Below are 144,179 nucleotides of genomic sequence, written 5' to 3' on the forward strand. Positions count from 1 at the left end.
GGTCATAGTTATTCAGTTGAATTATATCTCAATGTGTATATATGTTATATATGTATACTGGAATCTGAGTCAAAATGAAAAAACTTCTGTGACAAGTCGCTGGATATAAAGCAACATACGAGCTTTAGTAAATTCTGCTAAATATGTGCATTTACACGAGAAATTTATTAGAATTATTTCTGCATTCTTAAAAACCTAAACAGTATTACTGATAATACTTTTTAAAAGCTGACCTCATTTAAAAATTGATAACTAAAATAAGAATTTCAAGGTCCTTTTTTCCCATTCTTTTGTGGTTGTTTTTGCTTTTGCAGCACCAGAAATAGAACCCATACATGCTAGCTAGGCAAGCACTCTACTGCTAAGCTACATCCATCCCATTTTCCTGTTCTTTTTTCCAGCTATTTTGCAAGTTCATGAACACATAATATAAAAGTTTCTTTAAATGTACTATATAGTTCCTAAGTTTATATTCATGTCAATTTAGTTATTTGATTCCTAGACATTTGTGTTGGTCATGGCTACTAAAGTTTTTGTGTGGTTTTATTCCATTCATTTGGTCATTTTAACAGACCTTACTAGTTTGATCAATTCCTTTAAAGTGAATTTATCTCTAAGTTCCAGCATTCCTTTTCCAATTCCACCTAGGTTGGCCTAAGATTTCAGTACATTCTTCGGAGACTAAATGCTGTGAATATTTTAGTTTTGAACATAGAATTGTGTTGCAATAGCATCAGTTAAAAACAACACTAACTAGACAAAGCAAGCAAATTTAAAAAATAAAAATAAAATCCTCTAGCTCAAATTAGGTCTCATTTGATCACTAAAAAAATCCCAATCAACAAGAGCTTAATTTTATAAGACTAAATATACACAACCAATAATGCACCAAGTCACTTCAACTACTAGCCCATCTACATTACTTCTTCACAAGTACAAAGGCCAACAAATTTTTATCTACACCCCCATTTCCATTTTAAGTAAAATAGACCATGTCTGTCTGTCAGTGGTTTCAATTTGTTAATGATGAAAGAAAAAATAATACATATCTTTGAAATTCAATCTTTTATTTTTATCAATGTTATTTTCATTTTTTAAAATGTTACTGGACTTAACCTGAATGTTATTAGAATTATCTAAAGCACAACTAAAAGGAATACTACTCTTGGTTCTGCATAATTGATTACCATCAGAAATTTCTGCTTATTCGAAAACTATTCCAAGCTCATTTAAGTACACAGGAACAAATTCCTATATTCTCTTATTCAGCAGGTTTTTCTAAAACTTGTCACATTTAAATTATAAAAGATAAATAGAAGTACACTTCTTTTGTTTTTAAGGTAGTCTCTTTTTGAAGGACATGGTAGTAGAAGAAAAATATTTAGAACAGTATTTTTTATTAAAAAAAAAATATCCAATGTAATCATGGATAAGAATGTGTTAATGTGTAATGCCTGACCATTGTATAACTTTTATCTTTGCAAACCAGTGCAGGATAACAATGTAGTTATTTCTCTTCGCCAGTAGATTTGTTAACATCTTGCCTTCTAACCATGTATACCTTGCTTCTACTGCCATAAATGCTAAGCTTCTCAATACTCCACTCTTCTAAGAGGATAGAACTCTATCAGCTTCAACAAAAGTTAAGAAATAGAACTTAAAATGGCTTTGATAACTTGAGGGAACACAAATTCCTGTTTATGAAGACTTTGTAGCAATGTAATAGGATTGTTTTAACTACCTAATTAAAATAAACTGTTACTACAGAAGATCTTTAATTTTAGTACAACAGGTTTCTCGGAGAAGCAGAAGACTATAATCCTTCTAGACTTTAAATATACATAGTAATTAATATCAAGAGAAAGAACTGGAATTAGATCAAGACCCAATAGAAGATATGATAGGAGATATATTGCCTCTCAATATGAGAGTAGACAAAATACCCATCTATCACTTATCTCGTTGAAGGCTGACGATACTATGTTTCTTTAAAAAACAACAAAGCAATAAATAGCTTAGTTGCAAAAAATCAAGAGTGCCCTGTGTGCTTAATTCATTGAAATATTTCTGAGATCGAGAACTAGAAAAGCAATTTTTGTCTTTTTCATAAAAAGAAAAAAAAATCTAGTTTGAGTTAAGAACATCATGTTTATGAAAGCAAGGGGAATGTAAAAAAATAGGTGACTTTAAGTATCTTAAAATATATTTTAAGTGTCTCATTAGAAAAAATTAAAAAAAACCTAAACAGTATCACTGATAATACTTTTTAAAAGCTGCCCTCATTTTAAAATTGATAACTAAAATAAGAATTTCAAGTATTATATTTAATGTTTTCCTAATTTGTAAAATATGTAAGTACATATAGGGAGTACCCAGCCACTTTCATTTTAAATGCAAAACCTGACAGTAACCCGAGTTTATGCTGACATTGAAAATGAGTCATAAAAAGCTAATCAATCATCACCATTAAATATGTATTTACTTTTAAATAGGTTTTAATAAGTAACAGGAATTATTGAAACTATCATTTCAAAACAAGATAACACCATGAGGCTTGAGGTGTGGCTCAGCAGTATAATGCTTGCCTAACATGCATGAGGCCATAGGTCTGATTCACCATACCAAGAAAGAAAGAAAGAAAGCACAATGAGGTAGTTACAGCATCTTCTTGTTTTTGGAAATGAAAATAAAAGCAAAGAGACCAAGTAATTTGATGATCTTGTAGAACATCAGAAATGAAAGCCAGATCAGGATCAGCATCCTGATTTTGTTTTCAATATTAAGATAAGTCTTGCTTCAATTTGTCATCTTGGGGGAGATACTGACCTCTATTATAGAATGAAATACACAGAATTATGATTAATAATATATACAATATTTAGGCTTTTCTTAAATTGCTATCTAAAAATCTTTGTAAATTTTCAGAACAAGATCACTCAAGATTTAAAGACATACTTCAAATCTCAACTTGTATAAAAAAGTATGTTCCTAAAACAACATGAAGTTGGCTATATCAATTAAAAGAAAAAGTTGATTTCCTTTTTTAAAAAGGTTAAGTGTTTACACACAAACTACTGTGGGATGATTAATGGTTTGTTTTAGGACTGGCCTATCCTTTCCTAAGCAAAACTAGACATAAATCACTTCCTTCAAAAACTGGTCTGAGAAGGAGTCTCTGGTTCATCCTATTTCCTTCTCTTTCCCTACCAGCCCCCAGCTCTCAGAAGTCTGGATATGATGTATTGAGAAGAAAAACACCAACTGCACCAATTAAGAAACTCCCTTTTTAAAAAATTCAAGTATCACTTCTGCAGAATTGAGGGTGTTTAGCCATTCATCACTTAATGTGACTCACTTTAATTGGTCTTCTAAACACCTAGCTAAGAATGCAAAAGAAATAACATGCTCACTGGGAGCTTTGGGTAAGAAAGATAAAAAGACAATTCTGAGCTATGTCCAGGTGCTTCAGAAGACAGAAGAAAAGAGGGTCCAGGACTAGATGCTGGAGTTTGGTCAAAAACAGTTTCAAATACGTTGTAGTTTTGGATTTAGTACCACTGACCTAGAGCAAGCCAAAGCAAATATTCACAGTGAAACATCAGGCATGCAGCTAAAGGGTATAATTGTGAGGCCAAATACCATGAAATTTCAAACAGTCTGAATACATATATAATGTTATATAATGTAGTAGTGTCTGAACTCATACATCTGTAGGTCCAACTGTACATATTGTTACTTAAAATCATTTTGCAGCCAGTGACTGAAATGGAAAAGATTTTTGAAATTCTATACTTAATATCATCAACTATGAAACTTATCTTATGTTAAAATATTTTTATTTTATTTTGAAAAATTACTATTGACAGAAGTCAAAGTCTTATATGGCTGGGCTATGTCTACTAATATAGAAGTTCTCTGTAAATAACACTGAAAACACAATCATAGGGAAAGGTGTGGCTCTTCTTGATTTGAAAGTATTCAATTACAAAACTAACTTTTCTAATAAGAAAAAGAAATAATTGTTTATGATTATTTAAGGTTTTATTAATATAATAAATTTTGTGGATTTTAGGTTCAAATTACAAGTTTATATTTTAAATGACTGAAATCTGGTCATTAAAGAGTCTTAATAAAGCATCTGACGATGATTTTAGATAGGGTAAGGTGACTTCTTGCCCATCTATGTACTAAAATACAACAGGATTTGCAAAGTACATTATTTGAGGGAAAAAAAAGTTTCTATACAGGAATAGTGACTGCCTATAAAAATGCAGGTGATGTATTTTAAAAGACCCTAGGTTGTTCACTTAACCTATATAAAATCTTTACATTGGATTTTCTGCCAATATCTTTTCCTGGCCAGTTTAGAAAGTACCTTTGATTCATATCTCACAAACTCTAAATCAGAAAACAGGAGCTGAAGAAAAAAATTGCCATTTTAAATATTTTCTTGGACTAATATTCATATAACATGGGTATCTCTGACATTTCTGATTTACAGTAACATGGGTACTTAAATTCATGATTCAAGAAAAAATAATATACTGGAGAATCCTTATGAAAATCCAAGCATGAAATTCTAACAGCTCAAAGTGGCTTATGGTAATGCAATATATTAAACATTTATGGTTCTTTTCTACACACACATTGGAAGTGTAATGCATATTCTCAGGGAATCTTTACAACAACTGACTTACCTTTCAATAAAATAGGAAAAGCTTTTTGAAATTCTATACTTAATATCATCAACTATGAAACTTATCTTATGTTAAAATATTCTTACAGGAATATAATTTTGAAAAATTATTATTGACAGAAGACTAATAATGGGAAGAAAAATATATCTAAATAAGTAAGTTCTTTTTATAAAGCTGATTTCTACAGCATTATATGGATTTACACAATTTTAAACAGGGAACTCTGTGTTGCATAGTCTACACAGTCATTACATTTTTTTGCTCTTTCTGAATCCTGAGGCAGATTTAGTATTATATGGAGATACAGTATTTTCCACACTGAAACCAGACAAATACTGGAGTTTTTGAATAGCGTTACTTTTAATTGCACTACTTTAAAGTGGCAGGACACACTTCAGACACAAGTTAAATAAAAGTGGAAGTATTTGAATTCTTTGTACTTTGAGCTCTTCACAGGAAAAGTATTCTATAAATTCAAGTTGTTAAATTATGTGGGGGACAAGGCAAACAGATCATTCTCTGACAAAAAAAAAAAATAATCCTAGCTTTTAAGATAATTCCTAATGTCCAGTATAGTATATAGGATGCAAGATACTGGCATTTAACTATTCAAATTTATGTAGAAGTACAGTACTTTGGAGAAGTACAAAGAAATACCTTTTTAAAAAAATACAGGTATATAAATTAATGAAACCAGTATTTAAAAGATTTAATACAAGGAAAAAAGGTATTGTATAGTGGTACCAATTCTTAATACAAATTATTAAGCATAGTTTATATAATTTCAAAAGTTATTCACATTATTGCTCGATACCACAGTTGCATGGAACAAACTCTTGACACACATTAAAACTTGTATAATTTCAGGCTTATAAAAACAAAAATTTACACATAGGCCATATAGATATCTAAAAAGTTTTTAAATGTATGGAGGTTATCTATAATCAAAAAGACAAAAAAAGTATGTATGTGTATAGTGTATATTTAAAAATAATAAACTAATGATTCATGTCACAGTCACTCTCAATCAAAAAAAGTAACATAACTGACTGAAAGTGAATGCACAGATAAAAACAGTACTAAATATGTCCTCCATTTCTTAGTAGGAACTTGTTCTAAATACCATTGGGGTATTAAATAATAGCTTACTTTTAATCTAGAACTTTTGTTTTCTTTTCGAAACACTTTAGAAACATATCCATTCTACAACTACATTTGATTGGGAGGAATATTTTTTCTTAGAAATTTTTAAAGGAGTACTGCCATAGTTTTGAATATAAGATATGGTGAACAATAAAAATAACCCAAGTAAGGCCATTATTAATATCATCTTGACCAAAAATATATGCAGATTGTGATGCTACTATATTTTGTGATCCTGAGCTCTAGTAACCATTAGATGCATGCATACCATTCATTGATTTGCCTATTCTAATAAAAAATAATTTAATTCTGCCTTACTACCTTTGAAGACAGAAATATTTTCAAAACTTTTTGATAGGTCTTCATTATGTTAACAGATAGATCTGCTGTAAAAAGAATATTTAGGAATTATATGACAAAGGGTATGTTATGTAACAAAGGCTATTAAAGAAAACTTATTATTTTAAAGTAATTTCTATGTTAAATTTAAAAAAGGAAGAAAAAATAATACAAAGAGTGTGTTTGCTAGAATAGATAAGTAGCGTCTTACAGAGGTGTTTTTCTATGTTAAGAAATTTATAAATAAAGAATTGTGTGTACCTTGGTGATAAAATAAAAAAGGCTGGCCACTTTGTATGCTAAGTTCAAATGTATTTTTTTGAGAATACAAAAAGTAATCCTTGAAAATCAGAATACATAACAGAATAAAGCACAATAACTTAAGTATTAAACATCTGTATGAAATAACTTGCAAAGTTTGACAAATATGCACACACAGAACATGCGGTTATTTAAAAAAAAACAACAAAAACGAAAACAAACAACAACAACAAAAAACACCACACAATTCTGTAGAACCAATGTTATGTCACCACCAGGAGAGCACCAAGCAAGGCACCATTGGAAAGACAACATACTTGGAAAGTCTCTATAAATAAAGTAAATGCTAATCTGGTCGAAAAATTGGTGTCTTTGGTAAAAATTCTATGAGGATGACCTGTAAAGGAAGAAGAGAAAGTTTTAAAAGGACTAAAACAGTTTTTTATCTTAAAACTTCACTTTCATCACTTAAAATTTTTTGAAAATCCATTCACATATCAAAACTACAAATTTTCTTAAAGCAGACATTTATTTGACACCCCAGAACCTCATCATTGAGAATTTTTCTGAATTTCAGTTCTATGAAGAAGCAGGCAAGTAAGTAAAATAAGTCTGAGAAGGTAAGTAGAGGTGGTTGATACAGACAGTGCCCCTGACAAACTGGAGGAATGCACATACTTGCATGCACATTATGAATGAATGAGAAGACTGAGAATTGCAGATGAAGTGTTATAGTCCATTTAATTCCAGCAATTTATGAGGTATTAGCACTGCTGTTTACAAATGAGAAAATTGATAATCTTACAAGTTGTAACATTATGGACTATGGAGTAACTATTTGAATAAAAAAGTTGTTTTAACTCCAAAGCCTTGTCCTTTCTATTGTATTATGTGACTATAGCTGTCCCAATATTTTCCTTCAGGCTTCTTCCCTTTTTCAACCCAATTCTGTAAGTTTTAGATGTTCTCATTTTACCACAGGATACTGGTCTTTCTATTTCTTTTAATTTTTTAAAGACCTTTTCTTCTTGAGTTAGCAAAATTAATTAAAATCTGGGGCTGGGGATATAGTTCAGTTGGTAGAGTGCTTCCCTTGCATGCATAAGGCACGGGGTTCAATCCCCAGCACCATCAAAGGGGGAAAAAAAAAAAGATTAAAATGTGTTTGTTTCAAAGGAACTTTTAATAGGAAACTAAAAGAAAAAAACAAAAGCAAAACACAATACAAAAACATACAAGTTGATGACAGCTAATTTTTATTCTGAACTTGAGTCATCTTAAATTTTAATTTAACTCTCTCCCTTGCTCCATCTCTGTATGGACTAGTGCTGACTGAAAAGGCATTTAATCTGAACAATTTCCAAGTTTGGTGAGCATGTCAATTATTTTTTTCAGAAATTATTTTTTTGTGTGTGTCTTGATATGATCTCCAAATCTGAACACATTTACATGTTAATCCATTTGAACTAGCAAACTTTGTATTCCCTTGAGTTCTACTGGTTTCTTTTCCAGGGTCTCCCTAAATTGCCCAGACTAGACTAAAACCTGGGATCCTCCCGCCTCAGCTTTGAACAGCTGAGATTATAGCTGAATGAATCACAACCGACTGAATTATCATTAGTTTTTAAAAAACATATCCTACAAAACTCTTTTCCTTCACCAAGCACTCATAAAAATTGGGTACTTGTTTCTTCTAAATCATATCCCTCTAGTGTATCTGAATAAAGAAAAATTAGTATAAAGTTGGTATTTTTCCTAGATTATCTCCGAAATTCAAAATACTACCAGGAAGAATTATTTTTCTTTTTAACTAATAAATGACATTTCTGTAAGTTATAGAAAAGCTGAGGGAAGGAAGGCTACGTGACAAAAAAGGCTTGAATTCCTTAGGTAAGGAGGCATTCACTCTCTTCTTACTGGATTATATGCTATTTTAACTTTTAAAAATTACCCTTAGGGACTTTTTTTTTTAATATTTATTTTTTATTTTATTTTATTTTTTCCGGTGGACACAACATCTTTGTTTGTATATGGTGCTGAGGATGGAACCTGGGCCGCACGCATGCCAGGCGAGCGCGCTACCGCTTGAGCCACATCCCCAGCCCCCTTAGGGACTTTTTGAAGCTATGTTATTTTTGCTTTTAGCTATCAAAATCACATTCTTTGTTAGCAATTTTTAATTTTTTTTTTTGTTTTACTACTCTTCTAGGTATCTTCTATGATAATATAATACAATCATTTTAGAAATGCTTAATTATCTAAAAATTCAAGGTAAACTATTTTCCAAACAAAGCATAAAGTTCAGAATGTTTTAGAAGTTACTAAATTATTTTAATTTTGGTTAATAAAAAAATGTCATGAAATCTTTTTAAAAAATTCATATACCCTACTTGAAAATTACAGCATTGGAAATAATTTTTTTTTTTTAGTGCTGGGGATCAAACAAAGGCCTTGAGCATTTAGGTAAGTGCTCTTATCACTGATTTATATTCCAAGCTCAGGTATAATTTAGATGTTTTCTTTTCCAAAGTAAATTTAGAAATGTACAAAAATAATTAATGCCTCCAACTTAAGCTTATTTGTTTGGATTTACAGATGTAGCAAATATTTCTTACAAAATCCCTTAAATCTCCTAAATATCTATTCCTCCCCACAAAATGTATACACAAAACCCTCTTACTATCTATAATAAAAAATATGACTAATATTTTCATAGGTCAACCTTAAAACAAGTTACTCAAATGTGCTTTTCTTATGATTATAAAGAAGTATCAAGTGTCTTTCTCATCATCATAAATTAACATGTTTGATATAATAGATAAAGAAAATCTACATTATTCTGTTCATTGAATAGAGCTAGTTTATGGGAAAAAAAAGACACTTAAAAATATCTTTTTTGTTCAAGGCTAGAAATGGGATTTGACGACATGTTAATGAAAGAACCGGAAAATGCTAATAGAGAAAAATGATTTTATGATAATTTCCAACTATTTAAACACTGTTTTAATCAATCTTTTATACACATATACTATCTATGATGGTTATATTGTTTCAAAGAAAAGACAAAATTCATCAGAAATGTTATAACAGGTACTTCACAAAGGCTGTGGTTTTAATTTTCAACAATTAACTCTTCCTTAGATCTTTTTCTTTTAATGTAATAACCTTTCCATATTTAAAATAAAACACTCAAGTTCAAGGAGAAAATAAATATTCATAATTTCCTATAGTTATTTTCAACTTTTCAAAAGGAAAACAATTGTCCAAGTAAATCAAGGAGTCATTTTAAAGTTCTAAAATAAACTGTATATACATTCAAAATTAACTATCTTTTAAAGAAAAAACACAGAATGATCAGCATCTCCTTTCCTGCTTACTTTTAAGATAATTTTCACAAAGCAATATTCTAATAACACTTTGAAAGATTCTCTAAAGGCCACTGAGGTATACTGGCAGTTAAAGTCTATAAAGGCTAAAGGTTTCTTAAGCTCCAATGACTTGGCTGAAAGGTTTTCTCCCATACTTGGAAACTTGATTAGCATTATATAAAAAAGCCATATCTGACTTGCTGCGTAACCAAAGTTGTGGTTATTCTTTATACAGCATTTAAAATTTCACACTCCATCAACACATGTTCAGGCTATTTTATCTTGGCAATTAATTTATTATTTTTCAGAACACAGTGAAGCCTTGTTTTCAAGTCATTCATAACTTTATAAATCAGGCTTGCACATGAAACCCATGCATCTGTGAAGCGTAGAAAATCCTTGCACTCAGGAGATTAAGCTCCTGACACCTTTGCTGATTAATAATCATGGAAAGAATAAGATCAGAAGCAAAATAAATGATCATTTAATAGAGAAACTCACAAAACAGCCCTTTAACTTACATATTCCATCATGTTATTCGTTTCACATTTCCTTTTGCTCAGTCTCCAGTGCAAGCACAGCTAGACAAGTAGGAGAGTAAAAGAAGAAAAATGAGCTCTATTTTATTGCAGCACATAGACTAACCCATTTGTCCACCTTTCATATTTTTAGTTCAACAAAAGCATCTGTTTCCATACTGTGCAATTCAGACCCCAACAGTACGAAGTTGCTCCCTGTGGTACTCACCTTGTGGTATAACCTATTGTTTTCCCATTCTAATAACTTCTCAATCGATCTTCGTGTCTGGAAGACAAATGAGGAAAAAGTTTACTCTTGACTGGTTTCAGAAAAACTTTGTTTTGCAGCTGCTTTTTGTGTGAAAAGGGGAGAAGTACATGACAGTGACTGAGTATAGGATAGCGTATACCACTATCAATGTTCTAGCATGAAATAGAAACCTGAACAGAAACAGTACTTTTCAAATAAACATACACTTTGGTTTATTTGCATATGTATTTTTTAACTGTTTCAAATTTACTAGCTTCTGATTTCAAAGTATCAACGTCTAAAAAATTATTTATCTGCCAAATGATATATGTTTAAGTTCTAAGTTCTTTCAAAAATACTTTTGCAATATTTAAATAGTAACAAAGGCCCTTAATACTTTAAAACAAGGATAATTTAAATATTAACTAACAAAATGCAAAAGCCCTTTAAGGTAAATCTTAAAATGAAATAACTGAACATTTTTAAAGAAAAAAACCCACCGAACTATAAAATTCAAATTTTAACATCATACTTTAAAATAATGTCTACATTTTAAAAAATATTAATTATTTCAGTTAGAGTTTCTAAACAAAGTCAAAATTTTGTTCAAACCAATATAAAAGTAGTGTCTGGTAGTCAAACCAAATTCTTAATACATGGTACTCTTTAAAGAATCAACTGAGAAATTCACTTCACTTGATTGTTCCAGTATATATATGCAGCAGGAAATGTTTCTTGTTTGGAAGGATGAATAAAGGAGAGTATAATTCATGATGCCAGGTGTTAGGATGAGACTGACACAGCTGCAGGTGCAAAAGTGATAGTATTGCCACAAGGATCAACTGCAACTTGGTGCAGCTGCAGTTTTCTTGAGAAAGAAGGAAAAAAGCATCTACTGCTATTAATATGGTACAACTGTAAATAAATACTAATAATCAAATATGTAACGCCTGTCAAACAAGGATGAGCTAGGTGAAAATTTTTAGGATCAAGTTGATTTTGAATTTTAATGTTACATAGTAAAAGATTAATATTTATTTAAATATTTATTGTAATCTAGTTCTAAATATTACCTTTTAGCATGTTGAACATGCTAAAAACATACCAAAATCACCTAAGTGCCAATTATAATTCATAGCTACCAACGAATTACCACTACTGTCTTAAATTTTCCAAGCTTAGGCCATAGAAATCAGAAAATCAACTACCTTTCTGGGTGATAATACGCCAATGACTAATTTATTACATTACTTTTTTTGAACAGTCTTTTTGGCAAGAATTTTAAAGAAAAAAAAGTGCCCTTGTTAACAATGATCAGCAGACCTCACTTGTTTCTTTGTAAAGATAGCCTTTTAGAGGCAGCTCTCCTTTTAAATGAAAATAGGGCAGCAGTTATGGTCACACTTTTTGTTAATTTAGTTGCCAGTCAGCCCCAAATCAAAAGAAAATAAGGCTGCAGAGTGTAATTAACATTCAGTTCAGTCGTTTTGTCCCTTGTCTAGCCCCCAAGCTTTGTTAAAATTGCCATCTGAATGCTGAAGGCTGTAGGGAAATCGATTTGATTCTAATCGCACCATGAAAAGAACATGATCTAACTGCTTTCAGCCCTCCGTAAATCTGTACTAGGTCTTTAGCACAATGCAACTTCCAATTTAAAAAGCACTGAATGTCTCGTCAATGACTTTGTGAAGAAAAAAGAACAAGGAGCAGACATAAAAATTCCAATAGTTGTTTAAGCATTAAAGTTCATTTGCATCACAGCGAACCTGAAAAGGGCTGACCTCTCAAACCGCCTCTCAGGTCTATGAAGTTGTAGCCTTGACAAGCTCACATTGACAGAGCTCATTGACTCTGAAAGGCTACTCTATCAATGGTGAAAAATGGCAATAGGTTCTACTATGAGCAGGCATCTGCCTGCCCACCCGCTGCTAAACCAATGGTAAAACCGATTCAAAACCTGAATCTACCTTGTAATCTTCCTTTCTAGGACCTTTTAATAATAGATTAAGATTACTATACAATTTGAGGTTTTACTTTTACTGATGGTTTAAAGGTTGGAAGGGGTGTTGAAAGAAACAGGGTAGGGAGAGAGAACTAGCTTTCCAAGTCTATTGTTTTATATTAACACATAAAAATAGAATCCAAAAGCTTAACACTACACTTTGCAAATATTTATTACTTAAAGAAAATAATATTGTTAGCATCATCTTATTGCATCAGAAATTTAAATCCATGAAAATCTACATTATGAAAATGGAATTCTTTATGATGCATATATATATACATACACATATACAAACACAATTTAAAACTTTAAAATATTTACTTTACATAACTTACATCAACTACCAGTATTTGAATAAAAAATAATTACATAATTACAAAGTATGAACCTAAAATTCCAAAATACTTATGTAGGAATTCTGAATTTATTCTTTGCCTCTAATTGAGAGTTTAACGATAGGGTTTGTTATAGTAATTGTGTCTTAAAATATTTAAGAATTCTAAACCAAACAAACCCTGCTATGCTACATTCTGAATAAGCATCTAAATATACAATATTTCTACACACTTGACAGTCTGAAGTAAAAGCTGTGAATTAGCACCATCTAATCTTGCTATAAGACTTCTTTCCTGCTTGACAGGTGAAAAAAAAAGGCACTTGCACGTGCAGCTTAATTAATCATTGCACTTGACATCTCAATGATTTACAGTGAGGAGCAGGTGAGAACATACAAAACCAGAAAGAACCCTTGATTTGAGTGGAACATTTCTTGCACACTAAGGTGACAAGTATGTAGATTCTAGCAGAGATTAAAAAATAAAAAAAGAAAGAAAAGAAACTGTGCCACAAATTATTTGTTAGTAGCAACAAAAGCTCAAATTAAATGAAAAAAAAAAGCTGTAACTACTGAGAATGTTTAATACTCTGCAATTAATTTTAGTTAACAAAATCAAAATATATTTTCAAGATTAAATACAATACCAATTTGACAGATCATGAAAAAAAATGACACTTAAGCATTTATAAAAGCAATTTCAAAGCTTTCAAACTTCAATTGCAGTCATTTAGAAATAAAAGTTAAGAGTTTATGTCCACAGGACTATCAGAGATCTATTTCTAATTTCAACATTGCCAAACTCTACCGTAACTAACTGGACAAGCAAACTTAATCATATAAAAACCTGTCGTGGAATTTAAATGTTTATATTGACCTCCAAGTTTCAAAATAAAGCAAATTAAACCATTAGAAAAAAATATGTAGAGGCCTGCCAACAAAAAATACCAATAAAACATTATCTTTCTAGGCCAGCTTTTAAAAATGTCATCTTAATTTTCTTTAAAGAATTTAGTGCTTGTGAAAAGCCCCGAATTGATAGTCATGGGAACTAAGGATCTTCTATTTAGCTGAAAGAACAGGGGAAAGGGCAGTGCAGGCTTCAGTACAAGGTTCCCTACAGTGGGCCTTAATCCTTTTCAGTGCTTACACCCTGGGGGTGAGAGGACAGGTTAGTGGTTCTTTACCAAGGAATCCTCAGTCCTTCTGCTTAAGATGATCAATAAAAAATCTAATTTTATGATGGATTCTTTAATTAAAATTACCAGGACCACCAACTTACACCATGTAAGCAAAACAACTTTTTGTGAGAATGTCATGTCACTAACCTGGAAGAGGACAGCTTCAAGCATCTGGACTCCCACCCACCTCCCTTGAGAGTTCATTTTGAAGGCCCTCCCTTTTAAAACAGTAACAACACATTTCTTCATTTCAACATCTTGGTGGTTTTATTTTCCTTATTAGTGAGTTACTTCTAATATAGCCTCTTAAAATAACAAGAGATTAAAAAACATAATTCAATTAATAAATATACGTTATAGATTTAAATTGAGTAATAAGCAATAGTACCATAAGGAGAAACATTTTGGCTTCTACTCTTGTTGTGCTTGGTTGCTTTGAAATGTTTGGTAAAACTGTGGGAATAAGCCAAAACATGAGAACTGCAAGAGAAGTCAAAGGATATGAACAATGCACAAAACAACTTACTTAGGTGACTAATCAACAAGGTTAGATATGACATACCCGTAAGTTCCAAAAAAGAATATAAAGTAAGCTTACAAAAGTTAAAAAAAAAAAAAAAGTATGAAACACTGTGAAAACCTAAATTACTGAAATACAAAATCAGGATTTCCTAAAAAACCTCAAATTTGATTATAAAATATTTTTACAATTTCATTTAACTAACTTTTTCTCTATAGATAAAGTTCACTACTTATAGGTTTATTTGAATTGGATTTATTCATAACATCAGAGAATGTCAAAGCCAAATTTCAAACGTTCAATTTCTTATTTAAAACAAATTTTGAATTTTAAACTTCTAAAAGTATAATTCATTAAGCTTTAACTAAAATGCTTTAAATGTATTCATAATCTTATTTTTAACTTTTAAATGTTTTTCAAATAAGAATTACACATATATTTAGACTACACTACAAACTGAAATTGTTAAAATAAGTGAAACAATTAATATTTTTAGTTATAAGTTATTAGAAGGAAAACATATGATTTGGAATGGATTATTTTAACTTTGGAGAACTAAAGAGAAAATTACTTGATTTACTTCTGTTTGTTCTGGATTAATGTTAAATCTTATATTCCAATTATGTGCAGAAAATTCTATGTCGTATCTCAAAATTATGACATATGAAAAACTTGGATTACCAATCATATAACAAGAATATGTATGAATTGCTCAAAGGAATTTTTAACCAAATTCCCTTCCTCTACATAAAAGCTCCTTTTAAAAATTGTAATGTGAACACTGAATTTCAAATAATCTAAATATACTAAAATATCCACTAAAGTATTATTAGAATAAAGTTTTTAGTAATGTTTGTTAAAATGTAGTATTGTTGGGGCTGGGGATGTAGTTCAGGGGTACAGCACTTGTGAAGCCTGAAGAAGTCCTGAGTTCCATCCCCATAATTGCAAAAAAGAAGATGAAAAAGTACCCCGTTAGAGATAAGCTAAACAACTGCTAACATTTGTGGATCAAAAATATCCTCGAGGCAGCACTGAGCCATCACTTATAGGTGCTAATCTTAAGTAATGTATGATTAAGCTGAATTTCATCAAGAGTTTATGAGCTAGACTAGTGAGTGGCTCATAACTTTTAAAATTACACCATTTTATAAATGATGAAAGTTAATAGACTCTTTCTCCAGAAAAAGAGACACATATACAGAAATACAAAATGCTGCACAAAATTTCAAGGGAGTGATCCACTAAATCCCAGTTACATTTAACAAAATACTAATAATGTTTCAGGAAACTAAAACCGAATTTCAACTGAATCAGAAAATTTAAAGAACTATTCATAAGACAAATTAATTTCACCAAATAAGTACTACTACAGGGACTTTTTGAAAAACTAAACATAATTTTTAAAGGATGAATTAGTGCTTAGGACCAAGAAGTAGAAAAGCAGTTTAAAAAAAAAAATCAACTGTTCATTGATTAAAATAGACAACTGGAGAAATAAGAATGAATGAATGGATTAAGAATTATTGTTTATGGAACGTGATATGGGGTCTGACCCATGCTAGTATATTCCTTTTGTTATCTTATTTATTAACCTGCACAACAAAACCTATAAGGTAGATTGTATTACTTTCATTTTACATATAAGAACTGAACCTTAGAGAGGTCAAGAAACATTAAAGCTACATTAGGAAACAGTGGAGCTAGGATTTGAAAATTAATATGGTCTACAACCTCATACTTTTTCTGTGGTACCTATTACAGAGCTATTGAGTTTGTAAAGAATGTGTCAGATTTAACAGATGATCTTGAGACAAATAACATATCTATAGCATGCAAATTATTTAAGTCACCAACCAAATTATTACTTACTGACCCTAAAATTATGATTAATTAATATCCAAGAAAACAGAGAGTAAAGACAGATGGAAAAAACAGAGAATTTAAAAAGGGAAGTGAAGTCTATAAAACATGAAATGGGCATCCTAGAATTAGAAAGCATAATATTTGATAGTAAAAAAATCTCACTGGACTGGTTAACAACAGATTGGTGACAGGAAGATAGACAAATCTTCTCATAAACTACCACATCAATAATACCATGCTAGAGAACTGCAAGTCAGCCAGATATGAGAAAAACACATTTTCCATTGCTACCTCTGTACATTTAAGGCTCAAACTTACACTTTTATCAGTATCCTCTTTATAATGAGAATTTAGAAACACGTTTTTACCCTAATTAAAAACAAGTTCTCAGTGCTCTTCACACTAATGATCTCAATTTATATAAGAACCAGTTTTCTACCTTTCAAGGCTAGAACAGTCTTTAAAATGAAATAGCAATAAATGTATTCCTCTAGTTTTAAGAAATCTTGTATGAGACCACTTTTGCAAAGTGAAGGAAATAAGATTTCTTTACTGCAAGAAGAGGCAAAAAACAAAACAAACACTTCACAACCTAAAGTAGGGTTAGAGGAAAACCTGATTCTTCTTTTCATCTTTCCAACTTTGCATGGCACTTATTACATGTCATTTTTAATCAATCTGAGAGTAAATACATGTTTCAAAAAAAAGAATGCAACATTAGTGAAAAAAGAGCTTTATCAGAAATCATGAGCGCGTATTTGCTAGGGAGTAGGAAGCAAAAATTTTTTCAAAGACAGGTCTGTTCATTTTCATTTATTTTTTATAAGACTTGAACAGTAAAAGCAATACATCAACTCTGAGATGTATAAAATCTTATTAAAATATATTTTTATCCCATATCCACTTTACCTGTTTTACAGTCTCTTTCCTTTATTGGTTGTAGCTTCAATAAATGCAAAAGATAGAAAAAAATTGTAACAGTAAAACTGTGAAAAACTAAACAGAGCATTTATCACTGGAAAATGACAAAACAATGCTTATATGCTATTGCCATTTATCAACTAGATAAATTTAGGTAAATTATAACCTACTATTATGAACCTGAATTTTCTAACTTGAGAAATCTTTCAAATTGCTAAATTTCTCTAGTTTATAAACTGAGAAACCTCAAACAGGTTACTTGATTTCTGAGTCTTAAAATAGGAATAATATGAATGTCTCTACTCCTGAAATTTTGGGAAGTATACAATACAAATAAATTGGTTAACTCAATCCCTGAGATACAGAAAACATTCAATGATTACTAGATGCTACCATGATATTTACCACATAGGATTGTTGTGAAAATTAAAGGAGAATATATATTTTCTGCCTTGTAAGTATACAATAATTATTCTCCTCTTCATTTGCTTCTTGAAGTCTATTATTCCACTGTATGTCAATACAGATTTTACTTTTTAAGCAACATATTTTAAGTTATACAAATATCAGAAATTTAGTGATTTGGAGTAACTGGTATTATAAGCCATTACACCTTAAATTATATTACTTGTAAATGTCAAAAATCTAAAATTATGTGATAGACTTTCTTATATGTAAAACTAAGATATTTCTAATTTAAATACACAAACTTAGAATTCATGTTGGTTTTTTTTTCCAGGTTTTCTTGTTGAAAATTTCTAAAAATTGTATTTCAAATTGCTAAATCTATCACTTTACCTTCAACTTTTAATGTATAAATGTATTAGAATAAACTTTTCCACTACAACAAAGACCAGATGTTTCAGAACTTAATAAAAGCATGTAAAAGTCAAAAAAGAAGAGTAAAAGATTAAGATCATCAAAGCAAATTAAAATCCTTATAAATATATTTACTAAAATAAAGCAAAGTGGATAGCATTCTTTTAAAAAAAGGTTAGCACTATATCTTCAATCAATAATAACAGTGTATTACTAGAATATACTTCATTCATTATGCCTTGTTCATTAGAAATTTTTCAGGAGTCCTACTTCACTAAAATTTTGATAATATCCTTTCAAATGTGTTTGCTTTGTTTCATTATCTGCAATATGTTAGAGGCATTTTTCTTATCTAATTCTTCTTCTGAATGGTCAATGCCTTTCTCGTTTAGGATTCAGAATTAATGACTACAAATGTTCAAATCCCAAATATAGAGGAAATCAGTTTGAAAGTTCTCAATAACTTTCAGTACCATTAGTATAACTGCATATATTTCAAATTCCTCCCATATACAAATATACTTAACTTTCTGCTTAGTTTCTCCTTGTTCACTTTCCCTTGGTGTTCTTTAAGATTTTCAAGGCTACCTGCTGCTTCAAAGTAAAAAATAAATCACTACTCTTTACCTCTTCCATTAATTTTTTATTCCATCTAATTTTCTTTCTTCCCTTCCCTCCCTCTCCCCCTCCCTCTCTCCCTCTCTCTTTCTCTCCCTCTCTCTTTCTTTCACTGAAGATTGAACCCAGGAGTGTTTAACCACTAAGCCACATCCCTTTTTTACATTTTATTTAAAGACAGGGTCTGAGTTGCTAAGTGTCTTGCTAAATTGCTGAGGCTGGCTTTAAACTCACAATCGTCTTGCCTCAACCTCCCAAAGCTGCTGCTGGGATTATAAGCATGTGCCACCATAATATTCTATAATATTCTCAGTGCTGGGGATTGAACCCTGATCTCACATCGGTAAGGTGAGTGGTCTACCACTGAACTACTCACCCAGCCCTCTGCCGTTTAGATTCTCAACTCCTAATACACCTTAAACCAGAGTGACCTACAGTTATTGGATAAGTAAATTTGAGATTGAGAAAAGATATTCAGAAGTAACCCTAAGTATACTAAAACTTTAAGTAAAACAAGGACTTAAACTCTATTATACTATTTATTTGTATGCAAAAGAAAACTTTAAAAGTAAAAAAAAGGTTAAGTTGATATTTAAACAGTGTGAAACTTTTGAGTTCTTTGTTGAGAAAAGGGCTAAAAGCACATATAAACAAAGTCTATAAAGTCAGGATATGATATATGCATATATATATAAACAAAAAGTGAAAGTTACTTAGAACAGAAAACAACAAAAGCAAAATTCCTTAATACAATATACAATTATGAAAAATGTTTCTTCAAAGAATGAGCCAGCCCAGGCACAGCGGCATACACCTATAATCCTAGCAAATCAGAAGGCTGAGGCAGGAGGCTCACAAGTTCAAGACCAGCCTCAACAACTTAGTGACACCCTATCTAAAAATAAAAAAATAAAAAGGCTGGGGATATAGCTCAGTAGTTAAGTACCAGTGGGTTCAACCCCCAGCACCAAAAAAAAAGAAGACATGGATATACATTATACATTCTCTAACCTCTAACACTATGAATTGGGCACAGCCCAGAAGCAAAGCATAAACAAAACTAAGCTTCTGCAAAGCAAATATCATAAAATCTATTTAATAAAGCTGAAACATTATATTTATTTGTAAGCTTCTCAGTCTCTTACAAAGAACATGCTGAAAGGCTGAGGTTTACTGTTTTATTGTCTTCTAAGCACTAATTACAACTTAAAATTATTTTGTATTTATTTTATTGCTTTTGTCTACCTTTTAAGTCCACAATAGAAACTACATAAACTCAGCATCAAAAACAGTACCAAGCCCACAGTGTTATTTCAGGTACATTCACTGAATTAATGAGTAAATATAATCCAAGAGGCTTGAGTTGTATCTCAGTGGTAGAGTGCTTGCCCAACATGGGTAAGATCCCGAGTTTAATCCTCAGCACTGTTGCGGGTGATGTAGTGGTGAAGGGGACCCAAGAGAACAGTACACTAGCAGCATAAAGAAATGGTAACCAGCTTACCAATTTTATAGGAAAAATTCCTCCCTCCCTCCATCCTTCCTTCATGGTACTGGGGACTGAACCCAGGACCTCACACACACAAGGCAAGCACTCTACCATTAAGTTACATCCCCAGTCCTTAAATGACTATATGAACTTAAGCTCAATAAACTATTACTTAAAAAAAAATCAGGAAAATGGAAATAAACAACTGGGGTGAGGGGAATACTAAAATGAAAGAATTAAATCTAGCCACATCAATAATCAAAAGAAATGTAAATAGTCTAAAATCCCTAATAAAAGGGTAGCAATTATCAGGCTAAATAAAAAGGAAAGACCCAATACTACTGGGTGTGGCAGTACATGCCTATAATCCCATCTACTTGAACAGCTGAGGTAGGAGAATCTTTACATTCAGGCCGGTCTAGGCAACTTAGCAAGACCCTGTCTAAAATAAAAAAAGGTTGAGGGTATAGCTGGGGGTATAGAGTTCTTGCCAAGCATAAGTAAGGCCCTAGATTCAAACCCTAGTACTGGGTGAAAAAACTAAAAACAAAACAAAACAAAAAAACTAAAAACAAATAATAACCCCAAATTACCTATACAAAATGAACTTCAAATAAAAGGCACAAACAAGCTAAAAGGAGAGAAAAAGAAATACTATACAAACTTTAATGAAAGGAAAGTTGAAATGACTACATTAACATACATGAAATGGATTTCAGAGAAAAATAAAGGTCAATTCATAATGATTAAGCAATCTATGAAGTAGACCAAAAAAATCTGAAAAATTAGGAAGTTATAAAATGTCAAAAATATATAAATCACACACTGAAAAAATAACTGATAAAATTAATGGAGAGAAAAATCAATAAAAATATCAATCTCCTCAAAAATCTAGGAATGAAACCACCATTCGATCTATCTATCCCACTTCTCAGAATATATTCAAAGGATTTAAAATCAGCATACTGCAGTGACACAACCACATCAAAGTTTATAGCAGCTCAATTCACAATAGCTAAGCTAGAGCTAGAGCCAACTTTGAAGCCCTTCAACAGATGAATGGATAAAGAAAATGTGCTATATGTACACAATAGAGATTAGCCATTAAGCAAAATGACTTTATGACATTTCCAGTAAATGGATAAATCTGGACAACTATCATGCCAAGTGAAATGAGAGAAGTCCCCAAAAGCCAAAGGCCAAACATTTTCATTGACATGTGGAAGCTAACCATAATAAGGGGACGAAAGGGGAAGAACAGATAGGTTCTCAGTAGATTAGACAAAGGGGAATGAAGGGAAGGGAGGAGGGAGAGTTTTCCCATGTAAATATATGAATACACCATAATGAATCCCATTATTGTGTACATCTACAAGAATGGAGTCCTAATTAGAATAAGATATATTCCATGCTTATAATAATTACATCAAATGAATGCTACTGTCATGTACAACTAAAAAGGAAAAATTGAAAAAAAATTAACATAACTGACATTTTTTTAAAAAAAAAAATCTGAATAACAGGTAAATACACACTCTTTTTTTTTTTTTTTCTCTCCTTTTCTTTAGGAGTAGGGTATACCAGGGATTGAACTCATGGGCACTCGAACACTGAGCCACATTCCCAGCCTTCTTTTGTATTTTATTTAGAGACAAGGTCTCACTGAGTTGCTCAGCACCTTGGTTTTGTGCAGGCTAGCTGTGAACTCATGATCCCCCTGCCTCAGCCTACCAAGCACATCTGGCTTAAATACCCATTCTTTTTAAGTATATATGGATCATTTATTAAGACAGTTTATATTCTTAGTAATAAAATAAGTTTCACTAAACTTAAAAAGATTCAAAACATATGAAATAGGTTATCTAACCATAATTAAAATATATAATAGAAATATCTCTAGAAATTTCCCAAAATATTGAGAAGTTAAATGCAATACTTCTAAATAATTCATTGTTCAAAAAACAAATCAAAGGCAAAGTACAAAGTAGAATGAATTAAATGAAAATTAAAACACAACATATTAAAATTTATGTGATACTAGTAACATAGTACTCAGGAAGAAAATTTATAGCACTAAACACACTAGGAAAAAAAAAAAGGGTCTCATATCAAGGTCCCTTATTTCTACCTTAAGATACTAGAAACAGAAGTATGAATCAAACCCAAAATAAGAAGAGAGGAGTGTACAATGAATCAAAATGCATTGTGCTGTCATATATACTTAATTATAATGAACAAATAAATAGATAAATTTTTAAAAGAGAGGAAATAATAAAGGTCAAAGTAAAACCAATGAAATATAAACATGAAACTAATAGAAACAATCAGCAAAATCAAAAGCTGATATTTGAGAAGATCAATAAAATTAATAAACCTTTACTCAAATTGGTCAGAGAAAAAAAGAGAGAAGGGAAATATCTTCTATTTGCCTAAGCAAATTCATAGATATGATACTAAAAGCAGAATTCATTTTTTTAAAGTGATAAATTGAACTTTATCAAAATCAAAAACATTTGCTTTGTCAAAGACATTGTTAAGATTTTTTTAAAAGACAGGCTATGGGGGCTGGGTATGTGGCTCAAGCGGTAGCGCGCTTGCCTGGCATGCGTGCGGCCCGGGTTCAATCCTCAGCACCACATACAAACAAAGATGTTGTGTCCGCCGAAAACTAAAAAATAAATATTAAAATTCTCAAAAAAAAGACAGGCTATGGCCTAGAAAAATATATTTGAACATAATCTGACAAAAGACTTGGATTCAGGGCTACATTCAAAACCCTTCAACAATCAATAAGGAATAACAATTTTTAAAATTAAAAACTGTTTTTCATTAGTTTTTATGGTGCTGGGGATGAACCCAGGGGCCTCTAGAATACTAGGTAAAGCACTGTACCACTGAGTTACACCTTCAGCCCTCAACACTTTAAAAAGGAAGATGTATAAACAGCAAATAAGCACATGAAAAGATGCTCAATATCATTAATTATGAGGGTAATGCAAATTAAAACCATAATAAAATGCCACCACTTACATGTCAGAATAACTAATATTTCTAAAACTAACATTACCAAGGTGTGGCAAGGATGCTGAGCAACTAGAACTCTCATCCATTACTGGTTAGAATGCAAAATGGTTTACTCACTTTGGAAAACAGTTTGGAAGTTTTTTATAAAATTAAGCATACACTTACCATAAGATCCAGCAATCCTACTCTAAAAATAAAAAATCAGGTTCACACAAAAATATGCATGTGAATGTTTTTAAGCAAACTTTATTCAAATCAGCAAAAATTAGAAACAACCCAATGTCCATCAAATGGTGAGCAGATAAACAAAATATGATATATCCACAGAATGAAATGCTATTAGCAATAAAAAGAAAAAAAACTAATACATAAAAAATAGATAAATTTCAAATGCACAATGCTAAATAAAAGAAGCCAGATTCAAAAAACTACATATATTTGTATAATTTTATTTATATAATATTCTAGAAAAAAAATAAAACTGTAGGCATAAATCACAGATTAGTGGAAACCAGGGCTTAAGAAGTGAAGACGGTATGACTACAAAGGGAAAACACAAAGAACCTTTTGGAGAGCACTGTGATGTACTTTGATTATAGTAGTAGCTTTACCTAAAACTCTATGCATTTATCAAAAATGATAGAACCATACACCAAAAATAAGTTTTTCGGTATACTAAGAAAATAATTTTCTTCCTTTTTTTCTTTTGTGATACTGGAGATCAAACCTAGGGCCTCCCACATGCTAGGCAAGCAGTGTACCACTATGATATATTTCATTTCCAGTGCAAAAAATAATTTTCAAAAATAAACTAAAGATCATTTTAAAAAAAGAAGGAAAAAACAGAAGGTTGTTAATAATAATGAAGTCAAACAATAATAATAGGATAAATTAAAGCCTCTGAAACAAGAACAAGTATTAAAAAGATAACAGTAAGTTGAAGATGAGTTTCAAAGGAAAGACAGAAATTTAGTTACCAAAATTTGTGACAAATGTCAGAAAAATGAAAATGCTGACTTGAATATAAACTATACATTTGGTCCTGATTTGTCCTGGAATCTGAGATAATTCTAACTGTATAAGAGGATTCTACATCACAGATAAAGGAGAAAAGAGGCTCACAGACTAGTAATCAGGAAGGGCTTTAGACTTCTTTAAAATACTAGCACCTCTAAATGAAGGATCCTTTGTTTTCTGGGGGTTTTTTAAAATATTTTATTTAATTGTGAAACATTTATTTATTTGTTCTTTTTTTTTTTTTTTTTTAATTTATAGCAGTACCTGGGATTGAACCCAGGAGCACTCTACCACTAATTATGTCCCTAGCCCTTTTAACTTTTTATTTTGAGACAGGGTCTTGCCAACTTGCTGATGCTGGAATCAAATCTGCATTCTTCCTGCCTCAGCCCCCAGAGTCACTAGGTTTATAAACATGCATGACTGCACCCGGTTCAAGGGTTCTTGATACATAGTATCTAGATAGAATTCTGGAAGTTCAAGAAAGCAGAATAGTATAAAAATTTATCTTCATTTTTAACCTCTAGCTATGTACTATATTTCCTTAGACTGTGAATATATAAAAACAACTATCTTGACTAAACAGGATTTTGCCTTTATTACTCAAAGAAATCATAGTGTTCCTATTGTATGATGGTATCATGGATCTGCTACTATTTTCTTTTATATGCATTCTGAAAAAATAATTTTCAAAAACAGACCTAAGATAATTTTTAAAAATTCAATTTAGAATGTCTAACTATAACAGGAGAGATTAAAAACAAGGTCTCTGGAAAAAGTCATAAAAACCGGGCATTAAGGTGGGGATGAGTTTCAAAGGTAGGCAGAAATTAAATTATCCAAATTGGTCACTAATGTTAGGAAAATGAAAACACTGAACTGAATAAAAGTGTGCCTTTTGGACCTGATTTGTACTGGAGTCTAAGACTCATAAATTTATTATTATTATTTTGGTAGTAGGGATTTACCCTAGGGGCACTTTACCATTGAGCTACATCCCAAGCCCATTTTTTATTTTGAGACAATGTCTCTCTAAGTTGCTTAGGGACTCACTAAATTGCTAAGGCTGTCTTCGAACTTGCCAACCTCCTATCTCAGCCTCCTGAGTCACTGTAATTATAGACAGGCACCACTGCACCCAGCTAAAGCATAAATTTATAAATCATATATTTACAAATCATATATATGAAGTTTTTTAGTACTTTGGTAATTACTCTGCTCCCATCTTACAAAACTCCTCTTTCTTTTCTTTTCGTTCTTTCTTTTTGGCATATTAGGGATGGAATTCAATGGTGCTCTACCACCGAGCTACATTCCCCAGTCCTACATATTTTTTTTATTTTGAGACAGGTTCTCACTATGTTGCCCAGGCCAGCCTCTGTCTTCCAATCCTCCTGCCTCTGTGTCCCAAGTAACTGGGATTACAGGTATGCAGCACTGCAACTGACTCAAAATTTCTTTCTCCAGGTTCTCTAATATCCTACATATATCTATGAAGTGTCACTATCTCAATGGTTATATAACAGTTTACACCCAAGACAAGGAAATGCACAGCTTTTTTTTAGAGCAATAGTTATATTTCTTTATCCTCACTAGATAGTAGAGTGTATATATGTAGATATAGATTTATACATAAATATATGCAAGTGCTCTACCACTAAGCTACTTCCCCAGTCTTCCATGTAAAATTAAATCCATCAAATAAATGTTCCATCTAGTCATATATATATAAAAAGAGAGACCTGACACTGAATACTATAGGGCTAAATGAAAAGTACTTTCTGAAACTACAGATAGAACTAGTCTAAAAAAACCACATCTATCTTATGCACAGAAAGAAATTTAATAAAGGTATCTCAAAAAGGATTTTAAGTTGATAATATGTGGGGAAGTGTAAAATGTTTACTTTTGTCTCCTGAATACACTACACACTCATTGAGATATCTTGCATTATTGATTTAAAAAGTGAAAAACACAGGATCCGAAACCAAAACCAAAATAGCTAGACCTTAAAGGTTTCTACAGTAATACACTCCTTTGGTTCTTTGGGTTAAATAACAGCAATTACCAACCAAGTGAGATACAGCAGTTATTTAAACAATGCAAATGTTTAAATGGTAGAGGGGAAAGTAAAGGGATCTAAGGGCAGCAATTCAACTGTGGATCAAACTACCAGAGAGAAAAAAAGAGTTTTCTGCAGTCTAGAGATAATCTAATGAGAACTATGAAAAAGAGAAATGTTCTTAGAGATAAGTAAATATTATAAATATAAAAGAAAATATTTACAAAAGTAATTTTCTTATAAAGGCATCATTTCCTTCCCATCAATAAAATGTACCAGTTTAAAAAAAAAAAAAAACTTCAGATACACCTCTTATTTTATAACAGAAATCAAGGGCCAAATAGAATTTGCTATTCCATATTTCCTTACCATTATTTGGTGACAAAATGAAATGTGCAAATACAGAACAATTTAATTTCAACTGAACACTATTTTATTTGAATGGGACACTTTACCATTGAGCATATACCATTTAAAAAGTTTTTTAACAAAAACATAACAATATATTCAATCTATACTAATTTGCCCTATATCCACTAACCTCTTAGGAATCTTTTATTATAAGCTGTCAAATTATTGAGTTTTTATATGATTTTTTCTGATTGCATAGTCACTACATGTTCATTACAGAAAACTTACAATAACAAAAGAATTCCCCATAATCTTACCAACTATAAATAACCACTAATTATTTTATTTCTTCTGTGAGTACTAGCTTACTTAGTAAAAATGCTATTAATCAATACTTTTTGCCCACTTGTTTTCAGTTGTTCAGCTAAGAGCTTTATAAACACTATTTTATTATTATAACAATCTTATTCAAGTAATAGGTGAATATTACCATTATAGTTTTTATCAACTACAGTTTAAAGTGGTTAGGAAATATGTCCATAGTCACAGAGATAAGTGGTAGAGTTGAACCCAGCATCTTTGATCACTATACAATATCGTCATTGATATAGATGATAACATATTCTTCTCTTTGTTCCTAAGTAATTTCCTATATCATAAAAATTATAATTTTAGATGGCTATCCAATATCATTTGAATATATAATAATTTACTTAACCACTCCTCTATTAGATCAGATTATTTCTGTATAATATTTGTAAAGGTGATTCATTAAATAGAAAAAATAAAAACTAGGATTGGGGATATAGCTCCCAGGTAAAGTACTTGCCTAGGAAGCATGAAGCTCTGGGTTCAATCCCTAGTACCATCAAAAAATAAAATAAAATAAAAACTAGGTACATGCAAGACTTGTTTGATTAGTTTAAACTTAAAATTAAATATATGATTCAACTTACTCTTTTACTGAGGCATATAACTGGCCACATACTGCAACCTAATGTGCAGCAGCAACAAAGGCAGCCACAAAGTAGCCAACGTACATTAACAGGAAGGTTCTTCTTAAGACAACTGTTAACTCTGTTGATGCTGGCTTTAAATTCTTCAGGAGCTACCTAAAGAAAGAGTTTAAGAAATAACAACAACGAAATATTAACAAACATGTCTCATACGTTTTGTCTAATTTTCTAGGAAAAACTTTAGTTTTGAAACATCTAAATAGGAAATAAATAATTGAGCTACTCACTTTTCCAGTTAATGAAGAAGGGAATTCTGATTCAAATTTGTTGCTCAGTCCAAATCTATTTTTTAAAAAAATAAGAAAATGTTATATTATGTATCACTGTTATAAAAAAATAAAAAATGTAAACATTTAGACTAACTCTGTGGCAGAGGCTTGTAATCCCAGAAATTTGGAGGCTGAGGCAAGAAGATCACAAGTTTTTTGTGGTACTGGGGATTGAACTCAGCCTGATAACTTAATAAGACTATCTCAAAAGAAAAATAAAGAGGGCTGTGTGCTGGGGTTGTGGCTCAGTGGTACAGCAATCAACTGGCATGCGTGAGGCACTAGGAGCAATCCTCAGCACCATATAAAAATAAATAAAGTAAATGTACTATGTCCATCTACAACTAAAGAAAAAAATATTTTAAAAAATAAATAAATAAAGAGGGCAGGCAGCAGGGCAGGGAGGGGGAACCTAGCTCAGTGATATAGTACCCTGAGTTCGATCCCCAGTACCACAAAAAATAAATAAATATTTAACTTAAAGATCAGAAACATCAGTAGAATGTAGATTAATATATATAGAAGTTAGAGACAAATGAAAGTATAAGACACAAGAGTTTCATAATAATCAATTTATGAAATTTAACAAGCAATTATTTGTCAATGAATCAAAACTTTCATATAATAATATGAGACTGAATGTTACCTAATCAGCAGTATATAAGTAAAAGAATAGATGATTCATTTAATTTGAGCTACCACCTCCTCCTTAAAAACTTCAAAGCATTTTTTTTTTTTTGCGGGGGTGCTAGGGATTGAACTCAGGGAAACTTAACTACTGAGCCACATCTCTAGCCCTTTTTATTTTTTATTTTGAGACAGGGTCTCCCTAAGTTGCTTAGGGACTCACTAAGTTACTGAGGCTGGCCATGAACTTGCAATCCTCCTGCCTCAGCCTCTCGAGCCTCTGGGATTACAAGTGTGCACCATAAAACATATTACCTTTATAGACATGATAGCCAATTTTCTAGTTTTGAATGTTAGTGGTAGAGATAAGCCATGGTTTTAAAGGTTAATAGGTGTCCTTGGTAGACACAAGTAATAAGAGAAGGAAAAAAGTGGGAAGGAGGAATAGAAGAGCGAAAGGAGAGAAAATATAAATAAAAACAAAGTAGGGCTTGACAAAATGCTACCAAGAATTATCTTAGGTGACACTCAATACCTACTTGATTGTCAGTGTATTAAATGGTATGAAAGAAAACCCAGACACCTCCTCTATCGCCATCTATTCCTATTACCTGAAAAATCGTTCCTTGAATTTGGATTAAAATACTACATGGCTTTAGAAGTGATAAACGATTTTCAAAGATTACAAAAAAATTATAAACTTAACACACTATGATCTTACCTATTAGAAATATACTAATACTTGGAGAAAAGGGCATTCAAATTACAAATACTGAACATCTTCTATGAGATATGTCCTGATGATCCTATAATGGAAGTTTTTAGAACTTTTTTTTTTAAGAAATAATGTACAAGGTCAATTTACTTTTATATAATTTAATTTTTAGGGGGCTGGGATGTGGCTCAAGTGGTAGCGCGCTCGCCTGGCATGCGTGCGGCCCGGGTTCGATCCTCAGCACCACATACAAAGATGTGTGTCCGCCAAGAACTAAAAAATAAATATTAAAAACAAAATTCTCTCTCACTCTCTTTAAAAAAAAAAAAAAAAAAAAGTTCATGCACACTCGTACATTGCTGGTGGGACTGCAAACTGGTGTAGCCAATTTGGAGAGCAGTATGGAGATTCCTTGGAAAGCTAGGAATGGAACCACCATTTGACCCAGCTATTCCCCTTCTCGGACTATACCCAAAAGACCTAAAAAGAGAATACTACAGGGACACAGCTACATCAATGTTCATAGCAGCACAATTCACAATAGCTAGACTGTGGAACCAACCCAGATGCCCTTCAACAGATGAATGGATTAAGAAATTGTGGCATTTATTCACAATGGAATATTATTCAGCAGTAAAAAAATAACAAAATCATGGCATTTGCAGGGAAATGGATGGCACTAGAGCAAATTATGCTAAGCGAAGTTGGCAATCCCTAAAAAACAAATGCCGAATGTCTTCGCTGATATAAGGGACGTGACTCAAAACAGAGTAGGAAGGAAGAGCATGAGAAGATTACCACAAAATAAGGAAAGAGGAGGGAGGGAAAGGGAGGGAGAAGGGGAAATGCACAGAAGACGGAAGGAGACCCTCATGGGTTCACAAAATACATATACGATGGTGTGAGGGAGAAGGAAAGGGGAAAAAAAGAGAGAGGTTAAGTGTCACAGTAGCGTAGGTAGACAATAGGGATGGGAGGGGAGGGGAGGGGAGTGGGGCATAGGGAGGGCAGCAGAATACAACTGACACTAAGACTGCTGTATGTATACACATGGATGTATAACCAATGTGATTCTGCAATCTGTACATGTGGAAAAATGACAATTCATACCCTATTTGAATCAAATGTATGATATGTCAAGGTCATTGTATTGTCTTGAACAACTAATAAAAATAAATTTTAAAAAAAGTTCATGCAAAACATTAGGCAAAGCTTTGAATGTAACTTGGCGTTTATGTAGAAATTAATTATTGAAATAGGCTTGTTTTATTCATATTCCACATACTTCCAGTTCACTATGTCCTCCTTCCTATAATCTACAGCCATAACTCAAAGTGTAAACTAAGCTGTTACCTTGCTTTCTCATTTCATCCAATTCAGCCTTTCCCTTTCCTGACAGAGCTTCCCTTTTAAAATCCCCTTTACTCTTACCTTTGGAACTCCTAATCTGTTGTTATGCTGCTACCAGTATACCTCCTTATATCTTCTCTTCATCAAAAGGAGATCAACAGAAAAGGAAACAGATCAGGGGAGGGAGGAGGGAAGGGAAAATACTGGAGAATGATATTGGCGAAATTATATTGTTATATTGTGTGTATATATGAACATGTAACAACAAATTCCATCATCAGGAGCCAGGCACTACATGTCTGTAAATCCAGCAACTGAGGAGACTGAGGCACGAAGATCACAAGTTCAAAGCCAGCCTCAGCAACTCAGCAAGACCTTGTCTCTAACAAAATATAAAAAAGGGTTGGGGATGTGGCTCAATTGTTAAGCGCCCCTGGATTCAATCTCTGGTACCAAAAAAAAAAAATCCACAATTATGTACCTCTACAATACACCAATTAAAAAAAAATGTGGGGGGCTGGGGATGTGGCTCAAGCGGTAGCGCGCTCGCCTGACATGCGTGCGGCCCAGGTTCGATCCTCAGCACCACATACAAACAAAGATGTTGTGTTCGCCAAAAAACTAAAAAATAAATATTAAAATTCTCTCTCTCTCTCTCTTTAAAAAAAAAAATGTGGGGGGAAAATGCCTCTTTCCTTAGGAATTCTCAACTGTAACACATTCTTAACTTAATGAATTATGAAGAAATTAAGCTCCATCTAATTCAGCAGCGTATACACTGTAATATATAGTCCGGATACTGTTATCATTGGGACTGTATCACCTGAAATTTTGAACTGTAAAATTCTATTACTACTATTAAACATTCCATGTCTTCCATCCTTACACCAAGGTTTTTGGGTCTCTGATTATATCTTTTTTTTTTTTTTTTTTTTTTTGCTGCTGGGGATTGAACCCAGGGCCTTGTGCATGTGAAGCAAGCACTCTAGTGAGCTATATCTCAAGTGAGCTATATCCCCAGCCCCTCTGGTTATAGCTTACTGCTTTTCACCCCTTGAAATCTCCCAATGGCTCCATTTCCTTCCCTATGTGTCAGAACTATATACTTAATCATTTTCATTTGTTGTTGTTGTTTTTGTTTTTTTACAAAACTTTTAATTGTTTTGACCATACTCCAACAAATATCCATTATCATCTTTACAGTATCTTCTGACAACCCAGGTTCAATTAAACTGTTTACTTTCTTCACTTCAATTCTCACTGCCTGGAGCTACTAGAAAAAAAAAAAATCACCCTAACTTATAAATATATTATTTCTAATTTCAGTATTATTGCCTAAGCAATTTTTTTTTCTGTTCTATTAAATTACCTTACCCATATTCCATGGTTGTTGTTCCTCTTCATGTACTCAGCTTTATCCTCACAACTCACAGTTTTTGCAGATAACCATAGTGGTTAACTCCAAGTGGGAAATAAAAAAAATCACTGAATATAAACTGCTTTAGCTTCCCTCCTTTTAACTTTTAGATTTAGCCACATGTCTTCTATATCTTTCTCCCTCTCTCTTTGGGTACTGGGTATTGAACCCCAGATGCTTTTACCACTGAGCCCCAGCCTTTTTAAAATTTTATTTTGAGACAGGATCTTGCTAAGTTGCCCAAGTTGGCCTCAAACTTCGGATCCTTCTGCTTCAGACTCCCAAAGTAGCTAAAGGCTTGCTACCAACTACCTTCATGAGTTGCTTAGGGCCTCACTGAGTTGCTGAGGCTGGCTTTGTACTCGTGATCCTCCTGCCTCAGCCTCCCCAGTTGCTGGATTTACAGCAACTATCTTCTCAAAGCTAACTATTTGCTCCTGATTGCATATCCTCTGCAATCCCTGTCTTTGTACACATAGACTACAAACCTGCATAAGTCCACATGGCCTGAATGTTTTATAGGGATTTTCTTCTCCCTCAATGTATGATAACATCCATCTCTTGTTCTCTCTCAGAGTCTTGAAAGAGTTCTTTACGTCCACTATCTTTAACTCAGATCCCGTTCATTATGCAAACTATAACAATCCAGGCTTTCAACTGCATCTTTACTGATGAAACTGATCTCATCAGAGCAGTTAAAAAACAACTCTTTTCAACAAGTCTTCTTTTACAGTATGCCTTCTCCTAGTAAAGAACCTGGGCATCAGAAAGTCTTATTTGGCAAGGCATCAACAAATAATCCTTTGCTATATCTTTCATCTTTGCCAAAGCTTTTTTATTTTTTAAATCAGTCAACCAAAGCAATACTATCAGATCAAGTTTTTACAAGATCATTGTATTTTATTAAACTGATATGAAAATCCATACTGCATGTTTGATAATATAACTGCAAAATATCATCTTTGATTTTCTATAGATTGCTAAACGTTTTTTTTCTTTTTCTTTGTGGTGTGGGATTGAACATGGAGTTGCTTTACCACAAGCTACATTCTCAGCCCTTTTTAATTTTAACTTTGATCTCACTAAATTGCCCAAGTTAGGGACTGGGATTGTGGCTCAGAGGTAGAGCGCTCACCTAGCATGTGTGAGGCACTGGGTTCGATTCTCAGCACCACATAAATATAAAATAAAGACACTGTGTCCACCTATAACTAAAAAATAAATATTAAAAAAAAATTGCCCAAGTTAGTCCCAAACTGGAAAAGCAAGTGAGCACCACCTTGCCTGGCATAAATTGCCTATATACCACCTTAAGCTCTGACTTTTTTTATTTTTTAAAAAAATTCAGCAGGAAGCAGATTTAGAATGGAATTAGGATGAACGTTTAAGTTTAAATTAACAGCTTTACAAATTACTCCTTCAAATGGTTAAAAAAAAAAAAAAAGCAACTTAATTAGAAGATAAATGTACAATTGACCTGGGACTATATTCAAAAAGCCAAATTTTATCCCATAAAGTGATAATTTGATGTGTTGGGTGAAGTGTAATAATTTCAACACTGGGTAGAAAAGTGAATCTCAACTCTAATAACCTAACATTCCATTAATCCAAAAAGCTGCAAGTAGCACTTAATTTAAAAACATACAATTCAAGGTAGGCAGTATCTTAATTCAGTTATCCACAAAGACTAATAATAAGTAAAATAAAATTTTTAAAAATATTTTATTTTGGCAAGAAGGTCTCAAGATGGAAAATTTCATGTATTATATCAATAAAACTATAAATTATCACCACCATTCCAGAAAATTAATTTGGCATTAAAAATAGTTATACTTTTGTCACAGTAAATTCTCTTTTAGAAATGTAAACCAAAAAATAATGTGAAATGTGGATAAAAATTTATTCATAAACAAGTCAGTGAAATTTTATTCACAAAAATATTTACTCAGAACACTATAGTAGATAAGTATCTCCATAAAAGAAGACAAAGCCTAAAAATGAAACCTTCTAACTAATAACACGAAAATTACAAAACTGTAGCTTAGCACAATCTCAATTGTTTAAAAAAAAAAATCTAGCCAGGTGTCGTTGACACTCCTGTTATCCCAGTGACCAGTGACCGGGGAGGCTGAGATAGAAGGATCCCACGTTTGAAGATAACCTCAGCAATTTAGTGAGATTGTATCAAAATAAAAAATACAAAGGGCTTAGGATGTTCTCAGTTCATTGTAAAGTGTCCCTGGGTTCTATCCCCAGTACTGCAAAAAAAAAAAAAGAATGAGGGTGGGGGAACCTTATAAATTGCTATAATCTTCAACCGTACAATCTAATAGTGTATAAAAAGAATATTAAAAAATATTCCCAGGGTCTGGGCACAGTGGCACATTCCTGTAACCCAGCAACTTGGGAGGCTGAGACAGGAGGATCATGAATTCAAAACCAACCTCAGCAACTTACCGAGGCCCTAAGCAACTCAGTGAGACCCTGTCTCATATTTAAAAAAAAAAAAAAAAAAAATGCTGGTGATGTAGCTCAGTGGTTAAGGTCCCTGGGTTCAATCCTCAGTACTAAAAAAAAAAAAAAAAAAACTAGGCTGGGGATGTAGCTCAGTGGTAAGCACTTGCCTAGCAAATATACCAGGTTTCAACCCAGTACTGTAAAATAAGATAAAGTAAAATTAGAAACAATAATCCATAAACACATATAACATATGCTTACCTTTTATATATATACATATATATCATGCTTATCTTCTGACCCAGTGATAATTATTGTTATTATTGGCAGTGTTGGGTATCGAATGGGTCCTTGCAAATGTTAGACACAGTCTACCATTGAGCTACATTCCCCAGCCCAGTTGACCCAATAATTCTACTTCTAGAACTATATTACAAGAAAAAACACAGTGGTACAGATATGTGAAATACTCTACTGTTTGGGGGAGGTTATTAAAGACCTTTTGTTTCACAATTTTTTAAAACAGGACCTATTTTTAAGTAATGGTAACTGTTGCTAAATAAATACATTAAATGTATTTTTGTAATAAGTATTACAATCACAGTTTTTCTTCTATAAGAATTTTTTATTTTGTATTACTAGGCACTTAATCATAAGTGAAATAGGGACGCTTAGGTTCACTAATCAAGTCTTCTGGAATGCCATTCAATCTTTTCCATAATGCAGGTTCACATAATCACTAGCCCTTTTTATACTTTTTAACTTTTATGTTCCTTATGTTTCCTCAGATTATATCTTTTACAATTCATTACTGCACTATCATTTTGAATTAAGAACATATTTTAAAATTGTGAATTTTGACTTAAATACAGAAAAATAAGAATCTAACTGCTTCAACTTGTTTCACCCTTAACAAAAAGATGTGTTCAGTATTTATTTTCCTTTCTTCTGAGTTGTAGTGCTGTTGTTAACAATGAATACTTTAAAACTACAGAAATGTCTTTCAATTATATAAATTATATCAATCTAAAAAAAAATAGTAAAGCTCAAAACCATGTTTATAAGATAGAAGCCCATTACTGTGAATGCCTAACTAGGATCTCCCTACACTCTGGCTAGTTAGACCACAAATGGCATTTGCTTTAGGAACAGCTAATCCCTGGGTTGGCTAGTAGCACATGGGATGGCAGGAGCCAACAGGGCTGCCCCACAGACAACATAACTAACTCAATCAGATCTCTCTCGAGGTATCTGCAAGACAAATAGTTGGAAACATGGATAAAGAATGAGTTTAAATTGAAGTCAAAATACAGTACAGCCATGAATAAGAGAAGTCAATAATAAATGGAAACCAATAGTAAGCAGAAACTATGAGGTACAGGGGAAAGAGGTCTGTCAGTTCACAATGCAACAGCAGAAGCTGGAACTGAAAGTAGGTGAATCACTGTGACAACAGCACTAGAGTAGAGAGCAAGGGACACATGGTGCTGACAAAATGACAGAATAACTAGATCACCAGAGCAGTACTATATCCAAAACAATAATTTTTCGGTCTCCTGGAGCCTGGCTGTAAAATGGCAATGTCTCCCATCTTCCTTAGTCCCCAGGCATTCTTATAATAAATTTCCACTGTTTAAGGTCACTAAGGCAGTTCTGTTCTTTGAAATCTAAAAGACCCTAATACTTTTTAAGAACCCATAATGATGCTCCAAATGAAATATTAGATGAAAAATGTAAAAAACAAAATATTAGTATCACAATTTTTTAATAAAAATCTTTACATGCAAAAACAAAAATTTAATCCATCAAAATATGAACAGTAGTTAATCCTAGGTAATGGAATTAAGGATATTGTATTTTTTATATTTCCATGTTGTCACGATTTCCCTAATAATATATATTAGTATTCAAATACAAAAAAAAAAAAAAGTTTCTAGAAAAAAATAAAATTAGAACAACCAGGATATATGATATGACCTTTGTCTCTTGGTGATTATAGGTTATTATTTTATTTTCCACTTCACTGGAATACAACTTCTCAATTTCTAAATACTTTGTTTTCTGGTTTTTTGTTTTTTTTTTTTTTAATGCTGGGGATTGAATTCAGGGATTCACACATGCTAGACAAGCAATCTGCCACTGAGCTACATCCCCAATTCCTTTTTAAATTTTATTTTGAGATAGGGTCTCACAAAATGTGGCCACAAACTTTCAATCCTCCTTTTCAATCAGGATTAAAACCTGAAGTAAAAAATAGATAACTAAAGTGTTTGGATTTTAGTCACAATAAAGAAATGTATATGTAAATGACATATCTAGATTTAAAGACAATTCTAGTTTCAAAGTATACTTCAGGGTTTTTTGAGAATATTTTGAAGACTATTTCTATCTACATTAAGTATATTATAAGGAAAAAATTAATTTTTAGTTCCACAACAGCAGAATTTCATATTCTGACAGCTAGAAGAGACCACAGCTATCTGTGTCTAAACATTCTATTTTAGAGATGAAAACTGATGCAGAAGAGACAATAACTTAAAACAGTTTCATGATCAATTAATAAATAAGATCAAGGCTAGGGTCCTACTCTTGAAACTAATAGCTTTCTCTGTAAGAATAGAAAATGTTAATCCACTTGAAATAGAACATTCTAAATTTAGAAACTGAGAAGGGGGGGGGGTCTTCTTTTTCTATCAACAGATGTTATAAAATTAAAATTAATGCACAAATTACACTAAAGTTCTGATAGGATCTAAGAAAAAATCTCTTTTTGACCTTTCACATTTGTACCTAACATGCTAAGATATATGAGACTTTGTTACAATGTTCATGTTAAAATGAGAATACTTAGCTTTGTTGGTTTGGTTCAACAAAATAAAAGAAGTAATTAGGCAAAAAGACTGTAATCATACTACATAGATTAAAATAATCCACATACATTCATGTACTTCCAAAACACTTCCATATACTATGTATCACTCTGATCAAATTTTTACCTTTTCTGAGCCTCAGTTTTCCTACTTATCCACTAGTAATTATACTGCTAAACTCACAAACTGAGTTCATATAAAGCACCAAAAATATGTGGCGTATATCTTAGCTGCTTTTATTACTATAAAACAATGTGTTTTTTTTATTGTGGTGATCATCATTTTAGTAAAATGGGTAATACTATCATTTAATAACCACTATGGATAACCCAATAAATTAGAGAATGTCCAGATCTCAATGACTTTACAAGTATCATCAAATAGCTTCCAAATAAAATTGCCAATGATCAAATTGGTTAACATTAACTGCAAAGATTTTCTAACTTTTTAGCAAATAGGATACACAAGGGAGATGTGGGTTTCAAGAAAACCACGTAATACTAAAGAATTGACAGCTAATATGGGGAAGCATTTGGCTAGGAATCCAGGCACGCAACACAGAAACTGAAAAGCACAAAAAGGCATTGTGGTGAAGTTAGAACAACAACAAAGAACAACTGAATTCAAAAATCTAGGTTTAAATATCAACTAGATATTATTTTATGAAGCATATCTTCCTTCTGGTTTTAGTTGCCTCAGATAAGGCAAAAGACTTCTATCAGTCATAGATGGCCCAAAAGTCAAATGCTATCCCAAGTGGGCTTAGTAGCACATGCCTGAAATGCCAGCAACTCAGAAAGCTGAGGCAAGATGATCTCAAGTTCAAGGCCAGCCTCAGCAACTTAAGGAGACTCTATCTCAAAATTTAAAAATTAGAAGACTGAGGATGTAATTTAGTGATAAAGCAACCTTGTGTTCAATCCCCAATACTAAAAAAAATTTAAAAACACACTTTCCCAAAGTTAGTTTTTTATTTGCTTGTGTGTGTGCCTGCATGTGTGCGTGTATTTCAGTAATAAGAATCAAATCCAGAGCTTGTGCTAATTCCCAACCCTGTTCCAAAAAAAAAAAATTAGCAACGCTTTCTAGGTTCATTTCCTAGATGAGACAGCTGCTATAAAAAAAAATAAAATTTTAAAATTTCCATTCTTGTCCAAAAAGGTTATTCAAAGTTTTTCTCTTTAAAAGAGATGTTTATCAGAAGTTCATATTATAACAAGTCTGGCTCATCTCAACTTCTAACAGTGGAAGCACTATGAAAAAAGAAAAAGGTAGCAAAGAGTAAGGGGAAGGTGGATGAGGTGGAATTCTAAATAGGGAGGCAGGTAAGACTCATTTACAAAGATAGTGGAAAAAAATTTGAAGATGATGAAGGACCTACCCTCTAGATATCCTGGGAGAGTGTTCAGGAAATGTGGACAGCCAGTACAAAGATTGAATCAGAAATATGCCTGGAGTAATTCATGGAATAAAAAGAAAACCAATATGACTAATGTAGGGTAAACAAGTGGAAGAGGAGTCAGAGAAGTAACCATGGGCCATGATGGATCTTAGAGACTATTAAAAGGACTCCAAAGGAGATAAGGAGACTTTGGAATGCTGATACAGAAAAGAGACATAATCTGATTTATATTTTAATAGAATCACTAAGGCTTACGTACCAAGGAATCTATAAACAGGAGAGACAAAGGTGGCAACAGGGGAAAGTATTAAGTATAAGGCAGAAGAAAGAAACAATGGCAATTCACACCAATGGTGTGTCAAAAAGGGGTCAAATTTTGAAGACAGAGCCAACAATTTCTTGAAAGAAGGAAATGTAGAGAGAGAGACATCAAGGCTATGCCAAAAAGAAAAAAAAAAAAAAGGTCTAAATAAATAGGACTCTGGGTCTGCCATCAACTGAAAATAAAAAGGTTGCAGTTGAAGGGGTGGGAGGGAAAGGGAAGGGGCAGGAGGTTAGCAAGGATGGAGGAATGTGACAGACATCATTGTCCAGGGTACACATATGAAGACACGAATTGGTGTCAACATACTTTGTGTACAACCAGAGATGTGAAAAATTGTGCTGTATATGTGTAATAGGAATTGTAATGCATGGGGCTGGGGTTCTGGCTCAGTGGTAGAGCACTTGCCTAGCACATGCAAAGCGCTGGGTTCAATCCTCAGCACCACATAAAAATAAAAATAAAATAAAGGCATGTGTCCAACAACAACTTAAAAAAAAAAAAAGAATTGTAATGCATTCCGCTGTCATTTATTTTTTTAAATCAATAAAAAAATGAATAAACAAAGGTTGCAGTTGAAGCTGATAAGAAAGGAAGATTACAAATAAGTTTGGTATATTATGAATTCTGACACGCTCAACCTGTAACAAGTCTGGATTCACAGAACTTTATCTTCCATGGATATGACAAGACCTATGAATATATGAACTAGAAACTTTGGACTCAGACTGAATATATGAGTTATACAGATGGTAAATAAAAACAGTACTTAGTTCCATTTGCTGAACTCTAAGTTCAATGGAATTAGATTTCTAGCTATTTTTGGAGATTACTATAGTATGGATCTAGTAATGTCCCCCAAAGTCTCATGTTGAAAACATGATCCCTATTACAACAAGGTTCAAAGGTGGGGTTATTAGGCAATTATTGGATCATGGGGCTCTAACCTCATCAGTGAATTAATCCATTTGATTATTCCACTGATACCTGAATGAACTATTTGGGTGTGGGACCTGGTTGGAGGAAGTAAGTCACTGGGGGTGTAACCTGGAAAGATTTATTTTCTCCCCAGCCTCTTCTTCACCTCCATACCCCCTCCCCACCACTCTGCCACTTCCTGGATGTCAAAAGCTGATCAGCTTTCCTTCATCAATCCCTTTTGCAATGATAATCTACCCTCACATCAGGCCCCCCAAAATGGAGCAGGCTGACCATGGACTCAAATCTATGAAACAATGAGCCAAAATAAATATTTTCTCCTCTAAGTTATTCTTGTCAGGTATTTTGATGACCACAAAAAAAAAAAAAAGCTGGCTAACAAAAATGTAATACAACAACTATGAAAGAAATAAATGGATTTTGATGCCTACAAATCATGCTTTAAATTTATCTGTCTGTCTTAATATATGTCTGGGTATCAATGTAGTTCAAGAACTAAATGATAGAACTGAAAGTGTACTCTTTCCACCCAGAAGACACACGCCCCTGCAGTTTATATATATATATATATATATATATATGTATTTTTTTCAACTATATATATATATATATGTATATATATATGTATTTTTTTCAACTATATAGAGATATGTCTTAGAATCAGTCTAAAAATTTTAATTCTGTGACCACACTTTGAACAATGTTTGAGTTCATTCAGCTCTCTGAAAACACAGTATAATTCATGAAAATGTTTTATAATATTCTAACATTAGTATTTTATTATTTTTTATTTCTTTTTCTTATGGATTGAACCCAGGGGTGCTCGGGATGCTGAGAAAGGATCATAAGGTTTGGGCCAGCCCCGTGGACTTAGCAAAACCATGACTCAAAATAAAAAAATAAAAAATGGGAGCCGAGGATGTAGCTCAGTGGTGGAACACCCCTCAATCAATTATCAGTATCACCATAAAGAAATAAACAAATAATAAAAAAGGTATGGGGACGTAGCTAAGTGATAGAGTGTCCTGGGTTCAATTCCCAGTACCCCTCCCCGACAGAAATGAAATAAAAAGACTTACTTGAAGACCTATAATATTCTAGACACCACATTAAATAGTGGAGAAATAAAGACCAATAAACACCATCCCTGCCCTCAGAGAATTTTACAGCCTGTGGAAAAATATCAAGAAGACCCTCAAAAATCTCAGAACAGACAGGAAGACTGTAAGTTTGATTACAAACTAAAATAAAAAGAAATGGAGGTGTAGCTCGGTGGTAGAGTGCTTACTTGGCATGCTTGAGGCCATGGGTTCCATCCCCAGCATGATATATACATTAAAAAAAAAAAAAAAAATCTCAAAACAAGAATTTTTATCTTTAAAAATGGAACATGCCTAGCAGAGTGCTATAGTACAGGCCTGAAATTCCAGCACTTGGCAGGCTAAGGCAGGAGGATAGTTTGAATTCAAGACCAGCTTGGGCAACACAGAAAGATCCCACCTTAAAAAAATACTTACTCAAAATATTTATAAAGAAAATAGTATGGGGTAAAAATGGGAGTTCATAACCCACTTGAATCAAAGTGTGAAATATGATATATCAAGAACTATGTAATGTTTTGAACAACCAACAATAAAAAATTAAAAAAAAAAGAAAATGGAATATGTCTCACCTATTAGGCTGGGTGGGAGAAAGAGGTAGGAATTATGACATTTTAATAAATCATTTAATTGCAGCAATTTTGTAATTTGGGCAAACCATGTTGAATTCCTACGGCTAACCACAGAATCTAGTAGCAGTCTTGAGATAATTATAAATTTCAAGACAGACAATATTTTATTACCTTTATCATTTGAAAGGTCAAAAAACAAGTGTTCTTACAATGTCTATGTAAATGTCATGCTGCACCCCAAAACAGTTTCCAAACTTTTTCATTTCAAGTCACATTATTCAAAGTCTTCAATTTTCCTCATCTCACTAGCTGAGATGAAAACAAGAAAAGGGTGGTATCCCACAGCCATTAATAAAAGCTGGTGCTGAAAAATGAGGAATTACTTTTGGAGAGGGGAAGAAGATTATACCTCAGAAGTACATGAAGATATGATAATATAGTAAAATTAGAAGAGTATAACATTAGAAACAAACCTCTACAAAATAACTCTACAACACAATTTAAGTTAGAAGTCATAGATTATAAATACTCTAGGAAAGCCCAAGTTTGAATTTGATATGGATATCTATAAGGAAGATGGGAGAGAATAATGGCAGTCATAAGGACAACTTGGCTAGAAAATACTGGCCTCAAATTACTTTTCAATATCTAACTCTTAGATTAGCACATCACTTAGAGTTATCATACTTATGAAAAATCAAAAGTCTTCAATAAATGATCAATATATTTTATACAAATTTCTTCTGAGAAATAAAAAAACTCCATAATTTAAATATACTAGCTAGTATGGCCAACAATATCTAATAAGTTAGTCATTTTTTTCCCTCATTTTCATTACATAATATTAGAAGCCATGGAAAGAAAAATCTATTTTTAACTGAATTGCCAGTTCAAGCCTTTTAAGTTACATGTAAACAAATATTATTAAATATTATTAAATCTACATTTCCTTTCATTCCTTCTATTACCACTTTTCTTCAAAATATGCCTTTACACCAGATTTTCCCTTCTGCTAAATACAATCTAATAATGAAGAAAAAATGTTACCCATATCCAGAAGAATATCAAGAAAGAACACTGCTCACAATAAGAGTAAAATTAAGTGTCTAATTTGGGGTCATATGAAAATATTGTATTAAAATCCACTTCAAAGCAGACTTTGTTCACAAAAATTAGACATTTTGTATCCTATGCCCCTAAAATCTGATTATGCTTCAAAACTAAGCTGGACCTACCTATGTAGTACAAAATGGAAGATAACTTACTTTTTCACATCATCACCATGACGTGCCAATTATGTCATACAAGAATACAATGATTTCTAAAATAAAACCAGGATTAATAATAGAATATATTAAAGCAGAAAAAATGAAGAAATATTCAACCTACTCAGTCCAATCTATAAAAAATATAGAGACAGATTTATACCCTTCCAGAATGACCTGAATTAGATGACTCAGTTTACACTATCATTTACTTTCAAATTGGTAAGGGAAGACTGCTCTGATCAGTGACTTAGTTAAAAGGTGGGGGGATTATAGTCTTACTAGAACTTGTAATTGCCCTTCCCATTTATATTTAAAGGCAAGAAAAACTGAACATGCTCAACAGTTATAATAACATATAAGCATCAATTTCAAAAACATTTACAGGTACTAACTGGGCTACCCAATCTAGTATGACTGGGTAATGTGCTTGTCAGTCATGTAAAAAAAAGTTTTATGTGGGGCACAGCAGTGCATACCTGTAATGCTAGCAACTTGGGAGGCTGAAGCAAGAGGATTACAAGTTTGAGGCCAGCCTCAGCAACTTAGCAAGACCCCGTCTCAAAATAAAAATTAAAAGGGCTGAACCAGCACGGTGGCACACGCCTGTAATCCCAGTAATTCAGAGGCAGAGAGGCAGGATGATGGCCAAAGCCAGCCTCAGCAAAAGGGAGGCACTAAACAACTCAGTATAAAATACAAAACAGGGCTGGGGATGTGGCTCAGTGGTCAAGTGCTCCTGAGTTCAATCCTTAGTATTCCCCAAAATAAAATAAAATGGGCTGGGGATGTAGCTGATTTCAATCCCCAATAACAACAACAACAACAACAACAAAATTATACTACTATTATTAAGGTAAACTGCCCCTGAATTCAATCCTCAGTAACAACAATAAAAAAAAATTACATTACTATTATTATACCTATCTATGTTATTACAAAACAGGCTTACTAAGTTTTCAGTACAAAGATTCTTATTCTGATTGAAATACTTCACAGTTATTTAAGATCATACAAGTTCTTTAAAAAATAGAAATACCAGACTAAAGTGAATCATTGTAAGGTTTAAAAATGGCAGTTCCGATTTTTTAATATGTTATTTTACACTTGTGTGTCTCAAAGTGGAAAACTATACCTGAGAAGGATAACAAATAAACACTTTCAACACTAGTATTTACTGAGCACAGCACTACACACTATGATGAATTCTTTGCATTTATCATCTTACTTAATTCTTAATAATCTAGGGACTGTAACTATCCCTATCTGAAATGAAGAGACAAAGATAAATAATTTACTCAAGAAGTGGTATAGGTGGCTTTGAATCCAGAGCCTAGAACCAAGGTAATTAGGAGAAGAAGGAAGTGATCAAGAAAGATTACAGAAATATTAACTCCTAATGTAGAATGGCATATTGTTTATTGATGGTAGTTCTTCCTTATATCCTGGAATAGCAGGTTTCAGTTCTGTCTACACATTAAAAATCACCTGCAGAATTTTTTTCCCCAACTATTCATTTACGGGATCCCTCACTCAGATAACCTGGCCTTAAACTGATCTGGGGAGGGCCACAGGTATTATTTTTTAAAGAAGCACTCCAAATGACTCTAAGGGGGCAAATAAGATTGAAAACCACTAATAATTCTTTCCCACCCTATTAATCTCTCTATCCAACTACAATCAAACTTATAGATCACCTATTTGGTTCTGAGCACTCTATTATACCTTCCATTTATCCAACAAAGTGCTTAGCTTTTCCTCCTCTTAAACAGAGGAAGCATTACTACTACAGTTGAACCTTTATTTCTTGCAGTGCTCCTAGAACCTGGCCCATGCTAGGCAAGTAATCTACCACTGAGCTAACATCCCAAGTCCTAGTTGAACCTTCTAAATTTTAGCAGCTTTCCTTTGACATCAGGAATGCGAAGGAAAGGACAGAACACATGAAAAACTTTGGATGCTTCCTTCAACATCCATATACTTCTGAGATTTAAAACAAGGCAAAAAAAAAAAAAAAAAGTCTTAAGAGTCAAACTAAAAATGAAATGACAGGTTATGACACTAAAAATGTTCTGTGATATATGTTAAAAATTTTAATATATAGCTGGGCATGGTGGTTCACACCTATAATCCCAACCAATGCAGGATTGCAAGTTTGAGCCCAGCCTGGACAACCTGGGGATACTATGCCTCAGAATAAAAAAAAAAAGGGGGGGGGGGGGGGTAGCTCAGTGATTGAGTGTCCCTGGGTTCAATCCCTAGTATAAATAAATAAATAAATAATATTTGATTTTATTTCTTAATTAAGCTGATAATGACAGTTAAATCACTTACTGTTATTGTGGTGATAAACTCCATTGTCTTGTCATGATGCTTTGAGTGATTATGCAGTATTTTTACCCTTTAAGTCACCTGAATATAAACTAACAGGTGCTAAAGGAATCAAAGCATTACATAAGCATACCTACACACCAATATGGCTGGTCAAAAAATGTACTGGGAAAAACAAGGATTCTGCTGACAATTTTATATGAGAAGTCTTACTGTTTCACTAAGTTACTAAAAGTACATCCCACTCACCCTATACCAAAATATAATGAAAACAGTTCCAGGCATTCTCAGACTTGCTGGCTTTTAGTGAAAAGGTGAAATGCAGAGGCACAGGAAAAGTATGGAAATTTGAACAAGAGATCTAACATGAAAGAGTATCAATACTTCAAGTTGGACAAAACTCTGGACTTCAGAGAAACATTACAAAACTTCCTGTTTCCGGACAGCTCATTATTTGGTCCAATCTTCACATTCCTTTATTAGTCATGACCTTTTCAGAAAGCTTTCATTCCTTATTGTTTGAATAATTTGGAACTTTTGATGTTTCCAAAAAGACTCACAGGAATCTTTATCAAATGAAGAAGCCAATCAAAGAGTTCATGCCCCAAGGTACGACTTACATTGCTGGGAGCTCTCAGTAATGTCAGCAGATTGTAACTTTTATTTTTAACACATTGTAAACATATATATTTCTGCGCAACTTAAATTTCTGCTCATCTATATATTTTTATCACATATAATTACAGGAACTTGCATTAGCTCCGCAGAAATTAACTCTGTTGGGGAAGACCTGTGGGTATGTGTGAAACACAGATCTTCGACAGTAAACCTCATTGCCAATGGTCATTGGGGTCTTGCACGGGCCCAGATCTGGCCTCTGAGCCATATGTCACTAGGTTCAAAGGCACAGAGAACCACAGGGTAACTGGGCGAGAAAACGAGGGGGAGGCACCTCATAAATATTTGCACTTCCAACCCGAGGCTAGAAGGGGTGCCTGGAAAGGCAGACCCTAAAGAAAAACCTTTCCTATTGGGATCCGGCACATAGCACAGGCCTGCAGGGCCTGCTGGACGGGGGGTGGGGGGCGGCCCCCTCTTTGGAGACCTAAACAAACGAAAATAAGGCAAGTTCTCACTTCCTGGTCGCCTGCTCTTCCCGAAGGTCCCCGACACCGGACAGACACCGGGGGGAAGGGAACTCCGGGCAGTAGGTGGGGCCCACCCCAGCCCTGCACCTCCCGTCCTCGCCCTCCTCCGGGCCTTACACGGTGACGTGACCGGAGCCGCGGACCACCACCGGGTCCGGCGAGTACTTGAGCAGCTGCTCTTCCAGGGCCCGCTCCTCGTCCTCCTCCTCCTCATAGATCTCGTCGAAATCCGCCATTCTGTGCCTCCGAGCCCCCCTGCCCCAGGGCCTGACTCCAGGGTCTGGCGCCGGGGTTCCGGCTGGCGAGGCGGCGAGGCTGAGGGAGTCGCTGCCGCCGGTTCAGGCCGCGGAGTTCGCTCTCGTCTGTCTCGACTCCGGCTAGTGAACGGATGGGGTCCGAACCGTCGCCACCGCCTCCGCCATTACCATCGGCAATAACAACAACACAATGTCAACATCCGCCCAGGGGCCGACACCTCCACCAGCACCGCCGCCGCAGCAGCAACTCAGGCAACCACAGCAACAGCCGGAGCCACCCGCAGCGGGACCAGCCGGCTACGGCATCGCGAGACTTCCCGGGAGTGGGGGCGGGAGCGTGCGTGGGCGCGCCGGCTGGCGGGCGGGCGCGCGCGCGCACGTGAGTCCTCGCGCGCTCCCAGGACGGTGTCCTCCTACTCTTAACACCCACCGGCACGCTGGGGCGCGCGCTCCCGCTGGCGCGGCCCCGCCCGCCAACTCCTGGGTCGAGGACCCGGAAGGCGGTGGCCGTAAGGATTGGAGGCTATGACCTCGACTTGAGAAACGGAGTTTGGAGTGTCCGGTGGGACATACAGTTCCCCAAAGAAATCTCTAACCCAAACAAACAACCGAAAAAAAAAAGCCCTGGTTGGAATAAAGAATGAATCATGCGTGTGATTGCCAGTTATCTAATAATCTCGATTTTGTCAGTTTTTTTCTTTTGAATTTGTGATGAGAACCAACAGTCTGTACTTTCCCAGCATGAGGAGACCAACAAGATGCATTCCTGTCCACTGTACTACAGGACTTCCCAAAACCTCCAAATTGAAAAATTTGTCCCTTTTTAGCCCTTTGAATATAGTCTGATTTGTGAGGCCAGTGGTACTGATAATTATTTCTTGCAAGAAATCTCCACTAGTTATGCTATGAAACAAAATTGATAAATTTTCCAGATTCCAGATTAGAAGTTGCAGTTTCCTGCCCCAAATCCCTTACAAAACATCATCTGTTTTCTTCTGTTAAAACCTTAGAGAATTTTGTTTTCTTTCTGACCAAAAACTTAAAACACACACACACACATACAGAGAGTGAGAGAGAGAGAGAGATGTAAAGAAGGGACAGAGAATGTTTTGCTGTTTATGTGGGAGGAAGGAAGGAAAGACAGTTGTCTTCATAGATTCTGCCTATCTGCCTTGTAAAGGCCCAAGAGTCACCTTGGATACTTGGTTTCATAGTCAACAACCTGTCAGGCAAACAATACAGGGGCAGAAGTGGGCTCCTGAGGACAGAGTCCTGAATAATTAGGGTCTACTTTTAGGGGGATGAAGGGATAGTCCTATTTGACCCAGTGTGTCAGTATCCAAGTATAGTGTTCACATCCTTGAAGTTTACTTTACATGGGTCATTGTCCAAGTAGAAAAAGTGAAAAGGAGGTCAATAAGGACAGGGAGAAATGACAAACAGCCTCCTATTGGAAATGGCTGGAGAAAAAGTGCATAGTCAATCAAATAAAGGTGGAAGAAAAACAGTGGTTGTTATCAGACTTGTATACCATCTCAGAGGTTTTATTCATTCAACAAATAGTTAATGAGCTTCAACTATGAATCAGGAACTCTGCAAGAGTGTGTGTGTGTGTGTGTGTGTGTGTGTGAGAGAGAGAGAGAGAGAGAGATTGAGCACACACACACACTCAGAGAGCATGGTGGGGCACATATGTCATCCCAGCTACTCTATGGGGGCAACTTAGCTAGACTCTTCTCTCAATAAAAATAAAAAAGGCTGGGATATAGCTCACTGATAGAGCATTTGCCTAGCAGATTCCAGTTCTGGGTTCAGTCTCCAGTACTGAAAATATATCACCATCACACACACACAAAAAAAAAAAAAAACCCACAAACAACAGGTGTGTGTGTGTGTGTGTGTGTGTGTGTGTGTGTGAACATGACTCCTTTGCTTTTAGTACCTTATCTACCATTAAAGGAAGCAATTATAGTTTTTCATCAGGTGTTCAGAAGACTGTGTAGATGTTCTAGTAGAGCACAAAGGAGACAGCTTGGTCTGGTAGTTAACAGTAGATTCTAGAACCTGCCTGCCTGCTTTTGAATCTTGGCTCTGTCACTTATTATGTGACCCTGAACCAGTCACTTACCTCTCTGTTCTTCACATATAAAAGAAGGATACAATAGTACCTACCCCACTGGGCTGTTCAGATTAATATGTGAAATATGAAACGTTTAGAAGAGGACCAGGCCCTCAGTAAAGAGCGACAATAGTGACAACAGGCATTCTAAAGGGCCCATCCAGTTCATTAACTATGAGAATTACAATTTTTTTTCAGTACTGGGGATTGAACCCCTGGGTGTTTTACCACTGAGTTACCCTCGTAGCCCTGTTTATTTAGAGACAGGGTCATCACACTTAAGTTGCTGAGACTGGCCCCAAACTTGCCATCCTCTTGCCTTAGCCTCCTAAGTTACTGGAATTACAGGTGTGTGCCACCAAGACCAGAGAGAATCACTACACTTTTTTGGCATTATGTAATGTTTTGTTGTTTATGAGTGACATATGTAATATATCATTGGATATTTTCCCCAAGAGCCCTGTCAAGTAAGCAGGAAGATGTTTTTTCTTCAGTTTCAGAAATGCCATATGACTCTCTCATGGCCACACAGTTATTTAATGGTCACTCAGGGCTTCAGCACCAACACATTGGATATGTCAGGCTTCTGAATTTCCTTCTTAGCAGGAACCAGGAGGATAAGGGCTACACTCAAAGGAGTGCCTTCAAATGGGAAGGTAAGATAAAAGCATAAAGGAGGAAGGTAGGTCTATTCCCAGCACAGCCCACCCCCATCTTCTGTGGCTGAGAATTCACCTTTTTGTAGAAACAGTGACCAAGACAAGGGGCTGCTGCCTGAAGTACCTTAATCATCACAAAGCTGACCATGACCCAAGGGCAGAGCGAGACAAACACAACTCCTTAAATCTCCAGCCACTTTCACAGTTCCTATTTCAGAGAAGGAGCTCCATAAATGTTGTGTGAATTGAGCAATATGGTTACTGAAGCTATTTCCAGAAAGCTATGAGTTAACAAAGCTTTGGAGGACTGTGGGAATCTCACCCCTATCTATCTTAACACTGGTTCTATGTGGGAGAAATGTTCTTGCTCTAAGAACTATTCAACAGAGAGATCTTTGTAACTCCCACTGTTTGGGTATAAGGTGGGGGTTAATTTTTCTTTTCTTTTTTTTTTTTTTTTTGGCTCATCTTTTTTCCTGTTCTGAAAAAACCTATCAGTGCCAGAAAAGGGGTGTGGGACCTGGGAACAAGGCCAAGAGGGTGAGGGAAGATGAGTCAAACATTTCCCTATGATAGTTGACATCATAGTTCCAAACTCCACCCCCAACCTTCCAGGGTTCAGTTTCCTGTCAAACTTCTTTCCCCAACCACCCATTTCAGTATCTTTTCCCTCCATGTTCAAGAGCTCTTCTTTGCCCTGCTGAGTTCCCATCCCTGTGTGCACTCCTCTCCATTTGAGTTCCCCTTCAACTCCTGTCTCCCATACTTTCACATTTACCTTCAGACCAAAATGACTCAAAGCCAAACAGGATAATGCTTCGGGAGGCAGCCAGTCTTCAGTTGCTGTTGAGGCAATTGTTCGTGGATTTGAAAGCCTCCAAGCTCTGTCCCTACCTAGCTGAGAAGCCTTTGGACGATTCAATGGTCTAAGTTTATTTTTCTTCATCCTAAAATAGAACCTGTGTCTTGGGGTTATCAAGGATCAGAGGAGATAATACAAGTGCTTTAGACTGAATTGCACCCCACCACGTGTACATTGAAGCCCTAACCCTCAACGTGATGGTATTTGGAGATGGGGCCTATTGGGTTTAGATGAGATCCTGATGGTGGAGTCCTCCTGGTAGAATTAGTACTCTCAGAAGAAGAGACAGCAGGAGCTTGCTCTTTTCCTCCCTGCCATATGAGAAACTAGCAAGAAGATGGCTGAGTGCAAGCCAGGAAGAGAACCCTCACCAGGAAAAATTTTGGATGGCACCTTGATCTTTAATTTGCTAGTCACCAGAACTGTGAAAAATACATCTCTGTTGTTTAAGCCACACAGTCTACAAAGGACTGAATGTTTATGTCCTCACAAAACTTGTCTGTTGAAATTCTAATCCCCAAGGTGATGGTATTAGGACGTAGGGCCTTTGGGACATAATTATATCATGAGAGAAGAGCCCTCGTGAATGGGATTAATGACCTTAGAAAAGAGGCCCCAGAGAGCTCATTTGCATCCTTCCACTATGTGAGGATATGGTAAGAAGACAGTGATTTGTGAAAAAGAAAGTGGGCCTTCAACAGACACCACATCTGACAGTCTGTGATTGTGGACTCCCTAGGCTCCAGAACTGTGAGAAATAAGTCTTTGTTGTTTATGAGCCACCCAGTTTATGATATTTTGTTATAGCAGCTTGACCAGACTAATACTCAATCTGTATTTTTTTTTTGTTATGCATATAAATCCTCATTTGTTCATTCATTCGACAAATGCACACTGAATGATTCCCATCTGCCACACACTGTGCTAGGAAATGGAGACTTAGCAGTAAGGCAGTACATGAGACATAGGCCCTGCCTTCATGGAACACAAAGTCCACTGGGGAGATAATTGTGAAAATAAATAATTATTGGAAGTGTGATCAGTCCTGTGGAGAAGTATAGGAGCCAAAGAGAGCAGTAAACAAAACTAACTCACTCTGAGAAATCGGAATTTATTCTTGGAGAAGAAGAGATTTAAGCTGATGAACTAAGCAAAGTGGTAGCGGTAGGGAAGAAGAGAGAAGAGAGGGGAAAATTCCAGACAGTGGGAACAGTATGTTTAAAGACCCTGAGGCAGAAAAGAAGATGGTACAAATGAGGTACAAATCAAAGCCAGTGTGGCTAGATCATGTTGAGGAAGGCAGAGAAAAGATTTCTCACTCCAGTCAGAATGGCAGCTATTATGAAGACAAACAACAATAAGTGTTGGTGAGGATGTGGGGGAAAGGCACACTCATATACTGCTGGTGGGACTGCAAATTGGTGCAGCCAATATGGAAAGCAGCCAATATGAAAAGCAGTTTTCCTTGGAAAACTGGGAATGACCACCATTTGACCCAGCTATCCGACTTCTTAGTCTATACCCAAAGGATATATAATCAACATACTATAGAGACAGAGCCACATCAATGTTTATAGCAGCACAATTCACAATAACTAAACTATGGAGCCAACCTAGACGCCCTTCAGTAGATGACTGGATAAAAAAAAAAAATGTGGCATACATACACAATGGAATTTTACTCAGCAATAAAACAGAACAAAATCATGGCATTTGCAGATAAAGGGATGGCGTTGGAGAAGACAATGCTAAGTGAAGTCAGCCAATCCCCAAAAAACAAATGCCAAATGTTTTCTCTGATATAAGGAGGTTGATTCATAGTAGGGTAGGGAGGAGGAGCATGGGAGGAATAGATGAATCCTAGATAGGGAAGAGGGGTGGGAGGGAAAGGGAGGAGGCAGGGGGTTAACAAAGATGGTGGAATGTGATAGACATCATTATCCAAAATACATGTATGAAGACACAAATTGGTGTCAACATACTTTATATACAACCAGAGATATGAAAATTTGTGCTGTATATGTGTAATAAGAATTGTTACGCATTCCACTGTCATTTATTTTTTTTAAAAATTTTAAAAATCAATAAAAAAAATCTAAACAATTTTAAAAAAGATTTGAGATACAGTCAAAGAAGTTCATGGAAACCCGATGATCTTTGTAAGAAGTCTGAAATTCATCCTGAGAGTAAAGATGCTGAAGATGGGAAGTTGGGCAATGACACTATTAGATGTGTATTTTTAAGTCCCCAAATTGGAACCCAGTAGTCCAGCCACCGTGCATGTATCATCCTCTCCTGTTCTGCAAATAGTATGCATTCTGCATCACAACAGCAGAATCTTTGGTAAATTCTATCTCCCCATTTTCAGGTCACATGATTGGGTTAAGCTGATTGTACCTCCAATTCCAGTAGTGACATGTGACCTAAAATATGCAGGATATGCCCCAAACTTAGAGAGTTTTTGGTACCCAGGGAATCATGGGCAACAAAGCTGCTGCTCCAGTGCCCCAGGTTTGAGGAAAGCCATGTGCAATACAACTCCACAAAAGATCTCCATGGAGCAACAGGTATCTTCTTCAGCTTCCATACAACTGAGGCAACTAAGGGAGAGGGAAGGAAGATGGTGTAAGCTAGACTAGGGGCTTCCTGAGGGCAGAACCAATTTTGTTTGGGGGAAGAACAAATGCTTTCATCGCACACATAGTGTGGCAGGCACTATTCTAAGCACTGTGTAACATAACAACCCTGTTAGCCTTACGAACATCTGTACCACATAGGTACCCTTTTCATTGCTATTTATATGTCATGCAAACTGAAGTGCAAGGTAACCTGGCCCAAGGCCACATAACTAAGAAGTGGTAGAATCAGGACTTGAGCGTAAAAACTTGTTTCCCCACCCCCCATGATACCACATGGGATTAAATTCCAGAGGGGAAATAGTCAGGTGACATACCTCTATCTTCCCAATAGCTACACTATTTAATTAGTACTTAATGAATATTAAATAGATGGCTACATTGTATAAAATCATTCTTTTATTTTTTTCTAGGTAATTTCACACTGAATATTTAGTTCAAACTATATCCCTAAAATATTTTATAATAAATCTATTATAAAATGTGGATTTTCCCATTTGAGAAACCTACATGGGTGGACATTAATTCTTTTAAAATAATATGTAAATCAAAATATTATCTAAATACAATCCAATTTAAACCAACACTATAAATATGAAATACAAGTTGTACCAGGCTCTCCTCACTACTATGTTTTCAGTTCATAAAGGGACCGTCAGTTGCTCCCCAAATCATAGGCTCATCAATCGAGAATGGAGCCCAGAAGTCATGCAGTCCACACTGGCCTTCAAAACCATATAACAGTGTACATCATGTGGTGCTTCCCTCTGTACCTAAACACCTCCAATAATTATATGAAGTATCTAGAGCATATTGAACTTATGGGGAAATTCTCTTGTGTTCTTCCACATAAAAGACTGGATTCTTAAAGTCTGGGATTATGTTTTGACTTTTTTTTTTTTTTTTTCATTCCAAGTCCTTGAATATTACCTAGAATCCAAGAATCATGGAACCTATCTTCAACTATTCTCATTTCAGTCTCTGGGACACAAAACTAGTCTATTCCTGTGTGATAGGAACTAGAGTCCCCATCCCATGTCTCTTTTCTTTGAGCTAAATATGCCCATTTACTTCAACAACATTTCCTCCAGGAAGGTAGTTTTAAGTCCCCAAATTGGAACCCAGTAGTCAAAGACTGACTCTTTGACTCCCATCAGCCTTTGTTTGTCCAATAGCTTTCTTAACATTGGGGGCTCAGAATCACAAATAGCGTCATTGAAATGAGTGTTATCGTCAACCTCCAAGATGACCTCCTATGAGACTTCTCATCTGCTCTGACACTTTTCTAGTACCCTCCCACACTGAATAGAGCTAACCTATATGACCAACGGGGTTTGTGAAATTGACAGTGTGTGGCTTCTAAGATCGCAAAAGACCTAATTTCCAAATGGTTTTCTTAAATCACCCACAGTGGAAGCAGTCAGGTCCAGGTCATGAGGATACTCAAAGAGCCCTGTGGAGATTCACACCAAGAGGAAGTGAGGCCTCCTGCCAATGATATGAGCAAGCCATCCCAAATCAGATCGTCCACCCCAGTCAAGCCTTCAGATGACAGTAGCCCTAAATAACATCTTGACTGCAACCTCGGGAGGGACCCTGTGCCTGACTATCTAGCTAAGCCACTCTTCAATCCCTAACCTACAGAAATCATCAGAAATAATAAATGTTGGGTTGAAGTTGAAGCTCAGTAGTAGAGTGCTTTTCTAGCATGTGTGAGGCACTGGGTTCAATTCTCAGCACCGCATATAAATAAATAAAATAAAGGTCTATTGATATCTAAAAAAAAAAAATTTTTTAAAGAAAGTGTAGGGCAGGGGTGTGGCTCAGAGGTAGAGCACTCACCTAGCATGCGTGAGGCACTGGGTTCAATCCTCAGCACCACATAAAAATAAAATAAAGAAATTGTGTCCACCTATAACTAAAAATTAAATATTAAAAAAAGAAAGAATAAATGTTTATGGGCTAGTGATACAGCTCAGCAAAGATATGGGAATGGAGAAGAGGTAGAGTATTTGTCTAGCACATTTGAGACCCTGGATTTACTTAACAGTCTTGTCTTTGTTTTTTGTTTTGAGACAGGACCTTGCTATGTTGCTCAGACTTGTCTCAAATTCTTGAACTTTTGGTTTCAAGTGATTCTCCTGCCTCAGGCTCTCAATGAGCTGGGACTACAAGTGCATGACAGCATGCTCAGCTTGTTACTGTTATTTTTAAGGCACTACATTTTGAGTGATTTTATGTAGCAATAGATAATTATTATGGGCAAGGCCAGAAGAAAAGGAGATTAGCCCTTTCTTCCTAACTCAAGATATCATAAGAAAGAGTAAAGCTGATGTGGAAGCACATGCCTTTAATCCAAGTTACTCTGGAGGTGGAGGCAGGAAGATTACAAGTTTGAGGCCAGACTCTGTAACTTAGAGAGACCATATCTCAAAAGTAAAAAATAAATAAATAAATAAATAAAAGAGCTGGGAATGTACCTCAGTTGTTAAGCACCCCTGGATTCAATCTCTAGTACTGCTAAAAATAAATAAATAGATAGATAGATAGATAGATAGATAGATAGATAGATAGGAAGTGTAGAAAGACAAAGAAAAATAGATTGAATAGATTGATTAAACTCTTAATTTGTAAAGTTTTAAGTTTTTGCTATTGTTGTTGGTTTGTTTGGGTTTTCCTATATATAAAAGTTTCTTTCTTTCTTTTTTTTTTTTTTCATCAGTAGGGATTGACCCAGGACCTCACACATTCAAGCATTCTACCACTGAACTATATCCCCAGCCTTTTTAAACTTGATTTTAAAGAAAGAGTATTGCTAAGTTGCTCTGGCTGGCCTCAAATTTCTGATCCTTCTGCTTCAGCTTCTTAAGTAGCTGGGATTATAGGTGTGTGCATCACATCTGGAAAAGTTCCTTAAGGCATATTTTTAAGGAAGTTGTTTTGTTTATGCCTCTGTAGCATAGCCATAGTGCCACACTTACATAGACAATTGGAACACATCTTTCAAGATACTGGATTTCACCTTAAAGGCCAAATTTGCTTATGAATAGATAATATGAAAATCCACTTTCAAACTTTTTAGAACTCTCCCTGGAAGCCAATGTCCTTACTTACCAGTATTAAGATTTTTCTATAGTTCTTTGCATATGAATATGGAAGGGGTTGGAGTTGATAATTATTATTATGTCGGCCTTCGGACTTGAATTTAGGTAGCATTCAGTTACATTTGGGACATTAGAAGAGGACTTTCCCTAAATTTTTTTTTTTCCGAATATGCCTACATTCACATTTTTCAAATTTCTTTCTTTCGTTTGTTCTTTCTTTCTTTCTTTTCTTTTGTATCAGGGATTGAAATCATGGACACTTTACCACTCAGATACATCCCCAGCCCTTTTAAGTTTTTACTTTGACACAGGGTCTCCCTAAGTTGCTGAGGCTGGCCTCAAACTTGCAATCCTCCTGCCTCACCCACCACAGTCATGGATTACAGGAATGTGCCACTGAACTCGGCTTACTTTTCTATTTTCTGGTATTTGATCTTCTTCTTCCTCCTCCTCTTCTTCCTTTTCCTTCTCCTTCTCCTTCTTTTCTCCTCCTCCTTCTCCTTCTTTTTCTTCTCCTTCTTCTTTTATTAGAGCTTTATAATTATACATAGTAGTTGGGTTCTTCCCAATAAACTCATATGTGCCTGGAAATCCGTTTCAGCTCACGATTCCCTTTTGTCCTTCTCCCTTTTCCCTCCTGTCCCCCTTCCTCTCCCCCATTCTCCTTCCTCTACTCTCCTAGACTTTCTTTCAGATGTCTCTTTATTTATATTTGATTGATTCTTTTTACTTATATATAATGATAAAATTCCCTATAATACATTTATATTCAATCTCTTCTTAAAACACGAGTTACTCTTATGCAGAACTGTTTTTAAAGAACAAATTCTTTCAAATCAGTTAACTTTAGGGCTTCAATATTCAAGGTATTATATTGCTCCTAGAGATGTTGAACACAGAAGGAGATATGTGAATGACTTTAGGCTTTAGAGATCATCTGAAAATTTGTACTTCGTGAATTTAAAAAGACCAATGTATTCTTTGAAACTGGACTAGAGATAAATTGGAGGATGAGAAAATTAAATCACTTACAAAGATAATAACTTGGGCTTGCAAGAACAAAATAGTTCTAAGTGAACTTCTTGAGAATTTCTCATTGCTTTTATTTTGTTGTTGTAGTTAATAGCACCATTTGGAAGATATTTGGATGTGAACATGTTTGGGAATACAATGGCTTTATTAAAAAACAAATGTAAGGGAAAAGATAAGGCAAAGAAAAGAGTTGAAATAATATTATATCAATAATATTTATGTCAATGTTTACATATTGTTTTACATCTTACAAAACATGTTCATTACAATGTCACATCTAACACTCATGACACCCTAGGGATCTAAACAGAGAGATATTATTTCAAATGCATAAACTTCAGCAGAAAATGAAGTTAAATGACTTACTCCAGTTCAATGGTTCCTAAAAGGGTGAAGTACACCTAGGATCTAAGATCCCTAGTGTTTTTATGGGTAAAAGTTTCTACTAAAGGGAGAGAAGAAGGAAAAAATTGTAAACTTGATGAGAAAATGAAGCTAAGTATTTTGATTCAGTATAATGAACAACTGCTAGGTAGTTATTTAAAAGTTCATACGCACTTCACCAAATATTTAACAACCTCAGAATCATGTATAAGAAACTGGGGGAAGAGTTGACTCAACACTTGTTGTCCTGGTCTGTGCAGTAGAGCTAATTATAGTGCTCACTCCCAGAATGTTGCAAGGATTAAATGAGATAATGCATATGTAAAGAATGATAAGCACTTCCTAAATGTTAGTTGTTATTGATGATATTGTTGTTGTTGTTAATCAGGGTGGAGAGAACCCTAGATAAAAAGCAGTACACATGTGTTTTCACGCTGCATTATAATCAGCCAACTCTAAATTATCTTTCAGTTCTTTTATCTAAAGAATGAAGACAATATTCTTAACTGCCTCCTTCACAGAAATAATTCACCATAGTGGGCCATGTTCTAAGCACCTTGTAAAAATACAAGAAATTTTTTCTTTTCTTTCTTTTTTTTTTTTTTTGGTACTGGGGATTGAACTCATAGGCACTCAACCACTGAGCCATATTCCCAGCCCTTTTTTTGCGTTTTATTTAGAAACAGGGTCTCACTGAGTTGCTTAGCACCGCTTTTGCTGAGGCTGGCTTTGAACTCACGATCCTCCTGCCTCAGCCTCCCGAGCTGCTGGGATTATAGGTGTATATCAACGCGCCTGGATACAAGAAATTTGTACAACCATTTCTCCCTTCCAGTCTTTCCTTCCTGTTGTGAGCAAAGCCATACCATGGGGCTGCAGAAAGTGTATATGAGCCATCATCCATTCAGACCTATGTGGGTTGGCAGTTGAAGAATTCAATGACAATCCTCCTTTCTTAGCTCAGAAGGCTAAGACAGGAGGAGTACAAGTTTAAGACCAGCCTCAGCAACTTAGCAAGACCCTAAGCAACTTAGCAAGGCTCTGTCTTAAAAAATAAAAAGGACTGGGAATATAGTTCAGTGGTTAAGTGGCCCTGGGTTCAATCCCTAGTATCAAAATAATAATAATAGTTATTATTATTATTATTATTATTATTATTATTATTATTATTCAATGACTGAATGGGACAGAACAGTTGACTTGATTTTATCATTTTCTGAGAATAAAATGAACAGTGCACATCTATCTATGAGGGTTCAAGGAAGTGGCAATGCATGTATCATCTAAGGAAAGACAGGTTGTTTATCAGTATTATTTATGGGATTGCCATAGTGATTATTTGTGCTGAGATGTAGCTCAGTGGCAAAGTGTCTGCCTTGCATTTGCAAAGCCCTGTGTTCCACCCCCAGTTCCAAAAGAAGAAGGAGGAGGAGGAGGAGGAGGAACCACTATAGTGATTATTAGTCTGTAAGAAGAGATATGTACTCTATTATACTCACTGCACACTCTAGATATGATCCCAATCTGGCCCAAAGATTTCCCTCTGCCAGTGGTTCTACTAGGTCATTTTAACTTCATTCTTATAGCCACCATCTGCCCACCCCACTGCCAACCACAAGGACTTGTTGTTCAAGGGCATGTCACCTGAGTAGGTGATCATTCTTGGCAGTGTCTTAGAGCAGCTGATCATCCATGATGAAAGCATTGCTGTTGACTAAATTGGGGACCTTTTGGACCCATCTACATCCTGTGACATTAGCATGTGGTTCTTTCCTGTGCTGCCTGATCCGAGATGTTTTAGGGATGATGTAACTTGGCAATTGAATCCTAAATCAGAATCTTTTTAGATGATAATCTTGGATTAACTAAGAGTCGTGCCAATCAATTTATGAACATAATGCTTCTCACATGTTGATCTATAATTAGTGTTCACTAATAGAGGCTTTTTTTCCCCCATATTACCAAAATGAGTTTACAGACTAGATAGCTTGGGATCCTACTGTCATATGCATGTGAAATGTCATTTTATAAATACTATTGCCAAAGGATCAGATATGATTCTCTAATTTATTTCAAGGATGATCCAAAACAACATTTCAATGGTTGGCTTGAGCAGAGCAGTCTGGTCAGATTAAATCCAGTCAGATTAGGCTTATGCCATTCGGGATAGTCTTATAATCCTTTTTAATCATTTGTTTCTGGATGATCATGAAAATAATATAGGAACAAATTTATTAACATAGTTTGAATTATATTTGTGCATATTAAACATTTCATTTTTCTCTCACTCAACCTTAAGAAAGAAAACTATTGTGCTTTTACAAACTATTATCATTACATCTTTTCCTATATGACATTAAATTATGCAATCTTGGAAATTTTACTGTATTCTATCTTGTCCAAGTAATTGTTAAAACTTCTTCTTCCATCTTTTATTCATTTTCTTTCCATGAGATACGTAATTTCTTTCTTTTGATCATCATCATATTGACCTTTTTTCTTTTTATTCTTTTCCTTTATTAATATTTCAAAGGCATTTTCTTTGCTGAAAAAATATGTCAAAGATTTAAACCATGTGCCCTTTTTGAAGATTAGTATTTAGGGAGATTAAGTTGCACTTAAAATGCATATCAGTATATATAAAATTATTCCTTATAAAATAGAAAAGATCTTAGTCACAATGATACATATTTTATCCTCTCTGGGACATCAGTTAACAACTGTCAATTGTCGAAATCAATTTTCAATGTAAATTTGTTTTGAGAAAATCTAGTTTTATGAAATGCTTCTAGAGAAATAAAAAGAGAAGGATAACTTCTTTAAAGTGGAAATTACTCTGCTTTGAATTGCAATTACCAAAATTCCATGCAAACTATCTCAATAAATAAAGGCACTTATTGACTTCACTGATGATTGAAGTTCAGAGGCTGGAAAGGCAAGGCACAATATGATCAGTCTTCTATTACCATTTCTTCACAATCCTTTGGGCTCAATTTTAGAATAAGTCAGATCCTTCCCTTTTCTCTGCAAAATGACTACAGAAGATCCAGCCCTCACATTTACAGAACTTACCTCTTAACTGAAGCACAGTCTTAAAAATACAGAAGACTTTGAACCTGGAAAATAAGTGTTACAATGACACCACCCCAGTGACTTTCATTATTGCTAATATTTAACATAAGGAAAGGTTAGAATGTAAGTCCATTAGGAGAAAACTTATGTTTTGTTCACCATTTTTCCTTGGAGTCTTGAAAAGTACATAGCATACATTAAATACTCAATAAATATTTGTTGAATTAATGAAGAACTGTTTTTTAAACAAAGGGCCTTTTATCTGAATATTAGAAAGCTTTGTTCTGAGAAAACAGGGGAAGTGACTTATCCATCTTTCCATGAGACTTGGTTTCATTGAGTCAAGTCCTACATTTTCCTTTACTTCCCTGTATATCATTAACCAAAATACCCAATCTTCAGAAGAAAATCGAGCATCCACATGTTCTGTAACATAGAAGAGTACATTTATTTAGAGCATTCTGTACACAGCCCTGTGAAAGAAGGCATGAAGAGACATCAAGAAGATACTAGAGGGTCTAAGGAGGTAGCTCAGTGGTGGGTATTATGCTTAGTACACGCGAGGCCTTTGGTCTGATTCTCACCACCAAAGAAGAAGAAGAAGAAGAAGAAGAAGAGGAGGAGGAGGAGGAGGAGGAGGAGGAGGAGGAGGAGGAGGAGGAGGAAAGGAAGAAGGTTCTAGAACCATTTTTGTCTTTTAAAAAAATGAATATTGGCCAGGTGTGGTAGCACAGGACTTGGGAGGCTGAGGCAGGAGAATGCAAGTTCAAAGCCAGCCTCAGCAACTCAGTGAGACCCTGTCTCTAACAAAATACAAAAAAGGGCTGGGGATGTGGCTAGGTGTTTCAGTGCCCCTGTTCAATCCCTGATGCAAAAAAAAAAAAAGAATACTGGGGCCAGAGATGTAGCTCATAGGTAGAGCACTCACCCAGCATGCCTAAGGCTCTATGTTTAATCCCTAGTACTACAAGAAAATAATAATTAGAATAATAAATTATAATTTTTAAAAATGATCACTAAAAATATTTGAGCCACATAGTCTCAAAGACATGTTTTTGTTGTTATTGTTTCGGGGGCAGGTCCTAGGGATTGAACTCAGGGATGCTTTACCACTGAAAAACATCTCCAGTCCTTTTTATTTTAAGACAAAGTCTCATTAAGTTGCTGAGGCTGGCCTTGAACTTAAAATCTTCCTGCTTCAGCCTCCTGAGTTGCTGGGATTACAGGTGTGTGCCACCACACCCAGCCATGTTTTTGCTTGTTTGTTTGTATTTGACAGTGCTAGGAATTGAACCCAGGACCTATCATATGCTAGGCAAGTGTTTTGGTCACTGAGCTACATCCCTACCACAAAGACATGAGTTTGACAGACATATGTGGTCAACTAATCTTTTTTTTTAAGTTGTCTATAGATTTTTATTATTATTATGTTTCACTTATTTATATGCAGTGCTGAGAATCAAACCTAGTGCCTCACACATGCTAGGCAAGCAGCATTCTACCACTGAGCTACAACTCCAGCCCCATAATCTTTGACAGAGGAATCAAGAAGACACAATGTGGAAGGGTTAGTTTCTTTAACAACAGTGTTGGAAAAACTGGATATCCATATGCAAAAGAATGAAATCGGGTCCATGTCTTATACCATATAAAAATTAGCTCAAAAATGGTGTAAAGAGTTTGCTATAGTTTTGATGTTGAATGCCCCCAAAGGCTGATATATTAAAGACTTGGTCCCCAGAGTGGCACTAATCAGGAGGCTATGAAATCTAAAAGGTGGGACCTAGTGAATGGTGTTTAGATAATTGGGAGTGCACCCTTTGAAGAAGATTGTGGGACCCTGGTCCCTTTTTCTTGCTCTTTTGCTTCCTGACCAGGAGGTAAGCATGGACCCCAGAATAACAGGGCCAATGAATCCTTGGCTAGAACCTCCAAAACTGTAAACTAAAACCTTTTTCTCTTTACAAGTTGGTTATCTTGGGTATTTTGTTATCATGACAGAAAGTCTGACTAACACAGACTTAAACATAAGATCTGAAACCATAAAACTCCTAGAAGAAAACAAAGAAAAGGCTGCTTGACATTTGTCTTACCAATGATTTTTTTTTTTACTATGACACGAAAAGCAGTGATTAAAAGTAAAAATAGGGCTGGGGATGTGGCTCAAGCGGTAACGCACTCGCCTGGCATGGGTGGGGCGCTGGGTTCAATCCTCAGCACCACATAAAATGAAATAAAGGTGTCCACCGAAAACTGAAAAATAAATATTAAAAAAATTCTTTCTCTCCCTCTCTCTTCTCTCTCTCTCTCTCTAAAAAAAATTTATTAAAAAAAAGTAAAAATAAACAAGTTGTCCATTAAACTAAAGAGTTTCTGCAGAGCAAAGGAAATAACAAATAAAAAAGTTGACCTACAAAATGGGAAAAAAGTATTTAGAAACCATATATTTAATAAAAGGTTAATATCCAGAATATATGAAGAACTCATACAACTCAGTACTAAAAAATAAATAAACAAATAACCTGAGCTGGGGCTGTAGCTCAGTGGTCGAGTGCTTGCCTACCATGTGTGAGGCACTAGATTCAAGCCTCACCACCACATAAAATAAATAAATAAAGATATTATGTCAATCTACAACTAAAAAATTTTTTAGTTAAAATAATGATAATCTGACTTTAAAGTGAGCAAAGAACCCAAATACATGTTTTCCAAAGTACACATATGAATGGCTAACAAATATATAACATCATTAATCATCAGAGAAGTATAAATTGAAATGACGAGATATCACCTCACCCTATCATAATGAGTCTTATCAAAAGTCAAGAGGTAAGTTTTGGTAAAGGAAAGGAGAAAAGGCAATCTTTGTAAATTAGTACAACTAATGTAAATTAATACAACTGTTAGGGAAAGATTATGGATGTTCCTTAAAAAAATTAAATTAGAACTTCCATATGATCCAAAAATCCTACTTGGATTATATATCAAAAAAAGAAAGAAAGAAAGAAAAGAAAAGAAAAGAAATCAATAGCTTGAAGAGGTATCTGCACTCCCTTGTTTATCGTAGAGTTGTCCACAGCATCTAACATATGAAGTCAGCTTAAGTATGCATCATTGAATAAATGGATAAGGAAAATACAGACACAAAGGAATACTAGTCAGCCTTTAAAAAGAAGGGTATCATATCATTTACAACATGGATAAGCCTAGAGGGCATTATGCTGAGTACAATAAACCAGACACAGACCATTTTAAAATGGAAATTTCAAAAGTCAAATTCATAGAAGCAGAGAAATGGATGGTGGTTGCCAGGGCTTGGGATGGGGACCAGAAATGGGGACATGGTGGTCAAGGGAATAAACTTTCAGTTATGAGATGAATAAGTTCTGGGGAGCTAATGTACATCATGGTAACTATAGTTAATGTTGTATTATATGCTTGAAATTTGCTAAGAGGGTAGATCTTATTAAGTGTTCTCACCATACCACATGCAAAATGTAACTTCTGTGAGATGCTGGAGGTGTTAATCAGCTTGATTGTGGTGATTGTTTCACAAGGTGTACATGAATCAGATCATCACAGGTACACTGTGGTTCAGATATGGTTTGAGTTGCACCCCAAAGGGTCTTATGCTAGAATTTTGGTGCTTAGTATGGTGGCGTTGAGGTGGTACAACTTGTAAGAGGGGGGGCTGAGTGGGAGGTCATTGAGAGGGCCAACCTCAGAAGGTAATAAATGTCACTGAAGTTATTAATGGAATTCTCGTGAGACCCTGGCGAGCTCTCCAGAGAGTGGGGTGCTATCATGAAAGGCCACCTTATGCAGTTGCTGGTTCTTTTTCTGCTTTTCCTCCATGTGTGATATAGGGAAGGGGCCCTTTACCAGGGGTCAAACCGGTCATGTCACCTAATCTTGGACTCTCAGCCTCCAAAACAGTGAATCAAATAAATTTTCTTTCTTTATAAAGTACTCAGCTTTGGGTGACTTAACAGAGCAACAGAAAATGGACTAATACATATACTTTAAATATATAATTTTTTTGTCAATTATGCCTCAATAAAATTAGAAAAAAATAACCATAGGTTTGAATCCAGGTTCTGCCACTTACTAATTAAGACCTTCAGACAAATTACCTCTTTGAACCTCAGTTTCCTCATCTGTGAAATGAGGATGATACCCTTCTCACTGCTTATTGTGACGATCAAATGTAATAATATATTAAAATGCTTATTACCGTGTCTGGCACAGTAGACACTCAAAGAATGATAGTGTCATTATTATTCTGATGCTCTGAGAAACTTCAACTTGACCTAGTCAGATAGCCCATTCATCTCACCCATCTCTCTAGGCAATGCTGAGAGTTAGTTTGCAAGGGATTCCTACGGAAAGATGAAAGGCATGCCTTAGGCATGTTTGAACAGCTCCTTTGTTGCCTTTGTATGAGAAATCATATCCCAGGATATGCTATGGAGCCATAATACTTAATATTGCCATATACGGACCCACAGAGGAATTTAGGATGATTTGAGTTTTTAACATTAGGAAGAAAAAGTTTTGTGGAAAAGCTACAGTTTTTTGTTTGTTTGCTTGCTTTGTTCTGTGTGTGTGTGTGTGTGTGTGTGTGTTTTGGCGGGGGGGTGGCAGGGACAGGGATTGAACCCAGAGGTGCTTAACCACTGAGCCACATCCCCAGTCCTTTTTTATATTTTGTTAGAGACAGGGTCTTGCTGAGTTGCTTAGGGTCTCTTTAAGTTGCTGAGGCTGACTTTGGACTTGCAATCCTCCTGCCTTAGTCTCCTAAGCAGCTGGGATTACAGGAGTGCTACACCAGGCCCTGCAAATCTACAGATTTGAGTAGCACATCGAACATTAAAACTAGATGAATGAGAAAAAGGTAGAAGCACTTTAAGTGGAGAAAGGTATGAGTAGGAAGCCTCATATATGGTAAGATAGCAACCTGCACTGAGGACCATAAACAGGCCTGCCAAGTTCAAGCAGGAGACTGATCCAGAATGCAATGAGATGAGGGCAGCTGTCCAGGTAATGAGGTAACTGATAAAACGTTAATAGCTATAGCTGGTGATTCATTATGGTACTGTATATAATTTTGTGCACTGATTGACCATGTCTCTCTCCTTCCATCTACATGGGATCTCAAAGATGAGCAGTCTTCTTTCTGGAGGTAGATATGACAGACCATTTTGCAAGCACTTCAGCTTCTTCAGGAAACACAAACAAACATGCTATGACCTGGAAGATTCTGACTCAGACTGGGAATCTGAGCAATGTTGAGGAGAATGAGCTAGGACCAGGGCACAAACATCTGGGTGCTCTATTCCATGGGATTCTTGCCATGTTAAATTGTCAACAGGTTATGTGGATATAAAGTTGACTGAGTCAGAAAGTGTTCAAGCTCTACATGGAAGAGGCAGTCTTCCAGAAAGAAAAAAAAAGTAGGGCATCTGATTTCCCTACTTCACCGTGTTTCTATAAGATGGGATGAGGAAGGAAGGCTCAGGCCAATTCTTGAAGGTACATGTTTGGCTCAGGTGAGTTCAAAAGGCTGTTTGCAGCTCTGATTTCCTATTCAGGCCAATTCTTTCTAACTCTAATCCCATATTCACACCAAACTGCCTTACAACCTTGATCCGGTATCCCAGGTTTATTCCAGCCCTGCTGTCAAGTGGCAAATACTAAACCAGATAGACTCACCAAAAGAATAGATGATTCCTGACAGTAGGGGAGTGAGATTCTTGTACTGATTCAGTTTTCAACCTGTTACATACCATGTACCAACCAGTCTGGCAGGTAATGAACCCAAGTGACTTTGAGGTCTTTCCTGACCATCATCCTAACCACCAATCCAACTTTGCGTAAATTCATTTTTTTCTTATTACTTCAAATACTACATGTAGTTTTGCTGGGTGCAGTGGCCCAGGCTTGTAATCCCAGTGACTCAGGAGACTGAGGCAAGAGTTCACAAGTTCAAGGCCAGCCTATGCAATTTAGCATGACCTTGTCTCAAAATAAAAAATAAAAAGGTCTGAGGATTTAGCTCTCTCTGTGGTAGAGTGACCATGAATTCAATTTATAAGTACTGTAAAAATAAATAAATTACATGTAGTTTAAATATTATAAACTTGCCATTTTTTTAATTTCCAATCTCAGTATCTCTTAAATTTATCTATCTAACTGCTACTATACATCAAACAAAAATTCTCCCAGATTGTTCTTAAAGCTCAAAATGTCAGCCAGGCACTGTGGCACACACCTGTAATCCCAGTGGCTCGGGAGGCTGAGGCAGGAGAATGGCAAATTCAAAGCCAGCCTCAGCAGTGATGAGGCGCTAAGCAATTCAGTGAGACTCTATCTCTAAATAAAATACAAAATAGGGTTGGGGATGTGGTTCAGTGGTCATGTGCCCCTGAGTTATGTCCCAAGTACCCCCCCCACACACAAAAAAGTTCAAAATGTTACCTGAGTGTTGGTACACACCTGTAATCCCAGCAACTCAGGAGGCTGAGACAGGAGGATCACAAATTCGAGGTCAGCCTTAGCAACTTAGCAAGACCCTGTCTCAACAAATAAAAAGGGCTGGGGATGTGGCTCAGGGTAAAGCATCCCTGGGCTAGATCCCTAGTACAAGAAACAAACAAGCAAACAAAAAAGCTCAAAATGTTAAAAACCAAATGATTTTCTTCCTTTTCAACCACTCCACCCAGAACCCCATTTGAAGGGATGAAAAACTGTTTATCTTCTACCTGTAACCACGGTATTTGTCAGCACCATCACCATCAACACAGATACCTGAGCTAGAAACCCAAGGCCCTGCTGGCTCTTTTCTCTTTCTGTACTCCATCCTATCTCATGAGTAACCCAGGCTGTTTATGCGACTTTAAATTTATCCTCTCTTATCCATTCATTCCACTATAGATTAAAGGAGCCCTCATCTTCTCAAATCTGGACTTTTGTACTGTCTCTGGTTTCTCTCTGTTCCAATCTTTTTGTGTGTGTGTGGTGCTAGAGATTGAACCCAGGGGCCTTGTGTATGTGAGGCAAGCACTCTACCAACTGAGCTGTATCCCCAAACCCTCAATCATTCTTTGCAATTATTATAATATATGGACAGTCCTCAACTTACCAGGGTTTGATTTACCATTTTTTGATTCACAATGGTGCAAAAATGATACATATTCAGTAGAAACTAGATTTTGATTTTTTCCTATTTTTATTAATTTTTTAAATTTATAAATGACAGCAGAATGCATTACAATTCATATTACACATATAGAGCACATTTTTTATATTTCTGGTTTTATACATAGTATATTCACACCAATTCACATCTTCTTACATATACTTTGGATAATGATGACCATCACATTGCACCATCATTTCTAACCCCATGCCCCATCCCTTCCCCTCCCACCCCTCTGCCTTACCTGGAGTTCATCTATTCCTCCCATGCTCTCCTTTCCTACCCCACTATGAATCAGTCTCCTTATATCAGAGAAAATATTAGGCATTTTGTTTTTTGGGACTGGCTAACTTCACTTAGCATTATTTTCTCCAACTCTATCCATTTACCTGCAAATGCCATGATTTTACTTTCTTTTAATGCTGAGTAATATTCCATGGTATATAAATGCCATATTTTTTTAATCCATTCCTCTGCTGAAGGGTATCTAGGTTATTTAGCTATTGTGAATTGTGCTGCAATAAACATCGATGTGGCTGTGTCCCTGTAGTATGCTGTTTCTAAGTCTTTTGGGTATAGACTGAGGAGAGGGATAGCTGAGTCAAATGGTGGTTCCATTCCCAGTTTTCCAAGGAATCTCCATACTGCTTTCCATATTGGCTGTACCAACTTGCAGTCCCACCAGCAGTATATGAGTGTGCCTTTTCCCCCACATCCTCACCAACACTTATCGTAGCTTGTATTAGATTTTGAATTTTGATCTCTTCTCTGGCTTGCAATATGGAGGGCAACATTCTGCCGCGATGCTGGTTGGCAGTGATCCCAGCTCCAAGTCAGCCACACTTTCACAAAGGTAAGCACCCAGGACCCTCCAGGTACACTGTTGCTAAGCTAGGACTTTCAGTAGATTAGGTATACAAAATGCACATTTTACTCACAATACTTTCAACTGATAATGGGTTTATCGGGATGTAGGTCCCCTGAAACTGGAGGAGCATCTATAATCATCTCAATTCTATGCTTCCCATCTTCCAAAGACTGTTTATTTAATATGGAGACACTTCACACTCCATGTGCCACTTGGAGCCCTTGTTTTCTGCCACCAGACACTCCTTGCTACTTCTCTGTCCTGCATGCAGCTCTGCCACCTCCATCAGCCTCAGGCTCATTCATCCTCTGGGCCTGTGTGCCCTAGACCTTAGGCCTAACATTCTCTTCCCCTGTTCTTTTTTGTTGTTTTTAATCTAAGAATCTCTTCTGAATAGTTCAAGGCCCAGTCTTAGCAAAACTGATACCAGCAGGAAGAAAGAGCTGCTCTCTCCTCCCTGATTCCATAGATGGGCCCACTGTCACACCTGTATTAGAACCCATCACTGGCTGTGGTTAAGTTCTAGTCATCTTTGTGGCCCCAGCACCTACTGCACGTAGAAGCTTGGTAAGCAATGGTGAATAAAACTGATCAACAGCAACTATCTTCTATTTCCAGAAGTTCTTCTAACACCATGACTCAGGCCCATATTTAAAGTAACCATTATTCTGATGCGTGTGTGTGTGTGTGTGTGTGTGTGTATGTTGTGAGGTTTTTTGTTTGGGGTTTTTTTTTTTTTGATACCAGGGATTGAACTCAAGGTCACTTGACCACTGAGCCACATTCTAGCCCTTTTTATTTATTTATTTTTAAATTTTGAAAAAGGGTCTTACTAAATTGCTTAGGCCCTTGCTAATATGCTGAGGCTGGCTTTGAACTTGCAATCCTCCAGCCTCAGCCTCTGGAGCCCACTGGGATTATAGGCATGCACCACCATGCCCACGCCCAGATAGTTGTTATTTTTGACAACTAAATACCCTTAGAGTCCTGTTTGGGTCAAGATCATTCTCTGGCCAATACCTGTGGTATTGGAAAGATTAGTAGCCATACTATTTATTAAAAACATGAACTTGAATGATCTCAAGAAAGGAAGGAAGGGAGGGAGGGAGGGAGGGAGGAAAGAAAGAACAGAAAGCACAGATGAAAAAGCCCTCTCGGGGCTGAGTTGGTGGAGTGCTTGTCTCACATGCACAAGGCCCTGGGTTCAATCTTCAGCACCGAAGAAGGAGAAGGAGAAGGAGAAGAAGAAGAGGAGGAGGAGGAGGAGGAGGAGGAGGAGGAGGAGGAGGAGGAGAAAAGAAAGAAGGAAGAAAGAAAGAAAGAGAAAAAGAAAAAAGAGAAAAAGCCCTCTCAAGATCAACAGCAAGGGCTATGACTTTGGCTCAGCAATAGTGCACTTGCCTGGCATTTGTGAGGCACTGGGTTTGATTCTCAGCATCACGTGTAAATAAATAAACTAAAGGTCTATCAACAACTAAAAAAAATATTTAACCACCACCAACAAAAAGATCAGCAGTGATGCACTTCACTTTGGGCTACCATTACATTTTACATCAATCATTATTATCTCTGCTGCATTAGAGGACATAAAACAGGAAATTAGTGTACACCTGAGACATAATAAATTCCAAATAAAAATGGTATGTAAATAATCAGCGAATAATCAATCATTGAATTAATATTTTCATAAACCATTAAATTGTCCTTTTCCTTGCCTTGTTCAAGAATGTTTACATGCTATATTTCCCCATTCACATAAAAAGTGACAATTTGAACTGGGGGTATAGCTCTTGCCTCGCTTGTGTGAGGCCCTGGGTTTCATCCCCAGAGCCCTCCAAAGGAGCAACAATTTTGGTCATTTCAATAATAACAAATAATTAACTGTCAGCCGGGCATGTTGGTGCACGCCTGTAATCCCAGTTGCTCAGAAGGCTGAGGCCGGAAGAGTTCAAAGCCAGCCTCAGCAAAATTGAGGTGCTAAGAAACTCAGTGAGACCCCTGTCTCTAAATAAAATTCAAAATGGGCTAGAGATGTGGCTTGGTAGTCAAGTGACCCTGAGTTCAATGCCCAGTACAAAAGGAAAAAAAAAAAATATATATATATATATATATATATATATATATATATATAAACTGTCATTTACTTTGCTATCTCCTTCAGGAATAAAATATTATTTTCAAAAATGTGTAGAGAGCAGGGCATGGAAGTAAATGCCTGTCATCCGAGTGACTTGGGAGACTAAGGCAGGAGGATTGCAAGCTTAAGACCAGACTGAGCAACTTAGCAAAACCTTTAGCAACTTACTGAGAGCCTGTCTCAAAATTTTAAAAAGGACTGGGGATGTAGCTCACTGGTAAACTACCCAGTACGTACCCCCACTTTCCCCAAGGCATTCAGAATTGGTGATTTTATTTTTATATCTGTCTCCTGAATTAAATTGTTTTTAAATTACTTTTTCAGTTTATTATGATAAATTCTTGTTCCAACAACAGCTATTGATTGATTATGAGGTATCAATGGCCTCGTAAGGGGAATGCCAATTATTATTAAGCATCTGTGGAAGACAATGGTGCTGTGTGTGCCTAGAGAATTAGAAACATTGTCTTGCTCAATCAGTTTGCAGTCAATGAGCTCATCAGCTAAATCTGATGGACTGACAGAGAACCCAAACATGAGGAAGAAACAGTAATACACTGACTAAGACAGTGTCCCCAGAGCAGTGAGATGAGGGAGGGCACGGAGCCAAGCCCAGGGAATCAGGCCAGACTCTAAATGAGTTCTAGAAACAAGACAAGATCTCTTGTTTTCAACCCTGTGTAAATTACAAAAACAAAAGGATGTGGCCATTGTGATGCATTCCCTAAGCACCACCCATTTAGCTGGGGTTTAAGCAGCTGCGTAATACCCCAGACAGATAGTGGAGGAAGGACCCTAACCTTAATCCCAGGGTCAGATCTTAGAAGGAGCCACAGTGAATCCAATAGCCCATTAGTTCTCTTCATTTAGCCCAGAGGTCTAGAAACAAAGAACTCATCTCCCACCAAAAATGACATTGATTTAGATTCTGATTCTAGATCCGACTGGGACAAATCCTTTTACCTCTCAATACCTCCTTGTAGAAGTAACTGTTTTTTAAAATCGGATCTGGCTTCCATAGTTGTGCAGATACATTGACATAATTTAACAAGAGTCATCTTAAACTCTAAAGTGCTACATAGAGAGACAGATGGTTAGGCATCTACCTAGAACTCTGGCCTTCTTCTCTCAAGCCAACATCCAATAGCGACTGAGTGCAGGTGCTATTCTTCGAGATCCTAATGAACAAAAACTCCAGGAGCTTTCATTCAAGCAGGGAGATTCGGACAAGAAACATTTAAACTCACCACAATATATAGTACATTGGAAAGGGATCAATGCTAGGGGAGAAAAAGAGATAGTTATAAAACCGGAAGGTAGCTGGGCATGGAGGCACACTCATGTAATCCCAGCAGGACGGGAGGCTGAGGCAGGAGGACTCCTAACTCCAAGCCTTAGCAACTTAGAAGGGCCCTACACAACTCAGCAAGGTGCTGTCTCTAGGTACAATATGAAAAAGGACTGGGGATGTGGATCAGTGGTTAAGTGCCCCTGGGTTCAATCTCTAGTACCAAAACAAACAATCAAAAACAACTGGAAGGTGAGGAAGTGAGACAGTGGGCTTGTAGGGGAGGAGTTCTCAGCAGAACCGGGAGCTAGACCAGCAAGAAAAGCAGAGGAGCAGAAGCAAGAAGCCCAGTAGCTGAGGGCCTTTTAGTCATTTTAAGGTCTTTGGATCTTGCTCTGACTTCTAATTTGAAAGGACCCTGCTGGCTGTTTAGTAGAGAACAGACTGTGGAGGCAAGTGGAGGAAGGAGAAGCTCAGTTAGGAGAGTATGAAGTAGTCTGGTCTGGACCACAGTAATTGTAGTGGGATGTTAAGAAGTGGTCGGTTTCTGGATATGTTTGAAGGCAGACCCATTTGAACTTCCCAGTGGTTAAATGTACAGAGTGAGAAAAGAGAAAGGAAGATTCAATGGGTTTGGGTTTGAGACCAAAAGATGAAGTCACCAGTAACAGAGATGTTCCAGCAAGACAGAGAATTCGAACTCCTCCTTCTTTTCTCCTCCTGGTTGCCTAGTCATTTTCTTGCAAGTGTGAACACTGTGGGTAGAGAACCAAAACTGAGATATTGCTACTTGATGACTGTTAGGCAGGACTGCCCACTTAGACCACTTGATCACTCTGGACCTCAGTTTCCCCAGGTGTAATATGAGACAGGTTATCTGGATAAGGGATTCAATGGGTTGGGGTCTGAGACCAAAAGATGAAGTCACCAGTAACAGAGATGTTCCAGCAAGACAGAGAATTTGAACCCCTTTCCTGCTGTTAAATTCAAAAACTTAAATATTACAATCAAGAACCACACTTTTCAAGATATTTTTTCATACATATTTTTCCTTGGAAAAACATCTTAATAAAGAAACCCAATATTTAATGACATTCTTTTTGGTTTAAAACAAAATTATGTTGCAATCCTAGTTTGAACATTAAAAAAAAAGAATTTGAATAACCCAGGCTTCTTTTAAAAATAATAAATAAATATGTCCTGCAATTGTTATAACAGTACCTTGTTCCAGGAAGGTACATGGCTAACCAGGAAACATATTTCCTATGTCATATTTAATAGGAAGTTTTGCTCCCAAGGTTAAATTACTGCACTTATTTTGTTACTGTGAAAATATTCCTTTCATTTTAATGGGCCATGTGTGGACTGGAAATGCTCTAAAGCTGCCTAATAGAACAGTCAGCTCCTGAGGGTTCTTGCAGTCTTTTCCCTTCCCATTGTGATTTTCCCTTCCCATTGTCAATGCCGTTTGATAAAATCTGCCCAGGAGGGGAGAAGTCACTAGCAGTGATCCACAAACAGACATCAGATAGTCATCATAGTCTGATGCTAGGGAGGGATGTAATTGTGTGCCAATTAATTTAAATCCACAGACAATCAAACTTTGCAGCCCACCAATACAGCATTTCTCTTTCCTCATAACATTCTATCGGACCCAGAAACATCTTTATCTTAGTGTATTTGCTGTGAAGTATAATGAGTTCTAACCCTGTGCCAGGTATTGTGCCAAGAATGTCATGACCTGCCCCAATGCTCACAACCACCCTATGAGAAAAGTGCCATTATTATTTCTATTGTTATAGACAGAGTTGGGGGATTCACACCCAGGATCTCCTAACTCCAAGTCCCAAGCTTAATAGTGCAATGGAAAGGTTAAGGGTGGGGTAGAAATGGAATGGATTTGCACTTATTTCACGCATTGTCTCCTCGTTATTATTGTCTGTCTTGTAAACTTCTCGGTGTCCTTCTCCACGGCTGGAGGGCAGAAGCCAACATTTGAATCACTCAAGGGCATCCTGCCAAACAGTTACACACCAGCAGAAGACCCAAAATCCCAGTGGAAGCACCATGAAGAGTGACCCTAAGCTATCCTGTTCTGCTTTTCCCAGAGACTGAAACAGCTGGCACACTGCAGGCACACCATAAATGTCCCTTGAGTAGATGAACAGAAAGGTGATCCTCAGGGCAAGAGAGCAAAAAGGGGGGCAGGTGAAAGATGGGACCCTGAGGTAATGCTCCCAGATCCCCTACCACTCGGCTTTGACATAGGGGACAGGGCACACTCCCCGCCTCCTCCCTACTCTCCGAGGACCCAGTTTCCAGCCTCAGCTGGCGGGAGCTGGCAGGGGCTAACGCCCGCTCCAGCGCCACCTCCCACTGCCAGGAAGCTGAGCGGAGCGGGGAGGCGGGCGCAAGGCGCGGCCCACGCACGCACGCGCGCTCACACGCAAGCACGCACTCCTACCGTTGGCGCAGTCGGTTACACGCTCACATTCACACCCCTCTCGCACTTCCCACACCCTCCTCGGCCCGTACATGGTCACGGTCTTTCCTGGCCTCACATTCATATATTCACGCGCTCCTGTTCGTATGCGCTCCTGCTCAGGTCCCTACGCGTGTCCCGCACATTTCTGCTCCTCCCAACGCACTCTTCGCCTCCACACACGTTTGCGGAGGCATCCATTCCCTTCACACACCCTCATACACCTTGTCTCACTTTGCACTCTTTCTCACGCTCAAACACAATCTTCTCGTGCACTTGACAGATGCCTTCAAGTTCTCGGGCCTCACACCCACGCATGCGCAGAGCCTCGCGCAAATTCGCCCTCTGGTTCGCGCTTGTGCACCTGTCCCGAAGGGTCCGCCGTCCGAGCTTGGGCACGCCTGTGTTTGGGGACCATTGCTGATGGGTTGTATTCAGGCTTTGGGCCAGTGCGATCGATTAAGATTCTCTGGGTTTCACACTGAGAAATAAGCCAGGAAAAGCAGGGAGACAGAGACCCACGGACAGAGACGCGAGGAAGAGAGCAGGTTGTGCTTCTTGCGGAGTGAGAAGGGGAGCAGCGGGCACTCAGAGAGCACCCCGCAGCCTCGAGCCCCTTTACTCCCAAACAGGGAGCGGCCTCTCCAGCCTCCAGCAGCCTCTGCCTCTGCCTCACACGGCTTTGCCTGCCTCAGCCCGGATTTCCAGTGCTCTGTGCCTTTTAGCCTGGGACACAATCGCAGGAGGCTGTGGGCTCAGCTGAAAAGATATGCACAGTCTCAGCATGGGAAACTGGTGTGAATACTCCTTCTGCCACTTCCAATAGTGTATCCAAGAGTTTGTTTCCCTGACTATAAAATGAGGAATCATTAAATAAATATGAACTACCCTTCTAATCAATGCCAGCTCAGACTGGAAGCTGACATACACCGGTGAATGAACAAAACGGATCCAGTTTCTGACCTGGTACCGTTTGCAGTCAACTGGGGGAGGTACCCGAAAAAGCAATTTCAGTGGTGCACGTCTATAATCCAAACCACTTGGGAGGCTGAGGCAGGAGTATCCAAAGTTTGAGGCCAGCCATTGGCAAATTATCAAGGATCTAAGCAACTTAAAGACCCCGTTTCAAAATAAATAAATAAATAAAAGGACTGGGGATGTGGATTGATGGTAAAGCTCCAACAGAAATATGTATAGTTGGGATAGAGGCTTTTGAAGTAAAAGTATAAAATATTGCTTTCATCAACCCTAATTTCTTTTCAGAGCTCACTAGGTTCTAGCATAGGTGAACAAAAACAATTATGTTCCCTACCCACATCTTAATTCCACTCTGAGCCTTCTACCTCCCCACTCCCCATCATACTCAGGGGGACTCTACCACTGAGCTACATCCATAGCCCTTTCTGTTTTTCATTTTAAGACAGGGTCTTGCTAAATTGCCCAGGCTGGCTTCCAACTAGGAATCCTCCTGCCTCAGCCTCTGGAATACCTGGGATTACAGATGGCTAGTATGTGCCCTGTTATGTGGGCCACATTACGCTGTCCTTGAAACTTTTAATGTGTAGGAAAATCACAATAACCAAAGAGTGGACAATAAACAACTGTTTATTGTCAGAATCACTGAAAAATGATGCATTCATCTTAACCTGTTGCTGGATGCACAGTAGGTACTCAGTACATGGCAGTTGTTACTTGGAGGTAGTATTGCCTCATGCTTAAAAGTTCAGACCCCTACATCAGACAGACAGGGTCTGAATCCTGGCTCTGCCATCTCTAGCTATATGACCTTGAGTTAGTCTTTGAACTTCAATAGACTCTGGGTTCAAAACCCAGCCAAGGGGCTAGCATTGTGTCTCAGTGGTAGTGTGCTTGCCTAGCAAGCACGGAGCCCTGGGTTCGATCCTGAGCACCACATAAAAACAAATAAAGGTATTTAAAAAATAAACTTTACTTAAAAAAAACAAACAGCCAAAGTAGTGGTACCTTTTCTGATAGGACTATTGAATGAATTAAATGAGGTCATGTGGGCAAGGCACAGGGCCTGGCATACAATGAGAGATCAGGAATATTGGCTGTGCAGACTGTCATATACTTGACTAGTGCCCATTTCCATCTTTCTGAACCAGCTGGGTGTATAGCAAAGCTGGGAGGTTTTTGGAGACCACAGGAAGGCTTTGAAATTCAGGGCATAGTCCTAAGTGGGGTTAGCCAGGACACCAGGTCCTTTGATGTGGTGGGGAGTGGGATGGGGCTGCAGAACAAAGATATGCCCAGGAACCAAAGGCACCAGGCACCAGGTGTGGAGGAGCCTCACAGAGTGAAACTTGGTCAGCAAAGGAGCAGTGGGGTCTGAGAGTGATTGGGCAGCTTTTAGGTTGCTGCCAAGACTGAGGGGCCCCCTGGAGCTATAGGTATCAAATAATAATAAAAACAAGAGAAGCTAGGAGCTCTTGCCAGGCACCAGGTACCACCCTAGCTGGTCCTTAATTCCTTACAGCGACTTGAGGTCAGTGGCCCTTTTCCTATTTCACAGCTGCAGAAATGGACATTTTCCTCCATTCTCCTTGGTGTCCTTTCAGTTCTTGTAATTAACCAAGAGAAACTCTTCCAAGGCTCTTATGTGGGACTGTTAGTGGCCTTGTGGCCAGGAACATGTTCCCCATCCCCCTTTCCCAGGCCAGCACTTGCTCATCCTGCAGGTCTTCACTTTAATGTCACTTCAGGCTTCCATTTTTATCAACTCCAGAGTTCCTTGGGCATTTCTTTTTACATTCCTGTGACCTTTTTGTAACAAGTCAGCTCTGAGTTGATCTGTTGATTTGTTTAAGTACTGGAAACTCCCAGGGTACCCCTGGGACCCCAGGCATAGAGGCTGGTGTATAGTAGGTATTCAATACATCCTTTCCAGCTATCAAATGACTGAAGATATTAAATTAATAATAAGATATTAAATTAATCTCTTCAGAGTCCAGGATGAGGGGTAGGAGATAGGGGATAGTATTTATCAGTTATTTTCAGTCCTGGAATTAGAAACTGTTCTGGCCTCATGTCATTAAATCAAAATGTCTGCAAAAGGCTCACTTATATTTTGGTAGCACCAAAAAACAACAACAAAAGTTGTCTTGATCCTCATAATTAAGCAGCCATTTCAGCTTGATGTTGGCAGCAAATTTAGACCAAAAGAAGTATGAAGTTGATATGCATGGGAATACTTCAACCCTCTCTTATCCTTCATGCCCCTCTCATGCAAAAACCACCATCCCTGAAAAGGGTAGTGAAAAATGTTACTGGCCAAGGGAATTGGCTAGGGAAGGAGGGAGGTGGAGCATTTGCTTCAATTATCCGGATAATTGTTCCCCACCTCAGGCCATTGTTACTGAAATGAAACAATATTCTATTGGATACTGTCTTGGCCTTTTCAGGCAGGCTCCCCGTGGTGCCTAGCACACGCTGGGCACAGAGTAGGCCCTCAATAAATTTTATTCTGATGACAGAGGAGAGCTTTAAGAGTCAGAGAAGGATGCCTGGATTTGGGGGTGGGCGAATAGTAATTAAGGTGAAATGGGGAACAGAGGGGTTATGTGGTAGGCATGCAGGGCCATCAAAATTCTGTTCCAAGGGTGAGGAGAATGGGAGACTGGGCTTTTCCTGAAATTCTGAGTCAAACCCCTCACTCCTTTCTCAGGACCCCCCCCCCCCCTTCTTCTTGGCTGAATTGAACTCTTGAAACTGTGGTGAGCACAAAGGCGAATTCAGGTTTCTCAAAAGCTCATCCGCTCTGAATAAGCACCAGGCAGAAGCAAGATCATTTTTGGTGGTGCATAAGCAAGGGACCTGCAGCCTGTTTTCTCTCTGGAAAGGCCATGCCCAGATATGCGTTAAAAGCAACAATATGGGGGTGGGGGTGGGGGCTGAAGGGACTGCAGGCGTTTGGGCCCCCATTACTCAGCCCAGACCGCAATATGAGGACTAACTCCCAACTGCCCTCTTTCATCGGACCCACAGCTTTTCAAGAAGAGCTTGAGTTCTCTGTGAGTGCGTATTTGCTAATTGCAGCCTCAGCTTTAATGAGATTCAACTCCCCGCAAGCTCGTTTGCAGGTTACAGCCTTATATGGGGACCCACATTTTCTATCGTGGCAACACGTCCTGTGAATAATCGCCTCTCCAGAGCCTGAAAGGAAAGTGAGCGCCCCATTTCTACTGAATGCACGTCTCAGTTCATCCAAGGCTGGCGGGCTTTTGATGGCCACAATGCGAGTTACGCCCAAAGAGTGTCTCTTTGGTCAGATCGACAACGCTTGGCTTCACGTTTGCAAGTTAAACCGGCAGAAACCCGGCTGAAACTCCCACGCCAGACGCCGGGGACATTTCCCTTCACCCTGCTCAGAGCAGAACTAGGGAGTGGGTCTGGACAGGGGGAGGAAAAAAGGGAGCGGTGGGGAGAGGAAGGGGTGGAGGAGAAAGGAGTCCCGATTCTCAGCAGCCATCTAGAAGGGGGGGGGGGCGTTTAATCTGGCATTTCTTTCTTATTTATTTTTTTTTTCATTTTGCTTTGTTGGCAGCTTTCCCCAAACAAAAAAAAATAAAACGAGAGCATTTTCTCCTTGTCTTCACCTAGGTAGCTGCTTTCCTCCAGTCCCTGAAAATGTGACTCCTTCATAAAATCAAAATTTATGATTATTCAAATGTTGGGGACTGTGAAAAGAGAGGAAGAAAGAGAGAAAATTAATATTGCAGCTGTTCTTCTGATTAATGAGAGATAATTGCTCATGAAAAGTCACCCCTGTGGCATTTTGTTGTCTCCTGGATCTTTGTTCTTTTCCACTATTATTGAGGACTTTCTTGAAGACTAAGCGGTTCTTTTCAATTTTTGGGTATTCAGAAAGGGTTGCCTGGTTACAGAGAATGGGGAAATCTCGGGCTATATCGGGTAAGATGTGCCACAGACAGCAATATCACAATGCCACTCGCAGAAAAGGATGGATACAAGTTAACGATGCGCTTTCAATAAAACATTCATAGACTTGTTCACGCTTTGATAATGACCTCATTAAAGGGAGCTGGGGGCAAGTAAGTCCTGTCTCCTGTTTGTGTTCGGCTAACAAAACCCAGCTTTGAGATCATTCATCGCTTTGGAAACTAATATGAAATCAATGTAAGAGGAGCAAATAAATCCGAGGCGGCCCCTCCAACTCCTGGGCTGTCCCGCCCTGCTTGCGGCCTCCGTTTGGAGCAGGAGAACCACGCTGGCAAATGCTGACACTGAGAGAAAAAAGGACTGGTGACAGATAGGGGGGAGTTCTTGGGGGGATGCAGAGGAAGGGGCAAAGTGGAAGTTACAGCCCTGATTAAAAAAAAAAAACAAAACTGCTAAGCACATCAGGTCAGAACTTTTGAGGCCTGTTGAATAAGCAAGGCTGTCTCCACCCTTTACTTTCCCTGACTTTGCCCATGAAAAGAGTTAGGAAAAAAGGGAAGTGAGAGGGGAATGTGGGGTTCAAGTCAGGTTCCATTCCAGAGGTAGAAAAAAGTACTGGAAGATCTTTTGAAACCTGGAACCAAAAATTCAAATGTCAAGACTGAGCTAGAAGGAAACCGCTCACCCAAGGTTCCAACTGGAGAGTCCTGAGACAAGAAGGCAGCTGCTGCTGTTCTCTCTAGAACTGCTGATTGTTTTCTCTAAGTTGAGGGTAGGGTGGGGGGTGCCCTGGGCAGGAGGAGGTGGGAAGAACAATTTTGTTTCCTTCTGGATTATGACAGGACCTTGCAGTCAAGGAAGACAAAGCCATCCTCTATCATCCTGAGCGAAAGGGATAGAATCAAAGGACTTCCCCTCCCCTTAAAAGAACTCATTTTCTCCTTGAGTTATGAAAGTAATGGCTTAGGTAACAGCCTGTACTCTGTACCCAACTGCTTAATTCCGAATAAATCCTTCCACGTGGCTCCCCAAGTCGTGGCAATTAGAGCTCATTATAGGCTCATAAGAGCTCTCATTTTGGGGATTACTTAATGGACAATGAAATTTTATCGGACAGAATCACTGAGAAATAAAATTGTGCAGTGGTGCAAGCACTGTGGGCACACGCCAAAGGTCTGTCTGACTGAGCATGGGGTCCCCTTCTGCTTTGAGCTGGTTGGGGTGCTGTTCCCTGAAAACAGTCACCTGACCAGGACCAGTGGTAATGCTGTCCAGGACCATGCAGGACAGGCATACTTTAGACTGGCTTCTGAAGATGTGGGCTAGATGGAAGGAAGGAAGGAAGGAAGGGAGGGAAGAAAGGAAGATGGAGATACTGGGAAATCCAAAGATAACTAGAGAAAAGAAAGAGGATAGAGATTACCCAGGGGATACCAAAGTACTTGCTCTTTGTCATCCAATAAATTAACCAAATACTGTAATGGGTACGTTTCTCAGATATGGTCCTAGTTTTAGCCTTACCTTGTTCTGAAGCCCCTAACCCCTTGAGCCCTAAGTAATCTCACAGGTCTCTCACCTTTCTCAAAATTCCTTGGTACTAGAAACTGAATGTTTCCATAGTCAGACATAATTTGAAGGGGATGCTCAAATCTTTTGCATAATAAAGATTTACTAAAATGGCCTGCACACAAACACAATTTCTAGCACATTAGTAAAGGAGTTCTTTCTGTGAGCACACTCAAAATTCCTGGGAATATTGTGATACAAGTGTCAGCCCCAAACAGACCTTGGATAACCTTCTACCACACCCAAAGGATGAAAACAAGAGAGCAAACGCTATTACTTTTAAAGAATCAAGGAGGTGGGTTAGGAGGGGGTGGAGTCACCTACTTGAACAATTCAGGCCATTTAAAAAATACCCTCCCATAAAGCCTCTCTCAATTGTTGAACTCCAAATCTTCCCAAATCTGGGGCTGGAATGATTGTGGAGACTGCCTGGATTCTCCCATCAAAAGCGAGGGTGGGCTGGGGTGAGGCTGGGTGTCTACAAGGGCTGCACTAGCCAACCTTGCGGTACAAAAGTAGTTACAGCTGAGCTGCCCCACGGTAAGCCCTGAGACTCCTTAATTGTTGTCACAAGATGTTGGATTAGCACATTTCTGGAATAGCTGTCTGTTTACACTCTGGAGACCCACCGTCCACTAACCGCTTTCTAATTGAATTCTAATCACATTCAAATAGCTCAATAACCAGCCTCAGCTGCAATTCATAAAACTTTAATTGCCATCCATAAATCCTAGGCTCCCCAGAGCGGGGCGTCCCTACAACCCAATTACACTTCTCCAGCAGGCAAAAAAGACAGTCACGGAGACGGGAAAGGGAAGAAAGACAGGACAGAGATGGTGCTCTCCTGTATTGGGGGCACTTTGTTCTCTCCGATGGAGAGAGTCCTGTCTTTAAGTTTCTTGGCACCTCTGTGAATTCAGGCTTGGAGTCAGCCATTCTGGGGAAAAGACCCAACTTGTAGCTGTTGCTCAGCCTCCCCACTTCAACCTGCTTTTCTATAAAGAAAAAGCTGTCACCACTGCTGTTTCCCCAAAGATCAAGTGTCCCAGTCTTAGTAGCATTTTCTCTCTGGCAGCTGGGGGTGAAGGACCTGCGCCACTGAGAGATTTCCTTTACCAAGCCACTTCTCATGATTAGAGATAGGATTCCTCAGGTGGTACAGTCCCCTCCACTCTTTTTAGAATTTGGGGATGCAGAAGGACAATGCTTCCTGTTAAGACTAGACCATTGTCCAAGAACAATAAAAATGAGAGGAACAAGTGATCACTAGACTCAGAGCAAAGGCCTCCCTCAACCCCTGCCCAGTCTCCGGGAGGGCTGGTGTTTGGTCCTCTTTCCAAAATCTTTGGAATGGAATTTGTAGGGGTTGACCTGGAAATGCAGCAGTATAACTACTTGGAGAAATAAAAAGATGACTCTTCACAACCACCACCCCCTCTCCATCAGGAGATAGTTGCTTAGTAGAAAGTGGCACAAGGAAGGGTCCTTGGTATAAGCGACCCCAGCAGGGCCCTAAGTACAAAGGCTTTTAGATCTTCTAGAATATCAGAACAAGCTTGGCGGCTTGGCGGCTTCTTAGCTGGGAAGCCTCACTGCTACCACCTGATCCGTCATGAACTAACCACCTGAATGACCTTGACCAAGTCCAAAACTGGCTAACAGGGGTAGGTGTGAGCTTGGCCTCAGCTGCCCTCAGGTCAGCTGCCAGTCCTCTGCCTGCACACCCTACTGCAAACCACAGGCCTCACTCTTCACTTTGGCGTAGTTCCGGCTGACACTGAGGAGCCGGGAGCGTTGGGCATCCCTATTAAAACGGTCTTGAAGTCTCCACCTGGTGTGCTCTGCCGCAGGGCGCCGGGAAGAGTTGGGTTGGGGTCCAGGCTAAGGAGAGGGGTAGGGTAGAAGATGAGATGCAGCGCAATGATTTCTCGGAAAAGCATAGAGAAAGAGGGGGAAGGAGGCCGGCCTCCCTGGGAAATTAACAAAACCTACACTTTGCAAAGTCTCCCCCTTCCCCTCCCCCGTGTTCTTTCCTGCCGCGCGCCCGCCCCTCCTCGCCGCTTCTGTTGTGACTCGGGCAGCCTATCCCGAGGGTGGGGAGCTGCTGAGGAGCCTGGGCCGTGCGGTACTCCGCAGCATCACGTGCCAGGGTGGGGGCTATAAAATCCAGGAGCCCGGGAGCCGGGCGGGGGACGTGAGGACCAGCCCTCTCCAGGGACCCCTTTGTTCGCGGCCCAGACGCCGACACCTTCGCGTCCCCAAGGGCTTGACCGCCGGCGTCCACGCTGCTCCGGGGCAGAGCTCAGAACACAAGAGCGGAGGGGGCGCCGCGGCCAGCCGGGCCCTCCAGCCATTCGTCCCTCCCGACATGTCGCGCTCTTTTTATGTCGATTCGCTTATCATCAAGGACTCCTCCCGGCCTGCACCCTCGCTGCCTGAACCTCACCCCGGGCCGGATTTCTTCATCCCGCTGGGCATGCCATCCCCGTTGGTGATGTCGGTGTCGGGGCCCGGCTGCCCGTCCCGCAAAAGCGGTGCTTTCTGCGTGTGCCCGCTCTGCGTCACTTCGCACCTGCACTCCCCTCGCGCGCCCGCAGGCGCTGGTGGCGGGGGCGCAGGGGTTGGGGGTGCAGGGGTCGGGGGCGGCGGCGGGGCGGCAGGGGGCACCGGGGCCCTGCCTCTGCTCAAGAGCCAGTTCTCTTCGGGTCCTGGGGATGCGCAGTTTTGCCCGCGGGTGAGCCACGCGCATCATCACCACCACCCGCCACAGCACCACCATCACCACCACCAGCCCCAGCAGCCAGGCTCCGCTGCTGCAGCGGCTGCGGCGGCCGCGGCCGCTGCGGCCGCAGCTGCTTTGGGGCACCCACAGCATCACGCACCTGTCTGTGCTGCCACCACCTACAACGTGGCGGATCCGCGGAGATTCCACTGCCTCACTATGGGTAGGGCGGGGTTTCTGGGTACCTGCGCGCCGCGCCTTTAGCGCTCCCAGTAGTAAACTTTCCTCCGCCACTGGAGGAAGAGAGACCGGAGAAGGGGAGGGAGGAGGGGCTTTTGGTGTAACTGTGGGGCATCCCCAGAAGTTCTACAAAGGTGCAAGTTAGCTTGCCAAACTCTCCACATATCTGCGGAGAATGCAGAGGTTAATTGGCAGAAGTTTGGGGTGGGTGTGTGGGTGTGTTGAACTGAAGTATGGCAAATTGTGTCCCGGCTAGATAAAGTATTTCAATGCTTTTGGCTGTGCCTGCGACCCTCTCTACTAGGCTCCAAAGGAGACAGTCAGACAAGTGCAAGCTCCCACCCCCTTTAATCCTCTAACTTTGTGTCCTACGCATCGAAGGTCTTGACTGGCTTTGGGCGTATCTTTCCTCCTCCAATAAATAACGACGTGCCACGAAATGGGAAAGAGTGAAGGATCAAAGCAGGTGTTTGGGGTGGGTCCTTGAGAGGCGTCCTTTCCAAGGGATGGCACGTAGGGTGGGAGCACCTCTCCCGAGCCTTACCTCTTTGCCCTCTCTTGGCTGGTCCGCAGGAGGCTCCGACACCAGCCAGGTACCCAATGGCAAGAGGATGAGAACGGCGTTTACCAGCACTCAGCTCCTGGAGCTGGAGCGGGAGTTCTCTTCCAACATGTACCTGTCTCGACTCCGGAGGATCGAAATCGCTACGTACCTGAACCTGTCGGAGAAGCAGGTGAAAATCTGGTTTCAGAACCGCCGGGTGAAGCACAAGAAGGAGGGGAAGGGCGCCCAGAGGAACAGTCACGCGGGCTGCAAGTGCGTCGGTAGCCAAGCTCACTACGCGCGTTCGGAGGACGAGGACTCCTTGTCCCCAGCCTCCGCTAATGAAGACAAGGAGATTTCCCCGTTATGAGGGGGCCTCCCCAACCCTGCCCCTCGCACACCAGCTGCTCCCGTAGCCAACACCTAGGGCATCCCGGGGCCAAAACTCTCGCCCATCGCCCTCGTCCCATCTGGAGAAGGAACTAGTGACTAAGTCATGGGAGTTCAAAGCTGGGCCTAACCCTGCGCATCTCCTTCTTGACCTGTTTGGGAGTTATAGATCGTTTATTAAAACAATGTAAATAATCTAGAATTCAACTCAGTCTTATTATATAACAGAAGAAAAACAGGGTTGGTTTACTACTGTAAAGGGTTTTTTGAAAGTGCATGTCATTTCTATGTCCCTGCTTTTCAAAACCTGATAAGAACACAGGTTTCTTCATTATTTTTGTTGTTATTTTAAACTGAAATCAATGAGGTTACCAATAACTTAGAAATTAAACCCTGTAGGTCTTGCTTTCTGAAAATTTGCCTGGGGAGAGTTTCAAATCCATGTTGCTGGAAGTCCCTTCATATGTGAATAGTTTTATATAAAATTTATATTTATATTTATTTAAATAAATGAAACAGAATCAGGGTTTTAAATTTGTGATGTGTGCTCTCCCCATCTTCTCCTACCCACTCCTCCTCTCAAGTCTACAGAAAGGCATGTACAGGAAAAGAAAACCTATTTGAAGTCTTAGAGAAAAAGGTTAACTGAAACTTGATAATGTAGGTCTCTTGGCTTAAGGGAGTATGTGGCTTTATAGGTTTTCTGTGTAACAGAACTTTCTGCCCCAAGAAGACACCTTTAGTTTTGATACCACCTTCCAGATGGTCCCCCCATCCTCAAAGTAGGTGATATCTTCACAGTTGTCAGGGAAAAAAAAAATCACTCCATTTAGAGTGACATTGACAATGACTGAGAGATAAACCTTTTACTTTGCATGGACAAGTAAGATATTCCCTACCTAGTGTGTATTTCATACCACCCTTTACCCCCTGCCTATTTTATCTCTCTCACAATTAAAACCTGAATTATGTGAAGGCATTCGCATAGTCAAGATAGTTCTCTTTTTCAAGATAGTTTTTGAAAAAGTAAGAATTTATCAAACAAGTCTGAAGTGAACAAACAGAAACTTACAAATGATGCTACAAGTGATTAGAAAAGTTAATGCTCTTGGTTGTCTGTCTAACTCAGAAATAAGCTGCTTCCTCTCAATGCTGAGAAAACAATAAGTCAGGGACAGGGAAGTATTCTGTGTAAAGATTTACAATCACACATTTCCAAAACAGCCTGGAAATAAAGAGAAGCAGAAAGTAAATAAATAAAAAGAGAGAGAGAAAAGCACAGCCCAGAAATGTCTTTGGACACTTGCGGGGGTGGGGCACTTCTTGTTGTCTCTGGTCTCTGACTTTAACCCAATCCAGCTCTTTTCTAGTTCCTCTTTTCCCGTGGCTGGAAGAGTTCATTCCTACCGGCCACAACACTGAGTGTTCAATTCTTCCTTCAGCAGGCAACCTGGTCTCTCCTCAGTGCAGCCTGGGTCTGTAGCTGAGGAAGTGAAGAAGATGGAAGATGCAAACTAGAGGTTCTCAGTCCCACTAACACCCATTAGTGTGATTTCTGGTCGTTTTCTATAAAGATGCCTGCCACCCAATAGGTTTAAGTCACAGGAACTGTTTAACACACACACACCTTCTTTAGGTCTGATTTACTTTAGGCAGGTCCTATTGAAACCTCACCAGGAGCTTCCAGGACTCTAAAGCTGTGGACTTAAGGGAGGAGGAGGAAGGGATAATGCGACCACTCACTGTTTCCTTGAGTGTTCGCCCCCCCAACCCCACCCCCCGCCACCACCACCACAGTACGCTCAGGGGAAGGAAAATCCGGTTTTCAGACTCCCATTGAGGCCCTAGCCGGGCATGCAGGAGGGAGGAGGGACGGACAGCAGTGCCCTTCCTTCCGAATAAGGAGCCGCGGGCGGCTTTGTGCAGCGAGCTGGGCCTGGCCAGCGCCACGGTCCCAGGCAGCCGGCTTCCTCCGCCCAGAGCCCGGGAGGCTCTGGGTCTCTGGATCCCTGTCCTTCAGTCTCTCGCACGCAGAGCTGCTGGCCCCTGGCCCTGCCCGCCGCCACAGGGAGGAGGCGCTGGCCGGTAGACTTGCTAAAGATCGCGTCTCCCTTCTTCCCAAGAAACAGGCCTCTCCGCGAGCGAGCAAAGAGGAAGGAGGAAGGGAGTTGTAGGCGCAAAGAACAGGCATTTAAAGAGAGTAATTCCTTCACAGGAAATAACGGGAAGGACAAAGAACCCCCGCGGCCGCTCTCCGCGCTCCAGTCCGAAGCGAAGCTTCATCTGGGCTGGGGATGGACCCCTAAGTCCCTTTCCCACGCACACGCAGGTCAGCCCCTCTGTAGCCCCACGTTCGGGTCTGGCGCTCCTTCAAGTTCGTGACAAGTTCGGACCCGTGCCTCTGCGACTCACCAGGCTCTGCGACCCAGGCCCTGTGCCCAGAGCGCGGGGCCACGCACTTGCTACACCGGGAGATGCACGGAGCGTCCTGCTCTGCTCTCGGGCGAAGGAGAGGTGCGGCACCAGTTTGTGTTGCTGGGATGGCCGCAGCCCCTCTGGTTCCAATTTTCGGATAAATTCCCCAGGGAAGGGGAAACAAACAAAATATCCCTCTTCAGAAGCAAAAAAATTCAGGCAAAGACGCCCAACTCCACGTTGGATATTCTCTGAATAAAGAAGTTCTCCAGGATGCTCAGGGAGGTCCTTCCTCGAGAACATCCGATGTGGTGTATACCTTTTTGTCACTTTTGGAATGGAGCATGGAATCTTCTACTCTATTAGGATAGATTTTTACATCCTCCAACCCTCCAAAACACTCAGTTGATGTTTTCAAAGTTTTCAAACAGGAATAAATCTTCAGGAATGTGGAATCTGATTTTAAAAGTCTATTCTTTCACGTTAGGCTAAGAACACAAGTCAGCATTCAGACACAAACTCTTACACAAATGCTCCAAGCGATGTTTCCCTACATCTATTAGAGAATAAGGCTTAAGCTGTATGGGGCCACCCTGAACAGTGTCTACCCAGGAAGGAAGCCCTGGATTCTAGCTTTCCCTATGCCTGCACTTGAGAAACAGAAACAACACTCTTCACCCAAAATATGACCTATTCGAGACTTATAAACATAAAGGGAAAAGAGAAAAAATGAAAATGAGAATTAGAAACCAGGAACTTTCTTCACTAAGAGAAAAGAGATGGGCAGCAGGAACCATTAATGTGGTTGAGTCCACTTCTGAAAACAAGTCCCCAGTTGACAGTTTTTAAAAGGAAAAGAGCTGAGGGTGGGTGGAGGGCAGGAAGGATGACCTCTCACCCCTAGTGCCCTGGTTTAGCCCAGACATTCAGAGCAGAGAGGAGGGGCCAAGACCTTTCCCCTCACCCTCCCACTCAGTGATCAACAAACGCCCAAGGCCAAGGACCTGACATGGATAATGGCCCCAAGCAAAGCTGTTCAATTGTAAACCCTGCCAAAGGCAGAAAGAACCATTCTGTTAATGGGCTGAGGTGATAGAGACACTGGTGCCAGTAGAGCCCATCCCTTTGGGGTTCTTATTCTGAACTGGTTTGAAGTAGTGCTCCTAGTTCGGATCTCCCCCACCTCCCCCAAAGTATGCCAAGCCTTTAGGAGAAGCAAACATTTGGTGATGTGAAGTCTTCAATTTCAGGTGTCCTTTTTCCTCCTCTCACCTCTGCTCCCCACTAGTTCAGGTCTGCTAACTGTGCTCAGAATTGTTCAGTTTTCTTGGATCACTTTAATTATGGTCAGACAATTGCCAGAAAGGTGGTTGATCTAAGCAAAAATGGTCACAAGGGGCAATGGTGTCTGATGTGCGCATTTGTGTAGTGTTTGTGTGTATCATGCATGGGTGTATATGAATGTGTGCGTGTGTATGAGAGAGAGAGAGAGAGAGTGAGAGAGAGAGAGAGAGAACACACAACAATTGGTGATGGTCAAATAGGAGAGTAATTTTCACCATCCTCCTTCCCCCCTTTCGCTTCCTCCTTGTACCTTTCTTGAAGGTTCCACTCACTTAGCAAGATACTTCCAAAAAGATTTCTTAAGGGAGATGTAAAGATACTGAGAGTGGGTTGGGACAAGGAAAAGACAAGGCAGGGAGAGAGGGAGGAGAGCTGTGGGGGCAGGAGCTCAAGCCCAGACTTCAGGATGTTAGAGGGGAGAATGACACTTTCAACAGAACCTATTTGCTGGAGGAAATTGGGTTTAAAGGAGCAATCACTCCTTTAAAAGGAGCTCCTCCCATCTTCTCCAAACACAGCCGAAAGCTGTCCTAGACGATGAATGCGGCTCAGTGCATCAAAGCAATTGTTCCTATTTTCATTATTCACAGGGAATCTTTGAATGTACCTGTTAAGGTGACAGACCTTTTAAAAGGGAACATTTTTTTCCATGCAATTAATTGGTGCATTTACCAGGCTTCTATTAACATAATTTAATATAAATCTATTTTATAAATCTTTAGGCTTACATTACTGAAAATTGAGCTCTTAAAAAAAATGCCCACAGTGCTTCCCGAAATTAGATGAAATAGAATCCAAAAACTTGATATTCTGAACCAACTGGAAATATGAAAGGTAGAAGAATCTTTTGTATTGTCTTTTGTTAATGGTGGAGATGGGAAGAAAAGAGGCAGCTTGTCTTACAGAAGATGAGAAATTCCAGAGGACCAAGGGCTCCTACACCCCAGATCCTGGCACTTGGAGTGAGTTACACAGGCTTTAAGTTCCTTAAATAGATCTCTTAGGAACAGAGTTGAATCAGAACTCAGATGAAAAAACAAAACAACAACAACAACAAAAAAAAAACAACCAAACTAAAAAGCAACAGTCTAACTTCCAAAGAAATTTATATACAAGTTTATTCTGTCTCAGGAAAGAAAAAAATCAAAGCTGTGAGAGAGACCTTACAGTCCCTAACAGTCCCTAATGGTACTTCACGTGGAAACAGATATTCTTTTCTGTTCCTGTAGCCAGCCTCCTTATGTTCAAGTGCATCCTCCAAAATCCTGGGCATCCCATTATCTCTAAAAAATAGGGTTTTATGCTCTCTAAATATATGAGTGTCAATGCACACCCTTTGTCACTGGGCATTGCATTTCTTCCAGCTGTGTCCTACGTTTTCCTGAACCCTGTTGTACCTTTGTTGAGCCCTCCAAATCCCAAACCCAGGAAGGCCCCAGGGGCTCCTGAGTGAATCCTGACAGATCGGAAGTGTGTGCTGTGTGCTTAGGAAAGTAACTAGTTTCAGATTAATGAAGCAGTGACAATTTCAATCTGCTTAAAGGCGGAGGTTGGCACTGCCCAGGCCTGAGCGTGGGGAGCTCGCCAGGCTGGGCTTTATATTGTCCCCTTTTCTGAAGAGCAGACAAAGATGGATAGAGAGACATTGAAAAGCAGGGGGAGTATTTAAAACAGCCCCATAAAGCAAGCTGTCACTTTAAGACAAGAACCATAGTGCTTTGATGACTTTGTATTAGCTGCACCATTTCAAGTAAGAGACTCAAGTTTCTAGTGAGAGGGAGGAAAAAGGAAGGGAGGGAGAGACCAAGAGAGGGAGAGAGAAAAAGGGAGGCAGGGGGAGAGAGAGGGAGACACAGAAAGAGAGAGAGAGAACAGAGAAGGAGGAGAAAACCGAGAGAATGAGGCAATATTTAGCCTGTGAGCACTGTAGCGAGACTAATTCTTAGGAAACTACTTGATTTCTGAAGTTCAGGGGGGAAACAACCCACAGCAGGTGCAGAGAAAAAAAGGCAGGTGGGAGTTGCTGCCGGTGGGAAAGCGCTCCCTGTCCGTGGGTCGCAGCCGGCTCCTCGGAGCTGAAGCCAGTTTGGCCTCAGTTTTCTGGGAAGGGCTGGAGCGGGGCGCGCAGCTCCGCCCGCTCCAGGCTGCTGCGGATTATAATGGAAATTTTTTGAGAGCATGAAAGAAAAAGAATAGGAAAGAGGGGGAGGGCATGCTCTAGGAGACCACCTTCACAAAGCCTAATTTAAATTGTTTGGGGTCAAGCAGCAGCAAGCCACCTCCCCCTTTTCCTCCTTAATTAATTAATGACCACGATTAATTATTAGGGTCTTGCATCTCAAGGCTTGAAAACGCCTTCGCCAAGGGCCAAGGGCGGAGGAGTTGCTTAACTCAGACACGCAGTTTGAACTTGGGAGAAGGGAGTTGAGACTTGGCGGTGGGCTTGCGGTTACGGATTTCTCCCATCCAGTCTTCCCAGGCTTTAGCTCACGTCTCCTAACGCCAGGTACCAACTCCCCGGAGAGGGATGAGGATGCTAATGCTTCTGTCCCACGCAAGTGCAGGCATCTCTGAATTGGCGAGTCCTCCGTGTCTGGAAATGGATGGGCAGCAATGTGTTTCACCTTCTGCATCCAGAGTAATTGACACCTTAGATTTTTTTGTACCTGTCATAAAACTTACTTTCTTACTTTTTTTTTAAAGATGTTGGAACAAGGGCCAGAGACCCCGGGGGCTTGAAAGCTGACGACAGGGCTCCGCGGTCGGCGGTGCTGGAGGGAGAAGCGTTTAGTCACTGTTTCATTAGGCACTATTTGAACCTTGCAACATGTGGTAATTTCTGGGGCAAACTGAAAAGGGGGGATTATGTAGGAGGGACACAAGGAAATTAGCGAACGGTTAATTTAACTCGTTTTCTGCTAGACTTTTCGATACATTCCTAATTGACTGAGGGGCAGGTGAAGCTCCCGCCCCATGCAGGCTCATTCACGGTGGGAATAAATGGCTCTTTTTAACTCACACTGCTCACAATATATCATCAGGGAAAAGACATGCAATGAATATGTTGATTTTTTTATTAATGGAATTACACCCTGCCATGCAGGTGTGAGGGTAAAAACCTATACTGCAATGAAATAAGATTAACAATGAAATTAGAATTTTATTAGCTTTATATGTCACATAGACCTGGATTTGAACTGTCAAAACAAGCAACAAGAAAAGATATTCTGAAGGCAGTTCTGCCAATCAACCGGGAGAAACGAACAGCGTGGTGTCCAAATCATAATCAGCTTCCAGTTCCTTCCGGACCTTACTTGGGCTGTAGTGGGCAAGTGGAGGGTCTCGCGTGGGCAACCGCCTGGCCTACCGATCCGCAGGTAGTATGTGGGAAACACCGATGGAGCTGGTGAGGCTTGGCCTAGAACCGGCCAGTGCTGGGGCTGGAGGAGCCTGGAAGGCCCGAGGCCGCTGCGAGGTCAGCTCTGTAGGCCTCAGGCTTCCCATCCTCCAAATCAGCTGCCGGGTCTGGCTGTCACGCCAACGAATGGAGAGAAAAGTCCGATTGCGAATGCGGGGCTCTAGGAGGGGTAGGGTGCCCTTTGGAAACCAAACTTTTTTTTTTTTTTTTTTAAACTGGGGGCCCTGGAGCTTCGGCGCAGCTACCTGGGTCTGGCAGACGAAGAGGTGCCCTATGCAAATGGTTCACTATTAGGCGAGAAAGAAACACTTCAAATGGCCCTTTGTAACCTTCTATAGAAAATCGAGGTACTCTGCATGACAAAGCACAATTAAGCTTTCTATTCAGGAGTTCTGCAGCTGGTAGTCCATTGGGAAAGTGGGAGGAAACGCGAATATATTAATAGTGTGGCAAAAGTTTTTTGTGTGCGTGTCCTTTTCTGGGTCGGGGGTGGGGAGGGGCGGTGGGTAGACCCGGAGGGGAAGGAGGCTCCGCCTTGGATCCTTGCCACCTGAACCCCTTCGCTTCCACCCACGTGGAGAGTCCAGCTTGTCTGGAAACCAGAGAGTTCTTACTGGTCTCCGTGACCCTGGCGCGAGCAGCAGGGCCAGGCGGACCCCACTGGGATCAGCCTCCAGGTGGGGGAGGGACGCGTGCCCCGGCCTCCCCTGTAACCCTTAGAGAGCTGGGCTGATCCAGTTGTCCTTGATCACAGGTGTAGGAAGGAGTGTCCCCAGGCGTCAGCATAAGGATGGTTGGTAGCGAGCATCGGAGCGCAAGAGGGTGGTGCTGAGGTGGGAAGGGCAGAACCAGACTCCGCTCAGGTCCAATTTTCACTTCCTAATCGCTCATTTTTTACAGTTCTCCAAGTTTTTCTTTGCTTCTAAATAAATCAGGTCCCCTTACCTGCTGTGCTGGTTACCGTCCCTTTGCCTATTTCTGTCCTCTTCTGCATTGCCCTGAGCCTTTGGATTCCACCTTTGTGGATTGTATTATTTCGTTTATAAACATGCACTATCTGCGGGGGGCCTTGCCTCTAGCTTGTGTATGGGTTTGGTGAATGAGTAGCTTTGGAAATAACCAAACACCTGAGGAGAGAGAAGTGGAGATGCCTATTATTGAGAATGCTGACTTGTCACAGTACTGGCAATGGCTGCTTCTCCCTGGTAATTCCCTTCCTCTCTGACAGCCTCTTTCCTGAGATGCCCACTTTTAACCAGGTTCTCCCTGGGCCTGCAAATGTGAGTGGAAATGCCTTCCAGCTTCTAGGAATCCCTGGGTTCCTGGGTACCTCAAAATTCGTGCTGGTTCCCTTAGCGCTACACACATCTCTGCAAATAGTGGCTTTTAAAAAAGTTTCTTCAAAGTTCTCAATTCAGCCAAGGGCTGGGATGTAGCTTATTGGCAGAGCTCAAGTGCTGGGTTTAATACCCAACACTAGGAGTGGAGGGTGGTTGCCTGGTTCTTGATGTTAGGGTTGAGTCATTCCCTTCTATAACAGACAGATCACCCCACTTTTGTTGAGACAACTCCTGTGAGAACAGCTCTGTCCTCTAGTCCATTTCATTTTCAGACAGTTTTGACAATTAGAATCACCCTTCCGGAATCTGTGTTCACCGTTTTCTATCCATTGGTTCTACCTAATTCTTCTCCATGGGATTTCCAAGTGTCTAACTGGAAGTGTCTGTCTTCTCCCCTATACCCAGCTCTGAGATCCTTGATGACAGAAACTGCATCTTCCATTTCTATATCCTCAGGAATCATCACAATGCCTAGATATAGTAGTTTCTCAATAAATGCTATCTGGATCAATTCATCGTTCTGCTTCCAAGTCTCTACCAGTTGCCTCAGTCATGGAGAATTTAGAAATGTCTGTGATGAAACATAACTAGATATATCTACAGGGTTCTCTCCGCCCTCTTCTCTCCCCTGTCTCTCTGTATGTATATGATAAATAGATATAGAGGATAAATATCGCACATATAAAACAATTACAGATAGGATACAGAGAAGATTCTTGAGTCAGTCTGCATGCTAGGCCATTCATTAGCAATATAACCTTGGGCAAATCACTTAACTTCTCTAACTTCCATTTTCTTCTCTTGTAAACCGGGAATAATTAGTAGTTGAGAATTAAATAAGAACGTTGAGGGGCTGAGGTTGTAGCGCAGCAGTAGAGCGCTGGCCTAGCACGTGTGAAGCCCTGGGTTCAATCGTCAGCACCACATAAAAATAAATACATAAAATAAAGGCATTGTGTCCAATTACACCTAAAAAATAAATATTTTTTAAAAATAAGAATGTTGAAAGCTAAATTAGGAAACCTGGGAAGATAAGTAGATATTTTGAAAAAGTAGCCAGAAGGTCTAACTGAAAAGTTAACTTTTAAATAAAGACCTGTTGCTGGGGCCAAAGTATTCCAGGCACAGGTAGCAACAATCACCAAGGCCTGGTGGGAACATGCCTGAAATAGCTGGGGAACAATGAGGATGCCAAAGTGACTACAAGAGAGCTGGTGTTTGTGTGGGTGGGGAGGGACAGTCTACCAGGTAATAGGGTGGGTCCTGGGGGTGGGAGCAAGGACTTTGGCTTTTGATTTGAGATAACTGGGAGTCCTCTGAAGGATTTTGAGCAGAGGAGTGAGAAGCTATAATTTAAGAACCATCAGGATGAATTTTGCTGCATTGTGAAAGAATTTCAATAAGACAAAGGCAAAGACAGGGAGGTTACAATGCTACTAAATGGAGTCAGGTAACAGGTGACTGTGCCTTGGATCAGGAGGTGATGATGGGAGTTGTGAGAAGTGCTGAATTCTTGCATCTGTTTTGGTAGAGTGGCCAGGTTTTGCCAAACTGCATCTGAGGCCTAGAGAAAGAAAAGGGTCAAGGATGACAACGAGGCCTTTGTCCCTAGGATTTGGAAGAAGAAAAGCTGCAATTGAGAAGAATGTAGAAGGAGCAAATTTTAAGGTTGAAGGCTGGGGTTGTGGCTCAGCAGTAGAGCCTAGCATGTGGGACGCCCTGGGTTCAATCCTCAGCGCCACATAAATATAAATAAATTAAAGGTATTATGTCCAACTATAACTAAAGTGAATGAATAAATGAATGAATGAATAAAGATATTGTATTCAATTAAAGAATAAATATTAAAAAAATAGATCAGGTTAAGTGTGAGATGACAATTAGACATCAAAGTGATGGCATCATGCAGGCAATTGGATGGTTGAGCCTGAAGTTCTCAAGTGAGATGCAGACTGAAGGACTGAGTTAAGGAGTTGTGAATTTGGTGACAGTGAAGGTGACCCTGGAGCAGGTGTGCTCTCTCAGGAGAAATGTTTAGTATAAAGAGAAGAAGCCCAAGGCCTGGGCACTAGACAGTTCTAAGGATCATGAAACAATCTTGGAGATGTAGGAGAATTAGCAAGGAGAGAGAGAATTAATGAACTGAAGCCCTGGGGTTGCCTGAGCTTGCTCCTGGGAGACAATTTCTAGAACATAGAGCAGGTAGACAGCTCAAACAAGGGCCAGCAATTTCCTTGAGTTGGGAAGATGGAATTAAGAATTAGGAGACACCAAATTGGGTATTCATAAAACACAGTACCTATGCACCAGCAAACTGCTCGCAAAGAAAGTTCTAGAAATCTGCAGGGAGCTCTTCCTAAGTTTTCAGCTGAGTATTCATTAGTATTTGAATGTTAAAAAATACTGAACAGGCTGAGGCCAGAAAAAGAACATGGGAAAGTAACTGGAAGAACAATCCACGGAGTTTACACGGGCCTCGGAAGGTTTGCGTTCCCACTGACCAGGATGAGAAGCCCTTCTATGAAGTCTTTTCATTCAAATGTAATAGAAGGAAATTGCCTCAGTAAAAGGGCAAAATTAGCCATAGACAAGGGCTGCTCAGGTCCCACCTTACAAAGTTAAAAGCAAACCTCAAAAAGATTACAATGTCCCCAAGTAACTACATCAAAAAGCAAAGCTCAAAAATATTTAAAGAATAAAACCCCCCGAACCAGAAATGAAAACCTTAGCTTCCAAGTCACAATAAATATTGACCAGGTATCCAATCAAAACATATGAAGCATGAAAAGAAGCAGCAAAACATTCTATGAAGAAAAAACTCAATAGATAGAGAAGCAGACCCAGAAACGACACATTTGATAGAATTAGCAGAGAAAGCTATTGGCTATTAAAACCATACTACACACACATATATTTATTTATTTATTTATTTAAAATTTATTTTTTGTTTCACAGTGCAGGGGATTGAACCTTGGATTTGCACATGAAAGGTAAGTGCTCCACCACACCCTCAGGCTACAACTACATTTAAAAATTTCTTCCATATATTCAAGAAGGTACAAAAAATCATGACCATAATAAAGAAAGGTCTATAATTTATTTTTTAAAAAAATACCTAAATCAAAATTACTAAATCCAAAAGTACAATGTCTGAGAGGTATCTCACAACAGTGAGATGCTGCGACTAAAAATTAGTGACATTAAGGACATAGCCATAGAAATTTGTATCTCACTCTTGAACAAAGCTCATCTAACACACTAACACATGTATATTAGGGTTTTCTACTTAGAATGCTAGATAGCACTTTAGTACTGCACTTGGGGGCATTATTTTTCATTGTGTTAAGATAATATGCTATAAAATTTACCATTTTAATTATCTAAAGTAAATAATTCAGTGGCATTAAATATTTTCATATTTTTATGTAACCATCACCTGATCCATCATCCAGCTCCAGAAGTTCTTGGTCTTCCCAAACAGAAACTCCATTTCCATTAAGCAATAACTCCCTCATCCTCCCTCCTAATCACCGTTCTATTTTCTATTTTCATGATTTGGAGTATATTACATACTTCATATAAGTGGAATCATACAATATTCATCCTTTTGTAACTGACTTATTATACTTATCATAATGTCCTCAAGATCCATCTGTGTTGTAGCACATGTCAGAATTTCCTTTCTTCTTAGGGTTAAGTAATATTATATATATATATATACCGTATTTAGTTTATCCATTCATTCATGGATGAGCATTTGGTTGCTCCAATCTTTTGGCAATTGTGAATAATGCTACTGTAAATGGGTATACAACTATCTTGTCAAACCTTGATTTTAGTCCTTTTGGTATACACTTAGAAGAGAAATTGCCAGATCATATGGAAATTCTGTTTATTTTTTTAGATATTGCTCTACTGTTTTTTATAGCAGCTGTGTTGTTTTACATTCCCTCCAGTATTGCTCAAAGTTTTCAATTTCTGCACATCCTCATCAACACTTGTAATTTTATTTTTTAGTAACAACCATCCTAACAGGTGTGAAGTGGTATCATATAGGGTCTTCTCTGATGATTGCTGATGTTGAGCATCTTTTCATGTGCTTATTGGCCATTTGTATGTCTTCTTTGGAAATGTTTATTTGAATCATTTGTTCTTAATTATTTATGCAGTATTGGGGATGAAACCTAAAGTCTCAAGCATGCTCGGCAAGTTCTCTACCACTATGCTCTATTCCATCTCCATTTTCTTGTTTTGTTTTGCAGTACTGGGGATTGAACCCAAGGACACCCTACCTATGAGCTACACCCTTCGTTCTTTTTATTTTTTTGGTACTGGAGATTGAACCATTGTGCCACATCTCCAGCTACTTTTAATGTATTTTTAAGAAACAGGGTCTCAATGAGTTGCTTAGGTTCTCCCTAAATTGCTAAGGCTGACTTAGAACTTGCAATCCTCCTGCCTTGCCTCTTGAGCTGCTGGGATTACAGGTGTGTGCCACAATGGCTGGCTTGTTTTTTCTTTTGAGACAGCCCACCCTTACAAATTAATAAAATCTTGCCCCTACCTCTGTTTGGGAGTAGCTGGTCCCTCTGCCAGATTGCTGTCTACCTTCAGCTGAAGCCCTGCCTGTATATATGTCCATGTGACTCAATTGCCACAGTCTGGCTGGGCACAATCAGGAGCCACTTGTCAAAAGAAACTAACTTTATTTTTAGAACCACACACGCCAAACAAAACAGCCTCTCAGGAAAAACCCTCAGAGCCTCAACTGCCACCACCGGCTTTCCACAAGCCTCTCTCTCCCCCACAAGCTTCTCTCCACCTCCCACAATCCTCCTACTCTTGAGGCCGATTGGCTGGGTCACGTGGGCAGAGCCAAAAAAGTCCCCCAATGAGCAGCTCCGTGGTCTGAAAGGGCAGGGAAACAGCCCAATGAGCATCACCGCAGAGGAGCCAATCAGCTAGATGTTGCTGGGGCCGCTGTGAGCCAATCATCAGCCGGCAGCTGGAAGTTTGCTGGGGCCCCTTCGGCTGTGGCTCTCAACATCTCCCCCTCTCTGTTTAAATAACAAGCATGTGGCTTAGGGACCGTGCCTGCCTTAGGTTGTCCAATAGTACATATGGTCCTTAGGTTGGTACCATTGCAATTGGATCTTACCCGTCACTGACTACCGGTCCAGTATACAGCCACACCTGTGGAGAGGTCTTTGTACCAGCGGGGGGGGGGGGGGGTGAGGTTCTTTGCCTCACCTCTGTTGGCCCCCAAATTTTAGCTGGACGATCATGACAAGCAGAAGGGAGGAAGATACACCAGGCCAATTGACGTCTCCTTTTGGAAAAATTGTACCACCAATGACATCATCAGCAAAAATACCCCAACACTACCACAAGTCGCTGCACCAACAGATAGTTCACAATGCATACAGGTGAGCTCACAATGTGTCCAGGCAAGTTCTGCAAGCAGTTCAGTGATGGCTATTGTAGAAGCTGTAGATTGGTTTTATCTTTGACTTCACCAGCACTGGGATGAAGATAGGAATTCTGGCAATAATGGCTAAAGAAAAAATTATGTAACATTACAGAAGGCACTAAAAGAAAACAATTTTCTTAACAATTTATATTGTCTTCACAGGCACTGGGATGAAGATAAGAATTCTGGCAATAATGGCTAAAGAAAAAATTATGTAACAATACAGAAGGCACTAAAAGAAAACAATTTTCTTAACAATTTACATTATCTTTAAGAGAATTATTAAATATAATGAAAATGAAAGGTGAAAGTAAACAAACAGATCTGTTAACCTTCTTTTTTGTTTACATTTTAAAACAATCCTCAACAGTTGTTTACCCAATTTAAATTAAACCATATAAATCACGTGAAAAAAAAATATTTGGATCCATTTTATCATGAGCGCTCATCATATATGATATATGGACATACGTACATTCAAACATATAACACAAAACACAAGTGTGCACACATAATATAATACATACAACACATAACATTATAGTAAAGGCCTTATAACTTTTTACAGGTGAAATCTCCATTGCAATGTTTAAAAACTCTATAGTCAAAAAATAGAACTGATCAGCAAAACATTAACCTAGGTCTGTATGAGCTCAAAAAACAAAATAGAACTTCATGATATGGCAAAGGGCAATAATAAAATAGATATTGAAAAAAGCATCCTGGTTCTTTTGCAGATGTAAGAATAGCCAAACTGGAGTTTTGGATATCAGTTGTTATGGATTTGAGCCAAATCATCTTCTTTTTGGTCTGTAGAAATCGCTTTAGTTAATCTTTCTGGAATCCAAATCGGCTGCTGTTCTCCCTGTGGAAACACATAAACAGACCCCCGACTCCAGACAATCACTGGGTCAGGACCTTGGTTAATCTCTCTGGAATCCAAATCGGCTGCTGTTCTCCCTGTGGAAACACACAAACAGACCCCCGACTCCAGACAATTACTGGGTCAGGACCTTTCCATTGTCCTGTTAGAATATCCTTCCAAAGTACCTTGGGCTTATGCACATTTTTTGGACACATATGACTTTCCGCAGCACTAAGTCCTGATGAATCCAAATTTAAAAAGTTTAGAGTAAAAAGGGTTATTTTAAGTTTATCTTCCCCTTCCCAATTCCTTCTTTTTGCTTTAATAAGTACATTTTAATAGTTTGATGAGCTCTTTCAACTATGCCTTGTCCCTGTGGATTGTATGGGATTCCTGTTATATGAGTAATGCCAAATGTTGAGCAAAATTGTTTAAAAGAGGTAGAAGTATAACCAGGGGCATTATCTGTTTTTAACTGTTTTGGAACACCCACAGTGGCAAAATTTTGTAAGCAATGAGCTATAACATCTTTAGTTTTTTCTCCGGCATGAAGGGAGCCCATCAAAAATCCAGAAGAAGTATCAACTGTAACATGCAAATATTTTAATTTTCCAAATTCTGGCAAGTGTGTGACGTCCATCTGCCAAATATGGTTAGGTATCAATCCTCTAGGATTGACTCCAAGATTAACTTGTGGTAAAAAGGTCACACAATTTTGACATTGTTTTATTATTTGTCTAGCTTGTTCCTTGGTTATTTTAAAACGCTTTTGTAAAGTATTAGCATTGACATGGAACTTTTTATGAAAATTTATAGCTTCTTCTAGTGTAGAGAAAATATGTATGTTATGTGTAGTTTTATCTGCTAAATCATTGCCCAAACTAAGGGCTCCAGGCAATCCTGTATGTGCCCTGATATGTCCTATAAAGAATGGATCTTTTCTGTCCCAGATTAGACTTTGTATAGTGGAAAGCAAAGAGAAAACAGTAGAAGAAGGGGAAATCCTACCAGCATCTTCAAGAGATACTATAGCATTAACTACATACTGACTATCAGAAAATAAATTAAATACAGAATCTTTAAACATCACAAAAGCTTGTAAAACTGCATTAAGCTCTACCTTTTGAGCTGATTGTTTGGGTACTAAAAATGTAAAAGTTTGATCAGGGTAACTACTGCTGCTGTACCATTATTTGACCCATCAGTGAATATATTTGGAGCATTCATGATAGGTGTTTTTCTTGTCATTTTTGGAAAAATTACAGGATGCAATGACCAAAAAGACAATAAAGGATTAGATGGTAAGTGGTTATCAAATGAAACATTAGATTTGCACATGATTATTGCCCAAGTATTTAACTCATTAGCTAACTCATCAATTTGATTCATAGTATATGGAGTAATAATTTTATTGGGAGAAATTCCAAACACTCCCTTTGCTGCTTTTATTCCTTTGAGTATTAATTGTCCTACAGCCTCAGGATACCTAGTAAGAATAGTGTTAGGAGAATAAGATAAATGTATCCATAATAATGGACCTTCTTGCCAAAATACTCCTGTAGGAATATTTTTTGTTGGTAGTACAATAAATAATAAAGGCAAACTTATATCAATTCTATCCAAATGCATATTTTCCATATATGTTTCAATGATTTTTAATGCCTTTCTTGCTTCAGGCGTTAACATTTGGGGTGAATTTGGATCTGATGGACCTTTTAGGATATCAAATAAAGGTCCCAACTCTCCTGTTGGTATACCTAAATAAGGCCTTATCCAATTTATGTCTCCTAATAACTTTTGAAAGTCATTAAGTGATTTGAGTTGATCTACTCGTATTTGAATTTTTGGTGGACGGACCATGTTTGAGGATAATAGAACTCCTAAATAATTAATTGGAAAATTTAATTGTACTTTATCTATTGCTATCTCTAGATTATAATTTTTTAATAAGTTTGTAAGTGTGGCATAACATTCTAGCAATGTGTTTTTATCTTTGTGTGCTAATAATACATCATCCATATAGTGAAATATTTGTAGTTCAGGATTTTGATTTCTTTGTTAACATAAATTTGACACATAGTTGGTCTATTAGCCATCCCTTGAGGGAGTACTTTCCATTCATATCTCTGATCAGGACCTTCATGATTCAGTGCAGGGATAGTAAATGCAAAACGTGGACTATCCTCAGGATGAATTGGAATTGAAAAAAAACAATCTTTAATATCTATAACTAAAACATACCAGGTTTTTGGCAAAGCAGACAACTGAGGAATCCCTGATTGAGCAGATCCCATAATAACCATCTCATTATTAATGGCTCTTAAATCTTGCAATAATCTCCATTTACCAGATTTCTTTTTGATGACAAAAATGGGAGTATTATGGGGAGATACAGAAGGTTGTATATGTCCTTCTGCTAATTGTTGTTTGACCAGGTCATGGGCTGCTTGTATCTTTTCTTTAGTTAGGGGCCACTGAGGAACCCATACTGGTCTTTCTGATTTCCAAGTAATTTTTATTGTCTCAGTGGCCCTTTCTGAAAATCCAACCCATGTCTGTCTGTTCCTTGATCTATTTGTATTGGTGCTGCTATACCTTGTTCTTGTTTTTCTAATCTTTTTCCTTTCCTAAAACCTTGTCTAGTCATAATAGTGGGTGCATTTTGGTTGATGTTATTTGTTAATGTCAAACCTAATTGATCTAGGACATCTCGTCCCCATAAATTTACGGGAAGATGATCCAATATTTATGGCTGTATAGTTCCTTCACATCCTTCAGGATCCTTCCAATCGAATACCATTGCACTTCTATGGGGATTAGTTGCCACTCCTAGGCCTCGAAGCGTTTGAGTGGCTTGTTGTAATGGCCAATGTTTTGGCCATTCTTGACGAGAGATGATGCTAAGGTCTGCACCTGTATCCAGTAGCCCATTAAATTCATGTCCTTGAATATTTAGTTTTAGCATGGGGCGAGAATCTAAATTTAAAGAAAGCATAGCCCAATCTACACCTGTGGAGCCTAATCCCTTGGAACCTCTTTCTACAGTAAGACTGGAAAATTTATCATGTAGGCTGGGTATTATTAGTAACTGTGCTATTCTATCTCCTAGTGAAATTACTGATATACCCTTTGGAGAACTGGCTATGATTTTTATTTCACCTTCATAATCGGGATCAATTACCCCGGGACTTATCATAAGTCCTTTTAGAGTAGAAGAGCTGCGTCCCAATAATAAGCCTACTGTTCCTTTGGGAAGAGGTCCTTTCACCCCTGTGGGAATGATTTGAACTCCCATCTCTGGAGTTAGTACTGCTCTGGCGGAGGCGCAGATGTCCAACCCTGCGCTCCCTCTGGTTTGTCTGATGAGGGATCTGATGGACAATGTGTCCTTCTTTTTGCTTTAATAAGTACATTTTAATAGTTTGAATTTACATTATCACACCAAGGTAGCGGGTTCGATTCCCCATACAGGCCACCAAATGCCGCAGTCTGGCTGGGCACAATCAGGAGCCACTTGTCAAAAGAAACTAACTTTATTTTTAGAACCACACACGCCAAACAAAACAGCCTCTCAGGAAAAACCCTCAGAGCCTCAACTGCCACCACCGGCTTTCCACAAGCCTCTCTCTCCCCCACAAGCTTCTCTCCACCTCCCACAATCCTCCTGCTCTTGAGGCCGATTGGCTGGGTCATGGGGCAGAGCCAAAAAAGTCCCCCAATGAGCAGCTCCGTGGTCTGAAAGGGCAGGGAAACAGCCCAATGAGCATCACCGCAGAGGAGCCAATCAGCTAGATGTTGCTGGGGCCGCTGTGAGCCAATCATCAGCCGGCAGCTGGAAGTTTGCTGGGGCCCCTTCGGCTGTGGCTCTCAACACTCAATTTCATTTCTACCATCACTAAATCAACAACTCCCATCTCTGGTGTAATGTGGTATAAGATAAGGGTCTATTTCACTCATGTACATGTAGATACCAAGTTCTTCCAGTGTTGTTTGTTCAAGAAGCCGGGAGTGATAGCACATGCCTGTAATCCCAGCAGCTGGGGAGACTGAGACCCAAGGATGGCAAGTTCAAAACCAGCCTCAGCAACTTGGTAAGGTGCTAAGCAACTCAGTGAGACCCCATCTCTAAACAAAAATATAAAAAAGGGTTGGGGATGTGGCTGAGTGAGTAAGTACCCAGGGATTCAATCCCCAGTACAAAACAAACAAACAAACAAAAATCCCATTGTTGTTTATTGAAGAAACTGTCCTTTCCCTATTGAATGTTCTTGTGAACCATGTTTAAAATCATTTGTCCGTATGTGAAAGGATTTATTTCTGGATCATCTATTCTATTTCACCAGTCCAATATCTGTCTTTATGCCAGTCTTGCATAAAGCATACTATTTTTCTTATAGTAGCTTTGTAGGAAATTTTGAAATCAGGAAGTATCAAGCTTTTACATTTTTTTCTTCTTTTTAAAAAATATTTTTTAGTTGTAGGTGGACACAATACCTTTATTTTATTTATATGCAGTGCTGAGGATCAAACCCAGTGCCTCACACATGCTAGGCAAGCACTCTGCCACTGAGCTACAACACCAGCCTCTTTCTTTTCCATGATTTTTTTTTTTTTTTTTTTTTACAAATACTTGGGATCCCTTAAAATTTTATTTGTAAAATTTTAGGATTTATTTTTTTGTTTCTGAAAAAAAAAATATATATAAAACATTGGGATTTTGATAGGGTATTGCATTGTATCTGTGGATCATTTGGGGTTTATTGGCATCTTAATAGAACTATGGCTTCAAATCCATGAACATGAGATGTTTGTATACTTGTTTCCTCAATTTCTTTTGGCAATATTTTATAATTATCAGTGTATATGTCTTTTGGGTAGGAGCAAGGGCATTTTAAATAGCAAAATCATCAACACAAAGCACAAAAACGCCAACAATGTAGCACTAAATAGACCACAGATAGGACACTTATTACCGTAGAAGGGCCGAAACAATGAAGGCAGAGCCTTACTTTGTTCTACCTGGCTGGACCACACACCTCAAAGGTGCTCTGAGAATGTTCACTGTTAGGGTTTGGGTCTGGAAATGTCCCCTGAAACCTCATGTATTGAAGGCTTGGTGCCTGATGCAGTAATGTTCAGAGATGGGGCTTTAAGGAAATGATCGGATCATGAAGGTTCTAACCTCATCAGTGGATTAATCCATTTGATGGATTCATAATTTGAATGGATTATTGGGAGTTGGTAGAAACTGTAGGAGGTGGGACATAGTTGGAGAGAGTGGGTCCTTGAGGGCATGACATTGGGGACTGTATCTTGTCTCCATCCCTTTCTCCTTCTACCTTATCACAGCCCAGAAACAATGAGGCCAGCTGACCATGGACTGAAATCTGTGAATCTGTGAGCCAAAATAAACCTTTCCTCCTCTAAGTTGTTTTTCTTGGGTATTTTGTCACAGCAAAGAAAAACTGACTAACATACTCACAAATGACTTCAACGGCACCGGATTTTTAAATTACCAAGTTTTAGTTATAAGAAAATTTTAACAAGTAGGTGACTTCACAATATAAAATCTATAAATAATGAGGGACAAGTTAATATAGAATTAAAACACATGGCAGCAATAGCAGAAAGGCTGGGAGAGAGAATTGAAGTACAGTGTTGTAAGATTCTTATATAATAGATAAAGTTCTTATAAGATAGCTGCTATAACATTATTTAAATGGAGACTGTGAGAAGTTCCACAAACAAACCCAAATGAAGGAAAATAAGCAAAAAGAGACACAACTAAAATGCCAACAAACACTATAAAATGGAATAATAAAAAGTTCTTCTAGAAAAAAAGAAAAAAGTTCTGGTAGGGCTAGGGGTACAACTCAGTGGTAGAATGCTTGTCTAGCATGCAGAGGCCCTGGGTTCTACCCCAACTACTACGGGGGAAAAAGTTTAGCTATCAAGATATCAAGAGATGAAGAAACAAAAAAGCCCATTAATGAAATCATAATGACTGAAGAAAGAAATCTACTAGGGGTTAGAGGTGTAGCTCAGTGGTAGAGCACTTGCCCAGCATGCATGGACTCTGGGTTTGATCCTCACACCATCAAGAAAACAGAACAAAACAAAATCAACTTGAATATTCAAGATGAGAAGGAAAGAATCAATGAATTCTATTGAATGTGTGTGTGTGTGTGTGTGTGTATTTTGCTGGGAATTGAACCCAGGGCCTCACACATGCTAGGCAAGTGCTCTGCCAAAATTCTAATGATCTTGAAAGTACTTTTATTGCATTTGCTTATGTACCTGAATAATGAATTGTTTAGTTTTATGATTCTTTTTCAAATATGACATTTTGTTTGTCACTCTAATTGTCATTAAATTGTAGGTAATTTGTCTTATTAGCTGCATTCTGTGATATTTGATGTTTTGTATTTCACAGCCATATCTGAGTGTAGATATATATACACGCACACACTCAGAAATGGCTGACATTTGTGTACATGTGTGTGTGTGTGTATATATATGTGTATGTGTATATCTATATAAAATTCTTGGTATATATTTTCATTTTGTATCTGTGGCTTAATGTCTTATATTACTTCTGAAAATTCTTGGTCAGTACATTGTTAAATATTACTACTTCTCATTTCTATTTTCTCTTTCTAAAATTCCTTCCAGATGTGTAGTTTACCTTCTCATTTTGTCTTCCATCTCATAATCTCTAGTCATACTATCTATTTGGAGGTGAGAGATCTGTGTTTTGAGTAATGTCTTCATTTTTACTTTCCAATTTACTAATTTTCTTTTAAATGCTATCTAATCTTTGTCCACATAATTTAGATTTTTACTTCAGCAATGATATCTATTTTTAATTTAAAAATTCACTTTGTTTTTTTCTAACAACTTTATTAGAATTTGTTGATAATATCTTACATTTTAAACCATCTTTATTTCTCTTATTTGTGCTTCATAATTTATTGTTTTTGATTTCTTTTTTGTATTTATTCTAATTTGTTATATATGACAGCAGATGCATTTCAATTCATGCTACACATATAGAGCACAATTTTTCATATCTCTGGTTGTATACAAAGTAGAATCACACCATTTGTGTCTTTATAAATGTACTTAATGATGTCCATCTTATTCCACTGTCTTTCCTTCCCCCATGCCCCTCCCATCCCCTCCCACCCCTTTGCCCATCAAGAGTTTGCCTAATCCTCCCATTCTGCCCCACCCAACCCCTCTTTATATCAGAGAAAACATTCGGCATTTGTTTTTTTGGGATTGGCTAATTTCCTTAGCATTATATTCTCCAACTCCATCCATTTACCTGCAAATGCCATGATTTTATTCTCTTTTACTGTTGAATAATATTCCATTGTATATATAAACCACACTTTCTTTATCCATTCATCTATTGAAGGACATCTAGGTTGGATCCACAGTTTAGCTATTGTGAATTGTGCTGCTATAAACATTTTTACCACACACACATCAGATAGAGCACTAATCTCTAGGATATATAAAGAACTCAAAAATCTAAACACAAACACACACACACAAAAAAACCAAACAAACAAAAAAACACAACAAATAACCCAATCAATAAATGGGCCAAGGACCTGAACAGACACTTCTCAGAAGTGATATACAATCAATCAACAAATATGTGAAAAAAATGTTCGACATCTCTAGCAATTAGAGAAATGCAAATCAAAACTACTGTAAGATTTCATCTCACTCCAGTCAGAACGGTAGCTATTAAGAATACAAACAACAATTACTCGGGAAAAAGGCACACTCATACATTGCCAGTGGGATTGCAAATTGGTGCAGCCAATATGGTAAGCAGTATGGAGATTCCTTGGAAAACTGGGAATGGAACCACCATTTGACCCAGCTATCCCTCTCTTCCATCTATACCCAAAGGACCTAAAAACAGTATACTTCAGGGACACAGCCACATCAATGTTTATTGCTTTGTGATTTCTATGTCCTTAAAATATCTTATACATAATTAAATATTTGTGCCTGATAAATATAATATCTGAAGTTATTGGTGTCTAAATCTGTTGTTTGTGATTTTTGAAGCCTCTTATTGAAACGTACTTCATTTCCATACAAATTTGAAGATGACATTTGGTTATCCTTAACCTCTGGAAAATCTATCTGTATACTGAAACTTTGGATGGGTTATCTTCTGCTAGGAGCCATTTTAGACCCTTTTCTTTAATCAGGAAGTCTCAAATTCGTCATCTTCTTCCACTTATCCAAAATTCCAGTTTCGTATTACAGAACTGATACCAGCACATGCTTGTAGGACAAGCTGATGTTTGCCAGATCTTAGTACTTCTGGTTTTATTTAGTTAAAGGTTTTCTCATGTCAGAGGTTTTGCATTATTTCCTGAAAACCAAGTGATAAACATTTTGTTCTGTGCAGGATCTCATTATTTTGCAGTGGGAAGTCCTTTTAGACTATCTTGTCTTTCATAAGAACAAGTTTTTTATCTCTCTCCCTCTTTTCTTAGCTAAGGGTGATTTTTTTCCCACTCTTTCTTTGGTTATTAATTCATATGTTAAATAGTCAAACTTACTTTAAAGGTGTGTCAGAATGACAAATTTTGTCTACATAGCTGACAAATAGATTTGTGAATAGAATAGAGATTATAGAAACATATCCAGGTATTTGTTAGGGCTTAATATATGATAAGGATTGTACTTCATTAATAAAGTATGCTCACATAATAAGGGTGTTAACATATTTGTTTGTATATCTAAATGCACTGCATATATAATTCCATTATGTAAATATGTGTGTATAGACATACACTAAATCTGATGTCATAATATTAAAGTAAAATGTATAAATATAGAACACTTCTTAAATCATTAATCCAATGTTTTTTGAGTGCCTACTATATATTAGATGCTGGCAGGATTTAGAAATATAGTGTAAAGGACATTGATATGAAGCTTACATACAAATGTCAATGGCCAACAGCAGTGACTTTTGCTTTGTAGGACTGGGACTTGGGGCAAAGTGCACTTTTAAAATATTTTCTCTATTTTTACTTTTATTTCTACCTTACACAACACTGAATTGGAAGGCTTTTTTTTTTTTTTTGAGAATGGTTGTGTGTGTGTGTGTGTGTGTGTGTGTTGCTAGGGCCAAATCCAGGGTCTCACACATGCTGAGCATGTCTTACCACTGAACTATATATCTAGTGTCAGATTACATAATTTTAAAACCCAATAAAGATTTTTTTATTCTTTTTTAAAATTTATATATGACAGCAAAAACCCAATAAAGGTTTTTTAAAACCCCAATCATTACTATCTATATGTTCAAACATTTATTTCACAGTTTCAGAAAACTCACTAAAGAAACTGGTTATTGGTAGAGTGTCGGCCTAGCATGTGAAGCCTTGGATTCGAATCCCAGCCCCCAAAAACAAAAGGAAAAATCTGCTTGTAAAATGTGCTCATTCTAGAATTCAAAGCTTTCTCATAACAATCCTATGAAGGCATTGGGTGATCACATGACAGCAGAGATGCAATTGGTTGCTAAGAAGACTGACAAGTCAAATGACTAGTTTCCCATAGGGATAATAGTAAAAACTTGGATTCTTTGCAAAGAAAAAAGAAAAAGAAATAAGAAGGAACCAGGCATAGGGGTAATGTCCTGTAATCCCAGTAATTTAGGAGCCTGAGGCAGGAGGATCTCAAACTTGATGCTAGCCTCAGCAACTTAGTGAGTCCCTGTCCAAAATAAAAAATAAAAAGGGTTGAGGATGTAGCAAATGGTAGTGGGCTCCTGGGTTCAATTTCCACTACAAAACAAAACAATGCTGGTGATGAAATATGCAGAAACTAGAAGGAATTATGAGCACATCCATGCACTATTTCACCAAGTGGTATTTTTGTTGTTTTTAAGAAAAATATGTTAATTAAATTTATTTTTTGATTGACGTGTAAGATTTGTACATATTTATGAAATTTTGATTCAGGTATATATGGAATGAAGCATCAAATTTAAGATAATTTGCATATCACCTTTAACTTTTATAATTTTCTATGATGAGTATATTTAAAATCTTAATTTTTGGTTTATAATGTATCATTATTAATAACATTCATTATTAATAATAATATTCATAATATTATAAATAATATTTCTGATGTTATGGAACATCAGAAACATCCCATCTAACTGAAAGTTTGTAGCTGTTGACCAACCTCTCTCTATTCCCTCTGCCTCCTCCTCTCCCCAGACTCTGGTAACCACTATACTATTATAAATTTCTTTAGATTCTCCAAGAAAGTAAGAACATGTGGTGAATATCTTTCTATGCCTGATTTATTTCACTTTACCAATGGTGTCCAGTTCCAACCATGTTGTCATAAATGACAGGATTCTTGTTTTTTTATGGCTGAATAGTATTCCATTTTATACATAGCCCACATTTTCTTTTTCCATCCATCCACAGATGGACATTTAGGCTGATATCATACCTGGGCTATTGTGAATGTTGCTGCAATAAATATGGGTGTGCAGGTGTCTTTGTGACATGTTGCTTTAATTTCCTTTGAGACTTTACTTGGCAGTGGAATTAATGGATCACCTGGTAGTTCTATTTCTAGTTGTTTTTTTTTTTCTAGGAAACTTCCTATTCTCCATAATGGCTGTGCTAATTTACATCTTCATCAATATTGTATAAGTTTCCCTTTCTTTGCATCCTTACCTGAATTTGTCTTTGTTGCTGTTGTTCCAGGGATTGAATGCAGCAGCACTCTACCACTAAGCTGCAACCCTAGCCATTTTTATTTTGAGACAGGGTCTCATTAAGTTGTCCATGTTGGCTTTGAACTTGGGATCCTTCGGTTTCAGTCTCCCAAATCACCGTGATTGCAAAGACCTGCCTCAAAATGGAGTCTTTGAACCATTTGCTTATCATCCAGGAATATGTCAGGATGCACATTCCTGCTCCCATCTTAGACTGCCCACATCACCCCTCCCACTGGGGTCCTGTATTGTAAACAGACACTACTTGACCTGCAGACAAGTGTTAAACACAATCTAGCTCCTGGGACTCATCTACACCAGAGAAGGAATTTGCCTCTCCTTGGCCAAATTTACTCTGGATTCTTTTTTTTTTTTTTTTTTTTTAATCGTCAGCACAAACAAGAATCTGGTACCAATTAGTTTTTTTCCTTTTTCTAAAAGGTCTATGTATCTCATTAAATCTAATAACTTGATTGCTAGGGGCTGAAGACTATAGAGAAAATAATGCTATTTTTGGTGTTTAATTTAGGCACCAATTAGTAATTAGTGAGTCAAGTGTCTGTGCTCCTTGGCAGCAAGTGGCTCTGAGTGTTTCTTCCCTGATAGAAGCCCCCACACTCAGCCCCTGTCTGCCCTGCTGCTCTGCCTTTTCAGGTGTTGAATTCATTTGGGCTGAGTGGGAACAGTGACCTTCACCATGGCTCCCTCCATTTTCTACTCACTAGGGAAACTTCACACATTTTGTTCCTGAACTCCACTTCATACAGAGTCAAAAATACCTGGAGCTGGCACGAGGGCACATGCCTGTAATCCCAGCGACTTGGGAGGCTGAGGCAGGAGGATGGCAAGGCCAACCTCAGCAACTTAACAAAGCCCTATGCAACTTAGCAAGACTCTGTCTTAAAATAAAAAATAAAAGGGGCTGGGGATGTAGCTCAATGGGAGAGTGCCCCTCGGTTTAATCCCTGATACCCAAATAATACTAATACTATTGCCATTACTCTTACTAATAGTAATAATAGATAAAATAATGCAACTGAGTCATTTTTTATGATTCCTTGCTCTTTCTTTTTCTATTAATGCCCATTTTCTAGTCATGATCTAGCTGGATAAAGAGCCACCTACTCTTATTCCATTTAAGTGGCTGATGAGTTCAGTAACATGATGTTGTTAATAGACTTTTAAGCACACAAGCAACAAATAGACATATCTTCTTCATTAAAAATTGATATTACAAATATGGCTAAATCCCCCTTGACCTCCCCAATCCTGCTCTTCTTCTGTTCTCTCTAGTGGTATCATTATTTAGTATGTATTCCTTTAGGCCATTTCTGAGGCACTTAAATAGACAAATATGTGTTATGTGTATATTATGTGTGTGTGTGTGTGTGTGTGTGTGTATATATATATATATATTTTTTTTTTTTTTTTTTAAGAAAGTGATAATCAATGAATCATTCTGCAATTGAGTTTTCATACTCACCAGTAGATTTTGAAGATCTTTCTAGGTTAGTATATAAGGATCCATCTCATTCTTATTAATAAATGCCTCATTTTTTTTACTGTAGAACTATATTACTACAGTTTATGTAGCTGTTCATTTATTGATGGGCATTTTTAGATAAACATTATGTTAGTCAGCTTTTCCTCACTGTGACAAAATACATGAGATAATCAACTTATAGGGAGGAAAGGTTTATTTTGGCTTGTAGTCTCGTAGATTTCAGTTAATGGTCACTTGGTCCTGTTGCATTGGGCCTGTGGCAGACAGCACAGTATATCATGGAGGGATTGTGTGGTGGAGGAAGACCATGTGCCTCATGGCAGCCAGGAAGCAAATAAAGAGAAAAGGAGGAACTGGATCCCAGTATCCCAATATTCAAGGGCACGACCTCATTTCCGCCAGCTAGGCTCACAACCTAAAGGTCCCACTACCTCCCAATAGTACCATATGCTGGGGACCAAGCCTTTAATACAGGGGCCTTTGAAGGACGTTTCCGTTCCAAACTATAACAAACATATTTACTATTTTAAATAATTGTGCAACAAGTATGCTTATATATTTTTTCTTATTATGTGGACATGAAAATGTAGACTCATTTCATCTTCGCAGTTTTATTTTTTTTATTTATTTTTTTCCTACACAATTTTAAAATCCTGGATTTCTCTCTCCCTCTTTCTATTTTGCTGTTTTCTTCTTTTTTTTTTAATTTTTATTTTTTATTAGTTGCTCGAGACAACACAATGATCTTGACATATCATACATTTGATTCAAATGGGGTATGAATTCTCATATTTCCACGTGTACAGATTGCAGGATCACATTGGTTATACAGCCACGTATATACATACAGCAATACTAGTGTCTGCCCTCCCTGTTTTCTATAGGAAATAAACAACTTCATGAATGTGAAAAAAAATTCCAGTAGAATATTTCACATTTCCCTTAAAGGCCTCATTATCAATTCCTGCTCCCAGCAGCACAGAATGAAAATGCCTATCTTGCTACATATGGTGGTACAGACTTATAATTCTTGCTACTTGGGAGGCTGAGGGAGGAGGAAAGTTCAAGGCCAGCCTCAGCAACTTAGTGACTTCCTAAGCAACTTAGTGAGACCCTTTCTCAAAATAAAAGATAAAAAACCTCGAGATGTAGCTCAGTGGTTAAGCCCCTCTGGGTTCAATCCTCGAAAAAAAGAAAAGCCTATCTTCCCATAGTCTTCCAATATTTGAAATTGTTAAACTTGGTGTTTTTGCCAACATATGTAAAAAAAAAAAAAGGTTACTTCACTTTTATGTTTATTCACTTTTTGCCATTTTTAATAAAGTTGAGTCTTTCCATGTTTACTGTTTCCATTTCTATTTTTTCAAACTACCTATTGATGCATTTTTTAAATTATAGTATTTATTTATTAAGTAAATTAAGTCACAATTGTGCAAAGATTTTAGTTGGAGTGCTGGTGAGCACCCTAGCCATGTCTACGAGGATCATATACACTGCGTATTTGATTTCAAGCAGAAGACCTCTCCTAACATATTCTATAATCCATTTTTGTAAATTCAGATTGGTGATCCTCAAAAGAGTCCTTCTTTCCCCTTGCTGATGCTTGCTTGTGGGGGTGGGCTCCTGTATTCCCACTGGCCCACTGGCCTGCTCCAGCTTGCCACCCAATGTGCAGAAGGAGAAAAAGAAGAAAAGGAAGATAAAGGGGAGAGAGAGAGAGAGAGAGAGAGAGAGAGAGAGAGAGAGAGAGAGAGAGAGAGAGAGAAAATAGATAAAATATGTTGAAAGGAAAGAGTGAAAATTACAAAGGGGAGAATTTGGAACTACATGTTCAAGTGTACTACTTGAGAGATGCTGGACATCTGTTGATGTGTTCTGGTGTGTGCTTGTGTCAGTGAAATCACTGGTTTGGGGAATAATGGTTTTTGTTTTGTTTTGTTTTGTACCCAGAATTGGACCCAGTGATGCTTAACCACTGATGCATACCCAGCTCTTATTTTTTATTTTGAGGCAGGATGTCCCCAAGTTGCTTAGGGCCTCACTAAGTTGTTGAGGCTGGCTTTGAACTTGCGATGCTCCTGCCTTAGCCTCTCGAATTGCTGGCATTACATGCATGCACCATAGCACCCAATTGGAAGTAAAAGTTTTTAACCCTAGACAAAACTGAGAAGCCAATTCATCAATGAGACTTTGGAGATGGTGAGTGTCATAGTGTAAATATTTCTGTGCCTCCCCACCACCCACCCGTGCCTCATCCTTATGTTGAAATCCTAACCTCCAAGTTTATATGGAGGTGGGGCTTTTGGGAAGGTGATCAGATTGTGGGGATGAAGCCCCCACAAATGAGATTTGTGTCCTTATAAAAGGGGCCTGTTAGAAAGGGGACCTTCAACCAGATACAAAATCTGTCTGTGCCTTGACTTCTGGACTTCCCAGAGTTCAGAATTGTGAGAAATAAATTTCTATTCTCTACAAGCTACCCAGTTCATGCTATATACTATAATAGCCTGAACATGTGAAGACAGTGGGATATGATGTCTTATCAGGATATGCTGCAGTACAGTTAAAATGAGTTGAGCTGGGCACGGTGGCACATACCTGTAATCCCAGCAGCTTGGGAGCCTGAAGCAAAAGATTGCAAGTTCAAGAATGGCCTCAGCAATTTAGCAAGGCCCTAAGCTGCTTATGGAGACCCTGTCTCTAAATAAATAAATAAATACATTCATACATAAATGAATGAATGAATAAATAAATAAATAATAAAAAAGGGCTTGGGATGTGACTCAGTGGTAAAGTGCTCCTGGGTTCATTTCCCAGTAACACTACACACACACACACACACACACACACACACACGTTAAATTTGCAGCAGATAGGACTAAACCATTGATCACATGGTCCAATGCAGTGTGCAGAAAACAAAGGGGAATCTCCCCCACCTGTACCAATCAGCACCGGCCAAGGTGTAGAGCAGGAAAAAGCTCTTTCAATCAGGAAGGAATTTAATACTTATGAAGCCATTGGTTTTGAGAGGAAGCAAAAGTTGGTGACTGTGACTAGATTTTTGGCTTCAAGGTGGCTTCATCATTGCATCCAGGGTCCAGTGGTCAGGAAGCCAATGTGGCTGTTGAGTGAACAATGATGCATGTTGCACAGCTGCTGTGTGCACTCCCGTCTGCTGGAGCCCATGCGTCCTCTAGGACCTCCACAGAAAACCACTGGCTGCCACCTTTATTCTGCTTCCAGATCTCAAGTGTCTCAGGGGCAGAACCCACATCTCTCAAGGAGACTGGGAACTCTCATGTTTAGCGGTTGATGCTGAGGGATGGAGCATGTTTGAGGAGGACGGAAGTACCTGTGCAAAAGCAATAGTCTCCATCTTCCCAACACAGTATTTAAACCTTGGTCATCGCTTGGAGGATACTAAGAGCCTACCCTGTGCACAGCATTCTCATTTATCTTGACTAATCACTTCATAGGTAGAGTTTCCATGAAATATCAAATGGCAGACAGACAGCACTCAGTCTCTGCAGTGCTCAGCTACTCTCTACAGGTCTCAGGACTGGCAGGTGCAGGTGTGGGGTGGGAGGCAACAGAAGCTGTTCTCTTAGTCCCTTCCCCTCCTGAATTGTCCCCTTCTCAGTGGCTCACCTTCACTTCCTTAGCAGCTCATTTGTAGAACATGAAATAATGTCTGTTTTCTCACATTTTCTTATCAATAGATTGCATTTTGGGCTTAAAAAAATGTATGTCATAGTCCTCTGCTAGCCACTTTCATGGGATATTGCTCTATGGGACATTAACAAATTATTAAAAAAATAGAATGTGAGGGCTTGGAGATATAGCTCAGTGGTGGAGTGCTTGCCTAGCATGTGTGTGGCCCTGAGTTTGATCCCTAGTACTACAAAATAATTCAATGATAAATAAAAAACAATCCAATAAAATGTGGCTCTTTTGTATTCTAAAGGTATCTACAAAAGAAAATGGGGAAAAATCAATTTATTGCTGATTAAATCTTCCTAATAGATGACAGTTAATGAGTTCTCAGTTTAATATCATCTAAAAGTTGTATGGGCAACAGCTACTTTTATTTTCTTTTAAGGTTTGTCCAGAACTCAGGCACCCCATGCCATTCATTGTTTCCTGTGGTTTAGCCAGGCTTCCAGAATATATATTCTTTAGATATTACCTACAATTATTTCTTGGAAGTTATTCTTTGGACTATGTCCATAGGTTCCACATTCCAAGATCCAACCAACCCCATATCTAAAGTATTCATAGAGGGAAAAAACACATCTATACTGAAGAGTTTTCTTATCATTATTCCCCTAAAAATACAGTATAATAAGGATTTGTACAGCATTTACATTGTGTTGGTATTATAAGTAATCTAGAGATGATTTAAAGTATATGAAAGATACATGGGTTATATGCAAACACTACCCCATTTTATATAAAGGACTTGAGAATCTGCAGATTTTGGCATCTGTGGGTGAGGGAATAGTGGTGTCCTGGAACCATTCTCCTGTGATACAGAGAGAGGAATTTTACACACACACACACACACACACACACAGTATAAAGAGCTAAATTGAGGCTGGGATTGTAGCTCAGTGGTGGAGTGCTTGCTTAGCATGTGTGTGAGGCACTGGGTTCAATTCTCAGCACCACATATAAATAAATAAATAAAATAAAGGACATCAATAACTGAAAATATATATTTTTTTAAAAAGAGCTAAATTGTTGCTCATACACATAAGAACAGTTATGGGTTCAGTGGTGTATGCTCAGGAGGCTAAGGCAGAAGGATCATGAGTTTAATGCCAGCCTTGGCAATTTAGTGAGGCCCTAAGTAACTTAGTAAGACCCTGTCTCTGAATAAAATATTAAAAATGGCTGGGAATGTGGTTCAGTGGTTAAATGCCCTTGAGTTCAATTCCCAGTACCTGCCCCCCCCCAAAAAAAAGTTTCCAAACTTTTGAGTACATAAAGTGCAGCAGCCAATAGCAAAGGACAGACCAACTGTGCTTTTCTTTCTTTCTTCCTCTTCTTAAAAAATATTTCTTTCCTTTTTTTTTTTTTTTAAATTGGACTTTCTTTCTTTTGGTCTACTCAGAAATTTTCAAACCTATAGGAAATTACCCAAAGGAAATGTAAATCCTGTGGGGAGGATATAGTCACAATGTTTAAAATGTGTCCTTGAAAGAGTATACAGTGTTTTTTAATTGTTGGGAAATAGTTTATTCTCAAATGTGTGAACCTTTGTTTTAATTTGTCACATTCTGAGAAAGGGAGTGTAAGAGGGCATAGTTTTTAAGATATATTTTATAAATTCTAGAACTTTTTGATTAGAGGACTTTCAAATGAAATGTATTTAGAGCTGGGGAGGTAGCTCAGTGGTAGAGCTCTTTCCTGGTGTGTGTGAGGCCCTGGGTTCCATCCCTAGCACTGCAAATAAACAAAGCAAATGGAATATATTTATAGAGCTGAAAACCAGAACATAATTTTAAAAAATAAATAAAAGTGATATATGTGACCTAAATAGATTTTGAATTTATCTAATAATTTTGTTTTCTAATAAGCTTGAATTTAAAATGAAGAAGTAGGGATAATTAATACCTTTTTAATTTTTTTGCATTATTTTTGAAAACCATAAAAATAAATTGTATCTCTCTCAGAGCTCCCACAAGCTATAAAAATCCATAGCTTATCCTTGCAAAAAAAACTTTACTTTCAGTCTTATCAGGAATTTCAAAAAAAATTTCACTTTGAAGCAGAATTGGTGGTATGAAGAGTACTTAACTAGAAGATTAAGGGCCCAGCTGCGTTTTAGCTCTGGGTCCTTTTCTTACAACAATTATTTTTGCAAAAAATAATTATTGAATGTCAATATCTCCCCCCCCCCTCTCCTAGAATTAGATTCCCAGCCCTTTTTATTTTATTATTATTATTTTTTAATTTTGACCCCATGATTAGTGCCCAGGCTGGCTTTGAACTTTCAATTCTCCTGCCTCAGCCTCCAAGTCACTGGAATCACAGATGTGCGCTTATTGGGCCTGGCTTGTTTAACTTCTTTGATCTGCAGTTTTTCTTATTTGTAAAGCAGAGAGTTGTGAGGATTAAATGAGATAACATACGGACAGAACAGTACCTTGCATACTAAAACACCATGCAGATACTGGGTTATGAAGCAGTTTAGTCCAAATCCCAACAGCTGTTGAAAGATGAAGATAAAGGATAAAATGTTTACATGATTGGTTTTATAGAGTGAACAGGAAGATGGCCAGGACAGTAGAGGATGGGGAGACCCTGTCGTCAGAAGTGTGGGTGAAGGAACTATGGCTGTCATCTGGAGACTTGAACACTATTTGTGGCCTGGCCTCATGGAAGCCCTGCTGTGTGATCTGGCCTAACCAGTGTCAGACTTTTAAAAAACACTTCTTTTTAATTCAGATATGAATTATCACCTTCTCTCCCCTATTTTCCTCTCCTTTTAATATTCCCTTAATCTAAAAACCAGAAAGTTTTTTAGATTAAGGAACACGTCTTCACGTGTTCCAGGTTGGTGTCTCTGTGCATGCAGAATCCTTTCAACGCCAGAAGAGAGGTAAAAATGACATTTGGACATAGTCCCAAGACAAAGGTCAACACATATATCCTGGAGGAATGTGAAGGAAATAGAAATGAAAGAGGAGGACAACAACAGGTCAAAAAAGTTTGACCTTTGAGGCCCCTCGGGACTGGAAGGTATTGAATGGCAGGTTGGATGTACTTGACTCTGCTTCTCAGCGCAGTGGTGTGCTCAAGCCTAGTGAACAGATCGCTCAGGAGTGCACTGTGTGTTGGGAACATCAGTTTGCATTCAACCTATTGTTTATGTACTTTCTATTGTTTAATCAAATTAAGATTGATGTTTGGAACTCCAATTCCCAGGCATTCCATTGTTTCTCTTTTCTCACAATAAAGATTCTGCCTTTCTCCCTCTTTTTATTCAATCAAGTAAGACAGTGAGTTTAATGAGTTTTGATGTCTTCCAGTTCCGAAGACCTGTCAATATTTCGTAGCAAGCAAAAAGAGGCACTAAAAGGGTCCTATTAAAATATTTTAGTCACTTCTGCAGATGTGAAGACAGGTTCCTTTTTTTTTTTTTTTTTTGCAAAGCTTTATTCTCTTTTATGAATTCCTCTCTTTGCTGATTTGTCTTTTGTGATTACTCAAAGATCCAGCAGCTCATACAACACATGAGTCCGTTTTATGGATCTGGCAAGGTAGCCTGTTGACTTGCTTTCTTAGCTGTCAACGTGTAATTAAGTTGTCATACATTTTCAGCTCACTACCTATTTTCTGTATAAACAATTGGTTGCTGGTTTCGAACTATTTGTGAATACAGGAATTTAAAAAAAAAACACACATTTCTTTGGTTTTAAAAGAGCATCCTTAAAAAAAGGAAACTTACAAAATAGTTGATGTTTCATTAGAGATATGAATATTTAATTGGAGTTGTAATTTTTGGCATAATGAAGAGTGAAGCAAAGATTTTGAGAGATTTGAGGGATTTCATTGTGTGAATTGACAGATATATGTGTATGGTTATAATAGCATTATCATCCCCGTGGAAGTGGCTTCATTAGCAGAAAATATAATATTCAGGTTATATAATTAGAAGCTTGCTGCTCTGAATGTTCCTTCTTTTATCTATTTATACTCTGTACCAAAGAAAGGCTCTCCCTGCAAATGCAGTGGGCTAGATATGAACTGCTCCATGATATTTGATGTTTGAGTTGCTACCGTATCTGTGTTCTAATCAAATTTGCTTTGATCCTTAGCCTTCACTGGCCAAAGCAGTGAGAAAGTCCACTTCAGTGATGTTGTGGGGATTTCTCCCTCTTGTTAGGGTTGTCTAAAAATCTGGGTTGGATGGGGTCATTGTCTTGTCCAGCAAATGGGAGGGACCTGGTCATGAGTCCAAAGCCCTGGACTTCATAACTCGTCTTTCCTGCCATGAACTCTGCTGCTCCAGCTGCTCCTTGCTGCCAGTCAGGTTCAGAGACCCAGTGACTATTTGCCTTAGCTGTGGAGACACTCCCTGGGGTCCCCAAGCTTCCTGTGCTTGGTTCCTGTCTCCCAGGGCTTCCTGCAGCCATCTTTCACAGGGTGCTGCGTTCAAGTAAAACCTGGGCCTCTATTGCCCTCCCTACGGCTCCCAGCACCTTTACTCTGTGTAGTCTCCAGAGACGACATTTTTCCTAAGCCACCAGCTTCTCCTCCTTCCCCCTGATAGACTTCTACAACCCCCCCGTCTCCCTAAAACCAAAATAAAACAAGCAAAGACAACTTGTGAGGTTCGACTTCTAGGATTTGGCCACAGCAGATGTTAGCACCAATCTACCCATCTCAGCCCTCAGGTGCCCTCCAGTGAGATGGTGGTGACACCACATTATGACATTGTGAGTGTCCCACACGCCATGGAATTGTTAGTGTTTTTTTTTTTTTTTTTTTTTTAACTCAGGAAGCTGAGGCAGGAGGATTGTAAGTTCAAGGGTAGCCTGGGCAATTTAGCAAGACTCTGTCTCAAAATGAGAAATAAAAAGGGCTGGGGATGTGGCTCAGTGTAGAGTATTTGCCCAGATGTGCAAAGCTCCGGGTTCAACTCCCAGTACTAGGCAATAAATAACTGTGTGAATTTTGTGTCTACACCAGTTTCACCTAAATAAGTTGTTTAAAGAAAAACAAAGTCAGTTGATTCTTCACGCTGGTGCTATGAATTCCATGCCCAGGTAGCACAGTGAGCTACAAAGAGCCGCCACTCACACTGCACCCCCCCCACCCCCTCCACTGAGTCAAGTACCTCATCCCCAGATTTTTCATCCATAAAATGGTGAAAATAATTCTCATCCAGTGAGGATACTGTCATGACAAAATTAGGTAATTTGCATAAGGAGCAGGCACAGTGTTTAGTCAATTAAGGGAGTGTTATGGACAGAATTATGTCCTTCCAAATTTACATGTTTAAATTCTCATCCCCAGTATGAAGATCTCTGGAGATAAAGTCTTCAGGAGATAGTGAATATTAAATGCACAGGACATGGTGGCGCATACCTATCACAAGTTCAAGGCCAGCCTAAAAGCAACTTAGTGAGATCCTGTCTCAGGAAAAAACCAGAAAGAGCTTTGTATGTAACCTCAGTGGTAGAGCCTAGCATCCGAGAGGCCCTGGGTTCAATCTCTAGTACTACAACAAACAAACAAGCAAACAACAATGGAGATTAAATCAGTGGGACTGAGTGTGTAGCTCAGTGGCAGAGTGTGTGCTTAGTAGGCATAAGGCCTTGGTTTGCATCCCCAGCAACACACACACACACACACACACACACACAAATGTGGCTGTAAGAGAGGGACCATAATCCAATAGGACTTCAGCCTTATATGAAGAGGAGGGAGAGAGATCTCAATTTCTCTTTCCCCCAAGGAAGGACATAGTAAGAAAATGGCCATCTTCAAGCTAGGACAAGAATCCATAACTTAATCAAATAGGCTGACTTTATTTTTGGTAACAGGGATAGAACCCAGCAGTGTTTAACCACCAAGTCACATCCCCAGTCCTTTATATTTTCATTTTTTAAAATTTTCATACAGGGAGTATTATATCCTCCCATAACACTCAGGGTCTCATTAAGTTGCTTAGGATCTCTCTAGATTGCTGAGGCTGGCTTTGAACTTGTGATCCTCCTGCCTTAGCCTCTAGAGCTGCTGGGATTACAGGTGGGGGCCACTATGCCCAGCTGTGCTGGCATCTTGATGTTAGACTTTCCAGCCTCCAAAACTGAGAAATTACATTTCCAGTCTATACTATTTTGTTATGGCAGCCTAAGGAGACTAATATAGAGGTGTCATGAAGTGTCCCCCAAACACCCATGTGTTGAAGACTTGGTTTCTAATGCGGCAATGCTCAAAGGTGGGGATTTGGGGAAGTAATTGTATCAAGAAGTCTCTGATCTCATCAATAGATTAATCCATTTAGGGATTCTATAGGTGGCATTATTAGGGGGTAGTGACAACTGTAGGTGCTCGGGCCTCACTGGGGGAAGTGCACCTCTCGTTGGAGCTCTGGGGCTGCACCTTGGAAGGGTATGTCTTGTCCTGGCCACTTCTTCACTCTCTGCTCTCTGGCTGCCATGAGCTGAGAAGTTTTCCCTCTACGATGCCCTTCTGCCATCATGTTGTGTCAAAAACATGCCAGCTGACCTTGGACTAGGACCTGTGAAATTGTGAGCCAAGATAAGTCTTTCCTCCTCTCAGTTGCTTTTCTCAGGTATTTTGTCCCAGCAATAAAAAGCTGACTAAGATAGGAGGTCACTTTTCCACTCCAGCTCCTGATCCCTGCTTCTTATGCAGATGATATGGGTTCTGCCAAGGCCTTATTTTTCACCGATTGGCTTTGGGGGATGGAAGGAAATGTCATCACCACAGTAGGAGAAGATATTGGATGGAAAAAGATGCTCTGGGCATGTGCTGAATTTGAGAGAATTATGGAGTGTAATAGGTCGGGAGCTGGAGACTGGGCAACATACAATGGCAGTCGGTCTGTATGTCTTAGGTTTGAGTCATCCGTATGTAGAGGTCTTCAGGAAGGATATGCCTCTTGGGGAGACTGGAGTGAAAAGGGCAGAGGGCTTGGGATGAAAGATTAAGGAACATCAAAATTCCAGAGTTGGGTAAGCTGGGTATGGTGGCACACGCCTGTAATCCAAGTGACAAGGGAGGCTGAGGCAGGAGGATCGTAAGTTTGAGGCTTGCCTAGGCAACTTAGTGAGAGTGTGTCTCAAAATTTAAAAACCGGGTGGGGGCTGGGATTGTGGCTCAGTGGCAGAGTGCTTGCCTAGCCTGTGCGAAGCACTGGGTTCAAGTCTCAGCATCATATATAAATAAATAAAGGCCCATCAATAACTAATAAAAAATAAAAACCGGGTGGTGGTTGTTCTGGAGTTGTAGCATCCCTGGGTTCAAGGACCGCTACTGGAAAACAAAGAAACACAAAAGGATTAGGCAAATCCTATGCTCATTAATGTCATTTGACCAGCTCTGTCCCAGCCTACTTGTCCCTCGCCATCTCTGCTTCCTCTATTCTGACTCCGCTCATCTCTCTAGACTTCTGACTGTGGAGTTTTTCTGCTCTTGACATTTGCTTGGTTTGCTTCTCTGCTCTTGGCTCAGGGCTTTTTTCTTAAACCATGTAAGAAACTTCCTACAACAGAACTCCCTTTATCATCCTTTGGCCACGTGCAGCTGTTCTCATGTATCTCATTTTTTCTTTCTTTTTTTAAATATTTATTTAGTTGTAGATGAACACACACTATCTTTATTTATTTTTATGCGGTGTTGAGGATTGAACCCAGGGCCTCACACATGCGAGACAAGCACTTCACCACTGAGCTACAGCCCCAGCCCCTCATCATCTTTTCTAATATGTTTATAATACACTTGCATTAAATAGCATGCTCCCTTCTAAAGAAAAAGTTTTAAGATTGTACTATGCATTTGTTCTCTCCATTCCCTTCTGACAGCCCTCAGAGATTCCTGCAGATCCAGCTTACATCTGGATTAATTTCTCTTTAGCCTCAAGAGCTCCCTTGAGTGTGTCTCATAGTTGAAGCCTTGAAGTGACAAATTTTCTCTGTTTGTATTTTCATTTTAATTTTTACTTGTATTTTATTTATTTATTTAGGTACTGGGGAGTGAACCCAGGGGCACTTAACCACCGAGGCACATCCCTGGCCCATATTTTTACTTATTTTTAAATTTTTGGTTCTGGTGATTGAACCCAGGGACTCTCTTGTCTTCCCCCATTTTTTTCCCCTACCTGTGGTACTGGGAATTGAACCCAGTGTTGCTCTACCATGAACTACATCCCTAGGGCTATTTTATTTATTTATTTTTTTAAATTTGAGACAGGTTCTTGCTAAATTGCCTGGGCTGGTCTCCAATTTGCTATCCTCTTGCTTGGGCCTACCAAGTAGCTGGGATTATAGGAAATTGCCATGGGGCCCAGTTTCTTACCTTCATTTCTTTTTCTTTTTCTTTCTTTCTTTTTTTTTTTTTTTTTTTTTTTTTTTGGTATCAGGGATTGAATCTAGGGCCACTCAACCACTGAGCCCCATCTGCAGACCCTTTTCATTTTTTATTTGAAGCAGTGTCTCCCTAAGTTGCTGAGGCTGGCATTGAACTTGCAATCCTCCTGCCTCAACCTTCAGAGCTTCTGGGATTAGAGTTGTGTGCCACTGTGCACCTGGCTATTGACTTGTCTTGGAGTTCATTTATTCTTTTTTTTTCTGCTATATTTATTGGTGACTCAACTCACCCAATGGATTCTTCATTTTAGATATTGTTGAATTCTTTTTTAAAGAGATTTCCATTTCTTGGCTAAAATTCTTTACCTCTTTACTCATTTGGCTCATCTTTTTATCTAAATTTTTAATATTTTTAATATTATTTGACCAGCTCATTTGTTTGCTAATTACAACACCGGGATTAGTTATAAGTGTGGGAAATTGAATCCAGGACCTCACACATGCTAGACAAAGCCTTTAGCAGGGCTTTGAAGTCTTAGTACCATGGAACTACAGGATCTCTGCTCTCTAGCCCAGTCATTGTTTTTGTTTGTTTGTTTGTTTTATGTGTGTGTGTGTGCGCGCGCTCGCGCACGCTGTAGGAGCCAAACAGGTAATTTATTTATTTATTTTTAATTTTTATTGTTGGTTGTTCAAAACATTACATAGTTCTTGATATATCATATTTCACACTTTGATTCAAGTGGGTTATGAACTCCCATTTTTACCCCGTATACAGATTGCAGAATCACATCGGTTACACATCCACTTTTTTACATACTGCCAAACTAGTGTCTGTTGTATTCTGCTGCCTTTCCTATCCTCTACTATCCCCCCTCCCCTCCCCTCCCCTCCCCTCTTCTCTCTCTACCCCCTCTACTGTAATTCATTTCTCCCCCTTGTATTATTTTTCCCTTTCCCCTCACTTCCTCTTGTATGTAATTTTGTATAACCCTGAGGGTCTCCTTCCATTTCCATGCAATTTCCCTTCTCTCTCCCTTTCCCTCCCACCTCTCAACCCTGTTTAATGTTAATCTTCGTCTCATGCTCTTCCTCCCTACTCTGTTCTTAGTTACTCTCCTTATATCAAAGAAGACATTTGGCATTTGCCAAACAGGTAATTTAAAAGGCAGGAGTCATGAAAGTGGGGACTATTGTGATCTGGAGTGGCCGGGGTGGGGTACATGATGATGGTGGATGGTGTCAAAATTGACTCTGTGTTACTGGTACCATGTAGGAATTTGAGTCCTGGCTGTCAGATCGTCTCTTCCTTCTCCTCTGCTGCCTCCTCCTCTTTTCCTGAAAGATTCCTGAAATGCACATCCTTACATGAAATTTCTCAGCATTTCATGTTGGTGAATGTTTTGAAATTCTTTGAAAACATAACTCAGGCCTAATAAAATATGTTAGCTTAACTCAGTACATGGACTACCAGTTCTCAGTTTCCAGCATGGTCTGACTTCTTCATGTTAGATGAAAAGCTAAGGCCCCAGAGTACTTAACCTTAGTTCAGCAAAGAGGACTTTCTGGAGCTAAAAACTAAACAAATGAACAATGAAACATTCTTAGAAATTAATGCAATTTTGAATTTGATTGCAGCTTTATTATGTGTTTGCATCAGATTTTGCCCCAGTGAGAAAATATGAAAATGATTCATTCAATGGAAAATGGTGGGTGGGGTATCGGGTGGGGTATGGGGGATTGAACTCAGGGGCATTGACCACTGAGCCACATCCCCAACACTGTTTTGCATATTATTTAGAGACAGGGGTTTTTGCTGAGGCTGGCTTTGAACTTGCAATCCTCCTGCCTCAGTCTTCTGAACCGCTGGGATTACAGGCATGCACCACCGTGCCTGGTGAGACATCTGATTGGTTTTTTTTTTAGTTGTCAATGACCTTTATTTTATTTATTTATATGCAGTGCTGAGACTTGAACCCAGTTCTAGTCTCACACATGCTAGGCAGGTGCTCTGCCTCTGAGCCACAGCCCAGCCCCAGAGAGAACTAATTTTTAAGCTGCAGATTCCTTGCCCTCCATCATGTTATGAGGCCACAGCATAACAGAGGCTGGCACCCTGCTCTTGGACTTCCGGCCTCTAGAACTGTAGGAAAAAGTTGTTTATTTGATATAAGTTACTCTGTCTCAGCTATTGTGTCATAGCAGCAGAAACAGACTAAAACAAAAGACAACCGATATTCCTTTCTCATAACTGAATTAATGGCTGCTTTTCCAAAGTTCCCTAAACAAACATGATTATGGGGACAGGGTGCTGAATTTTGTAATTAAATCCTAAAGGTCATCCTTTGTCTTTTGTCCCTTCGCATCTTTATATCTAGTCACCCTTCTACTTCCCACAGGCACAGAATCATAATTCTACAACCGACTGGAATGAATGTATTTTATGGTGTATTTATTTCTCTTTCTAAGCTCTGGAAGAAAAAATGGGCTATAAGCCGATGTCCATTACATACTCATTTATTGCCAAGAAGCTACTGTTATTTGTTCAAAACATATTCATAGAGTTGCCACTGTAACGACTTGGAAAGTAGTTTAAGATCCTCTTCCATCCTCCAGCAAATCTGAATTCTGACTCTCACTGAATATTTCAGGAATAACCAACAGGACTCAGATTTTTCTTTTTTTAACCTGTAGGCTTGGCATTTGAGTGGTCCTGGGGTATAAAGTCTTGGAAGGTGCTACGCTTTGGATGTTTTGTCTTCAAAGATTCATGTGCGTCACGCCTGGTCCCCAATGTCAGTGTTGAGAGGAATTGGGGTCTTTGAGTAGGACTAATGCTTTTTTCATAGGAGTAAGTTCTGACTCTCTTGGGACTGGATTGATTATTCTGAGAGTGGATTGTTTTAAGCATGCCTGGCACTTTTCCCAAGTCCCTGTTCTACACACACACCATGGCTGCTCTCACATGTGTTTACAATGTGTGATACCATCCACCATGTTGTGAAGCAGCATGAGGCCCTCACCAGAGGCCAGTGCTGGCATCTTACGCTTGTGCCTCCAGAACTTTGAACTTAATCAACATTTTTATAAAGCACCCATTCTCAGGTATTTTATTATAGCAACACAAAATAGACTAAGAAAATTTGATCTCCTTTTCATTCTCTTGTCCCTAAATGTAGATAACCCTAAGATTTTGTCCTTTCCTAACTCCTATTCTATTCCTCAGAGCTCTCACCTCTCCCATGGGATCAATGATTTCTTTTGTAAGGATGGTTAGCAGATCTAGCATCTTTTGTGCATGTGTGTAATATAAAAATAGCATGAAATTTAAAATATATTCTTCAATGGTATTAAACGTTCAAGCATCACCACTATCATCCATCCCCAGAACTTTTCACCGTTCCAAGCTAAAATTCTGCATTCACTAAATAATAATTCTGTTGGGCACAGTGACATACACCTATAATCCCCATGGATTGGGAGGCTGAGGTAGGAACTTGACTGCAAGTTGAAAAGGCCAGCCTTAGCAACTTAGTGAGGCCCAGTGACACCCTGTCTCTAAATGAAATATAAAAAGAGCTGGGGATGTGTCCCAGTGGTTAAGTACCCGTGGGTTCAATCCCTGGTATAAAAACAAAAACAAAACCCCTGCCAAATATTCATTCATCTCTCTGTATAGCCCCTAGCAAATGCCCTTCTACTATGTAAAATACCAAGGCACGAGGATTGCATAATTCTACTTCAGCATGGGCAACTTATTGAGACCCTGTCTCAATATTTAAAAAATAAAAAGGGTTGGGGAGTAGCTTAGTGGCAGAGTTTGGGTTCAACTCATCATACCAAATTTTTAAGAAGCCATTCTTCTTGCTGTCTCTATGACTTTGACTTGTTGTATGGAGTCATATATAGGTGGCATCATAAAATACCTTTTTGAATCTAGTTTATTTCACTTGGCATAATGTCTTCAAGGTTCATCCATGTATGCCATGCATCAGAATTTCCTTCCTTTTTAATACTGAATAATATTCCATTCCATGCATGTATATGTCACATTTTGCTTAAGCATTAATCTCTTTGTAGATAGCTGAACTGTTTCCAACCTTTTGGCTCTTGTGAACAATGCTGCTGTGTAGGTGGTGTGCTAGTATCTGCTCTAATATCTCTTTTGGTAGTTTCTGTCCTTAACTCCATCTCCACGTTTCCAATGATTCCTGGATCTTTTCCTTTAGCTAAACTCCTTCTGAATGAGATTCCTGCTTCCCAGCAACTTGAGCTTAAGAAGTACAATTATCATTTACTTTGAATTCATTTTTAATGATGTCAACATCTAAACTGAGGCCCTTAATATTTCTACTGTTCTTCCAATTCATCCTTTTCTATGCTGCCAACATAAGTGTCTTAAAATATCTTCCATCACTTTCCATTCCAAATGCCTCTATCCTTATTGAGAATTGTCCAAAATTTTTGGCTATATATTTAAGACCCTCTTCATCTATTCCAAACCAACATCTCCTCCTCCTCCTCCTCCTCGTCCTCCTCCTCCTCCTTTTTGGTGGGGAGTGTGTGTGGGTGTTTCTGGGGATTGAACCCAAGAAGTATTCTAAAACTGGACTATATCCCCAGCCCTTTTTATTTATTTATTTATTTAGTTAGTTAGTTAGTTAGTTAGATTTGAGACAGGGTCTCACTAAGTTGCCAAGGCTGGCCTGGGACTTGTGATCCTCCTGTCTCAGCAGTCCCTGGGACTACAGGGCTTGCACCACCACACCTGGCTAACATTTCTGTTTTCATTTCAGTTGACTCATCTCAGTAACCTTCTACTTCACTTTATCTCTGCCCATTAAACTCACTAAATGCTGTGGGTTTTCCTGCCCCGGTAACCTAGGAATCCTTTCTTCCCCTCATGCCTCTTATCCTGGCCTTTGTAGACACCTTTGTGTGCACCCCAGCATGCACTGACCTCTCCCCTTTCTGGATCTCTTTAGTAAGTATTTCAAATCTCTCTTTTAGCCCATAGCAAATGGATGTCTTGGTATTTTCCACCTTCCTAGGTCTCAGCACCCAGTCTGGATTGCATATTCTTGGAGCCAGGGACTTATTCATTTCACAGTGACTATCTGCTGTTATGGCCCTGTCCTGGGTTACAAAGCTGTTTGTAGTATGTACTTTGCTTCTAAGAGAGTCACATTGTCACATTGGATTGTAGTAGTTTGTTTTTGTGGGGATGAAGGCACAAAAACAAACTACTACAATCCGATGTGACAATGGCTTTCCGATGGCAAAGGAATGGTTAACTTTGCCCAGGTGAGCTGGAAAGGGCTGATGCCTCTTCACATTTCCACATTGACTAACAGCCTGGAAATCACAGAAGTTCCTTGTAGGTGACAATACATGATTTCTCACAATTGATTTCTCTGTCTCCCTGTAAAACCATTAGTCTCTTCATGCATTGGCCTGCAGCATTCACATGCATAAAAGTTTTTAAACCACTTGTTTGAAAAAATGGGCCCTAACAAGTTAGACTGATGATTCTCACAATTCAGATTTATGATGGATACATATGCTGCCCAACCTTGAAGACAGTATTCCAGGGGCCAGAGGAAATTCATCAGGGTATATGACCCAGAAACCTGGCTGATTGATGGAGGAGTGAGCTGGAAAGTGACAGCATTCAGGTGTCAGTGCTCAAGAGAAAGGACCATCGAACTTTGAAAGATGAGATCATTTTTGATGTGGGTGTGTGCATTCCTGCTTCTATAACAAAACACCACACACTAGGATATTTATTTATTTATTCATTTATTTATTTGTTGGTACTGGGGATTAAATGATTTTTTAAATTTTTAATTTTTCTCTCTCTGTCTCTCCTTTTTTTTTTTTGGCAAGGATATAGAACCCAGGGGCACTTAAATACTGAGCCACATTCCCAGCCCTTTCTATTTTATTTTATTTTATTTTTGATACAGGGTCTCACTAAGTTGGTTACAACCTCACTATTTGCTGAGGCTGGCCTCAAACCTGTAATCCTCTTGCCTGCAGCCTCCCAAGCTGCTGGAATTGTGTGTGCCTCTGTCCATGTCTGGCTTCTTTAACCTCTTATATAAGAACTCTTAATACCATTCATGAGGTGGACTGCTTATACCCTAATTACTTCTCAAATGGCCTGCCTCTTAATACTATCACATGGGGTATTAGGTTCCAATATATGGATTTTGGAGGGACACATACATTCAAGCCATAACAGGTGGGCATCTGACATATAGTCTTTGCTGCACTCTCCTTCCTGTGAGGTCTATACCCCAAAACCTGCTGCATGCAGGTGATTTCATGGGTTAGAGAAGGGAAAACCCTTCCCTGTTTCAGACCGCCTTTGCCAGAGTTCAACTAATTAGAAAAGGGGAAAAACTGGATTTGAAATTCTGCTCCTACTGGTGCCATCCCAGCTCCTTGATGCTGCATCTACAATATTTCTCAGCTGTAAGTTCAATGAAATTTGAGGCCCTGCCCCCCCCCCCCCCGCCCCAACCATCACTACTGAAGATTACCTACCTGCTAGGGGCTCAGGGTAAATCACACAGTCTAGTGGAGGGACAAGCAAACTTCACAAACCAGAGTAGATTAGACACTGTGACAAGGTCTAGGAAGGAAGCACAGATGTTAGAGCCCTGAGTTTCTCCAGAGAGGGGTTTTCTAAGAGGATTACCTTTAAATTGTCAGAAAGGGAAGAAGGAGCTGGGTACCCTTAGAGAGGATGGAGGCATATCCCAGGGAAGAGAGAAGAGTGCCTGTGAGGGTCCCTGGGTCAGGGTGTGTGTGGAGGGGACAGCCAGAGAGCACAGCCTCTAACAGGGCTATGGGAATGGGAGTTACAGTACAGACCCGGGACTAGGCTGCCTGGATTCAGGCCCCAGTTCCACCTCTGGCTAACCTGATGACCTCATGTAAGTTTAACTATATATATTTATTTAGCCATATCTTATCTCGCAGGGTTTAAAGAGAGGCTATACCCAGATTTTTACATGCAATCTCCCAACTTTTAAATTTTGATCATTAATTTTAAAAGAATGTTTTAAAAAAAAATAACTGAGCAACTTAAGCCCCACTGTGAACTCCTGATGACTTGGGGTCATCAGTTTCCAGCCTTTCATTGGGAGCCTCATACACCATGCACCATGGTTTGAATTTTTTTCCCCAAGTATTTTGGGAATTCATTGAAGTGACCTGGTCTGTCTGACTGTTTTTTTCCCCCTCTACTGGGGATTAAACCCAAGCCCTCATGCACGCAAGGCCAGTGCTCTATCACTGAGCTATATCCAGCACTTATTTTAATTTTAACACAGAATCTTGCTAAGTCGACGCGGCTGGCCTTAAATTTGTGATCCTCCTGTCTCAGCCTCCCAAATTGGTGGGTTTACAAGTGTGTGTCACGACACCCGAGTGGACCTAGGTTTTAAAGGTTCTGTGATTGCCAGCGAAAATAGTGATTAGAGAAGACAACAGTGAAGCAATAGGACTTGTAAAGACTTGGATGCAATTTCTGGAAGGACCCCAGAAAATGTTAACAACCCAGCTGAATTGTGCAGTGCTTTCTTTTCCATCTCACCCATCCAAAAAGCCACAAGTCCAGAATTATTTTAAGACTTTCTTAGGCCCCATTTACTTTGGGGAACTCCAGCCCACACTGTCTACCTACCTGGGCATTTGTCCACCTGTTCAGCAAACACTTACTTATTGTTTTCCTCGGTGCCGGGCACTGTTCTGAACACTCGGCATTTATTTCTCACAGCCTTCTGGAGGTAGGTTCCCTTATTATCCCATTTTGTAGATGGGATAATAATATATCCCATTTCTTGCCTAAGGTGACACTTCTAGAAGGAGGAAAAGAGTTTTTATCTGAACAGCCTGGTTTTAGAATCTTGTCATTGTTTGTTCTTCATTCTGAGCATTTGCTGCTACAATATCCTACTTTGAATATAAAATATTGCTGGGCGTGGTGATGCACGCCTGTAATCCCAGCAGCTTGTGGGGGCTGAGGCAGGAGGCTCCTGAGTTCAAAGCCAGCCTCAGAAAAGTGAGGCTCTAAGCAACTCAGTGAGTTCCTGTCTCTAAATAAAATACAAAATAGTGCTGGGGATGTGGCTCAGTGGTTGAGTGCCCCTGAGTTTAATCCTCAGTACCAATAAATAAATAAATAGAATGCATAGTTTGTTGGGGAAAATGGTGGCGATTGCTACAATTTTGCTTTTGAAAATACATATCTTAGGATCTCAAGCACATACATTCAGTGACTTGGGAGGCTGAGGCCAGAGGCTGGCAAGTTTGAGGTCAATCTCAGCAACTTAGCAAGACCTTGTATCAAAATAAACTAAAAGGTGTTGAATGTAGTTCAGTGGTAGAGAGAGCCTTGCCTAGAATGTGCAAGGCCCTGGGTTCAATCCCCAGTACTACAGGACAAAACAAAACAAAATCAGAATCTCACTAAATTTATGATAGATATGCTTATTAAGAAAATCTTACAAATGAGAAAATCTAATCTACAACTAATTTTCAATGGTGGTGAAATGTTGGTGAATACTAAATTAACCATGAGTGATAGTAACATAATGCAAGGGTTTGTAGACATTTAATCGACCATTCTTTAATTTTGAATTTGCTGATTCAAAAGTATTTTATTTCAGGTTCAAGGTCCACTGAAATTTCAGTGGACCTTGAACCCTAAGAAGCTCAGCTCCTGCCCCTAGTGCCTTCAGGAATGGGCTGGCCCTGCGCTCCCCAGTCTTAGTGCCCCAGTCTGTCTCTCTGTCCTTTGCTCCAGTCTCCATCTGTATCTGGGACCCCCAGCCCCGCTGGCTGAACCTGCTAAGTGCCTGCTCTGGGCTGGGTTCCTGCTTCTCGGTTTCCTCTTGCTAGTTGTGTAATAGGGGGATGGAATTTTGCCTCAGGGTTCAGGGCACTGAGTCCTAAGAAGCCGTCCTGGGCAGCCTGGCCTGCTCTCCTGCCCTCTGAGCTGCTCTCTCCCACTCCATCTTAAACTACCAGACTGGAAATCAAGGACTGAGACCACTTCTGAATGAAGGCCTGAGAACACCATGCATTGTGCTCCTTCCTTGGACCCTGTGCCATCTGGGCAAAGTTGTTGTTCAGCCTCCTTCATACCCCAGAGCTCAGGGCTTGTGCTGGGCCCCGATGTGGGTTTTTCGGTCCTTTCCCACTGTCTCGAGCAGACCCTTCTGAACAACAACTCCTTTACATTTGCTTATGTGATCCTTTGAATCAAAGTGGCCTTCCTTGCTCTCCATAGATTCTGCAGGGGCAGGATGGGTGTGGGGCAGGATGGGTGTGGCCCAGCACTGGGTCCCAGCATCCCACGCAGGGCCATGTGCCTAGAAGGTGCTTGGCGTAGCTTTATTGCACGAGTGAGTGACACAGATACTTTTTTGATTGACTCTTCCTCTTTAGCGTCTGTCTCTTCCCCTTTCCGTTTTCCCCTGGTTCCTCTTCTTGTCCTCCTCATACTCTTGATCCCTTTATGTGATAAAAGGCATTTCCCCTTTCATGGCTAATGCTTTGAAGCAAAGAGCTGTTGTCCCACCACCAAACTCTCATCCTCGTTTTCAAACGTGTGGTCACTCAGTGCTGCTCCTCCCAAATATATATGGTAGCGCCAGCAAATGAAATCACGAGGTGAATGCACATATAGTACCTTAAATTTAATAACACATAAAAAGAATGGTCAGATGAGAAAGACACGTAGACTCTGCCCTGAAATAAAGAGAGTTGGTAATAGTTGTCAAAAATGTCTACATCTCTCTATGGTTAATACATGGACTTTCCTGAGGAGACAACTTGTGAATTGTTTTTAAACTTCAAAATTTGTGTGGAAAATAAGTCCATATAACTTGATGAATCAGAAGTATGTTTTGTTTTGTTTTGTTCCTACTTGGGATTGAACTCAGGAGCATGCTACTTCTGAGTTGTGTCCCCAGTCCTTTTTATTTTGGGATAGGGTCCCAACTCAGTGACCCAGTCTGGTCTTGAACTTGGGATCCTCCAGTCTCAGTCTCCTGAGTAGCTGGGATTATAGGTGCCTAGTTCAGACATTAAGTATGAGGATTCTTGTCAGATTTGGACATAATAACAACCCATTAATCTAGACCTCTTTAAAATAAGACTCTTTCTTACAACAATTTTCTTTTTTGTACTAGAGATTAAATCCAGGGGCACTTAACCACTGAGCCACATCCTCAGCCCTTTTTATATTTTATTTGCAGGCAGGGTCTTGCTAAGTTGCTTAGAGCCTTGCTAAATTGCTGAGGCTGTCTTTCAACTCTATATCCTCCTGCCTCAGCCTCCCAAGTCACTGGGATTATAGGCGTGCGCCACCACATCCGGCACAATAAATATTTTTTAATTCCTAAAATGCTTGCCTCTGAGGCCTTCCAATTGCCAGCCAATACAAATGGTCTTACATTCCTGTGGACAAATGCATTTCATAATATTTTGTACTGTGGACAGTGTTTCTTGTGGGAGCCTGAGCCTAGCTCATCCTCAGGCCAGTGAGACAGAGAGGCAAGGATACACTTAGGACATGAGACTTCCTATTTTGTAAGCAAAGAAATGAATGCCCAGAGGTCAAGTGACCACACAGCATTTCCCGGATAAACAGATGGAAGTATGGGGAACTTGCAGAAAGCCCAGATTTCTCTTGTGGGGCTCATTAGCTCTGAGGAATTAAAGGAAAGGGGAAATCTTGATTTGTCCTTTGTTGAAAAGTTTGTCAATCTTTTGACCCTCACATAATTCTGGGCTATTCAGTATTCTTTTATACTATTATTAGGAAGTATAAACCAACAGATTGGTTAGTTTGTACATTTAGGACAACTTTTCTGGAATCTTGGGGAAAGCCACACTGCAGAGACAGCAGCAGTCGGCTCAGTGTCTCCAGTCCTGGCCCTGCCATGGAGTAACTGTCTGTGTGGCCCTGGGCACATCATTCCCTGCTCCAGACTCAACTCCTCAACCATAAGAAGAGGCGGAGCTCAAACAATGAAAAGAAAGGAAAGGAGGAAGAAAGGAAAGGAGGAAGAACTGAACAAAACGATCAAGTTATATATTAGTTGTAATAATCAAAAGCATGACTCTTTGTAAAATTTTCTGTTTTGATTGTCCAAAAAGTTATTTTGGTTCTTAAAAAATTATTTTTACTCTGTTACAACAGTTTCATAAGAGCTACCTCATAAGAGAAAATATGAAGTCATGGTCGATACACTGGACTTTCTTCCTTCTACTTCTGGTAGGATATCCAATGAATGTCTTCATTCTAGAATTATTTTATTATTATTTATTTATTTATTTTTTGCTCTGTGTTTTCTCATTAAAATAAGAAGCTGTTTAATCACAATACCAGGCCTTAAATTATACTGCAGAGCTATAGTAACAAAATGGCATGGTATTGGCACCAAATCAGACATGAAGACCAATGGTACAGAACAGGAGTCACAGAGACAAACCCGCATAAATACAGTTATCTCATACCAGACAAAGGCATCATAAACATGCATTGGAGAAAAGATAGCCTCTTCAACAAATGGTGCTGGGAAAACTGGGAATCCTATGTAGTAAAATGAAATTAGATCCCATCTCTTACCTGCATAAAAATCAACTCAAAGTGGATCAAGGACCTAGGCATTAGACCAGACCCTATACCTACTTGAAGAAAAGGGCCCAAATCTCCATCATGTTGGCTTTGGAGTGAATTCCTCAACAAGACTCCTAAAGTGCAAGGAAAAAAAAATCAAGAATCAATAAATGTGATGGTATCAAACTAAAAAGCTTCCTCACAGCAAAGGAAACAATCAAGAATGTGAAGAGAGAGCCTACAGAATAGGAGAAAATCTTTGCCACCTGCATCTCAGATAGAACATTAATCTCCAAGACATATAAAGAAATCAAAAAACTTAACACCAAAAAGCCCGAATAACCCAATCAATAAATGTGCAAAGGAACTAAACAGACACTTCACAGAAGAAGAAATATAATCGGTCAACAAATCTATGAAAAAATGTTCAACATCTCTAGCAATTAGAGAAATGCAAATTTAAACTACACTGAGATTTCATCTCACTCCAATCAGAATGGCAATTATCAAGAATACAAGTGACAATAAACATTGGCGAGGATGTTGGGGGGAAAAGGCACACTCATATATTGCTGATGGGACTGCAAATTGGTGCAACCACTCTGGAAAGCAGTATGGAGATTCCTCAGAAAATTTGGAATGGAACCATCATTTGACCTAGTTATGTCACTCTTCGGTATATGCCCAAAGATCAGCACACTACAGTGACGTGACCACATCAATGTTTATAGCAACTCAACTCATAATAGCTAAGCTATAGAACCAACCTAAGTGTCCCTCAACAGATAAATGCATAAAGAAAATGTGGTACATATACATAATGAAATATTACTTTATCATAAAGAAGAAGGTAATTATAGCATATGCCAGTAAATGGATGGAATTAGAGACTATCATGCTTAGTGAAATAAACCAATCCTTCAAAAAACAAAAGCCGAATGTATTTTCTGATATGCAGATGCTAATTTAAAATAAGTCGGGTGGTGGTGGAGGGGGAAGCATAGAAGTTCCCTGGATTAGACAAAGGGGAATGAAGGGAAGGCGGGGTGGGAATAGGAAAGACAGTAGAATGCATCAGACACAACTCTCCTATGTTTTTATATGAGTACATGATCAGTGTAACTCCACATCATGCACAACCACAAGAATGGGAAGTTATTCTCCATGTAAGTAAGATATGTCAAAATACATCTATTGTCATGTATAACAAAAAAAAAAAAAAAAAAAGAAGCAGTTTAGTTATGCATGGTGGCACAGACCTAAAATTCCAGCTGCTCAGGAGGATCACAGATTTGAAGCCAACCTGGGCTCCAAAAAAAAAAAAAAAAAAGGAAGGTGGGCAGGGGTGGGGGGCTGATATAGCTCAGAGTAGATTGCCCCAGTGTTCAATCCCAACATAGCCAACAACAACAAAAAACATCAAAAAGGATTTAACCAGTCTGGGTCATAAGAGGACAGACACCCTCTGCTCCATGGCGAGGAGAGTTGAACAGGGGCAGAGTTGCTGGCTGACAGGGGCAGAAGCTGCAGGGGCCATGGTGTGCTCTTATTTCCTTCTTTGGCTGTGTGTCAAGTTTCTAGAAAAAACACATACCCAGTCTGGGGAATATAGGGAGGTCAAACACACTGTCCCCACCATAGTGAGATCTGGATGGATGCAGAGAAATGGGTTCTTTCTCCTTAGGGTGTGGAGCTTGTCCCCTTCCCTTCCCTTTGTTTACATGCTTAGTGCAAAGGCTAGAAAACTCTTACTCAAATGGCCTTCAGCAAGGGGAGCTCCTTGGCTGTGCATGTGAACAGTTCAGGCACAGCTGGATTGCAAGATGCAGAGGATGTCACTGAGGAAGGCCTATGTCTTAACTCGACCTCCCTGCCAGTGACTTTGCTCTCAGGCAGGCCAGTAGAGCAGCCAGACCTATCTTCACAGTGTGTGTCCAAGCGACACAGAGTACCTATTTTCTGGTCTCCTCAGCCAAAGTTGTGGGATTGGCTCCCAGTGTGTCTGGTTGGGTGGGGCGCCCTTCCTGAATCTGTCACTGTAGCTGCTGAACGGGGTGCTCTTATCATTCAGGTCTTGTTAAAGGTCAGTACAAGGGACTGGGCATGGTGGCAAATGCTTGTAATCCCAGTAGCTCAGGAGGGGGAGGCTGGAGCATCACTAGTTCAGACTAGCCCGGGCAAATTAGGGAAACCTGTCTCAGTAACTAACTAACTAAATAAATAAACAAATAATAAAAGGGCTAGGGAATATAGCTCAGTGGTAGAGCACCCTTGGGCCCAATTCTTATTACTGGGGAGGAAAGAAAAAAAAAAAGGTCAATTCAAGGAGCTAAGAATGTGGCCATCATCTTAACTACAGGAATTGATAGTGTGAAGGAGAAAGGAGAGACACAATTATTTCCCAAAGAATAAGAGAATGCCAACCACATTATTCCACAGTATGAATCTCTCCACTCAGGAGAGTAAAGGGGGTTGGAAATGGGAGATCAGTCTGGTTTAGGTTGGACACTAATTTAACTCAGGAGTGTCGTTTTTCTGTGGATTCACTGGACCAAGTAGTAAATCTGCTTGTCCACTTCTCTGCAAATCTTCATCACATTACAAGTTAGAATTCTTACCAAATTCTTAGGGAAGCTGCCACTTACAATGTGTACACAGGGTTTTAGTAGATTATTGTTCCAATGTTGAAAAGGGTTTCTTATTTCATCCCTCATTCATGTTGGCTTTTCATAGTGTGCAATTTTGCTGCATTTATGATCATTATGCACTTTGTTTAGGAAGAATACATTTTGTCATAAAAGCTCTTCACACAACTAGAAGAATGATCAGCATCACCATCAATATCGCAGCACAACCTGTTTTTTTTTTCCCCCCTGGCCTGAGAATATTTCAAATAAAATGTGAAATTCATATGGATAGCAATTGAAAATAGAAAACTGAAACGAATTGGATTCTCTTAATCAAGAAATAATTAATTTGTGCATAACAATATTAGAGTACTACATAAAAAGGACTGGACGTATTATTCCTCTCCATTTTCCTTTCAAGAAGTTATAATTTAAATCCAGCTTTGTTTGTGATATAATAATGTAGAGCTTGTGCACAAAGTGAGACAAAACTAATGGGAAGACTTTTCTTATGAATAGGAGAAATGAATGTTTTTTTAATTTAAAGGAAACGGTATTTAAAATGCAATTTTTGGAAAATATAATAAAGTGACATATAAATATTGTGAGCAGATGTTTCTTAAGAAGCTTCTGAAATGAATAGTCACCATCTGGAACTATTCACAATGAGAAGAAGGTAAGCAGGCACCTGTTCCTTTCTTTAAAAAGATGCAATCTTTGTACCAAATTATAAACAAGTATGGTAGTTTCCCTAAAAATGTTATATTCCATTTGCCAAACTTTAGAGAAATATTGATAAGAATGTAGATGGTTTAGAAAAGTGTGCTTCTAAAAGCCTTCGTCTGATTTCAAATATCTTTGCTTACTTTTAATTTTTTTTTAAGATAAAACACTTCAAAGTGGATGAATGTCCTATACTTTTAAAATTATGTGGGGAAGAGGAATGTGCATTACCACTGCCACTGCCACCACTATTGGCCAGGTGTCTGTTGGCCCTTTACCACATTTTAGATGCTGCTGAGTGAGGACAGAGGAAATCTCTACCATCCTGTATCCTTGGTAGATGGATTGAATTGATGGTTCCAGTTTATGGCCTTTCCATATCCTTGTCCTTGGGTGTTGCTGTAACTCCCACCAAGAGGTGAAGCTATTTTCCCCATCCATTTCATATAGGCTGCATTTCTGATTTGCCTTGGCCAAAAGTACGCAGGGAAAGGGTTGGGCACAGTGATGTGCATGTGTGGTCCTAGCTACTTGAGAAGCTGAGGCAGGAAGATCACTTGAGCCAATGAGTTTAAGACCATCCTGGGCATCACAGTGAGACTCCATCTGGAAAGAAGGGAAAGAAGGGAAGGAAGGAAAAAAGATAGGAAAGAAGGATGGGCCAGTGCAAATCTAGATCTTAAAGAATTTGCAGGCTTCCATTCTCTCTCTCTCTCTCTCTTTCTCTCTCTCTTGTGGGACCGGGGATTGAACCCAAGGGGTGCTGTACCACTGAGCCACATCCCTAGCCTCTTGTATTTTTTTATTTGGAGACAGGGTCTCCCTAAGTTACCTAGGCTGGTTTAAATCTGCAATGCTCCAGCCTCAGTCTCCCCAGTAGCGGGAGTGACATGCCTGCACCACCACTCTCTGGTGCAGCCCTGCCTCTGTCATGTAAATAAGCTGGGCCAGCCTTCTGGAGGGTGAGAGGCCACACAGAGCAGAGCCCAGTTATCCTGTGAAGGCCATGCTAGTGCAGCTGTAGCCAACTGACCCCCCAGCATGTGAGGGCCAGCCAGGATCAGCAGAGCTGCCTGCAGGGTGCACAGGCCCTGGCCCTTTTGCCTCCAGAGAGAAGGCTTTGATTTCTGCTTGTCTAAATGGCTGGAGTGGGTGATGCAAATTACTAAAGGATATGGGAACTTCTGGCTGCTGTTCTTGAGCTTTTGGGAGGTAGGCACAGGTGCAGAGAGAGAGAGTTCAAAACAGAAGATGCTGGGATTTACAGATCTTGATATGAGGTTGGAGGCTGTAAATACCTGAAGGAAAAACACACTGAGATGATATCAGAACGAGGTTAATTTACTGAATAGGATGATCTATTTTTTCTATTGTTTTACTAATTTCTGTATATTTATGACTATAATTTAAAATGATGCTGCAAGCCCTGGTGGTGCATGCCTGTAATCCCAGTGGCTCTGGAGACTGAGAGATGAGGACTGTGAGTTCAAAGCCAGCCTTAGTAGTTTAGTGAGGCCCTAAGCAACTCAGCAAGACCCTGTCTGCAAATAAAAATATAAAAAGGGCTGGGGATGTGGCTCAGTGGTTGAGAGCCCCTGGTTTCAATCCCTGGTACAAGGAAATAAAATAAAAGGGCTGGAGATGTAGCTTAATGGTAAAGTATCCCTGGATTCAAGCCCGGTACAGGAGGAGGGGGGGGAGGAGGGGGGGAGGAGGAGGAGGAGGAGGAGGAGGAGGAGGAGGAGGAGGAGGAGGAGGAGGAGAAGAAGAAAGCTAATCTTTTTGTCAAAACTTAATCTTTCTATGAGGGAATTCTTGTTCGACATCTGGCTCTGCATGGTATATGTTCTTTTAAAATTTCAACCAATTAATTTATAAAGTAATTCTACTTGTTTCCTGGCCAGTTAATCTTAATTAAATTAGTTTTACTGTAACTGAATTAATTGAGTTGTTTTAACCCTGTTAATAATAGATCGACTTTATGGCTATTGAAGCTGAGTTTCAAAGAGTAAAGCAACGAAAGCTTATGTTTTACATTTGTGATGATCATTTATTAGTTAATTTCCTGCCATCCATTTTTCACTTTTTTTCTCTATCCTTATTTCAAAACTATTTTCCATTATTCCTGGTCATGTGGTCTGGGTAGAAATAACTTTACAAAAAGTTTTAGGATGAGCTCTGATTGGCTAATGTCCCCTGGCCTCCTGTATTGGTCCTGGAGAGATGAACAACACACTCAGAGCCAATCAGACACAAGGAGATGCTTGGGGGGGTTCTGTTATTGGGAAGCTGGGCTGTACCCTTGCATGCTGTGAGATCTGGAATTAAGGGAGTCTTTTTCCAGAAGGAGATGCTTGGTTGCAAGTGGGCCATAAAATACAGCCTAAGTGTAGAGCCAAACCATAGAAAGCAGAAAAAAAAAAAAAAAAAGATATAGAGAGAAAATAAATGGGTCATTGGAAACAATGAGCTGCTGGATATAGCCTTGCCTGAAGTTAACTTTGCCTCTGGAGTTTTCACCGAGGTGATCAATAAATCCCTGTGTTAATCACTGTAAGTGAAAAAGGCACTCACTATACCTAGTCTACTGATCATCCCAGCTTAACCACATAGAACACGGAAAAGTGCTCATTTTCCCCTCTCACGATCAGCTGGCTACAGGGAGCTATGGTGTCCCGTCCGGCAGGACACATCAATGGCAGGACACATCAACGTGGGCAGCGAACCTAAATGGGCAGGAATGAAGGGACAAGAGACACAGAAGGATGACAGCAAGACAGGAATTCTGATCAAGCTGCAAACTTTTATTGTTCACACAGGGGTATTTATATGCTGGGGATGGGGAAGCTCTCTAATCAGCAATTGCTGGATGTGGGTGGTAAAACTGCCAGCTGCAAGATGCCTGATGATCCTGATAACAGCAGGGTGTTCCAGGGAGATAGGTAGCTGCAGGATGTCTCCCAGGGGGCTGTCAGGCTATTCTTTGAAGGAGAATTTCCTTCTAGTCCCTGACATCATGGCTCGCTGCCCTGAATCTTGAGAGAATCCTGTACATATTAGTAGCCCAGGAAAAGGCCCAAATTTAAAATTGAAAGTATGGTCTCCACTGAATGTGTATCACTTTTGCATCATCAAAAAGTAAAAAAATTTCCAGGTATGCTGGTGTATGCCTGTAATCCCAGCCACTCAGGAGGCTAAAGCAGGAAGATTGCAAATTGGAGGTCAGCCTCAGCAACTTAGTGAGACCTTGTCTCAAAATACAAAATAAAAAGGACTGGAGATGTAGCTCAGTTGCAGAATTCCCCTGGGTTTAATTCCCCAGTACAGGGGGTGGGGAGGGCAGGTAAAAAAAATCAGCAGTGGGACTGCTGAAGGTGGGAATGGTGGGGTGCAGGAGATCAAGCCCAGGACAGGACACATGCTAGGAAAGCAGTCTTTCACTGAGCCACATCCCAGCCTTGATCATGCCATTCTCCTGGCTTGGTCATCCAAACTCTTAGTGACTTCCATGAGGATGGAATGTGGCTTTCCTATAGCCTTGGCCTAAATTTTATCTTTCCCTTTAAAAGATACTTTGAATAGCTGGCATGGTAGTGCATGCATGTCATCCCAGTGACTCAGGAGGCTGAGGCAGGAGGATTCCATGTTCACAGCCAGCCTGGGCAGTTTAGTGAGACTTTGTCTCAAAAAACAAGGCAGGAACAGGGTGACATAGTCTGGGGATGTGGCTCAGTGGTAAAGTGCCCCTGATTTGAATTCCCAGTAGCAAGAAAGAAATGAAATCTGAAAAGCACCTTTTTTGGGGGTGCTTAACTGAAAATAAACACAAATCTTTCTTTCTTAAAAAAATGTATGCTCAGATACACATGAAGTATTGGAGATAATTTAAAAGAAAAATAAATGCTTTGCATAAAATAAATTTCTTAAAATATAGTTCTAGGTTGTAAAACAAAGAAGTGTACACAGATGCCCTTTTTAAAAGAATATTTAAAACCCATTATTTAAATAAGTCTCTTACAAGGTAATAAAATCAGGAAAGCAAAGAAGTAAAAACTTCAAATCTCTCTGACATATTTCTATTTTTGTGCCTTATTTGTCACAGTGGAGGGAATTGCTGACAAGAAAGTTAGGAAGATGATGTAAATAGAGAGACTGTTGCTAACTATAAGGTTACAAGTTAAAAATTGAATTAATTTTCATTGCATGTGATTTTTTATAAATTCTTTTAAGTGTGGTCTAAATTTTAGTTTAATGCACTTAAAATAAAATTTATGCCATTTATCAAAGGGAAATGTGGGCTGATTGTTGCTTCAGCCTTTGTATCAGGGATAAATGAGTCAGAACCTTCTAGCACCTAAGCTTTTCTTAGATAATAAAGAAAGATTCTTGGAAATCTTTATTAACTCTTTCTAGCCACTTAAGCATTGTTCAGAGAGCTACAGTTTGAAAACTGCTAATAGAGAAATTGGGAGGACCCAGAACTTTTAAACTGATTTCTTTTTTTTTTTTTAAAGAGAGAGAGAGAATTTTTTAATATTTATTTTTTAGTTTTCTGTGGACACAACACCTTTGTTTGTATGTGGTGCTGAGGATCGAACCCGGGCTGCACGCATGCCAGGCGAGCGCGCTACCGCTTGAGCCACATCCCCAGCCCTTTTAAACTGATTTCATTCTCTTATTCACTCAATAAGTTATTCCCCATCAATCAAATATCCAACCTTTAGGATATTTGTCAAATACAAATAGTTTGTTTTGAAAAATTCACACATAATAACTGTACTTTTTAAAAATTATTTTTTGATACTGGGGATGGAACTAGGGTGTTCTACTACTGAGCTACACCCCCAGTTCTTTTTATTTTTTATTTTGAGACAGGGTCTCACTAGTTGCTGAGGCTGGCTTTGAACTTGGAATCCTCCTGCGT

General features: G+C 38.7%; 2 protein-coding genes across 2 annotated transcripts; one reads left to right on the top strand and one right to left on the bottom strand.

The window, feature by feature from the left end:
* Window positions 1–5,033: 5,033 nt before the first annotated feature.
* Chic2 (cysteine rich hydrophobic domain 2) lies at window positions 5,034–47,160 on the bottom strand. The gene is made up of 6 exons (XM_027938261.3): window positions 46,701–47,160; window positions 28,027–28,081; window positions 27,740–27,895; window positions 10,556–10,612; window positions 10,330–10,389; window positions 5,034–6,837 (listed from the first exon to the last, which is right to left on the bottom strand). The coding sequence occupies exons 1-6, from the start codon at window positions 46,817–46,819 to the stop codon at window positions 6,787–6,789; spliced, it is 498 nt and encodes a 165-aa protein (XP_027794062.1). The 5' UTR covers window positions 46,820–47,160; the 3' UTR covers window positions 5,034–6,786.
* Window positions 47,161–83,535: 36,375 nt separating this feature from the next.
* On the top strand, window positions 83,536–85,043 carry Gsx2 (GS homeobox 2). Its single transcript, XM_027938249.2, has 2 exons — window positions 83,536–84,112; window positions 84,703–85,043. The coding sequence occupies exons 1-2, from the start codon at window positions 83,536–83,538 to the stop codon at window positions 85,041–85,043; spliced, it is 918 nt and encodes a 305-aa protein (XP_027794050.2).
* The last annotated feature ends 59,136 nt before the right edge of the window (window positions 85,044–144,179 follow it).

The sequence above is a fragment of the Marmota flaviventris genome, chromosome 7 (genome assembly GCF_047511675.1).
Source record: "Marmota flaviventris isolate mMarFla1 chromosome 7, mMarFla1.hap1, whole genome shotgun sequence".
Classification (NCBI taxonomy): Eukaryota; Metazoa; Chordata; class Mammalia; order Rodentia; family Sciuridae; genus Marmota; species Marmota flaviventris.

What these genes read in the sequence shown, in the direction of transcription:
- Chic2 (XM_027938261.3), bottom strand. Translation starts at nt 46,819, where the DNA reads ATGGCGGATTTCGACGAGATCTATGAGGAGGAGGAGGACGAGGAGCGG. An exon ending in TTATATGCCTCAGTAAAAGA is followed by an intron (nt 10,613 to 27,739) that starts GTAAGTTGAATC and finishes TTTGTCTTCCAG; the next exon opens with ACACGAAGATCGATTGAGAA. An exon ending in ACAATAGGTTATACCACAAG is followed by an intron (nt 10,390 to 10,555) that starts GTGAGTACCACA and finishes CTACTTGTCTAG; the next exon opens with CTGTGCTTGCACTGGAGACT.
- Gsx2 (XM_027938249.2), top strand. Translation starts at nt 83,536, where the DNA reads ATGTCGCGCTCTTTTTATGTCGATTCGCTTATCATCAAGGACTCCTCC. An exon ending in ATTCCACTGCCTCACTATGG is followed by an intron (nt 84,113 to 84,702) that starts GTAGGGCGGGGT and finishes GCTGGTCCGCAG; the next exon opens with GAGGCTCCGACACCAGCCAG.